Source organism: Dicentrarchus labrax, unplaced genomic scaffold (assembly GCF_905237075.1).
Source record: "Dicentrarchus labrax unplaced genomic scaffold, dlabrax2021, whole genome shotgun sequence".
Lineage (NCBI taxonomy): Eukaryota > Metazoa > Chordata > Actinopteri > Moronidae > Dicentrarchus > Dicentrarchus labrax.
In genome coordinates, this window is record NW_026136720.1 from 21,865,517 (window position 1) to 21,986,394 (window position 120,878).

Here is a 120,878-nt window from a genome sequence, read left to right on the forward strand (position 1 = left end):
ATGATGAGGAAAACAGGAGGCAATCTAGCCAATTTAACTGTCAAAAGGGGTTTTGGTCTCTTAAGTGCAGCGCAGCTAATGAGAGACTTAGCTCCAACCAAATCCAGCTGGATTGTACATGAGACTAACACATGAGTTCAGCAATGTGGCTGAGATATCAGGAGTTCTCCTGCTGACCTGACACCAGACGTCGTTATTTCAGGGAATAGAATGAAGGCTATATAACTCTTAGAAAAGCTGTTTGAGCCAGGCTTAGGTTCGTATAAAAGTGGTGTCATCGAGAGTCATGGTCAAAGGATTGTAAAGGTAGAAAGCCTCTTTCAATCTCTGGTATATTTAAAACATACTTTAAATAAATGAAATGAATTGTGTACTGATTCACAGACACTAGAAGTCACATGATGAATAACCTCGCTCCAAAGAATTTGATTAAGGAGCACTTCAGACAATCTAAAAACATTTATCTCTCTCTCTCTGAAGGGTTTATAAAGAGTGTTTGAAGTGGTTCAAAGTGTGTTAATGTTATAAACGTCCTGCCCTATTTCATGGCAGATACTGTAGGTACAAGCATAGTGGGTGCTTCACTGTGGTGTTTCCTTGACTTGCAGTTATGTACTTAAAGCAATAGTTTGACATTTTGGGAAATTTGCTTATTAACTATCTTCCCAAAAGTAAAAGACCTTTTCTAGACATGTATTAAGACATATACAAATAGTCTCCTTGAACAATAATGTGTGTCTGGTATGTTTTCTTTCTGCAAAAAAATAATTAATTTCCACATACAAATCCTTAAAAAGTCATCTACTCCCTCTACAGCCAGAATCTCTGAATATTCAAATTTTGTTCATTAGAAGTTTTCCTGCTGGACACAAGACGTCTCCTATTTCACGGTGAAGTCCATTCTCAGTGTATGTGCACTGGTGGCTTCAGGTTTCTACATCACACAAGTTGCATACTGGACCAGGATTGACTTCCAAACCATTTGTGATGTCCCAAATCATGCTCGTAGGCCCCTGCTGCTTAAAATCTAATTTTCAACAGAGAAACTTTCCACTTTCAGCAGATGCATGTGAAATCATCCTTCTAGTGTCAAACTCTGCACAGACATCATTCAAACATCACACTGTAGGAACAAGAAAAAAAAGGATTTTCGAATGGCGGGGGGACTTCAAAGAAAAGTAATACCACTAAATATGTAGTTGGAGTTAGCTTAGCTTAGCTTAGCTTAGCTTAGTACAAAAGACTGGAAACGGGGGAAACGGCTTGCTTGGCTGTCTCCAAAGCTAACAAAATCCACCTGCCAGCACCTGTAAAGCTCACTAATTAACATGTTATATCTCTTGTTTTATTAATCCTAAATGTAAAAACAACAATTCACCTTTTGATTAGGCTACTTGCCTGGTAGCAGTTGCCAGGCAAAGAGCAGAGACTAGGAAGTGATCTCAGCCAAGACATAGTCCAGTATATTACCTCCTTTAAACGGCAACTTGCCAACAGACAGGCTAGCTGTTTACCTCTGGTTTCAGTCGTAATGCTAAGCTAAGCTAACCAGCTGCTGGCCCCAAAGGCTCATCTAACTCTCAGCAAAGAAAATGTCCAACTATTCCTCAACATCCTCAAGAGAATGGTTTTGTTGCATGTTGATGCATTATCACATCTTCTTGTCTGGTTCTCTCTGCCAACGTCACCCTTCTTTCTCTTTTTACTGTTTAATGGCTGACAAATAAGTCAAATTGGCACACACCCAACCCTACAAATACAATACAGGGCAGAAAGGTGTGTGTCCACTAAAGACTTTAACGCACTATGCAATATGATGAGTCAAAACCGACTGGAGAAGCACATCCAAATGTGTACAACATGCTTGGATTTGAATATGATTTATTCACAGAGGTTTCAGAGTAAGAAACAATTTGTGAAATGTGGCTGCAAGCTAACTGAAAGCTGTCTTGTAGTTTTCTGTTATAATGGTACATGCATTATTGTATTTGTACATTTTTCAGGTAAAATCTTGGTGCCGCTGGGAGGCTCTCAGATTCAAGTTAAAATCTTTGTTCCCACAGTTTCTCTGAAAACCCTTAATTAACAGCCTGTTCCCTTTTGCTAAGATCCTGTCAGCTACCTCTTTGCCTACTTTAACATTATTAATATACTTGACAACAGCATTGATTTCTGGGAAATTATTTGTTCTGAAGCTGCATGATGCACCCGGCCTTTTTCTTTTCCATCTTTCAGTCCAGATACACCTGTAGAGGGATTATGCTTACCTCAGGTAGTCCCTGCGGCAGAGGATGAGGTTGGCGCGGGTGTAGAGGGTGGAGCCCACCCGGCCCAGGCGGCAGTCACAGCAGGCACACTTCAGGCAGTCCTCGTGCCAGTACCTGTCCAACGCCTGCAGCATGAAGCGGTCACGGATCTTCCCGTTGCAGCCAGCGCAGCCCCTCGGCTTCTCTCTGGACTGGAGGGACACGAGAGACACACCTGGCAGGAAAAGACAGATAGACAGAGAGACACAGAGAAGCACAGAGACAGACGGGGTTAATACTGGAACAACTGAATTTCTAAGAATGACAAATCATATCCTTAAGTAATACTTTAACTAAAGCCTGACTCATGATGATTTAATGCATGACTTTCATGAATTCCTGTTGCTCACCACGATCAAATGATCCAGTCACTGTGACTTTTTGTGATTAGTTCACTCTTTATAGATCATCAGTTAAGGGATGTTAATTCATACATTTATTGATCTGCAACCAAATTAGCAGGATTCCAGTTACCATAAAAGTTTATTTCAGGACCATGCACTTGCTCAGCTTCAAATAGCTCCATATTTCTAACCTAATTGTGTTTTTGACACATTAACAACATAATGGACACATTTGAGAAGAATGATCAATCCTGTGTAAGCTCCGCTGCTTTCAACGACACAAACATAATTATGTTTCACCCACTATGTTGTAAATGTGTCAAAAATATTTTCTCAGAGAAAAATAAAGCTATTTTTTTCAATCATAGAGTTTGAGGGGATAAAAGGTCCTAAAAAATAACTTTGTAATGTATAAAGTAACAGTGTATTAACATTCCTTGACTGATAATCTATGAACTAATGACAAACATCACCGTGACTTTATCATTTGTTAGTGGTGAGCAACAGGAATTCATGAAACATCCTGCATTAATTCATGCTCTAAATCATCATGAGTCATGCATTAGTAAGTATTACTTAAGTATGTTATTTGTACCCATATTACAAAGTGTTAACACTATCTAATAAAGAATAACCAGTTAGTGTCACATTACAACAAATGCCCTGTAGGAATATTAGGACTGGGGAAAATATCTACTATAAAGTTATTATTAGGTACATAATGTCTAAACTTCAAGTTCCTGTGAGAAAACAAACGTTTTCTGTTAGGAAGGAGTAAGTCAATCTCATCATTAATCTTAAAAGTATTTCACAGACTGATGTTTGACGTGAAAATGGGGGGGAATATCCGTTTATCGGTTTTGTGTGAATGTTTATTTTAATTTGCACACAATCCTCCTCAGTCCTCAAAACCCCTCCCGTTGTCCTATTTTCCAGGCAACATTCGTGTCAGTCCAAACGGCAAACAAGAAATGCATCTGAGTCCTCTGTACTCACTCTCCTCCTTGTCCAGCACCATCCTCCTGGAAACAAACAACAATCCAACAACAGGAGAAACGCCACCGCTTCTTCTCCTCCTGCGTGCCAGACAACAGCCCGGAGAGCAACAACACACACACACAGGGCTCTGACACTCTATTACACTAAATTACAGTATCAAAGCCGGAGTCGCTCAAACTTCAGTTCCGCTCCTCATAACCGCGAAGGAAGCCAAGGCAAACAGCCATAGAGTCGCTTTCTGTGCCTCATGCGTAAATAAATAGCCCGTGGATGGATGAAAACAGCGTCCTCGGGTATCACCTTGCCGGCAGGAGAGAGAGAGAGAGAGAGAGAGAGAGAGAGAGAGAGAGAGAGAGCTGTCCTCAAATCAAGAGTGTCTGCGCCTTATCTTAGCTGATGTCAGTGCATAAGCATTTCTGTGTCTGCACAGGCTGCAGCTCTCCCCTCGCTCCTCTGCAAAGACCGAACCTCCACTCACTCACTCCCTCCCTCCCTCCCTCTGTCTCCCTTTCTGCAAAAAAAAAAAAAAAAAACTCCCACAGTCAAATGGTTTTTTCAACGCTGCGTGCTAATTATATAAAGTCATTATGCTCAGATCTGATAGTTACCGCCTCCCTCTCCCTCTCTGAATCAATTATTCAATAGACAGTCACACACCAGGACAGCCCGGGCCTGAGGTGTTTTAGAATGAGCTTATTCAACTCCAAGGACACCAATTATCTCCAGGGCGCCCTGTAGTCAAAGCAGTGGCTTTTCAGCACGGCAGATGCAGCGCTCGCTCCGCGCACGCTCACACGCGCGTCGCTATGTGCGTGTGCGTGTGCATGCGTGTGACATATATTCAGTGCGTTCATCCCTTATTTGTGAACTTATTTCTTTGTAAAAGTAATAAAAGCTTAGATGAGGGTAAGAGTACACACTATTACAGGATAAAGGTGCCTAAACTCTATCACAGGTCCTTGGAGGACTGTTATTGGAATATAAGATAAACACACATACAAACATATATGGGTTTATTACATCATCCTTGAATATTATAGGAATGTTACAGCAATACATTCATATTAATAATGACGCTTAAATGTTGCAGCTGTTAAAGGTGGGGCAGATTTTAATTAGGCTACTTTATATACTGCTGGGTAACTGGTGAAATTTCCCCCAGGGATCAGTAAAATCTTATCTTAATCTATGATAATACATTTATTTGTTGATTATATTTTGTATTAGTATTCTGAATCTGAAACGTTGCTCATAACTAAACTTGTCAAATAAATGCAGTGGTCAGGTGAAAAGTATTATTTCCCTCTAAAATAGTGTAGTAGAACTATAAAAATTTGTACTGAAGTACAGTGTCCACCACTGATGAGGTTACTGTATACTAGATGTCCTTGTGGGAGATCAGCTATAGGTCTGCTATAGACCCATGTAGAAGAAAACATAAATAAAGTAAATATAATAATATAAATAATATAATGTAAACTGTATGAATGATATAATTGCCACAGACTGCAGGTCCATGTAGCAATTATATATGGGTGATATTAAAAAACAAGTTCTACAAGTTGAAATATTCATTCAAGTATTATAGTAACACTATTGAGGCTGGGGTGATATAATCCTCAATTCAATACCATATGTTTTGCAATTCGATATTACGATTTATTGCGATTTATATTTGCTTTTTTTAACACTAGACCATAGGGAAAAGTTGAATCATACACTTATATGACTCATGAGTCATATTTCCCAAAAACAATGCACATCACAGTCTTTCTGAGTTTTATCATTGTTATACTGCATATAGTGCTACATTTAGCTGTTCCTGCTCATAAAATTAGTGCCATAAGAAATAATAAGTAAAAGATTTTAAGCCAAAATTAACATAGCCCCGGAAAACTGCACACAGCACAAACGTGAGCCTTCATTACCATTAACATCCTTCCCATATGAAACTGAACCTGAAAACTGTCCTTTCAAAACCCTGGACTTGACTGCATATAGCTAAAATCTAGTGAATGGGTAAAATCATATACTTTTTGAAGTAAAATGCAACATTTAGCATTTCTGTAGCTGGTCAGTAGATGAGCAATACGTCTGCAGCTATTATTTAGTTTTTCACAGAGCACAGGTAATATATATCTGTAAATATGAGCACACATGTTGATTCATGTTAAAGATCCAGAGTGCAACACTTGGGAGGATGTTTCTACGGTAGCCCAGAACGTACAAACCAAACACTGGCTCTAGTTATGGCCTTTCTTTGTTTCTTGTTTCCGAGTTTCGTAGCCACCTTAGTTTCTCCTACACGCTTAGAATGAGAGGGTGAGGCGAGTGGGTGTAATAAGAAACTACTCCACTTGATGTCGCTAAATCTAACACACTGGTCCTTTAAGCAACATAGATTGCTTGATAATATAATGTTACAGTAACCGGGATGCTAATTTTCCCTTAGCGTGTTAATGGTAATTCCCATTATGTTGTAACAAGGAGCTAATGGATAAAGCGCTTGTTATTTATAAATAATCAATTCAGGAATCAATAAATCAATAAAACTATAATTAAAACAAAATCATAATACTTTTGTGAATAGATCTTTTACCCCAGAGGTGGGGAATTAGAGGATATACTTTAAATACACTATATAGCTGTATTGTTCTAAACTCACTAGATCTATTATACTAAAGGTCTTTGTAGGAATATTTTAAGATAAAACTTGTATTGGTATCTAACAAGACCACATCCTATCTAAGTCCTGAATAATACTGAAGATGAAACCAGCTAAAAACAGCTCTACTAACTAACAGACCTACCACAGACCAAGTCTTTGTAGTATTCTAACAATATAGATATAATTGATAGATAAAATCGAAATAGCCTTAGAACTCAATGTGGAGTCCCAGAGCTACTGCAAATTACCACAGTAGCCTATATTGAGGATTTAAGAATCAAAATACCACAAAGTATGGTAAGGTCATTATTTACAGTTAATATTGAGCACCACAGACGGTCTCTGCAGATATAGATTATTGGAACATTATAGTGGGGGCTTTGGAGGCTAGTACTCTAGTCCATAAACAACACTGCAGCCTGTTTCCAAATAGATCATTCGGCCCTAAATCCTTCTCATTAGAAGCTGTGGCATAAACAACTGTTCTAACATGGCCCCTGGATCAGGTCACACTAATTAACCAGCACCATCGACCGACAATTCCCTCATTATCCGCCCTCTCATCTGATCGCATATAGGCCGTCAAGACAGCTAACGATCAACAGACTAATTAATCAGCTGATGAGGTGCAAGTGAAGCTCCGGGTTCCCTCTTCATTTAGGAGACACATGGGAGCTAATTAGTTCAATTATTAATGCATCTAATTAAATAGTTTCTCTGGGTAATCATGGTTACTGTCTCGTCCTCCATCGGCTGCAGTGATAAATGGATCCACGGTGCAATAAACCCCTCTTGTTCTTTATTTTGACATGCATAAACTCCAGTGCAACGGCTGGCCCCGACTAATCATTACAGGCTATTCACAGGCCTGGACCCCATTAGGCTAATTGTGCTAAAAGCAGTCTGCAGCTGACATTAAAGGTGAGCTGTGGTAAGGGCTCTAATTAGCAGTCTGTGAAAATAGGAAGCCTTTTTGGCCATCTGCTGCTGCTTGCCGTGCTGTCATGTCCTCAGTGTGAAAAGGGCAGTAAGACAAATTTAGGCGATGTTTAGTCGGGTCACTGGGAGCGCATTTCATACAGTAACAGCTGAATTTAGAGGAGGGAATACAAGAAACCTGCTGCAATTTGTGGCGGCAAGGCTAAATCGTTTTGCATATGAAACCACAGCCTGCTGTTCTTGTCACTTGAGGCGAAAACTAGTTTTTACCATCTTGAGTTTACATTTCCATAATTTTCCGAAACATGCCTTAATTAGATTATTTCTTTTCGAAAGGCAATGTTTGCTGTGTCCAACATATCTTAATCCTAATATAAATAAAAAGACTAAATGTGGACGGCAATGTCAGTCGGCCTGCCATCTGTTGGTTGGACCAATATCTCAACAACTAATGTGTATACACCACATCCATCCATGATGGCGCCCACAGTACCATCATACCATTATAAAGACCTCCATCAGCCTCAGCCTGTAGTTTGTGTTTAGTGCTAATTTCTGTTAGCATGCTAATATTCTAAGGTTGTAAACTTAAGCATTTTACCTGCATACCTCATTGTTAGCCACCTTTAGTACAGCATCAGCGCTGTTAGCATGGCTCTCTCTCAGTTAATTGACAGGAAACGAGCATCAAATAATGCGGCACTGATATAAAACGTGTCATCTTTTGCAAAATAAGATCAAAAAATTAATCAAAACACATTTTAACCTGAGTGTGTTCATCGATTTATTAAAGATGTGGCAAAATGGCACGAAATGGATCCCTCTGAAAGGAGATAAACAAGGCCTCATAACTCCATCAGGAAGAATGGAAAGAAGAGAAAAACACAGAGGTACAAAACACTTGAACATTTTCATATTAGCATCGCAATTAAAGTGCTGAACCAGGGAAACTGGGCTGATTGTGATAGAGCTGCACCTGAACTCCCACGAGGTGTGACCATTGGGGAGATGATTATTTGTTCTGATCCCTAGACTGGCTGTGACAAGCAGGGAAGAAAACCAAGTGTTTACATGTGCTATGGTGCCTGTGAGCAAATATGGGATGGTGTTCATGTCACTGGATAACTCAATGTGGTTGTATGACTGCAGAGAGGTTCATGTTAGGGTTAAAAATGCTCAACTCTCACTCATACTACACTATAACTATATTCCCTGTTTGTGAGTCTAATTATGTTGAACGAAAGACTTTGGCCTACATGAGGTTTGTGGTGTCCATGTTTGTTTGTTCTTAAAGACGTTTCCATATTATCAAGTTCCACAGTTCTAATTATGACTTGGACGTTGAGGTGAACACGATTTACAAGCTGGAAGATGGTAATTATGTTAACTCCAATATCACATGAAGGTGGCAAAAATCATTACCACCACTCAGTTGTCCTTGAGCAAGGCCCATATTCAGATCCAATCAGTCGAAAACACCAGTGCTCACATTCATTTGAGTGGGGGTAATCCTTTAAGGGTGCAGCAATGGCTGCCACAATGCAGTGGAGCAGATCAATTTTTGAAGAAACAAAACCCAGCGTCAGGCTGCTGTGGCCAATCTGGCCATCAGACCAGTTGCTCCATACTGAGCCTGAAATATTGCTGAATATTGCTGAGGTGGAATCCAGGCAGAGTTCATGGACAAAACTATGACACTCTCCCAGTTTTTTAAATAATTTAGTTCAGTTTGTGTACCCAGCTTTAACGTCTGTGTGTGGCTGGCAGTCAATACTGCAAAACAGCCATACCAAGACGTTTTCTATAGTTTGTGTCTGTTTGTTTGAGAGCGAAACAGAGACAGAGAGAGAAAGAGAGAGTTAGAGAGTGAATGAAGAGAGGGAATGCCAGTAGCAAGAAAGCTGGTGAATCATAAATATTCTGATTGTTTCACAGTGGTTACATTTATCACAAATAAATACGGTGACACTCCTACACACCGCTGCACAGGCCGGATTTGGTCCAAATACGGATGGTAGAAGAGCATCTCATTTCAAGCATACTGATACCTTTAACCTCCAACTGTTCCAATGGAGCTGCTCAGTGGACATCAGATCAGATTTTGGTTGTATTGGGCAGCTACCAGGTGTGAATTCGTGTAACTGAGGTGAACAGGGCCTTCCTGAAAAGAAAGCGTTGCTCTCAGCAAAGTCTCCCTCAATAAATACAATTTTAAAAAACTGTGTGAGGCAGAGGGATGCTACTGCTGCTGGTGTGTTTTATAAACATAACCAGCTGGGTTATGGCTTTCAATTTTGGGAAGTCGAGTTTTATTTATGTACTACAGAATCAAAAACATGCCTTATAGGACTTGTTCAATCAATGGCAACACTGCAAGACAAAAGAGCAGGACATCTATTGTCAACACTGTAAACATTATGGTTGATTGTCAGCTTTACTGCTGTTTTACTCATTATCTACCTCATCAACACCTGTTGTAGCTTTAATCTCCCTTTCTGGCAAGATGGTGTTTCATAATAGGCAGCTCAACAACAGGAACGACACATGCAAATGTAAAGTTTACCAAAGTGTGTTAACTGAAAGAGACTGAAGATTTTCTAGGTTTTTACATTAAGCATCATTATGAAAAAGAAGTACCACATTATTACCGCTTTTCAAATATCTTCTAAATCTTGTTCCGAATGGACTCGTCTGCCTCTGTTAATTGGGTCATGGAGGACTTAGGAAGCTAATGGACACAATGTACAAAGCCTTACAATTCATATTTTCCACAAGTTCACAAATCTGCCATATATACTGTACTGTATGGTCCTTTTCATGGATCATATTTTGGAAAGCATCTTTGGCACTTTCTGACATTTCTGGGCAATGTTCCTCTGCTGCAGATGCAGGCTGCTGCACTTAAAGGGGATGTCTTTGATCTGTCAGCCTCAAACTTGGCAAGCAATCTTCAAATACAGTTGAGCAAGCACAAACCTTTCAGGGACTGGAACACAATGTAATGTAATACGGCTCTTCACACCTTCTGTATCTGAATGAGGCTTGTAGCTGCCAATATTGTAATAACTACCGTTAATGTAGTGCCAAAAGCGTAATCATTTTTCCATTCTTAATAACTCAATAACTTAATAACTGGCCAATAATTTAATAAAATTTCTGAATGATCGATACCTCGATACCTCACTGCACATTTAACATAGATGTATGAAAATAATTAATGTATAAGTACATAAATAAAAAAGTCTCTTGGAGACCTACCGTAAACCCAAAAGGGAGTCAGCCATTTTGGATTTACTGTGCAGTTTTTGTCATTTCCAGGCATTGTACTTTAACAAACTCCTCCTTTAGATTTAATCCAGATCCAGATCGAATTTAGATTGGGTCAATGCAATCTAAAGACACAATGGAAAGTTTTCTTGTAATTTTGGTATTACTATAAAACAGGAAGTTGTTGTAACTTCACTGTACATAGCCTCCAAATCCACGTTGGTAAGTCCAGCCCTGAAGATATCTACATGCTATCTACATTTTAATGGTGTGGTCTACACATGACATGCTGGAAACATAACATATAATAAGTGGGTGTTCCCTAGCAGTGGACACAGGAAGTGACATTTAACTCTGTTGTGCAGTATTTACAATGCATGAAAACTGAGCATGAACTGTGTCAACCAGGCTCCGGCAACTACTGCTGCACACCCTGTCACATGTTGGGTGTAGGGCCTGTTATTCACTGCTTGCAGCTTTAATTTGTTTGTGTATCTTGATTGTTGGACTACCTTCTCCTTAACCATTTGAGTACCAAATGAAGTGCAAGCAAACATTCGCAAACACATGTAATTACTCTTATGTTGTATAACCTGCAATCTATACCTCTGTGAAGACACTCTCATATATAAAAAGGGCAACACTGACTTGCACTGAGTTGTTACCGCTATAGGCCTTTTTGAGACACAAACTTCCCTTTATTTTTCACAGTCATGGGAGAACTCTGATTCAGCAACTGACAACAAGAGCTAGAGAGCCACTTCATCAAATATTCTCTACATTTGCACCATTTTGGCAGCATTACTGCAAGAAGACAGTATTCAGTGCAGACAGCAGGACAGCACATTTAGTGTAACAGGAGACTGCAGGACACTGTGTAGACCATGAACAATTCATATAACATATGAAAAGGATTACATTGATTACTTACACAATACATATCTCAAAAAAGATGTTTAATAAAACCAGATGAGCCAGAAAAATGTGTGCTCATGACACTCTCATGACTCTTTTCACAGAAGATGCATCTCATCTTTCAGAGAGTGGATGGCTTCATTTTAGAAACCAATTCTTCAGAGACAGCATATACAGTATACATCCAGCAAGCAATCACTGTGTGCACTCATGCAGCGGGACACATAGTGGTTGCCAAAAAATGTCCCCTGAGCCATTCATTCAAGCTACTGTACTGTTCAGATCTACGAAAAATTATGTTTTTCTTCTGATTAGGAGGAAAACGTGTGTGTCAATTAGGAAAATTCCACTATTTTTGCATTATTTGAATTGGAAATAAACTATTATTTTACCACACTGACATGCCCTTGATTCACTCACATAAACAGTCTTGTAAAACCTGATTCTTTCAACTCCAGAACATTGCAAAAAAATCAAATCATTGAAGAGTTACTAATCCTTATAGTCATTTTATCACATCTCGAACATTTCTCCTGTCTCAGCCAAGCAGCCCTGTCCTGCTTGCAGTTCGTACAAAATGCTGTAGCAAGGCTGTTTACCAAAACCAACCACAGATCCTATATCACCCCAATCCCCTCATCCCTTCACTGACTCATTGTTAAGTACAGAATAGATTTTAAGACATTGCTTATCACATACAAGGCCCTCCATGGTCTATCCCCCTCATACATTCCCAAACTCTTACATCCTTAATCCACCTCTAGGCCACATCACACCTCGTTCACCTGCTTCTTGCCTGCAATCGTGCTGTATTTAATTATTTTTGTATATTGTACAATGCTATTTGTTTTAAAAAAGTGTTAGGCTATTTAAATAAAAATGTATGTACTCAATTACATTTTGTTTCAACATTTTTACAGAAAGCAAGATTTTCAGCACTAGACTAAACAACTTTAACTACTATTTATTTTTGCAGTCAAGAACTGAGTGAAGTGCCATCTGATGTTGTAGACAAACTCTTCCTGCTCTAACGTGGATCCATTTCAGTGGAGGTTCAAGTCTTTGGAAGCTGTCCAATCCCCTGTCAGTCTGACTAAGCTGCAGAGTTTTAGATTGGAGTGGGGATGTGCTCACCAGCTGTGAGATTAAGGGGAACTGATCGATGGCCTTTCTGATTGGCTCTTGTGGTGTCCCAGCAGCATCCAATCCCCTTGGTTTGGATGATTGTCCTCAACCGAGCCAAAACCAATTCTTCCTCCACACAGGGGCCAAATAAGATCACTGACCTGAAGCTACAAGGCCACGCTTGGAGGTTCTGTCTCCGTCCATCTGCACTCCTCATCTCTCTGAAAAAAATGAGACAGACAGAGAAGAAGAGGAGAGAGGAAGATGAGGAGACAGAATCAAATTAGAGTTTAAATGAAGAGCGAATTGCACCATCACGGGTTTAGACTTCCCTCGTTTTACTTATGTGTATTTTCCTGACATCTTTGTCATTAAGTGCTAATGGCAGGGTGTGTTTCTGCACTGCTCTCTCCAGAAATTACCTGTCAGTCAAACTCAGTGGGTGGCACTGTGATGTCTTTTTCCTTGGATTTCCTGTTCAGTCTCTGTAGGTGGAGCTCTTTTCTTTTTCTGTTCAGCTACTGTGGTTACGAATTCTCCTGCCAACTACACAGTTCCACTATCTATTCAAAGCAAACTGCTGCTGCTGCTGGAAATGTAAAATGCATGACTTCCTGTGCAGCAAAGGATTTTTTCTTTTTTAGATGAGAAAATGTGAATGAACTTTGTAGAAATGCAGCTCTCATAAAATGTCAGGGACCATTTGTTTAAAAACGAAAACCATAAAAAGCTCAAATGCATGCAAGATAATATAACCTGTATGTAAAAAGCTGCCTCCATATGTTTAAATGTGTAAATGTGTGACTGTGTGTGTCTGTGAGTGGGAGGATGGCGGACTGACAGTAAGAAGACTGTTTAAGGACTAACCTCATGATGGAGCTGAATAAAGTGTTTGCTTCATTCACTGATTCCAAACAACTGCCAAGAAGGCTCCTGCAGAGATTCAGCTTTCATTTGCCACCTGTGCTGCGATGATGATGAACACGAGGAGGCTGCAGTGCTTCCTCTCTGCTCTTCACCAAATATTCCCCACTTGGGTGTGTGGAAGAGGCACTGAGCATCAGAAGAGACTAAACCTGCATGAGCTTCTAGATTTCATTCCGTTTTCAATCTGCATGGACGATCTGCACTTTACTTTGTACAAGGTTAACATGATGCTGATTTGGCACATGCCGTCTATCCAACTCACTCCTGGAGAGGTTTCTGTTGGAGGAACATAATGCATTACATTTATATAAAGAGGTCAAAATGAATGCTGTAGGCAATTTGCCAATGTCAACCCATTCATTATGCCTGAAAATATCAAGAAAAATAATTAGCAAAAAAAAATCTAAATGAATTATTTTTAGAGTTCTGAAGCTTTCAGCCACATCTTGTGGCCTTGATCAGCAATCGGCGGTTGTCAGACGACTACATCGACATCATCAACTGAGAAAATTGCACCCATTGGTGAGGGAAATGAGATGTGGTAAACCTTGAGTTAGGATTTTTTGTAAACAACGACAAAAGTATTTTATAATCTAATAATCTTAACCTGAATTTCGGTGTTCAGTAGTGAAAACCTCAATCTTTTCAATCATTTTGAGCTTTTGAGCCTAAACAGTGATTGTCCCCCTTCCTTGCTGAGGACGCCTTGACTCAATTTGGTGTGCTCACGCAAGTAAAAAGCAGTTTATAAAGCTAATCTTTTGATTTGAAATACTGTTCAACCAATTATTACAGCTGTACACCTGCTGTGTTGTTTGCCACGTGTCTTTGTTCAGTTTGACTTTGAAGATACAGTAGTGTCAAAATGTTACTCAGTTTGCGCAATTAAAAGCTGTGAATTAATCAGTGTGCTGTCCTTGAATGGAGAAGCACCTGATTCTGCAGCATTTTGTTGAAAGGTGTGAAGAGCAACCTTCCTCTAATAGGTAATTGTTCGCTCTACTATTCACACAGGCTAAATGTAGTACTCTAAAGTGATTGCACCAAAAGGAATTTGTTGAAAAAATTACATAAAAGATATTTTTAATGAATCAGTGTGTAGGATTCGAGCAGCAAACTCCCTGGCTTGAAAATGAAGCCACAATGGAAGTAACAAAAACTGCAGTTCCTCAAATGGCCATTTGACTCACTTGACTAATCTCCATGAGGCCCCATATTAAATTGCCCTAATCCTCTATACTTCCCCTTTCATGACAACTGTACAGTGGTTGAATTTTTATACAACTCACCCATTTAAGTTATATTAAGGCTTAAAGTTATGGATAATTAAGGGCATGGGCGCTTTGAGTGATAGGTGGGTGCCGTCACAGGTGGCTGTTTTCAGTAACCTGGCTTCATTCGGCCCACCTCAGCTCCACCCACGCTCAATGTATTTATATATTTTTGGATTAGGCAGAATCAGGATTTCCAAGATGGCGACAGCCAGAACCGACCACTCTTTGAGCTTTTCCTTTCCGTTCCCCTATAGAAACCTATGGGTGACGTCGCAGAGGCTACGTCCATTTTAAATTTTACAGTCTATGGTAGGATTCAGTAGCATCTAGCGGTTAAGAGTTATTGTTTTATTGATTGGTCTGCACGTCAATGTCATAAATAAAAGTTAAATAAAATAAGACAGCACATACAGTGCCTACAGTAGTTAAAAGATAAACCTATAAATGGAGAAACATAATGAACACAAATGCTTCCACACAGAGCGGCCACTGAATAGGTTTTCCTTTGATTTGTCAGGAATGTATCTAAGATTCACTTTCAAGTAAAAAAAATCATGCATTTTCACTGCCATTCATCTCTCTAATTTGAAATGATTCAGTAATAGATCAGGTCCCATGAGCAACATAGAGGGGGGAAAAAAAGAGCACGTCATTATGATGATTTGGTAATTGTGTGCTGCCATCTAGTGGGCACTTTGGGAACATTTCTTTGTTTTCGGGGCCAAAATTCAATATAATACTGGTGCATTTCTCCTGCGACCAAACCAGTTATTTTTAGCAGTTACACACAGGAAATTCCTCTTTTCTGAAGGCTTTAGAGAAATGCCTCCTCTCATGGTCATCTAATTAAAGTTAAGCTCAAAGCCGAACAGAAGCCCCTCTGAGGAACTAACACAGGCATCTTATTAAGCAATGTTTAACTTTAATTTCCTCTGGAACAGCCAATGTTTTTACAGTGTTTACAAAAGGAACATTCATCTACAAAACGCTGCATATGTGAACTAATTTTGCACGCTGTGTGGCACATTCTTTGTTTACATCATGGTGACATAACTGGATTTAATAAGAGCAACAGCACAGCATTGAATGAGTTCATGCCCTAATTGGTCTTGAGTTCACGTTCAAGATATTTTTCACTTGCTTGGATACTGAAAAGACCAAATAAATACAATAATTATTAAATCTATCAATTAGTATACACAATATCTAAGATGGAATAGTTACATATATTATTGTACTGGTGAACTGATGCCTTAAGACATGGTTACCATAGAGAGTATGATATTACAGTGAACAGTATAGTAATTAATTATAAACCAAAGAGTAGCAAAACTATGAAAAAATTATAATATAGTTCATTGAAGTGTCAGTAAAATGCATTAAAACTGGCTTTTTCCTTCACTGAAAACCTTCTAAAACTTGCAGAGCAGGCTGCACAACAATGAACTGAAGACACATTTCCCCTCACAGCACAATGCAGAAGGGCAGTGAAGTAATATCCAACAGCATGGACAGTTCATAACCCCGAGTTCACAATGTACGAACATTGATTAAGGAGTTTCAGGGTAGGCTGGAAAGTTGGCCTGAGTTAAACATTACACTGTCACAAGCTAATCAACAGCTAATCACACTTGCATTCCTCCATGTTGTGATTTGGTTTAATGATAAACAGTCACGTCTGACGAGTGAAAAGATGGAGGAGAAGCTGATTGCAGACAATCAGTGCTTCCCCATCCTATACAGGTTTCCAATGAAAAACTACAGCAAACCAGACAAAAATTAAGCTTGGAAAGTATCTGTTGATGCCAAGAGCAAGAATTGCTATTTGCTATTTGCTGTGAAAAACTGTGTCTGACTGACTACAACAATATACACTGTATCGTTTCATCAAAGTCCCTACCAAGCTCGATTGACACGTTGCACCAGGACGAAACAATAGACCTTTTTCACAGCAGCCACTTGAAATGAAATAGTAGGGTAAACACAGGTGTTACCAATGATATTGATTAAGGTCCTCGTTACCTCTGTTCTCTTTCTCTCTCTCTCTCTCTCACTCTCTCTCTCTCTCTCTCTCTCTCTCTCTCTCTCTGTCTGTCTGTCTGTCTGTCTGTCTGTCTGTCTGTCTGTCTCTCTCTCTCTCTCTCTCTCTCTCTCACCCCAACTAGTCAAGGCAGACAGCCACCCACCTAGAGGTTTCTGCCTCTTGAAAGGAAGTTTTTCCTTGCCGCCGTCGCCAAGTGCTTGCTCATGGTGGGAACTGTTGTGTCTCTGTAAATAATTTTATGGTGTATGGTCTAGGCCTGCTCTATTTTGAAAAGTGTCCTGAGATAACTTCTGTTATGATTTGGTACTATACAAATAAAATTGAAAATTGATCCACTGAGATCCATTTTTCATTTGATTTTAAGAAAATTGTGAAATTAAAATCTATAAATTGGAAAGTTTGAGTTGGAAATGAGGAAGAGTATGAAAACAAAGAGGATTTAAACGCAGACAAGTGAGTGTGCTGATAATGCTTTAATGTCACCGACAACCTCTGTAGTCTCATTTAGTGACTTGTTAGCAACCGCTATTTTAAGACACATAAAAGCTTTACAGGTGAGGTAAAAACGTGAACATTTCTTAAGCTCGTGTTGACCACAGATCTTATTTCAGTCATATAAACAAAATCCATTTAATAAACCCACTAACTTTGAGGCTAGGGAACCCGAAGTGCTAACCTCAGTTAAAATGCTAACTTAGTTCTGGGTTTGAAGACTCATTCCTGTTGCACTCTATTGTAGTTTAATGAACTCACAGAATTACCACCATTACTCTGCCCAACTTGAACCTGAGCAGAGATCTACTTGGCCAAAATAAATGAAACATCCTGTGGGGGAAAGCAATTTGGAACCCCTCTTCATGGTTAAGTGTAGAAGTGGTGACCAGCCCAACTTTTTTTGTTTGTCTTACATTTGAATTCAAGAAAAAAGTCTGAATGAAAATGTAGTTTTGTGTTGCAAAAAATGTGGGTTTTTTATGCTGTCCTTTCCTGCTAATCATCTTGTGACCCCTTTTTGTCAACAATAACCTGCTTTATTTTAATATATATGTTGACATAATTAGTCCTTTCTAATTAATAGTCTATTAATCATCTAAACTCAAAGCAGAGTAACACATCCTAGGTAAACCCAACAACAAGTACAAAACCAAAGACTTCTACAAGACTAATATTTCCGTGTTATTGTTAATGTGACCCACATACACCATTCACACCTCTTCCATGTTGCCGCTGTGTACTAAACAGTTTACAGACCTAGCATGTAACCTCTTGACCAGTTCCCTTTAGCACAGGTCCACACACAACATCCCAGTGCCTCCTCCTGATTGGCTGCTGACCTCACTGGGACGGTCACACAGACTTCCTCCTCTTGCCAAACACATTGTTGATGAGCTTGGCCATGGACTTGGAGCCGCTGTAGCGTCTCCGGTCAGCCCTGTACTTGAGGTGCTCCATCACCTGTCGAATGAGCTGGGTGAAGAGGTTGGCGATGTCCTGGTAGCTCTCGGCTGCTGAGACCTCCTGGAAGTGAAAGCGGTTCTCCTGAGCCAGGCAGCGGCCTTCGTCCTCGCGCACCTGCCGGGCATGACACAGGTCCTGCTTGTTACCCACCAGACACACAGCAACCTCCGTCTCCCTAAAAAGAGACAAGAAAGTGTGGACTGGTGAGACGTAGAGGATGTGGAGCCAATAAAAGCAGCAGTAATTACTCTCTGAGGAGTGATTTATATTTTATTATAAACCACTCCAACCCTGCTGGACTCATTATTGCAACAATTTGTCTGGAGAAACTTTGTTCAAACATACAGAACTTTATTTTATATTGTGGTCCTCCATGTAAAATCATCCATCTATTGCTTCCAAGATAGGTCTCAGCTGCCAAATTGAATTCTTAAAAACGTCTGAAAAGCAGTTTTTATTTCTTTTTAGGCTATCATTGGATTTACATACACATAAAAGTGTTTTGATCCTTATCTCCATTAAGAATGACTGATTGCTGATCTACACTCACATACTTATCACTGACTAAATAAATCTCTTCCCTCCACATAATCAGGATTCGTTGACACATGAAAGGAAGTCTGATGGATGTGGTTGGCCCATATTTCCAGCAGACCAAATTTACTAGATGCCTGTAATTTTGCAGCGAACCCCTCACACGTCATCGTGAATCATTTATTAGTTTGAGATTGTCAGGGCCCAGCATTCCTTACATTCAACAGCATGAGGATCTCTGTTCAGCTTCAGAGAAATAGAGCAACAATACTCTGTTTTGTTCTGTTTTCCCATCGTGTTTACAGCACATTTGGGGAAATAATTCTCAGCATTTCAAGGCTTGTCAACGAGACGAGAAATCATATTAAAACTGTTTGGATAAACTCAAAATGGCATATATACCAAGGCAAAAAACAAGACTGTTTCTCTTGACTCAAGTAGGTCCAATGTGTAACATTTATTAGGATCTAAATATTGTACTTCATTAAAAATATGTGACAGCTATAATAATAATAATAATAACAATAATCATCATCATTATCATTATCTAATGTTATAATATATTCGATAATAGCCACAGGTTTTCTGTATATTCTGATTATTATATAAGTATGTCAGTATAATAAATGTTTTAAGTAACACTTCAATGCAGGACTGTAACAGAGTTTTACAGTGTGGTAGTAGTACTTTATTTTAGGTTAAAGTTTTATTTTATTGAAAGGATCCTCCTCCACTGCGGTTTTTATTGGCATTTTCCATTACATGAAGTTTTCACTCAACAACAAAGATTTGTTTTCACTGATAGTGTCTCAAAGCTTTCAGTCAAAAGTACATTTTAAATGCATTCTTGACATTGTTAATACTTTTTAACCAAAATCTTAACATAATAAGCCACATATGGCACAAGCAAATTTGAGAGAACATTTGTTAACACGTTTTGGATATGGATCATGTAACCTCATCAAAGGAAATAGTTAACAGGGCAACAGCTGCTCTGATCCACCATGTCTTAACTTTATAAAACCCAGCAGTGGCTTGTTGAATGAGGAGGTTCCCCATCAGCGTCCAGAATAAAATAACCTCATTGTGCTTCTGACCCTTTGCAGTTGTCTATGCGTGCCTCCCGAATCTGACGCAGGATGTTCTTGGCGTTGATGAAGGAAGTGCGGTCACTGATGTTGTACACCACCACAAAGCCATCTGCCCAGTCCACCGGCTCCTCCAGTATACACCTGGCCTCTGAGCTCTGCCAAGGACAACACAAGCTTTTATTTTGGTATCACACTGAGCAGATTACATAGTATTTATGCGTCCTATATAGACTGTTTTTATTGCGACAGATTGAACTAGAGAGAAAGGGGTGAAGGAAATGACTTTTAGTAGATATTAACTGATGAACATGAGCTTTAAGCAGCATTGTCTCAATGGCAGTTTGGTAGTTTTGGCCACTGTCAGCACTGGTTTAATGAAATTTATTTGTCTAATATGAATTTATTTAAGTCAATCAATTACACTATTCAACTGAGAAAAACAAGATATATAAAATATAATCAAATATGTAATATGATAAACTTTTGTGTTATTATATATATTACAGTATGAAGTATTCACAACCCTCAAGAGTTTTCATATTTTTTTGCTTTACAACATTTAATCAAATGGAGATTTATTGTGTTTTTTGTTACAATAATCAACAAAAAATATAACATTTCATATCTGAAATTAATTGAGATCTCTTTGTAGATTCACTGTGGCATTAAATTGCCGTTTTTTCTTATCAGCATAACACACAACATTAGAGCAACACTGATTCCATTTTGTAAAACATGAAAACTATCAAGGACATGAGATACTTTTTAAAGATCCAGTCTATAGGATTTAGTGGCATCTAACGGTATAATCATCCCGCTTCACCCTACACTTCCAAGTGCAAATGAGATACTACGGTGGGTAAAATATAAAATGTAAACGCCCCAACTAGAGCCAGTGTTTGGTTTGTGCCTTCTGGGCTACTGTAGAGTCAAGGAGGTTGGGACAGGAGGATAAGGCAAGGGGGCGTTACTACACTGTTAAATGCAAAAACATCTGACACTAGTTCAGTCAGGACCACTTTTGTCAAAATATCTTATATTCCAAGCAGAATTTTACATTTGGCGGTATGGCTCTGTTCTGGGACCTCCTTGTCCTTCCACCTGCCTTTTGGAAAAACATAAAGAAGGGGAGAAAACCCCCCCCCTCCATGTGCATACATGGAAAAGTTTAAGACAAGGAGAGCGGCAGCAGAGACCCCCCAGGGTACAGAACAGAGCAAGCATCAATGGCAGTAGAGGAGCAGCAGAGATAGGCAGGCAGGCTAAAGCAGCTTAATTAAGGCGCCATGTAGATGTTTGCCAATGGGTGCTTGAGGAAATCAGGTGAGCTGTCAGCTGACTGTGTATGGTATCCAATGGGAAGCTTAGAGGAATCAGCTGATGTATGTTTATGACTAGCTGTGATCGTATGATATAGCTGTAACTGAAAGCTAAGCCTGACTTCGTGCCCTGCCTGAACTAACGCTATGCTCAATTTGTGGCACCCCCTGGTGTCACTGAGTGTTTGGTGTGGTGTTGGCCATATTGATGCTTCAGTGCGTTCTTACGGGGAGGGCTCAAGAGGCATATTCTGCGTTATGTGATTCTGACAGTTTGGACTATGCTACAGTAAAAACGGCTGTGTTAAAAGCGTATGAGTTAGTTCCTGAGGCATATCGCCAAAAATTTCGAAGTTGGGTCAAGGGGATAAGCAAACTAACGTAGAGTTTGTCCGTGATTTGCTGTCCCATTTTAATCGTTGGTGTTTTTCTACAGGAGTGGATTCGTTTGACAGACTTTGTGAGTTGATTGTCTTGGAACAATTTAAAAACGCAATCCCTTAACGCATTGCAACGTATGTTAATGAGCAGAAGCCCCCCACGGCACTTAAAGCGGCTGAGTTGGCCGACGATTTTGTGTTGACACATAAAGGTAGTTTTGCAGATGCGCGCTCTGGAGTTGAATGGAAAAGTGAAGATAATGGTGGAAATTCTCGCACTGGTAACCAGTTTCCGAAGTCTGTTCCATCGCATGCTAGTACAGAAGTTGAGTTGGGAGAGCTGAGTTTGAATTGAGAGTTTGGAAACATTTGGAACAGTTTGGGAGTATTTGAGACCGTTTGGGAAAATTTGGAACAGTTTGAGACTTTTTGGAAAAAATGTGAAAAGTTTGAGACAGTGTGGAACAGTTTAAGATTTTTAGAACCGTCTGTTTTAAATAAAGTCACCAAGGCCGACTCCTATCCTTTACCTCGAATGGAGGATTGTATTGACCAGGTTGGTTCAGCCACATTTGTTAGTAAATTTGATTTGTTAAAAGGATACTGGCAAGTTCCTTTGACAGCGCATGCTCGTGAAATTTCTGCATTTGTAACACCTTACGGACTGTATGAATATACAGTCATGAGTTTTGGCCTGCGTAATGCAGTACCCCATGCCCGCTACCAAGAAGGAGTTGATGCGATTCCTGGGTCTTGTAGGTTACTATCGAGCGTTCTGTAAGAATTTCTCAACTGTTGTTGCACCTCTGACAAATTTGTTAAAGGGCAAGGCTAAATTTGTGGTCTTCTCAATGTCAGATTGCATTTGACAATGTGAAGACTCTCCTTGGTGCTGCTCCGGTGTTGGCTGTACCGCGCTTGGATGAACCATTCAAGCTGGAAGTCGATGCAAGTCTTGTTGGAGCAGGTGCCGTTTTGTTGCAGGAGAGGGAAGAGGTTGATGGACCTGTCTGTTACTTCTCTAAAAAGTTTAATTCATATCAGCTTAACTATTCTACAATAGAGAAGGAAGCGCTGGCTCTCATCTGGGCCCTTCAACATTTCGAAGTCTGTCGGTTCTTGAAATGGGTCATTGGTGGTGTATACGGACCATAACCTTTTGACCTTTCTTTGTTCGCTACAGTGTCGAAATCGTAGGTTAATGCGGTAGATGCTATTTCTTCAGTCTTGCACCTTAGATGTTAGACACATTAAGGGGAGAGATAACATAGTAACATGTGCTCTCTCTCGTGCTCCAGTGTTTTTTTTTTGTTGTTGTTGTTGTGCTCCATCTATTCCTGCCCTGTTCCTGTCCTCCCTCTTAAACTGATTTTCAGGTACCTGGTTGCAGAGGTGGGACCTAGGAACAGAGTGGGTATCGAAAAACGTGAGGTGGTTTGTTTTGGGGTTTTTTTGTCATTTGATATTCGGTGATCCCTTTTGGACCCCGTCTTAAGGGGGGGCGCCCCCTGGTATCACTGAGTGTTTGGTGTGTGTTTGTGCCAGGTCAGATTGTGGTGTTGACTGGGGGTTAATTGGTGCCAACTGGGAGAACCTGGGCCCGGTGCTCCCAGGCTATATAATCAAGGCCCTGTTGCCCATTCTAGCTCTCTGCTGCTACTGGTTGGTATTGTTTGAGTTGTCCTAACTAGTTGTTTGATTTGTATTAATTTGTTGCTCTCTTTTTGCAGGCATGCTGCCAGTGGTGTGAGGACTGCAGCGTGGCCTCATCTTATATTGTTTTGTACACTTTACAACATACACACACATTCTCCCTAATGCACACCTTACGCTACTGACTACCCTAGTATACACACTCTATATTTAAAGTATTTAGTTGTTCAGTTCATAATTTGACTTTTTGTTCAATAAATTACTTTTTTTTTTGTTCTTTAAAGTGGTGTATCTCTCATATTTGTCATGCCTTAAGAGCCAGGGTGTGACACTGGTCTTAAGTTTTATTTGGAAATATGTCAACTGCCTATTTCACTGTCTTTAACTGCAGGTAACCATGGCAACAGCGCATCTTGTTGCCAATGCTAGACCAGACTTAACCATGACTTAAAAATACTACAGACAAACATTTTAAAAATGATTTTAACACAAAGTTTTTCATCATAAGTATGCATTACTGTTCCACTTTAGAGCTATTTTTACTGCTGTTCTTGTTACCCTGAACAACACAGTGTGCAGACATGTGCAGAGCAAGAATAGGACAACAAGTTTGAGTGACCTTGAGGAGAAATAATCAGTGGAAGGACAAGGCCTGACATGTCTGAGCCCTCGAACAACAATGTCTCAGCACTGTAAAACCTCACTTATCCTTTTCTCTTTCATTGACTCCATAGTTTCTTTATGCAGGTCAGAAGGTGCAGGTCATCCACTCAGTGTTTCTTATAAAAAGGTGGTGTTACAGTGAGTTTATCCGACAAAGACAATGACCTGTTGTTGTGCTGAGCCAAGGGCTATTCCAATAAAATACTAACTCTGTAGTAAAAGGCCTCTCAGGTATTTGGTCTTGTTGAAAGAGAAGTAAGCAGGTTATATGGCTCTTTTCTTCTCTAGCACACATCGCCTTAGGGTACTCTCATAAACCCTTTAGATACCCAACTTTAAGTGCCGTATGGATTGTACACGTGCCGGCCCAAGGTAAATATCTGACCACGGTTCATTCAAGGTCATGGACATGTGCTGCAGCTTCTCCAGGAAACTTGAATATGTGAAATGCTTGTAGCACCAAAACAAAAAATGATTGTTTTCACTTCAGCTGAAGGATGACATTGTCTTTGATGGATTCTACCATACTTGGGCTTTAAAAACTCTTTTGAGCACCGTGGATTATTTCAATTTATTTAAGCTTTTTTTGGCACTTGACACTTTGGAGACAGTTTTCTCCCAACGCTTATGATTTATCTTTAAACATATGGATGGATTTTAAGGTTTACTCCTGAAAAGACAGAATTCTGAACGGTCTTACATTCTAATATTTAACTTATCCCATAACAGTCATGTATGCATTAAGTGTAAGACAAAAAAACAACATTTTGATTACATTTCCATTCCCAAACTCAAAAAGAGTCCAACTGCAGCTCTGCTCTTCTAATAAAAGTTCTGAACAAATATTACTATATCGGGTGTGTTAGTGATATGTCGTACCTGAGAGCAGGGGTCAAAAACTTCCAGATTCAGCTGCCTGCCATCGATTGACAGCCTTTTATGGTACAGGGAATCTGTAACAAGGAGTGAAAAATAAATAACACAGTTATATTAACTGAATAAAATACTGACTGATGGCAACTTTGTGAGGCAGTTTGACTTAATCTATGTGTTTGTGTTAGTGATAGTGATAGATGTTCATCCAATCACCTGCGGAGTTGCTGTTCAAAACTGCCGGCTCCTTTCCAAACAGTTTTCAACTTCTTCCCAGGAGGTTATGTGTAACAAACCATCTGACATCAATTTGGCATGCCAGATGTTTACATTTGTAATATTAATTGGTGTTTTGTAAAAGTCCTCTTTGAATATATGCCGTATGTCATGTAGAATTATTAATCATTTTTCTTAATCTCAGGTGGGCAGAGTGACAATTAAGGGAACTTGGGATCCTAGTGCCATTTTGAATCTTAACACTCACTTGGGCCAGTAGTATTTGCACTTTGTCATTTGACTTCAGGGAGTAACGGTCATTATGAAATTAACGTTAGCCACAGAAAAGGCACTGATTTCACAATCAATACTGGCCCACAGATGGGTGAGACAACTACATACAAGTGTGCATTTATAGTGAACTATTACACTCTCATTGCAAGTAGCTGTCTGCTGGTTAATAATGCTAACACGTTCACCACATCTTTATATGGTAATTATATGTAATTGTTTTATTTACAGCTTGTTCCACTGTCCCCAAGTGGCAACAAAAGGTTTAATATGGCTTTAATCTAGATTGTTAATCTTGTGAAAGGTCAGGTGCAATTTATGCACCACGAAGCGACTAAATAGCAACCTCCATGATGTCTGAAGATAAACTCTGTTCTCCGGAACCAAAATCAAACCACAATCATCATCAAATCTGGAAACACTTACTGGCATTTGAGGCATATTCACCGATGAAGCGCCTGGTCAGGAACCGCACAAGGACAGCTGGAGGAAACAGACCAAATGAAAAACAACATAATGAATCATTACACTCTCATCCCTCACAGGTGGCAGCAATGGGGCCAAAATGACCCTCATTTACTCCTCCGACTGCAGGCACATCACGGTGCCAACAGTCTACGGGATTGGAGCGGTGAAACAGTAGCCTCACATGAAAGAGGCTGCATGGCTTTTCTGGAAGGCCTGTGTGCATATTTGGCAAGCTGAATGGTTATATTTCCCCCTCTGCCTTGCCTCCAGACTGCGAGTATAAAACTGACCACAGACAATCAGTTTCAATTAAGGGCTGAAGTTTCAAGTGCTGAACTCTGGAAGCCTGTTGCTGATGGTGGTCACGGGCCTCTCAAGGGGTTATACAGGGGTTATACTTTGGCTATGGGGACACACAAACATGGGTTTGGCCCAACAAGTTAGTCATGCATGCCTTCTGGGAAATGCAATACAAATTCAACTTACAGGACTTTAAGACACAATAGCAATTCTTTCGGAGCTTTCTTCACACTAACATTGATATATTTAAAGTGTAAAACAACAACGTGCAATGAAAAAGCAACAAGCAGAACAGCTAGAGTAGAAAAACATTTTAAACAGACACACATGCTGCCTCCAGAGGCTACAGCATCTCCACAGTAACAGCTCAGCTTCACTGCCAGGCAGCGAGAATGGAGATATCCCATTGCTTTATGAAGCTTGAACACAGCACAGAGCCAGTCAGTCTTAATTGCCACCTCAGAGACTGAATACTTATATATGCAACAAGACCCCAAGCAGCAAGAAGGGTCCTATAACTCCCCCACTCTGCCTCACCTGCCTGGAATGTTTGACGTTGCAGATTTAAGATACGGTCACATAAACTGTTAAAAGCCTTGGAAAATAAGCTGTAAACAAAATAATATCATTGAGCATGCCACCTTGACACTTTTCTCTCTTTTGTGATGTTTTGTTGAATAATTGATTAATGGAGAAGATAGATGGGTGGATAATGAAAATAGCCTTATCATTAGTTGCAGCATTAAACTCACACGTGATACCCTCCAGATTTTCAGGTTCTATCCCACAGAGATCCTACAAACTGTGATTTATTACGCACTAAAAACCATTATGATTTAAAAAACACTACACTGACTGTTTCAACTGTCAGCACAAAAATAAATCAACAAATACGACTTTTAAAAGACATAATACACAGTACAGAGATATTGACTGAAGAAACACAGATATTCTTTACTCATAAAAATGACTTAAAATCCACACACCTGATTTCCCGGCCCCCTGGCTTCCAAGCAGGGCCAGCTTGATGTCGTTCATGCCTGTGCTCTGTCAGGTCCTCAGCTGGCTCTCTCTCTGTGTTGTGTCTGGTATCTGGGTTAGTGTCGGCACACTAAATGCTCCTTACAGTCCAGGCTGGATGTGAGTACAGGACTGCCCCCCTCTCTTCCTCTTCAAAGGGCCGTTTCACTTTTTAAAGCTGAAGAGAGAGAAGAGGGGGGAAAACAAGTGCCCCTTCTATGCCGTCTATCTGTCTGTGTGCCAAGCGGTCCTTTGCTCTCTCACACCCCTCTTTTCTCTCTCTCCCTCTCTTTCCTGTATCCAATATAGCTCTCTCCCCCCTCTTTATTCCCTCTCAATCCATCTGTTTTCCTTCTTTCTGTCCTCTCATGTGCCTATATATCTCTCTATTCTGTCTTTTTTCCTCCTACAGAGAGGTTACCCAAAGGTCATGGCTGACTAAACCTATTGTTCTGTTCCAACTCTGGCACTGTAACTGTAATCCAGCAGCCATCTATGGACATTTGTGTTTATATTGTAATGTTATGGAGGCCCGTTCCCACCAAGAAAAGAAAAACATGAACTGATGAAATAGGAATGACAAAAATGTAAAAGATGGTAAGCCAAGATTAAAAGAATATAAGTAAAATTACTTATTGTCTTTTAGAAATTAAATATTGCCTACAACTTACTTGCAAAAGCAAATATATTCTGAGAGAAAATTCCTCCTGATATTTTATATCAACCTAATCAGAAAAGATTTTTAATGAACATATCTATATGTATCTGGAAAACATTCAGTCACAACATATTTACTTTTTTCTATCATATCCTCTTATGCAATACAATGTCTGTGAGTATGATTATTGTTTTTGTTGTTATGTGCTTCTGTTTAGGGACTTAAACACTTTAAGATTAGGGAAATTTTGTGGTTAAATATGGAAAAAGTTAACATTGATTTGAAGCACAAGATTGTGTTCAATCTGACATTCAACCAAAACCTCTAAATCCAACCACACGTGGGACTCAGGATGCAAGCCCTAGTCCCTGGTGTCAAAGTCCTGCAATTTGCACAAAAAAATCTTAATTTTCCATAATTACAACTTAATACAACTATTTTTGTTTTCATGATTCCCAATTTTTTATGTTCTCTTTTTTTTTTTTTCATTTATCTGGCAGAATTGGGCTTCTATATAATGATGCTTCGTATTCAGTTAAAATCAAGAAACCAACATTTTTATTTCTTCAGGTGGTGGAGTTATTGTTAACCTCTCTATTATAAGATCTGCCAACATCCTGCTGCGTCGAGTGTTGATAATATTCTGGCCTCAAGGAAAGTCATTTTATTGAAATTGGTCGATGTATTTTCGTGAAGGGAAGGCAGTGATATGATGGGGAAAAAATTTTGATGACTTCGGATATATACTTGAGTCACGGCTCACCAGACTGAAGCAATGTAGTAAAGCTGAGTGGCTTTGAGTGCAGCGTAGAAGCAAAACCATGTGAAGGCCAGCAATAAAAACACTGATTAGTGTATCAGTCATACTCCTGACATCAAACTCAATCGATTTAGACGAGCAATCCATTCCCTTCAGCTTCAGCCGCAGCACCAAACGTGTTACATACAGCCAATAAATCATCCTCCAGTAGCTTCGATTTCACACACACTAATGTCAGCCAACAAAATGAATATTCTTAAGACTAAAACCACATTTTTGTCCCCCCTGACCCTCTTGCATGCTGGGCATTTTGGGCCTATTTCCAGACTGCCTTCGTTTGATCTTGTATCTGTGTGCAAAATCTGTGACGTTCTTCCAAAATAAAGTCCTAAATTTGACCCACTTTGGAAAAGGCTGTGAAGACTTGTTTGAACTTGTCTTTGTGTTAATGGCATTTGAAATCCTCATTTTGGGTTGTTTTAGTCTATTTACATAGTTTCTTTATGATTGGCTGGAATAAATACTCTATAGCCGGATCCCTTCAAACATTACACATGTAAACAAGGCTTTTACAGTGTGTTACAGCAGATTATTCCACACGGTAAGACTTTGCATCAAAAAAGCTGTCGATCAATGTAAAACGTTTCAAAACTTCCTTTTTTGGAGTTTCTCTTCTTGTTGACTTTAGGATCATAGACCACATTATGTAGGTCCAAATTCATTCATGATGCACAGCATGCAAACTGCAAGGGCTTTTGAAATGTTTACCAAACTATGCTCTTTCCATTCAGTGATGTTTAGATATCATATACCTGGCAAATCAGCTTGCATGAAGCTAAATAATTGGTACCATATAACTTTACATTTTGGGAGTTCAGATGAGGACTGAAAACATCAACACGCCACTTAAATTCTTTGACTCGCTCATCAGAACGAAGGGGAATGTTGAGAGATTAATACTGCATATTGGGGAAATGTGTTCACCCCATTCATGCCTAATCTCAAACCAGTAAAGTAAGAATTTGAATCAGTCTTGAATGTTGAAACACTTGAGCTTGATCACCTCAATCAGCTGCATGCATTTTGGATCAGAAAAAACAATATTCTCCCACAATTAAAAAAATTTAAATTAAAATCACTTTTCCTCTTGTGCTTCTCGTCATCAGCCCTTCTCAGTGGATATTTCAGTTGTAATCAAGAAGACCCAAATTCCTGTGTTTTACTTCCAAGGCGAGCACACAGTGGAAGGTCCAGCCATCCATGGCAGCTTTTAATCAGAGAGGGAAAGACCATTTCTCCTGAGCTGATCAACACGTGGCTGTAAAGAGGCTTTCACATGGGACGACGTCATGTGCCCACAAAACAACACACACCAAGAAACACATTACTCCCACCAGCTGCATACCCACACACGAAACCACTCGCCACAGCACATCAGCAGCATCATTACGTAACGTCTGCGCACCAGGAGTCTCTGGAAGATTTGTGTTTATTCTGTGAAATGAGATTATCTGATTTGTGTGACATGTAAAAGTTATGTTGGACTAAAGATTTCCTCATGCCAAATTATGCCATTTCAAAACAAAAGGGGTTACTGTTACTGCATGTCATTGGAATTAGGTGGGTAGCCTGATATTCTTTCCAGAGATCTTGGAAAAGAATAAACACCAGCAGTTGGATTTACATGTGTCTCTGATGCATCTTGGTTTAGTTTTGCTTTGATTTAGCTGATATCTTTGACTTAGCTGACTTGTGAGAAACAAAAGAATACACAGCCATTTAATAATACATAACTGCTCCTATAAAATACAAATATTTATTAACAAGGTATATTAGATGAAGTATATTTAGTTCATTTTACCTTACCTTAGAATTAGCTTTAGTTAACTTAGTTTAGTTGTTTAGTTTGTCGCAACTCCACCTCATTAGCTTAGTTTGGTTACTTTATTTTGTTGATTTTATCAAAACAAAATAGCCTAATGAACATGCAGCGTGAAATAGAAACAAATGCATTGATAAGTAAAGTAAATTGGATGAAGCAGTTTTGTGGCTTAGCTTAACCATCCCAGTTTATAGGTTGGTTGTTTAGTTTATCATAGCTTTACTTAGTTTATATTTAACTTGATAAGTGATTTGGTTAGTCTATGTAAGATGTAAAGAATCATAAATCAAAAATACTGATGCAAAAACCAAACATATAAACATGACAGGTATCTAACCATCCGCACACAATATGGTAGCACAAGACACACACAATCTGACATAGGCCTAACTCATAAGCTAATTCTAAATCAAAAATAATGATCACTTTTTTTGGACAGGCAATTACAGAGAGGATTGTCAGCCTTTACAAAATCTTCCCACTGTTTTACTACAGTTTTAAATTTGAAAGGAAACACGGATTGCTTTATGCCACAAAACCAGCCGAGAGTGCTGTTCTTGTGTAAAATGTATTAGAGCTTTCAGTTGTTTCCAGCTGCTGCAGTTGACGGAAGGAGTGAATACATGGAAAATCACAATTAGTCCTATTTATCTTTATCCAGAAAGCCAAACAGTAGAAACAGGAAATGGCAGGATTTATGGAAAATGTGACCTTAATCTTCAGCAACTCTCACAGAAACAGCAACAGTGACTTGAAAATGGCAGCTATCAATAACTCTGACAGAGGTCTCACTAATTGTTCCAATATGAGTTCATGTTAAAATTGAAAAATCCAAAGCCATGGTCATCCTTTACTGCCCTACGCTTGCTGGTTCAGTTGTTAGTCATTCATTCCCTTCACAAACTCACATCAACATCTTGAACATGTTACTGTATGAACCATCGTCCACAGTGTGACAGGCACAGGCTGGATTGATGAAGTGCAGAGGCAGCGACTGTTTAACCTGAAAACATCATATAAGACCCTTCATTCTCATTCTTGAGATTGAATGTTTCTTCTTCTTCTTCTTCTTCTCTCCCTTCAAGTTTGATTCCCAAATTTGGGCATCAGAAGAGATGTTTCGACATGTTTCCATAACTAACATGTTGAAATTATGAAGGGAAATGACTGATGACTGACTGATAGTGTGTCGGTGGTCTTTGAACTTATCCTATTTTGAAGTTTATGGCTTTAAAAACATCCAAATCTCTGTCTTTGGTACAAGAACATTCTCAAGTTAAAATGATACACAACATTATCTTCTTTCTGTGTTACAACCCAAAGCTTTTACACTGAGATACAGTCAATGATAAAAAATACATCTTTACAGGGCCAACTTGTTTGTTGTTCCTGGCTTTACAGATTATTTATATTCATGAACATACATGTTTTGTGCCTTAACCTAACCAAAACTTAATCACAGTGGTGTAATATCAGAAAACAGTTGCTGAATCTTAAATAAAATAAACTGTAATGTTACAAATACTCACGCATACTATCCAAATAAAGCTCTGCTCTCAACACTGTCCAAAGATAACATCATACACTTATCCCACTCCTGGATCATTCAAGAAAACCAAAACTGTAACTGAAATTAGTCTAAATGGCCCTAAATAACCCAAATAGTACCAAGAAATCCAGGCGGGCAGCTTGAAAGTAACTGTTCCAAAGTGATGATGAATGAAAACTATCAGGTGTCTAAGAGTTGCTAATGCATGCTCTTGGCTTTGGTCTAAACAGTAGATGTAGGTCTTATCTCAAAGAAGACCAGTGCAGCCTGTGTAGCGCCTGTCTTTTCCTCCTTCTTATGCGTATTAGTGATTCACCCAACTTCAGACAGTGAGAGGGGAGTATGCGGGCTTTTGATGTTGTTAAATGAAACATCTGCACATTGCGACACAGGAAAAAAAGAGAGGAAGAAAGACTGAAAACAGAGCAAAAGAGAAAGAAAGCAGACATGTGACTGAGGTTTACTAGACTGAATAAAGTGGGTTTAAAAGACACAAGAGGGGAATAAACCTCCCTTTGAAAACATTTCACGGTCAATTTCCCCCATTTTATCTTAACATTACCCATAGGGGTGCTGGACCTTGAGAGCTCCCTCTTATGTTTCTCTGTGTGTCTTCATTCAATGGTTGACAATTCTTAGATCCCAGTAGATGTAAACACAGATCAAAGACACTATATAGTGTGGGTGAGTGGGTTTTATCAGTGGTTGCCACAATGGTTTGTCCATTTAAAAAAATCTTTTATTAGGTTCATGGAGTAAAAAGTCATAGCGCAGCTTTCTTGACAGATTATATTTCATAGAAGTTCATTTGGGCAAATAAAGTAGAGCTTTCTGGCTCACATTGCAGTCACTTTATGCTCTCTCCTGTTGAAAAATTACACTGAGATGAATCTTGGAAGAACAAAATGTCCTGAAACAAAAAGAATACCATGTTTAGGAGCTAAAAATTGAAAACCACAATCAGAAACAGACAGCAACAATGCACATGGAGCAGACCACCAAGGACTGCAGCCGAGTCCAGGAGAAATAACGGCTTTGACGTCTGCTAGATTAGTGTTTTTCAGAGTGCGGGCCACCAAGGGTGCATCAGAAGTTTTGAGGGAAGATGCTAAAAAATAAAAAAACATTGAATTCTTACTATATAATTATGTGTATTATTATCAATTGTTATTTATAAAAAAATATAACATATTGAAATCTTGTTGTATACAGTGTTGTGAAAGACTGGCAAAAGGGGGGGGGGGGCTTGGCAGCAGATTCAGGATAAAAACTACAGGAAATATCAAACAAACTATGTGCATGTGTATGCACATAGTTTGTCTTCTTTCTTGATCTTGATTTGGTGTCTCGTGTGTGTGTAAGACTCTCAAATTCTCTTTTGTGTTTTTCCTGCAGAGACATTAATGACCAAACAGGATGACTGAGTTCATCAGCAGCCTCTCAGGTGAAGAAAGTGCTATTTTACTGCTATATCTGCTTTGATGGACGGTATCGAGTTATATCCCTTTTACTGCCCAAGTCATTTACATTTCACCTAATTATTTGCAATCCTGGCTGTATGCCTATAGAATTTAAACATTTAATTTTTAAAAGCCAGACCTTGTAGGGCATATCTTCAAAAGCACAGATATCAAAACAAAAAGCAGATGTGACGATGAAGGTTTATGGGGAGTGTTTCTGTGAGATTATTTCTTTAAATGAAATTATATGCATTTTCTTTCTGTTGCTGTCCAGTGATACATCATAAGCAGAGTGTCATTTCTGTTTTGACCCTGTGTCCAAAAGAGGTCTCGGCTTCATATTTAATGTCTTGTTTTGTGGTCATTGTGTCATTCTGAGTAAGACTGAAAAACTGAAAAAATCTGCTGTGTGCAGAACCAGCAGGGAGAATGTAAAGGGAAATATCATATAAATGGAAAAAAGAAAGCACAAAAAAACCTTATAACTGCAACTACTGTATTTTCAAACCTTTGACTGTATGTTTAAAAGATGTATCTCCAGTAAACATATATATACTTCAAACTACAAAAAACAAAGATGACCAACAAAACAATAAAAAAAAAACATTTTGAAACCACAAGAGGAAAAAACCTTGAGAAGGAGATAGTGGAGATAGATAGTTTATCAGTGTGCTGCAACTCTGACTTTTAACCTCCAGTTTTAGTTAAAGGACCAGTGTGTAAACTTCAGTGGCATCTAGCAGCAAAGTTGCAGATTACAACCAACTGAATACTGCTCACCTTCTAAGCGTGTAGGACAAAGCTTCACAGGGGGTCACAAGGCCTTCTTGAGTTTAAGGGCTGTAAGAAAACTTATATTTTTTACAGGTCTGTATCTCAGCATTTCATTCATTTCTGTGAAGAAAACAAAATCAAATTAAAGTTTAGAGTTACATATAAGTTATAAACTTTGAGGAACTGAACACAAGCTATACTCACAGAGGCTTTACTCACTGCTACACAGCCTTGTCCTGCATTAGAAAGGTAGAGTTAAAACAGCCAAAGAGATAACAGACCAATGGCAAATTACCAGGGAGATGAAAACACTGATTTTGTTATTTTTATACTTTGAATATAATATGAAATATCCATAAAATATGTTACTTAGTCAGGGGAGTTTAATGACAGAAAAGGAGGCCCTTAATGAAAAGGTTCGGAACCACTGGTGTAGGAGAAACTACGGTGGCTACGAAAGTTGTGAAACACATAAAGGCCTCACCTATAGTTATATATGTTCATATATTATATATATGTTCCGTTTGTCTGTTCTGGGCGTTGCAGGATATACATTGGACAGAGCTTCAGACTGAAGTGAAGGCAATGCAAAGTTGAGCTTCTAGCAGACAGATGAATTTGACTGATATATGTCTGATATGTGTGTGTAAATAATTTAAAAGGTTCATGTTCATTTTTAAAAATCTGATTTATTATGAAATTTAAAGTTACAATCAGAATTTTAAATGACAAAATACAAATTCAGGATTCAGTCAAATTCCCATTAATCAAAGCTGCATCATTCAAGCTCAGTCCACATAGTATTCAGTAACAACACCTATAAGTACATAACAATTCAGAACATAATTCCATATATATATATACATATAGTGGCAGAACTTTTACAAAAGGTGTCTCAAGGATCTCTGAAAAGGTCTGGGATCCAAGATACATTGACTGGGGAATTACGTGTTATATGTTATATAATACATCTTTCACACCGTGGGGGTGGGTTCTTTGTACTTAAGAACAATTGTTCTCACTGTTTCTCACTGATTAATTTCCCATTTTGAGTCATTTGTATTTGAATTTACAAGCATTTAGATACCTTAGTAACAGGGCTTATGCTTACATTACCACATATTATTATCTGTACCACAGTGAGCTTTGGGCCCTGATTTAACCGTAGTAGTATAATGGAAGTCCCATCACACAAATTAAAAAATATAGTCCATTAAATAACTTATCTGAACCAGCTAGAGCTACATTTTTTAAAAATGCTTCCTAATCTTTAATTTCAATTTTTTTTAATTAATTTTTAATTCACAATCAATTCATGAGATGTTGACCAAATTCTACTGTTCATCTTTCAGAAAATCAAATGTGATTAATTTGCATTCGACAGATTTCATTCTAGATCAGCAAACAGTATCAATCCCTCTCTACCTGAAGTTCTGTGAAAAAATACCTGAGATTTGAATATGACATAAGTCATTAGTTTCCTATTATAAGGTTTGATTCATGAAAAAGAAAAAGTACAAAATGAATGGTAAAGAAATTCACCTCGACATGCTTCCCATTAATTAAAAGGCTTTAACAACACTGCATGTATTGTTTAAACTATAGTTACAGGTAATATTTCTTCCCACTAAACACATTTCTCTTCTTCCTGTAGTTTTCCTTCTTCTTCCTGCTCAGCCACTGGAGACGAACTCTGTTCATCGTGTCCTGGCTGGCTGATGGGAACGTCCGCTCAGGAAAAATCTCCTTCAGTTTGCTCAAGAAAAACACCTCCATGTTTCGACCAGCCTGGGCCACCTCTGAGTCTGGCTGCACGGCAAAATAAATGTAAAAAAAACACAGTTTTTCTAGTTTAAACTTTATTTATCCAGGGGTAGCTGACTTACAATAAGCTAGTTCAACCAGTAAAGCCTCTTTACCTGCACGCTACAGTACACTGGTCAAGTAAACACTCTATCTCTAAACACTAGATTCTTCACCAGTGAGGAGCAAGACAGATTTAAGATCTAATTTGTTAGTAATGGCCTTACAGAGTTTTAAATGAAATATCTCAACAACTATTTGATGGATTGCCATTGGTACAGCCATTCATGGTCTCCAATGGATAAATCATACTGACTTAGATGATCCTCTGACTTTTTATCTGTGTTTAATACTAATTAGCAAATGTTAGCATGCTAACACACTAAGATGATGAACATATTAAACATCATGCCTATTGAACATCAGCATGTTAGCATGCTGGCATTAGCATTAAGCTCAAACTACCACTGAGTCTACAGACAGCCTCAAAGAGCTGCTAGCATGGCAGTCTCTACATAAAGAAATCAGAGTGGAAAATAATTAAATTAAAGTGGCCCATTTTTCTGCTACATGTGGAACTTATTCCCACAGGCTATAGGGCAGAAATAATTCAATTACAGTAGAAATTAGATTACAGCGGGAAGTCCGCTCAGATTCCAACGACCTTATGACAAACTTACGTAATTGAACGTAGCGCAGTTCTTGAACATCAGCAGGACATCATCAACAAACTGCTCGGCAGTGAAGTAGTGGAGAGTGTTGCTCTTGTCCAGTTTCCTGCGGATCACTGACAGGTTGATGGGCCTCTTGATGATCTGGTAGTAATTTCGGGCCTGGAGCACATTCACAGAGATTAGATCATTGTAGCAGAGATTGTTTTTATTTTAACATTGCAGCTTGTTATGAAAGTTAAGTGGAACGTTTTACATAGACAGTAGAACAGTGTTTTCTTGGGTAGATTGTTATAACCTTTATATATGCCATCTATTTGTGCTGTTTCTGCCCTGCAGAGATTTAAGTGAATCTAGCAGTGTAGGTCTTCCCTTTATTGTTGCTAAATGATTTTAAATTGGTTGCTTTGTTCCATTTGATTTATAGTACTTGGAAAAGGCCTGGAGGTTTAAGAAATAATGCAATTTTTCAGGATACATTGGGTGAATTTGATGTTTGCAACAGAAGTTCACATAAGATTTTTCACTTAAGGTTTAGGTTTTAATGTATTTTCTTATATATAACCAATAGCAGTGTAATATAATCCCTTATAGAATGGGCCCAATATTTGTTAAAACATGTAAGTCAAATTGAATGACACCACACTGTAAATTCCTGTAAAGGTTAAGTTTTGTGCTGATAAATGTTATTCAGTACTGTCGGTGTGATTTATTTGATGTGATTTGTAAGAGACAAACATGTACAGATATAAATGGAAATCTGTTGGACTGACCAGGGGGCTGACAGGTTCATGGAACGGAGCGCTGAGTGCGTGACAGTACAACAGCAGAGTCAGCTTCTCACACCTCTGCACAGGAAACAGACATACACAGTTACTAAAAAAAATCATCTGTTCGTTCACTAATAGGCTGATAAATAAATGAAAATTAATACTTTTACAGCTAGTACTTTACATCTGATGAGGGTCAAACATCAGCACAGAAATCAAACTGATTCTGTAGCTCACCCTCTGGTCCTGGTTGGACAGTGTGTATGGAGCTTTGACTCCCCCACAGGAGTGCAGGTCCTCACAGTCATAGCTCTCAATGGGCTCCTGGTAAGTTCTGCACAACGTACAGACCCAGTCACCTCTGGAGGACACACATGACCTTGGTTATTTCAAAATTTAGAGATGAAGAAATAACATTATTTCACCCTTTATCACTGTCAACAAATCTCATAAAAAGACCAAAACCAATGAATGCTTCCTATAACCAAGCATTGTCTGTGGAGCTAAAGTCGGATATTTCTTATGATCCATGTTGCAGAACCCCACTGTCATATGCAATATGTCGCATTTGGGTGACATATTTCTTGATTAGAATGAACTCAGCTAGCACATCAAACTAGTGAAGTAGTAGTAAAGTGTTAATAAGAAACCACTTCCCCATGCATGCTCGGTATTGTCTGCCCAAAATATAGTTGAAAACAATAAGTAAACCTAATACCACCTTTGTCTTTGTATGTGCAAGACATGAACCTCCATAGATTTCCTGTAAATGCCTAAAGGAGCCTCTGCTGTCTAGTGGGCTCAATTACAAACACAGAAATGGAATAATACCAACTTAACAAATATCTTGATTCAAGCTCAGGTGGTTGAGTGGGTCATCCAGTCATTACAACTCTCTGTGATTTACAGAGTTTCTTGATGGACAGTAAAGTAACTGCTGCGAAACATAGCTGCTGTTCGCTAGTTATCTTAGCCGTAGCCAATGTAACCAGGCTCAGCAGCTTCTATGGAGCTAATGGTAGAGGCGAAGAGACTGAAGAGGATGATGAAGGAGAAAGCTAAAAAGAGAAAAGGGGAGAGAAGCTGCCGTACAAGAGTAAATCTTGGACTCACTTCTAGTCGTTGGCGAGAGTTTCGTAAAATAAAAGGCTATCGACAGTCCTTACCACCTTTCAAGCCTCTAAAAACTATTCAGATCTTAGAAGGGAACCTTATCCTTCCTTTGAACTGCTCAAATGTGGTCACAAGTATAGATTACAAAGAGTCACAAGCAAAAAGAGTTTAGATCCATTGGCCTGAGTCACAGTGAGGGACATTTATGATGACAGTCGGTGCATATGATAAAGGTGTACATAGCCTGTTGGTGCCCAAGTACTTACAGTGGGAAGCTGATGAGAGCAGGTATATGACAGGCTAAGTGGTAAACCTTCGGGCAGCGGTCACAGCAGAGCAGATCTCCTCCGTTCAGACACACAGCACAGAAATCTTCACTTTCTGTCTGCTCAGTCCCTGGTCCCGGTTCAGGCTGTGGGATGAATGAGTCTCCCTCCTCCTGTGAGCAGCAGAGATCAGGATTTTGATCCTCACTGTTGTCCACTTGAACTATATCTGCTTCATATTTACTTTCAGATTCATCCTCTTGCTCCAGGGATCGATCCAGATCTGCTTCTGGTTCTGGATCCAGTTCGATCACAATGGTCTCCTCTGGATCTGGATCCAAATAAAACATCTCTGAATCGGTTTTCCCGTCTGGGTCCCATTCATCAGTTCCAGAATCAAACAGGATATACGGCTGATCTGGATTAGATTCACAGTCGAAGCCTGAGTCCTGCTCTGGTTCTCCAGAGGAGGCGCTGTCAGGACAGTATGGTTCAGTCCAGGAGGTTGGTGTTGAATCTGGTTGGTTGAGATCAGATGACTCTGCTGGTTTAGACTGAGGTGATGCCTCGCTTATCTCCAAAACGTTTGCCTCATTTTGATTGAAACCATTCTGCAGGCAGAGACAAGAAGAAAAAAGTGAACATAACAGGGAGTTCGTGTTAATCGTTGACTCACATCAAAGTGCTTCATCTCGGTACCTGTTGAGAATGATCCAAACAGGAAGCACTGTTGTGGCGCTTGGCGTGTGTTTGGCATGGCAGTCGTACCAGAGATACCACAGGCTGCAGAGATGCTGATAAAGACACAGACTGGAAGTTCAGACGCTCCAAGCTCACAACGGGTATGCAGGAATTTCCCAGAATCCTTTGGGCCTCTGGGTGAATGCTGGAAAAAAATAATAAGTCTTAGTTGACTCACTGTAAGTAGAACAATAATGTGTTACCCTCTGACAGAGGGATTATTTTCCCAGTGTGTTGTTAGGAGAATGTGTTCACCACGTTGTCCTTTATTTTACCTTATTCTCTTTAATAAAGCTGCTACATCTTTTCCGGGTGGTCTTTGTCGTTTTGATGAAGAAGAGGCTTTTCCGGTCTTTCCATTGCAAGAGTGGTTTGACTCCTCTTCCATCTCACAGAATCCAGTGCCGCAGATTCATAAAAATAAATAGAGGTTTAATGTAATTTTCATCATACCAGTAGTTTATTTAAATATCAGTAACCCTTCCTTAACACTATAAAACTCATCCAGCTGTTGTGATAAACATCTGCTCAGTAATTAAAGCAGGTTTTAACAGTCTTTGTCTATATTATATGTTCTGCTGGGAGGCCTGGCCCCTCTGACGTGGTTGCTGGATTTGAACCAGTCTCAGATGGCACGGCCTCTGGTGCCAGGTGTACTCTACACTTGGCTACCTGTGGCAACAGGGTGGCACGCCTTTGGGGGAAGTTGCCATGGCATCTGTAAGGCAGGTGTGCCATCTCCAGGAGATCGGGCCTCTTGGGGTGAAAAACAGAAGAGAAAACACAGAAGAAGCTTCTGGTTTGAAATCTCCTGTGTGCTCAGTGTTTGGTACAAGAATACATGAATCAAAACAAACAGAAAACCACCAAAGAAACAGCAGAATAAACATTTTCCGATTAATTGGACTGCTCATTTGTACAAAAAAATATACAAAAAGACAAATTATTGTAACTTACACAGAAAAGACATTGGGTACATAACTACTAGTAACAAAACATTAACAACTTAGAGGAATCAGGTTTTAGTTGCATTATAATTGGATCTTACCTGAGTATGAGTGTAACAAAAAAACAAGATGTCTTCTTCAGAAAGCCAGGTGAATGTGTCTCCAGGTGGATGTGAGCTGAGGATGAGAGAGATGGCACCGTTCCATGTGTCCAGTGTCAAGGGGGACACAGCTGATTTGATTGGTGGAGAGCGTGTGATGCTATCATTTGTATTACACTGTAGCCAGGATCCAGGTAAAAAGCATGTAGGACAAGAAAAGAAGTACATCAATTAGTGAATCATTTAAGAAGAAATCCCTTACAGGTTTGATGAAGTGGAGCCAGTCTTGGCTCGATTGCAAACGTTTTTACCTATCTTCAGTTGGAGGTACACAGTTCCCTCCCAGTAATTCTGACCAATGACAAGTTACAGGCTGTAAAGTTGACTCAAGCTTTGAATAACAGACCAACTGTATGTAAATCCATTCTAACTCTGTCTGATGCAGTATCACCTGATAGCCTAGAGTAAGCAAAAAAGCACCGCATTCAACTCATTCATGTGTTTTCTCTTCTCATAACCTTCTCGTTATTATATTAATTCAATCTCAGATTTACTATATTCGATAAAATAGTTCCCAAATGTGTTATCATGTAGCACACTATATGCACATTTGTTGGCATACCAACCTTTACATTCACTCTGGACTTATCATCTCTACAAAATATGTAACGGAAATCTTTCTCTCCTACTCCTAATATTTTCTGTCAAATGACAGCCGCTTTTTATCTCTGCAGCAGTTATTTGGCTGCAAAACCACATTAATTAATACAAGGTATAAATGCACCCATGACAGTTATCGGTCAGTGAATGGCTGTGCTCCATATAACATGATAAGGGCTGAGGTGGTAGTGGAATGTGTCAAGAGATATAAAAGTAATATAATTAACATGTACATCACTTTACTGTTGCAGCTGGTAAATGTGGACTTAATTTTAATTACTGCTTGGTAGATTTATCTATAATACACCTAACTATTTGTTGATTACATTTTGGATTCATAATTTGAACCTGCAAAGTAACTGTCAGATAAATGTTGTGGAGCAGTGTTGATGATGCACAACATGCAGCACTTCCAACTTGTTTCCATCACAGCTGACCTGGTTAATCCCTCACATGTTCAGTCCTGGTGAGGTTTCACTGTGCAGTGACATTTTTTATTAAATAATGCATATATGTGAAAACATTGTATCACAATTATATTTTCTATAGCCAGATTTTGTTAAGGTGTGCAAATGGCACAAATATCAGGATCTTCAAATAATCATGAAGTAGAGAGAGAGTAGCCTGTAACATATTTCCATGAAAACATCAACCAGAAAATCAAGAGAGCCTCTGATGCAACAGCTAGCATAATAGTTCAGGATTAATGAATAAGAAACCAGACTAATTTACTTCACTTTTGACTGTAGAAATTGTAGCTGAACTCAAATATTGTTGTTTTATTTATTTGAGGAATACTTTATAACTAAACCTCAAATTAAGTGTCAATAAGAGTTTAATTGAGTGTAATTAATAACAACTTAATTTAGTTAATTTTGTGCCAACACGTCCCTGTACGTTACTTAGGCTACAGAAATCAAATGAATTTAAACACCTAACTTTTAGTAAAAATGTGCTGAATGGGGACATGTCTTCTCTACGGAAGTGTATTGCATTCACTTGAAATTTTATTTTTTGGTTGTTTTTCTGAGTAATTTATTTTTCTGAGTTTAGAGAGCATTTGAAACAATAGACGCATTCATTCCTTTATTGAGAGCTCGATTTAACGGAAACAAACATAACCAGCTTGTTTAGTTCAATAAAGTTATACTTTGATCTGGGTTTAAGACACTGGGAGATAGTCCTGTCTTTAAGTCATATAGATGGTATTATCATTAGTTTGTCCACTCTACGCAGGCACCTTAGGACTCAGCGGTTGTTCAGAAGGAAAGCCCATTCAGATCAGCAATGTACGGTAGATAGTTGAAGATGGGGCATGTATCTGCGGGCAGGAGTCATCATCGGTCCATGGGAGTCAGTTGCAGGTTGGAGGTTCTCGCGGGAGTTCAAAGTATCTCGATAATTCAGAAAAAAAATGACCACGAAAAACAGAAAGAAATTACTCTGTAAAACAGGAAAATAATTACTCAGAAAATCAGGGGGAAAAAATGGTCAGAAAAACAGAAAAAAATGATACAAAAAAACAAACCAAAAATAAATTACTCAGAAAAACCGGAGTTTTCTTCTTCTTTTTTTTTTCAAGTGAATGCAATACGCTTCCGTACTTCTCTTCTCCTATTTGTAAACAAAACTTGTGCTGGATAACACTTGGACACACTCCGTACCTTCCTGCCATCCATCACTGGGCGTCGCTGTGGATTTCTCTGCACTTTGTTTCCAGTAGCCAAATCTCGCACAAAACCGCGAGGTTTACAAATCCCGTTCCTCTTTCAACTAGGCTCCAAGATGGTAGGTGCTATCATGTATCCCCGTGCATTGCAATTTGGTTAAATCTATGCCCATCCTTGTTCATTCCTACAGCAAAATATTATCCGATGGCGGTCTACAGTATATCCATCTCCTGTGGTCACTCACTGGACGCTATCATCGTGATTAATTAACATTATGGGTATTTTTGAGCGGTCCACTGTGAGAGAGCTCGGCTCTCCTGGGCCCAGGGCTGTAGCCGTCAGCCTATTCTGTCTGTCCTTACATGTTTTCACCTCTGTAGTCTTCATTAATGTGACAGAGGTAGTCACGGTTTAACACACAAATGTCCCCGGTGTTAATGTGTATTAATTGTGTTTGAAGTCTGCCGGTAAAAGCAGATGAGTTAGCATTAGCTTCCTATGATGCCAGGCGGCATGAAACCAGTCAAGGGTTGTTAAGCGGTGGTTTTAAGCTTGTACTACAACTTCGCCTTAAGATAAAACAACATGCGGACGTCTGTGTAATATGAATTATTTGCTGAAATCTGTTCTATGTTGACAGACTGCCAGTTAGCTAACTTAGCTAGCCAGCCAGCTAGCTCCACGGGGATTGAACGACTGCTGAAACTTATTTTCTAACCTGTATCAAACCTGTGTTTACAGCCAACCAAGAAAACCAAGACCAGGAAGCTCCGAGGACATGTCAGCCACGGACATGGTCGCATTGGTGAGTTTTTTTTAACTCTCCTGAAGATGGTCTTCGTGGATGTGGAGTAGTGTGTCCCTGTACATGTGATTGCATGGTTAACGTTGACTTGTCCACCCCACAGGCAAGCACAGAAAGCATCCTGGAGGTCGTGGTAATGCTGGTGGTATGCATCACCACAGAATCAACTTCGACAAATAGTAAGTGCTGCATGACATGGAGATATTCTGGTGGTGTGTTGGAGTGAAGTTGAGGGGGGTCCAGACAGCATGCTAATTGGCTTACATTGAATCATTGACAGTATATATAATGGCATTAAACCTGAAACATTTCTCTCAGGACTGTGCATATACATGTTTACAAATGCTCTGATCAGGGCAATGCCAAATTCCAGTGTATAATTTTAGGCAAATGCACCAAAGACAGATACCTGTGGGTCTGAAGTACAAATGGCAGGTTTTTAATTAGTCCATCAGCTTTAATATCTAATTGAAGAAATATAAGTTTAGCAATGTTCTGTTACAATAACAAGATATGTTGTACACACATTTATCAGTCTTTTATCCTGGTGGTGTATCTTATCACCGTGTTGGTGCTGTTCAGTCAGTTGAGGTTTTTGTTGTAGAGACTAGAGTCTCACCTTGACACAAATCATTGTCTTGGTGTGCTAGAGTCCTCTTAGAGTGAAGACTGGTCCTATTCACCGACTGGCTCTTTGTAGGCCAGTCAGCCACATGGGCAGTTACAAACTTATGACCTGATCTTCAGCCTGATTTATACTTCAACGTTTAATCAATGCCATGGGTACAGTGCAGCCTTGTACCCAATGCCACAGCCTGACATGCACATCCCCAGAAATGTAACACTGTCCTCACACACTTGTCTGAGAGAACTAATTTTTATTTGCATTTCAGCAATCTAGTTTAAGCATTTTCTTTTGAAATGTTGAAAGTATTATGTTTTTAAATAAACTTAGAGAATTTAGAATGAAGAATTTACTAATTAGTCTGCATTATGGGGCAGACTGTTTCTCTCTTACACACACAGGCTTGTTCTGTCCCACCTGTTTCTTTAATTTTCTGTGTGACTTTTTTCAGCAGTATGTTTTGTAATGTTTTTTTTTTTTCCCACTCATAATTCCGTTTTCACATCTGCGTTTGGGGGCAAAGCTGGTCATGAATTGAAACAATCAAAACCAACATGGTACCGAATGACATTGGCACCAAACTGCTGGTCACTGTTGCTTTACCTGGTCTACACTGGTCAAATAAACACTATCTGTCAGTGTGTTTCTCTCCAGATCAGTGTGATTGTCACTAGACTGTACAGGGCAGGAAGTGCGAGGGGAAATAGTCCACTAGTTAGTCGATTGCCTATAAGTATACTGTTAGTGCGAGATGCTTTGCTGAAGGAAGGGAGCTAAACACAATGTTTGAGAAACGTGTAAAAGCAATTGACCTTTGTCTTTCTTGTGTCTCCTCAGCCATCCTGGGTACTTTGGTAAGGTGGGTATGAGACATTACCACCTGAAGAGGAACACAACCCACTGCCCCACCATCAACCTGGACAAGCTGTGGACTCTGGTGAGCGAGCAGACCAGGCTCAACTATGGCAAGAAGCCCGAAGGACCCGCCCCCATCATCGATGCTGTGCGCGCTGTAAGTGTTGGCCACATATTGTCATTATTATAGATGTCTCCAGCCCTCATCACTTTTACTTGAATACCTGTACCTGAATGATCAATGCCTGTTTTGATTTGCTCACTGGAAACTGACCAAAGCAAGGTCATGAGTATATTTGTGACAAGCTTTGTAGATAAAATATAGTATGTTATCATGATGGCTTTGGAGTTATTGAAGTTGTTTGATTTTTCTCACAGATGACAAAGTTTCCTTGGTCTTAGTCTTTGACCTAACTAGGATTAACATACCTAGTACCTCCCTACTGGATGCACTGTAGTCGGTGTACTCATCTCTGACATGGGGCAAGTGTATTTCCCAAGTTTGCTTTGTTCAGTGTGAGTCTTTCCAATCTTGGTACACGCAGCCACGTCTGACAAGAAGTTGTGCTAAAATTTAAACATTCATAAATGCCAAATTTTTGCCTTGATACTTGTGACCAAACTGATTTCCACCCACTCTTGCTATTGGTGTTATATTTCAGTTAAAATGTGTTGCAGCAAACATTTAAAGGGACAAGAACATCCACACTGAGTACAGTCACTAACAACTGCAGACGGGAGATAATCTTAGCAGCATGTTCTGATATTTGGAAAGGAATTGCTAAACTTTGCATTGGATCGTTGGATGGAGATTTGTACCACGTACTTAGTGCTGTGTTCAACAACCAGTATTAAAGGTCCAGTGTGTAACATTTAGGAGGCAGAAATATAATCATAGGTATGTTTTCATTTGTGTGTAAAGTAATAATTCACCCAAATAAGGAAAATTAGCCTTTTATATCTTCGAACACCACAGTTGACCATGTTTCTACAGTAGCCCAGAAGGGACAAATCCAATAGTCTTTAGATGGAGCCGTTCATGTTGAGGGTTTTTTTTAAAGTTAGTTTTTCCTTCACACTTGAAAGAGTATGATTAAGGGAGGGAGTTGCAATAATACCACTGTTTCTGGATGTGTTTTGTTAAATTATAGTTGTTGAGTAGATTGGGTTTACTAACAAAATCAGCACGGCTGAATGTTGCACTATTCAGCATTATTTTGTCAGATCAAATGTCTTCATGCAGATGTGCTAAGTGGTCTGGTTCTATTTTACCATATTTTTGATCTTGCAGGGCTACTACAAAGTTCTGGGCAAAGGCAAGCTGCCCAAGCAGCCCGTGATCGTCAAGGCCAAGTTCTTCAGCCGACGGGCCGAGGAGAAGATCAAGGCAGTGGGAGGAGCCTGTGTGCTAATGGCATAATGGTCCTGTCAGTGTGTTTTTGCAAAAATAAACTGTATAAATGGGAATTGCATGTTTGTCATGTGTGATTTATATGCCTCCATATATGGCAGTTATGGTATGTGCTACATTTTGCTACTTGGAAATGCCAGCAGTATTTACTGCGTGCATGGTAAATGCAAATTTGATATTGGGTTGTTATTGGAAAGCTTTATGCTCAAATGAATTGTAATAAACCTGAACAGAAAGGTTTAAATCAGTATTACAATGTAAAATGTTTGCTTCAACTGAGAGCAGCTGGGTTGTTGAGGCCACTCAAAATATGCAGACTCTAGGCAACGTGGATCTTCATCAGCACATTCGGCATAAAGTAATGTCATAGGCCGTCTTCAGCTGTCTCAGGGTTGCTTTTATCAAGTAAAATGTGCCATTATTTAATTGTAAATACACCAACTTCTGTTTATTTTTTACTTGCTCTGTAAATGGTTAAGTCAAAAACGTTTCTCTGAAGCTCAGTTCTCTAAATAATGTGTGTGTGTGTATACATAGCAACTTAGGATCAGCCCATATCAAGGCCCATTCCCAAATACAGATCATTTACTTGTTTGAACAGATAATGGTGTACTCGCTCATACCTACTGAAAAGAGATGGCAATGCATTTTAGTAAATGCTGAACCGAAATGTGAAGAAAGTAAAACATCCTGTGCATTAAGTCTTGTCAGGAAGCTGATCACAGAACACTGGTCATCTGCCTTTCTGGCCTGTTAGAGCTGTCTTCCTGTGACCTCATGACAGGCTTTTAAATACACAACAATCACACAAGTTTAAAACCAGCCAGGGATATATGGGATCCCAATAAACGTGTGTATTTTACAATAGCCACACTACAAAGTGAGTACTAACGATTGCCATGTAGAGGAAAGTGAAACGTCTCGTGGGCTCTGTATGAGGGGGCGGGGTCTAACATGCAGGATTTCCTGTCCTGTCATTTGAAAACAGGCTGACTGAACCACAGCTGAACTTGTGAAGCTAAATGAGGGACATGTGAGGACTACACGCAGCCTGGATGAAGAAGCGTTGCTTTCTTATGTGTGTGTTTACTTGCTGAGCCGCCCAGCTCCTCTTGCGTTGAACAGGTAAACAAGTAAATAAGCTCATTACCCGAGATTTGTTGACTCAGCGCGCGGAACAGTGAAGTTATTGTGACGAAACGTAAACAGAACGTGACGTGCGTTGGATCGGTCTGACGTTCCGGTGTACTCGGTGCTCCGAGGTGAAGGCGATGGTTGACTGATCACAAGAGAAAGTGAGTTGCTACAGATAAAAGTACAAAACCATCGGCTTTCTGGTGCCAGTCAGTGGGGTGTTAATCTTCACGCATGCGCAGTTCCCCGGCATTTATGGTACTATTATACTGCATGTGTAGTTGTTGGCGTTTAAATGTTATAATTTTCATTTTAATTGGGAAGCCACCGTGATCAGAAACGCTCTCTGCATATGTAAGTTGCCGATATGTTTTTTGTGAAACCAGCAAACTTAAATGATCATATTCTAAGGACACTTACTTCCATCAGTAATGAACTCAGAAACATGAATAGCATGTCAAACAGTTTGTCTGGGGCCTTTTTATATTGTCCTTGCATTGTCTCCACCATGCTGTGCTGCATCAGGATGCTCCAGTCGCTCAGAGAAAGGAGTACTAATGTAGGGGGGCAAAAGGTTGGCTCAAGTCAACAGGGTCAATCTTAATGTTTAAACACTGTAGGATCAGGGAAAGCCTTGCAAAACCTAGAGAGACTCCAGGTGTAGGGTGAGGATGTCCTCATTGCAGGGAGTCTTCAGGTTCTTCGAATGCCCCAGTGGTTCTTGTGCAGTAGAGGAAAAAGACAGGAGAAAGGGTTAGACCTATATGGGTTTGGACAAAAATTGCATTGGAAGATGAGGTGTGGTCTTTGTTTTGATCAACAGCATTTGCTGCTGATGTTTAACAAAGTGGGAGTTTGTATATAGTTGTCTTTTTAGATATGTAATGAGTGTGTACAGTGCTGTGCATTCAACCGTTGTGGGATATGCACGTGGTCAGATGAAACTAAGTTGTGTGTGGGATATTAACCCAAGTTGTCACCCTGCAGCACTCATGGCATGGGTGGGAAATAACTTTTTTATATAATAAAAAAAGCAACAAGCTTAAGCCATGGGTCTCAAACTCCTCTCTCTTCATTTCTTGGGCCGCCTTTTGTTGTTTGGCTGCAAACAACAAAAGATAAAATGATGATATAGAAATTTATAAAAAGTGCTGTTTGCATTTTATGATGTTAGTAATATAAATGTTTTTAGAATATTGTGCTTCCTTCTGGTTAGGACTTGAATGCTGGAGTGAAGATGATAATACCACCAATGGCTCCAACCCAATTTGAGTTTGAGACCCCTGATTTAAATGTTGGCATGTTTGCTTATAAAATGGCAGATTATTGAAACTGATGCCAGTTCATTTTATCATTTCAGTTCTATATCAAATCCTTAGAAAAAAAACTGATATATTTGGAATTGGAAATTGTACTATACTGTGAGGTAAAGGAAAGGAAACTGGCTGAGTGCTCCCTGCTTCTTCCCCCACTCAGGTGAAGGGAACCTAAGTTTCACTCGACTTGTTCATGGCAAGCCAAGCCTGGCTGGAGTCTTCTCTGCGGCGCTCTGCCAGTCTGGGCCTAGAGGTGCTGGAGCGGGCCTCCAGGCGGAGTGTAGACTGGACTAGTACTGGAGTATGTCAGACCCCCACCACTACAGATGAAAACACACACATCCCTATCAAGGTTCTGCGATTTTCTTTCTGTATATTAACCCCATCATGAATGGATCGTGACTCCTTTGCAGTGTCAAACTTTTGCTCGTCTTCTTTAAATTCTCATGCTCTTGTCATTTTCCAGAGAAAACACACAGAGCTTGATAATGTCTTTGCAACCATCGCAGACTTCATGGCGCAGACGACTTATCAGTGCAAGGTCAGTGGTTATTTCCCTCCACCCCCCCTTTTCAGCTACAGACCATGAGACTAAAATGTGAATATTTTCTATGCTGCAGAAATTTTATGAGTCTGGCCGTTGCACTGAGCCCACTGACACTGAGAGGAGCCACGTGTCCAGGTTCCACACACGGCCAGCTGCTGGGATGACGTCTTCTGCACAGTCAACCAGGAAACGTGCGAGGGCTCCTTACAACAAAGTAACAATCTTATGCTTTTTCTTTGAGTCGTGTACAGCTTTCATCTTTATTGCTTCTTACTGGAATCATATTTCTCACCAAATTATTATGCAATTTAAATATTCACTGGCATTTTAGGCTTATTTTGGACCTCTGAATCCTGAGAAAAATATTTTGACCTTCAGTTTCTTTACCCACCACTTGACTGCAGCTTTGCCACTATTTTTCACCGGGGAGTTGAAAACACTCAGTTTGTATGCCTCAAATGACTGCATAGGGTCTGTTAGATCTGTCTGAACTTAATCATGCAGAACTGCAAACCAAAATCATGAGCTGGAAACTGTAAAAAGCCAGCCAGTGTTGATCTTCAGTGGGAATGGTAGTACTAGCACCATTTTTACATAAGGAACTTCCTGTAATATCATGAATATTATTTTGTACACCTCCTAAATATATATAGTTTGTATTAAGTTTAGACTAACATGGGGTTTTCAAGGAACTAAAACTGAAAATACCACAGTTGGCTTATCAATAGTGCAACCAAAAATGTATTTTTAACAATCTCCTTAAATGTAACAATGACCTTAACAAAAAGTTTTTTTAAATCTCTTTTTAAAATTCATATTCATTCTTCCCAGGGTCGCGTGTCATCAGCAGGTGAAGATTTCTATATTGAGGTTTCACCAGGGACATATTCTATCACTGCCAGCATGTCCGAGTCGGAGCAGCAGACTCAGCTGGTCAGCGTCAAAGCTGGAGAGAGTATTGACCTCACCTTCAATCTCTGACACCTCACCCAAACAAACCAGTCACCCTTAACCCTCGATAACTAAACTGACCTATGATATTTATGCTGTGTGTGTGCGTTTATTGCTTGTTTTTACATGGATTGCTGCATTAAGAGTTTACAATTTATTTTGCTTTCAAAATGTTTCATTTGCTGTATATTGAGAAGCCATATTTTTATTGCAGTAGTATTTTATTTGTGTGTGTGTGTGTGTGTGTGTGTGTGTGTGTGTGTGTGTGTGTGTGTGTGTGTGTGTGTGTGTGTTTTGTTTGTGTGTGTGTGTGTGTGTGTGTGTGTGTGTGTAATGCAGTACTTTTACTTGCACTAAAGATGCATCAGTTTCTTAAAATAAAGTATCAATCTTTTGTTTGTTTTTTGTTTTTTACCAACTTTATACAGGTACAGTATATGCTGAGGTCTTAGCTGTGCATTGTACATGTAGCATTGTTGGCAGAAAAAGCCTGCCGTCCCACTGGTGGTCGAGGTTTGAAGTTGGTCGTTCCAAAAACATCTCTGATGTTCGCTCTTCTTCCTTTAGCACCAGGAAGTGATTGAAACACAGAGCTGTGATTGGGCGAGGCACTGATCTGTGGGACAGGAAAGCTGAGCCTTACAGGTTGTGACGTCCTCCTTGCCACGGCACTCCCTGCAGATAAACATAAATATATCAACATGAACAGATGTCATGGGGGCTGAGGCTCTGTCACATAGCATCTTAGTGGCTTAGCTGCGGTTTAAGTCAGCTTGACTGAAACGTGAGGGTTCAAAATTGTTATTGAATCTGCATTGCTGTGCTGTTAATGCTTATTGTGATCTGCAATGTGTTTTGCAATATTGTAAACATATTAAATAAATATTTCCATATAGAAGTGACTGCCATTACACCACAAGTGATGTGTGCACAACTATTGAGATTTTCAACCATGATGCAACATTGATTCTGAATTTAGTTCTAGCAATAAATAGGGATGTTTATTGGTCAGAATCTGGCGAAATCATACGCTGCATGATACAGAGGTTACAAATCAATATAGGATGATCTATTGTGAGGCTGAGGGTTTAAACACAGAAATGAATACTGTTTTGAAAATTTATACAATATCACAAAACAAAGTTCTGCGTTTTGATATTTTAATTCATCCCTGGCAATGAATCACATTAAGTGAGAAGCTCCCTCCCTGCAAAACTTATTTTATATCTGAAAAACCTTATCTTGACAGAACATGTTTGATATTCAAAGTGTACTAACATGTGTGAGAGTTGACTCACTACATTGAGTAATAGTGATCTAAATATTCCAATAAAATGTACATCATTTCAGTCTATTACAATATGAATAATCTGCCTCTCACACACACTCACACACTGATGGTGGTGGTGTAACCCTCAACAGTGGTCTCTTTGTTTACATTAAATCTTATCTCTTCTATACATACATAGCACCTTCAGCTGTTTCTCATTTAAAAAAACATTCTTCAGATTTGATCAAATTAAGTTAAATTGAAATGTTTTGGTCACTTCTGTTTAAATCAAGACCAGAATACATCAGTTTAGACAGGGTCTGTGTTTCCCACCTGGCTGCCTGTGTTGTGGCTCTGATCCAGTTCTTCTCCAGTACCTCCAGGGAGGACGTTGTTCTTTATTCCTCAACTTCACTGCAGGAGGAAACGTCGCTCTGGTCTCATCCTCAGAAAGAGATGAAGAGGAGGAGGAGGAGGAGGGCACCTCAGGGTCACTTTTCCTCACATCTGTATCTTGCTCTGCCTTCTCAAATCCATCCCTCCTTCCAAAGCTGGACGTACAACTGGGTGGAAACATGTATGGCCAGTGGTTTGTGACTGAAGGGCAGCAAGATGAGGACGGACACCGGTCGCTGCTGAACAGCTGGGGAGTGCAGGAGGAGCTGCGAGCACCTAGCCAGCTGCAACAACGACTGGGCGTTGATGTTGGGATTTGGAGCTCCCTGACTATTCTGTCATGGTGAGAAGCTGAAAGGGGCAAAACCAGATTGCCAGGAACCAGAGAAACACAGCTGTTCCACATCAGCACGCGGAGGCTCGTAACACCATCAACTGCAATGCCAAGAAAGAGTGACTTACTGAGAGGGATATACGTTCAAGCAGTGCTAATTAGTGTTTTGTTGTTGTTGTTGTTGTGTTTTTGTTAATAAAAATATAAATTGTCTCCTGTTATGTAGAACTATTAAAATTAAGTTAATGCTTTAGATTACAGCCCTTGAGTTTATTTATTTTTTTAGTGCATATGGGATGGAAGTTTATTTAATGGCTAAAATGTTTTCTGATTACAGTAACAGTCTTGATATTGAAATTATTATTTATTTTAGAATTATGATATACCTGTATTTACAATTTGTAACATATTTAAAATGGAGAACTTATTACTATAAATATAGTTTAAAATATAGTTACATTTTCATATTATTGTTGTTAATAGGGAACACAATGTTAGGCTTAGCCTGGGGACATAAAGGACATAAAGGTATCTGCTGGTTTACTGTTTGTACCTTGTCTGCATGTAATTTAGTTCCCTCCAAATATTTCCAGTTCTTCAAATGTAAGGATACCCAGTAAGTATTTCCATGTACCCTATATGTACGAAATATTTACACAAAAAACACTTTCTGCCTGTAATCTAAAGCATTACCAAATTGTAAAATGAACAAATAAGGAAAAGATGAAACCAGCAACCATAAAATGCAAATAAAGTAAGGGGAGAAATATAAAAAATAACTAATAAATAGTAAGTTGTTAATCAAAAATAAACTGATTTAAACTTTAGTGAGTACATCAAAATGTATATATAAAGTGTATCATGTAATATTCTGTATCTATCAAACCTATTTCTGTATGTCTCTGTAAGTTGTAAAGGTCAAAATGTAAACACAAGCACTATTGACTCCATACCTCCAAAACCCTCTCTGTGTTCTGTGGCGGCCATCACCTTCCCCGGCCCGTATCTCCTCAGATCTGGTTCCCATGGTGACAGCACAGGATCACCAGGTACCAGACAATGTGTGTGAGCTCTTGTGCGGTTCACCATGTCGAGGGAGCAAACTAGCTGCCTCTGGGAGGAGACGCCCCCCAAACTGGCCCTTCCTGAATGGTCAAACTCGACAACCCAAACTCCTCTGCGGCTCTGATTTTTCACACAAGAGGATGTCAGCATCCACAGTGACTCCGTTACTAGTCAGAATTTGAAGCTTTCTGTCATGATTTAGACATATTTCTTGTTAAGTTCACTCTGTACTCCAGTACATTGGGATTTGAAATTGAACGATGACTTTGAGATTGATTGTTACAGCTTTCATTTTAGGCTCTTTACATCCACATTAGATGAACTCTGTACAGGTAAAGCCCTATTTATACACAGGCCCCAACTTCAGGAGGCAGAGAGTAATTGGAGAAGGTAAAAAAGACTTAAATAAAGTCATTATATTTAATATTTGGTGTCAAATCCTTTGTAGTAACTTCTAACGTCTCCAAGATCTCCACAAACATCAGTAGACAGTGCCAGTGCTTACAATAATGGTCATTGTTTCATTTCAAATCCACTGTGCTGGAGTAGAGCTACACTCTGATAATCTGTTGCTGTCCCAATACCTGCCTGTATATGATGACATTAGTGCAGTGTGTGATCATCTTTTCACCTGTACTTGCTGTATTACAGTGCCCAAGTAGTAGAAGCCATCCAACTCTCTCCTGGCCAGCACACGGCATCCTGGAAAAAACTCTGGACTCAGGGTTTGACCAGACAGCATGCAGGCAGTAATGGGGTGGAGAGGATTACCTAGACTGCACCTGGGTGACCACAGGAAGCCAAGAAACAGCTCATATGTCATTGGGATGATAAATCTAATCACAGCAACATACAGTATCTTAAATTTGCCAGCCTGCGTGAACACTTCTTTGGTTCAAAATATCACATGCCAAACATGTCAGATTTGGTAACATTTTCTGCTACGTAGCTATTACAATGTTTGTACTACATTGATAAATAACTAGGTAACCATGGAAACCCACCTGAGCAGAGGTGATGACGTGTTGTGCGGGTTGTGTGGCATTAAGACTGAAGTGGACGGACAGTAGCACTTGAGTGGGGAGAATGTTGGCACTGATGACTGAAGATGATGAACACACAGTGGAATCACCTGACAACATACACAAAGCACACAGACCCTTTGATGCATTGTGGGACCTGGCCAAGCTCATACACATTTCTTCAATGGTAGAATGAACTAAGTACAAAGTCAATGATAATAGTAAATAGTACTTTATTAAATGTACTTAGTTCATTCTAAGTGGATAAGTAGATATTTGTGATACTTGTATTTTACTTGAGTACTTCGATTTTATACAACTTCATAGTCCACTAAATCTCAGAGGCAAGTATTGTACTTTTTTAATCCACATTTGTCAGACAGCTTCGCTTACTTGTCACTTTTCAGATTACAGTTCTTATTCCTGTCCAGCGAAAAGCATGTATCTCCAAATTTGATCATTTTGATTTTTTTCTGATAAACTGAATGATAAAGTGTTGAAGTCTGCCCTGTGTAGTGCAGTAACTGTGTGCCCAAAACTTTCTGATTGGCTGGGAGGCAATGCAGATCAGTGAGGAAATTTGCTATGATTTAAAGAAAGTAAGAAGACACTCTTAGCTTTTCTGGAGATTCATCTTTAAACTATACAAACATATGCCAAACTGTAGATTCTCCCTCACTCAATTTGTTTTTACCAGTCCTGTCTGCTACCCCTTAAGTTCAGCCATACCTTCTCCAGTACTCCATTCAAACCAACTGGAATCACATAACAGCTCCCTCCTGTGGCTTGGGTCAGACACTGCAGGTAGTCTCGAGTGTTGCTATCCAGTTGACCACCTGAATCCTGCAGGTAGAAGACGTTCACAGGCCTCCCAGCCGCCATGGCGGGCAAGGATGTCAGCACAGCCTCCGGATGGTCGGGGAGGTCTGTGCAGAGCAGGTGGATGGCGTGACAGGCGGGGTCAGTGAAAGCAGTACACAGGGCAACCAGGAGATCCCTGCCGGGGCTGCAACTGATGCAGTGGATCCAGGACAGAGCCGTGTACACTGTGTCAGGAGCACAGGGGAGCATGTGGTGGGACCAGCAGGTCAACTGTAAAAGTAAAGAGAACATCAGTCACGTAACAGGTGACTCTTAAGCGAAAAATATTCCCCTAGGTAAAGGTGTTATGTAAATGAAATATTCTTTCAGTTACATTATAGGATTGGATTCATAAAGTAATGATATTAAAACACTTTGAATTGAAGTAGTATTTACTAGACTAAATCATTTATTTAGTATGTCAGTCAGTCCAGAACATCATGTCATCATCTGAACTTTGATATTAACAGTGATTCCTAATGATTTTGTGACCTTCTGACCTTACATCAGGTTGTGAAAGGTCAGCCAGATCAAAATGTTCCCTTCAAAGACACTTGACCATGACTTGACTTGACTTAACTTGACAAAATCAACACTTTTAACTGGACTTTTACTTAAACATCATTGACTTCAAAAAGACGTGATTGATAGCCTCTCAAAAAATTCAACTTTCAGCTCAGAAATGACAAATGATTGTAATTGTGTCACAGAAAAAAACGACACACCTGATAAATTTGCTTTTAGACCTTATAAAGTTTCTGCAAAAGTAATAAATACCACTTTTGAAGAATGGTTCAACTTGTTGAAGGGCAAATGATGACTTTGTTCAGGACTCGAAACATAAAGTTTAGAACTTGTACTTGACTTGGGATTTCATACTTGTGACTTGCAAAACGATGACTTTGTCCCAGATGTTTATGTTCTTATAGTGAATGAATCCTTTGCTTTTCTTGGTGTCCATGTCACCTTTTCTATGGCAACACCATCGGGACAAATGTTTTTATATTCATACAGAACTATAAAAATCTGATGAGCAACTTGCTGTGGAATATGTTTTTGACACTCCTTGACCTTTCCTTTTGTGCCAACTTAAGGCCAAAATGTTGATTTTACACAGACTTTGCATCCACCCAAAGTCCACCATTTAATGACCCCATAGCCTGTAGTGTGACAATCCCTTTATACTTGCTTTATGGATAGACACATGAACATTGCAACCTCAAGAGTGACTCTAGAGAGTGCTCCTTGTCTTCTGAGGTGTGATGCCCTTTCTGTGTTGCTGATGCTGGTGTTGTACTGCGCTGTCAGTCCCACCTCACCTGGCCTGAGAATGACATGATGTTGAACAGAGAGTCCCTGAATGAAGCCTTAGTCAGCAGGGTCTGGATCAGCAGGCGTTTCATTGACCCCAGAACAGCTCTCATGTTCTCTGAGCTGTCCACAACAAAAGTGATGTTGCACCTCTGTTTGCCCAGAAACAGTGGAATCAGTGCAGCCTCAGAGGCCACCGTCTGCCTGGATGTCATCCCTGTACCACAATAATGTCAGGAAATGACATAATTGTTGAGAAAAACAGGATGCAAAAGAGAGAGAGAGAGATAGGGATCATGTGTTTTAGACCATTGTCAAATTTAATGTTGTAATTCTGCAAACACCAAAAGTGGTAATATTTAAAATATTCTGCTTGTTTTGTGATCAAAACACAATTCACTTGCATGTGAGCTACTAGTCATTTAACAGAAAAGTTAAGTTCTAAGTTTTGTGTGCCTGAGAAATGTTTTTCATTGTGTGAAGTTAAGTTATACCATGTTTTTATTGAAAAGTAATGAATAAAAAAAGTAATAATTGTGCTGCTGTTATGTTAATGTATGCTAATGTGGTTATGTTAAAGCTACAGTCATCTTATTTTGAAATTTCCTTTATTCAAATTAATTGTCCATGAGTGTCTACAACACGGTGCTATCAAATGTTTATCCACAACTATGAAACTGTACACACATATAGAACTTACTCCTCATCTGACTAAAATAACAGGAAACACAATAACTGTGTTTATGTTCTGAACAGGAGGAAGTTCAATATATGTTTTCTTTGCTCTGACAGTTAATACACAGATAAAGTGAGCGGGTACATTACCTGAAGTTTTTATGCTGTCAGCTGCAGACGACAACCTCTCCTCACTGTTGATGTTGGTTTCCATGGAGAAATGTTCAAGACTGAGTCAGTCTTCTTCGTGGCCACTGGAAGGGGCTATTCACCTGCCAATCAGCTAACTGGGGGACCGTTACCAAACACTGCTGTCATGCTACAGTTGCTATGGTACAGTCACAGGTCAGCTGACCAATTAAAGCCGCTCTCCAGCCCTTCCTGAACAGACAGGGGCGAGAAATGATCCCTGTTGGCATTCTTATTAACAGCTTTAATTATGTCAGACTACCTTTGGCTGACCCAGTTTCATAAATGGCCCTCAGATAAAATGGCACATGGGCTAGTTACTATGTGTACTGTATGTATGATTTTCCAAAATGCTAAACCTCCTATGAAAAATCAGGCAAAAACACAGAAAAACTTTCACATCATTTGGGATTTTATTCGATATCCAGTGCTGCACTTTGCTACAGTCACAAGGTAAAACATATTAAGTGTCACTATAATTTTGTAAACATTAAAAGGCAGTGACCTCAATGCAAATACATGTTTTGGACTAGAAAATACATTTACAACATTATAAAATACCGTAAACAAACAGTTGTTCTGTACTAAGCTTATCAGCTACATTCCACATGAAATAAAAACCCATCTGACCTTTGTTCTAGCCCACTGTGAATTTATAGGATACAAGACTTATAAATCACAATTCTAACAGTCTACAGCACTAAAGGTTCTGTTAGTTAGTTAACTAGCCGCACAATACGTACTACTGTAGTGACAGCTAAGACATGATCATAGGCTATAAGAATGCTGCAGGAGGAAGTTCGTGGGAGCAGCTGCTATGCAAACCACTGCTTTATGTCAAAAATAAGTGAAGTCAAAGTGGATTATCTGACGAATGAACGCAGCAAACAAAGAGAAAGTGAGAATTTATGAGGTGAGAAATTTATTTTTTAAAGTTCCCCAGTGAGGCATCTAGTTGTAGAGTAAATAATTCTATTGCTTTTGGTCACTGTGCGTGTTGGGGACAAGCGAGGTCAGTATCACAGGTCGCTGAAGTCATAGGAACTGTTGTGCAAAAAGAAGAAAAGAAGAAGCAGAACTTGGTGACATTGATCAGCAGAATGGTGTCTGTTGTCTAATAATGGTCTTTGTGCCTGTGAATGTTACACATACTGATTCGACATATCCAAACATATTTTATGTATTAACTATTTTGTGATGAAAAAAGTCGCAAGCTCCTGCTTTAGTTTGTATTCTCCCTCAGTGCCTCTCAACACCCCCCACAGATATTTAGTGTATAACGTTGTGCACTGGTTTGCAGTATCTTTTGAGGGTTTGACAGTTCCAATAACATGCAGTGACAGCCTGATCTGTATTTTGTGCACAAAGCAAATAAATATTAAATAAAGGTGTGAGTGTGTGGCATTTAATTAAGGGCACATGCACTCTCTTTTAAAAGCAATACAATCTTACCTTTCATTAAATGGCTTTTTGGCAAACTGAACTTGCTCCCTTACATTTGTCCCAAACACCAACATCTGCTTTTCAGTGTCAATTATGCACTGCAAAAAAGATGATACACCAAAACATCACACATTTACATGAAGGTAACAATATGGCATTTACTCTTGCAGTATCCACACACCAAAATATGTACTTATTTTGCCCCATTAGTGGTAAGAATCTAATAGCAAGGTGGTTTTTGCCTGTTTTTATCCTTGTGTCTTCATTAACATCATTATGTTTCAGAAGATCTTTAAATGTTACTCGTGGGAAGCAGATGATTTACCTTCAGTGACTTTAATGTCTTGTTGCCCAGGGACATCAGTGGTTTGTTACTTTCTGCAAGTAAATGTAATTGTCAGACAATACTTAACTGTGACTTAAAGTCACTGGTTACAGTCACAAAACTCCCTTAATCTTGGCTTTAATGTTACTCTTCTTCCTTACCTACTATGGTAAAGGAGCACATTATTCTGAGCTGCCCGATGGTTAGGCTGAGTTCTTTGATATGGCCATCAATACAAAGCTTCCGCTGAAATGGAAAACCATTTGTCTCCATTTTGTTCTCCTCAACCAGTTCTTTCCAACTTTAAAAGAAAACAAAATAATTACCACCGGAATAAAAGCACAAAAATATGGTACCATCCAGGGTGGTGATACGTTGGGATTTGTCAAAGATATGGCCAGTATGCGATTACAGACTGGTGATGATATGATATGATATGATATGAAGGACAGATCTTCTCACCCATATCTCTCCACAGTAAGTGAGGACATCAGGTTCAGTTTACAGCCGGTGTCAATCAGCACATTCACCTCCTGTCCTAAACACTGTGAACACACAGAGAAGGTGGAGGTGAAAAGGAAATCAAAACACTGCACCAACAAAAAAGGAAAAAAAAAACATTTGTGCATTTGTCCAAGAGTTCACAACAGTTCTTGTGTTTTAAAGGGCTTGTTCTGAATGTATATAAGTACTTTATTCTAATTGGAGCTACCTGTACAGACTCACCTTGCAGGGCACATACATGAAATCATCCTCCTCTTCATTCTCCTCGTGTGAGTTTAAATGATTACAGCTCAGAAGGACCCCTCCGTTGTTTGGTGTCACTCCACACATGCGCATCCTTCCCCGGGACAACTTGGCTTCCAGCAGGCGCTTCTGGAGAATATGGTGCGGCTGCTGCAATGCAAATAAAAAACAATAGAGTTAGGAAATCTCTAATAATGCTGCCATTGTGATCTTCAGAAACCTTCTTCAGTGCCTAGGAAACTAAAAAAGATGTTGAATATACAACAGTATAACCAAATTACCTGACATGTAAAGGCTTAATGGGTGAGACTATACATGTAAATACTAGGGATCAATATTCAAGACACTATTTCTATACACATTCATAGTCAAGTAAACAAAAAGAAAGACAAACTTAAATTCATATTTTCACAGGTTTTTTAGGATTTTTTAGTTTAAGCTGCAAAAATACAAATTGATTTCATTTCCAAACATTTACTTCACTTAAAATAACTTCCTGCACAATGGCAGTATAGTTTATTTTTAATGTTTTTAACACAATAGGTGTGGAAACATTAGGCTGAACCATCCTTTATAGACAGTTTATCTTCTACTTACAGCTCTAATGTATAGGCTACCACTCCATTACTGTATGGGCTATAATTTAAAGTAATATAATTAATACAATTAAAGCTTGTGGTAAATTAAGCAACCGCAGTGATTCCCCCATAGACATAACTGTCATTATTTATTAGTACTGGGATAAAATGTGTAATTTGGTTGAGTCGTGAGTCCAAAAACGAGTCTATAACTGTGACACTATAAAGGCCTATCATAACAGGCACACCCCCTGTTTCGATGTCCCGAGTTTCTTCAGTCCATCCAAAGGCAGCAGATCAGCTGAGTCTTTGTGAAGGAACTGGATCGCCTGTTTCAGCCTCCTCTGCTGCCTCAGAGCCGCAGCATCCAGGACCCCCGAGTCCTCGCGGTTCTCAGTCCGCATCCCCGTGGACATGACGGCCGGTATCTGAGTCGGACCGAGGCGTATGGGTCTGTATGTGTCGGATCTGTAGCTGTACACAACCGAGTCTAATGCGGAATCCCCGATGATGAGCTAGTGAAGAGGAGATACCCCCATCATGATCAGTGCCGTGGAGGTAGTGAAGCAATACGACTTCTGGTCAGAAACCTTCAAAATAAAACTCTAATTCAAAATCCTGGCAAATTAAGATAATCTGAATTATTTGTGAGTTGGGAGACTGTGAGTTTCTTGAAACATTTAAGTCTCTTTCCACTGAATTTTTTTTTTCTTGTTCTTACAGTTGTATGTTTTATCTTCATTCTGCAGAGTTATGTATGTGCAGACTTTGACACCAGAAGGATGTTTTCACATTCATCTGCTGAAAGTTTTACACAACTATGATGTAGAAACTTGAAGCCACCAGTGCACATAAACTGAGAATGGACTTTACAGTGAAGTGTCCAACAGGAAAACTTTAGACATTAATAACATTTACATATTCTTCTTTTAAGAAGACTTTTCAGGATGTGGAAATTATACTTTTATAGGCTTCATATAGGTTACCACAAACAACACAAGGACATTTTTCCAAACTGAAAACTGAATTTATGTCTTTCTGTCAAATTTAACTTTCACAGAATATAAGCTTTATAGCCAAAAAAGTCAAAGAAGATCTGAAAGAGAAGCTGAACCAAGGTGGCTTGGAAAGTTTCATAGCCTATGTGTACCACTGTTTATTGGCACAATTGTTCTTCTGGTCCACATAAGTCCCCATAGACAACAGGCACTGCACTGGAACCATTTCTTAATTAGACAGTTGAAGTTAAAGTTTATTTGCTGTACCTTTTCATATAAATGGAGTTAAAAGGGGGAATAGAAAAATCCTACAGCCACAGACAAGAAAATATAAAGGAGCAATACTAGAACACACTAGAACAATAATAAAGATGCAAATAAATTACTTGAGAATCTTAGACGGAACAAAAGGATTAAGGATTATTTTAACATGATATAATATTATAGATTTAGATATATTATTATAGCACAGGAAACTGTTATAATGCCTTGTTTTGTGGGACTATGTAGCTGTTTTGTGGGACTATGTAGCTGTTAATACACTTGAATGACAGTTTTTACTTTGACGATATTATCCTGTTTTTGTGGCCCCTGGCAGCTTCAACGTGCCTGAAAACATTGAAACTGACTCCTTCAGAAAAATAAATAATGTTTGTTAGCGAGATGTCTCAAGTTCCTGTTATTTGAAATTTGCTTTAAAAAAAAATATTTTCAACAAAATTCTTTAAGATTTTCTTTATTAAGAATTACATTTAATAAACAAAACAAAGAATGATATAGGCATACGTGAATATCATGGAAGTATTCCACGAATGAGAAATCGCAGTGTGAACTACATCAAAATGTCTCAGATTTTTTGTTAGAAATCCACATTTGTAACTTTATTTATTAAAGTAGCCTAAATGTTCATCCTGGGTGTTAAGCAAGCTGTATATTTAGATAGCCCTATGCTGGATCACAGTCCTTCACTCTTAAACCATGAATTAAAACTTTGATTGAAGCTGTTTAAATACTGTGTGTTTTATTTGACTATACACTGTAGTGTAGATTCCAGCTGTAAATCAGAAGATGTCCTCAATATGGGTTCTGTGTCTCTGAAGCTAACTTGTACAATATTCAGTACAAAGACTTGAACTGATGGTTGAAACTGTTTAATCCTGTCTAATATTGTTAACTGTATGCTGGTCGTATTATATCTCACTTGTAACCGATGAAGTATTACCTCATATTAAACCTGAAGTTCCTGCACTGACTTTCAGTTAGTCAATATTTAATTTTATTCAAGGAGTTCCCCCCTGTTATTGGGTTAATATGTCTATGTTAATGGTCTGCTGCTCACTATACAAAGACTAAGATAAAGGGTTGAAGCTGACCCTGTAGTTCTGGATCCAAACTGTGAAATTCCTCAACATCTAAGTACAGCTGCAACAACTGAGGCTTTTAAGTTTGCCTGTTAAAACCTCATCACTTTGGATTTGTTATTACTCTATTTGAATTTTTTTTATCATGTACGCTCCTGGTACAATCATTTTACTTCTTATTATTTTGTTATTGGTGTCTTCACTCCTTTTTCTAGGAGAATTTGAACTTTTGTTCTCTATCATTTGTTTTCTGTAGAAGCAATTTAGGTTGCATAATATAATATAATCTATATATTCTACATACATATAAAGGAAGATTGTCATCATTATTATAAACTCACCTGTACATACCAGTATATTAGCCTATATAAGCACCTAGCAATAGAGCACTAACAGGCCTACAACAAGTTCATGTAGCCTACAGCATACCGCAGGGCTCAGTCATTGTACAACCTATCGATGTTGTGTATCTGTTCTTTAGTTGAAGTCCTCTTTCGATCGACTTGGTAAATATCATAGGTTTGTTTGTTTTCAGACGTGATGCTCTGTGTAGTTTGCACTACTGTCAGCTGGACATGACATCCCTCTGAGCCTCTCTTCACTGCATTGCCCAGATTCCCCCTTTTTTTCCCACACGACCTTGTTTTCAACATGGATGCCGAAAAATCTCCGCACACATCGCTGTTTATGTTGCCGGAGAACAAATCTAACCACATCCTGTGGCACAACGTGGCTGGGAATCCACCGTTTCGGTTGATTGGCGTCTTATGTTGAAGCTTAAATATTTATTTTCTACGACGACGCAGCGCATTTGGAGTCAAAAGCCCGAGACAATACGAAAACCGACGCGGAATGGCGTCTGTCAGGGGCCCGGGAATCTGAATAACAGCAACACGTACTCGAATGGGACCTGGCTGACCAATGGGAGTGGAAGCTGTGATCTCTCCAGCCAATCACCGCGTCTGGATTGCGAATAGGGCGGTGCATCGCTGGGAGGATTGTGTTGTCATACATGTTCCCGGTGTGTGGGCATCGCGAAGCGTTTCCTGCACTGGTGCATGGTGGTCGAACAGGAGGAATTGTTGGAAATTTTTCGGAGGTTAGTATATAAATTGGTTTTTACCCAGTATGCATTATTCCCACAGCCATCTCGGTGAGAGGGGAGTGACAGGCTGCGGCGTGGATTCAAAGGAAGAATGGGGGAATACTGTTTAACCATCCAATAAAATGAACACCCACCGAGTCAGAATGCTTATGTTATCATTAATTAGCTCATGGATTCCCGGTCTTGTTCCCTAACTGCGTCGCTACTTAGATAAGCGCGATTGAAGCTCCGTGGAGACAGCTAGCTAGCCCTGCAGCTGTCACAGAGCCTGCTTAAGGGTTCACTTCAAATACCAGCTTCAAAATACGGTAGCTGGACCCTCGTTGGGAAACTAATCTTAAAGAACAGTTTTGCTGATAAGCGCTAGAAAAAGTCGTGATAGCGCTGGTTGGCGTAGTTAGCAGTGCTGTTAGCGTGCGGGCTAACCAGCGTACTCCGTTGTGACAGCTATCGTTTCTGCGGCTGTAACCACTTGAGCTGAGGGCTGTTTGACCGTCCAAACATACTGTCAGTGTGCTCACCAACCAGCGGTAGCCTGACAGCAGAGCCGGTTCACTACACTGGTTAGATAATGTCTCATTACAGAGGGCAAATGTGGCAAGTCATAGTGCTACGTCTTAGCTAACAGCTAGCTAGTTAGCCCCAAATTACATATTCAAATCAACAAGCGCCAAAACAGTAACATCAAATATGAGCCTGTTCAGGTAGTGAGCACTTAGTAGCTTAAAAACTTACACGTAGCTCACAACTACTTGAATAACTCCACAAAGGCTCGAGTTTATAGTGGGAATATATTGTTGCTAATAACAACAGTGATACAGTTTACATGTAGTTTATGTGTCAAAAGAGGTAAACAAGGCTGGATTATTAATGATCTTGGTGTCCCCAGAGCTCCAGGGGTCCCTAAACTCTGGAATTAACTGGTTTCTTATCATTTTAATTGAAAATGTATCTGGGAATGTTATGCACAACAGCAGCACAGTTACTGACATGATAAAGGCCTTAAACTGGGTTATGCTTTATTACCTAGGCGCCTGTGTTAAAATAGTGTAGTTGCAAGAACTTTAATTTCATTGTATTCACTTTCCGTGCCTATATATTGCCAAATCCTAGATTCCTGTGCATAAACTTACTAGGTGTGTGTGTGTTTTAACATAGAAAAACTGTATACATTGTACATGTAGGAGTATCTGGGGTTAGCATGACCCCAGCATCTTATTTTTGCCCTGGACCCCCCACCCCCACCCCCCGTTATGTTAACTTGACCTTGGAAGTAATTTATGTATGTTGGCTGCACTCCTTTATCAAACATGTCATCTGTGCATCAGTAGTTGTCACATCTTGCAACTGTGGACACCAGTTTGAGTTTAAATGTGTGTGTGTGTGTGTGTGTGTGTGTGTGTGTGTGTGTGTGTGTGTGTGTGTGTGTGTCACTCCAGCAGCTAAAGCATGCTCTTGGCCCAGATAAACCGGGACTCCCAGGGAATGGCAGAGTTTCATGATGCAGATGGGCAGCCAGTCACTCTCTGCCTGACAGAGGCAGTGACTGTAGCAGGTGAGCAAACTAAACCAAACTTGAACTTATCATTGTTATAATTCCATTTAGAGTCAACTAAAAGTAGAAAGTAAAAGCTCTTTCATATAGGTAAACATGAGCATACAGTGTTTTAGGGACATGTTCTCAGTTTGAATTTACCAACAGCTAAAGTATTGTCATTGTCAAATCATCTCCCAGATGGTGATCAGATGGAGAGCATGGACACAGTTAGCCTGCAGGCTGTTACTCTAGCAGATGGATCCACAGCATACATCCAACACGACTCCAAAGCGTCCTTTTCAGACGGACAGATCATGGATGGCCAGGTGATCCAGCTGGAGGACGGCTCTGCTGCCTACGTTCAGCATGTTTCAATGCCTAAAGCAGGTAAAACAAAAATCCCTGCATTACTTCAGGACAGCGAGGACAGTACTTGTGTTATACTATGTTGTATGATGAATTACCAACTGCCACATTATGTGGCATGATGGGAAGCAATGATTTATTTGGATTTCATCTGCATGCCATTATGCTGTGTTTATACAGGATTGAGGGCATACATAGCGATATCTGGAAAAGCAGAGGTTACTGTTGTTGAGGTAGTTGTGCTTAATGTTTGTTTTATTTCTGTTGTAGGGGGAGACAGTTTACAGCTTGAAGATGGGCAGGCGGTTCAGCTAGAAGATGGAACAACAGCCTACATTCACACACCCAAAGGTAAAAAAAATAAGTTTAACACCTAAGACCTTCATTTTCTCAGAGAATGTCTTTCTTTAAGTATCTTATCAAATTTCAAAGTGTGCTTTTGCTTGTTTTTACAACCTCTAGATAAGTAGTGTAGCTATTTGTCTAGCCAGTTAATTTGTGTACATTGCAATGTGTTTATTAACATGTTACACAGCTTTCTTTAAAAGCAAAATACAGTGTCTTGTGGCTGCATTCAGGTCTGATTTGTTTGAGTGTAGAAACTGGTTAGTTGCATTACTGATGAACTGACACCTCCTTTATCTTCTTGTAATATGCTCCATTTGTTTCTATTTATTCATGGTTTAAAATGTTTAAATTAATTTAACAAACATACCTAGTAGTATTGTATGAGAAAATAATAATTATAGTTCAAAGATTTGCAAACCTTATATTTTTTAATAACCGTTGTCTTATAGCCAAGTGATTTTGTACAAAGAAACCATCCTCCCTGAGCAAACAACCATCTCAGTTTTCACACTGGACCTGAGCCCAGTGTCCTAATTCGGTTTCTCTACATGGACATCCTTCTCATTGTTTCTGTGCAGATACGTATGACCAGAGTGGCCTGCAGGAGGTGCAGCTGGAGGATGGCAGCACCGCCTACATCCAGCACACAGTGCACATGCCCCAATCCAACACCATCCTGGCCATCCAGGCTGACGGCACCATCGCAGACCTGCAGGCTGAGGCCACGGCCATTGATCCTGAGACCATCAGCGTGCTGGAACAGTACACCACCAAGGTAAATATATTACATCATTGTACTGAGTGACACTAGTCTGGCAAACTTACCATTCTAACTGAATATGCTTATATCTCGTCATAATGCTTTGATTTACGCAAGTTCTATTTTTAATACTGGTTGTTTTGGAATAATAAACTGATGCCATTAACAATTTTAGCATCCCACTGTGTTTATTTTTATTGTTGTTTATTGGTGCATGTGTTAGTATAGACTGTACTGACATTTGCCCATTGTCCTTTTTCCCTTCTGTCAGGTGGAGAATATAGAAAACCCTTTGGGGTCCTTTGGCAGAGTGGAAGCAGACAATGGTGTCCATATGCGGGTACGGTATTCTAGAGTATTTTTTTTTTTTCATTACTTTTTATCCTTCATCCTGGTTTAACAGTGGAGTCTAATTCATGTTTCTTTCAGATTGTTTTACAGGGTCAAGACAACAGGCAAGCAAGGGGCTCAAATGTAGGCGAGAAGTCTTTCCGCTGTGAATACGAGGGCTGTGGAAAGCTTTACACCACTGCCCACCATCTCAAGGTAAGAGTGGGTGTTTTGGGATTGTGTCCGCAATGTTTTCATGGAAAAAGAAAAAAGGGTTTTGCCGTGTTGCTTTGCTTGTGGCCTAAAGTGTGGGATTGTTTAGAGATAATATTTCCCTTACTCCCTTGTTTCCTGCGTGTTTGCTGAGTTTTGTTTGTGTGTCCTGTAGGTACACGAGCGCTCCCACACTGGAGACAAACCATACGTCTGCGACTATCCTGGATGTGGAAAGAAGTTTGCAACAGGTAACTGGAGACTGTCTCATTAAGCCATTTGAAAAAAAGTAATTTACATATTGGAATGTGACAATTTTATTTTACTTCTTGCCAGATTGCATAACTCAGAGTAGAAAGAGATCCATCCTACATCAACAGATTTCGGCTTTCAGATTACTTTGAAATTCTTTATTGATGTATTATCATTATATTATTGTTTGATGTTGATGCTGTAATGCTTTGATTGAGCACCTTGATGAAAATGCTCGGTGTATTCACCAGGAATAAGAATAATGAGTTAACGGAACTGTTTTTTTACGACAATTTCAGGGTATGGACTGAAGAGTCACTCACGCACACACACGGGGGAGAAGCCATATAGATGTCAAGAGTTGAACTGCTGCAAGTCCTTCAAAACCTCCGGAGACCTTCAAAAGCACACAAGGACTCATACAGGTACAGAACCACACCCAGTAACTATCATAATTTTTTGCGTCATCTGCCTGAAATGGTGTGTAAATATCTTATAAATGTGTCATGGGTCTGGTACAGGGTTTAACTGTTGTTTGCTACTGCTGGGAGCTGAAATGATAAGTGATACTTGGCCTCAAGGCTGTTTTTAATACAGAAGTAACGGCACGTTCACAGCTTGAAAATATGTTATTTTGGTCAAAACCACCAGGCCACAGTCATGCTCCACTGGTTTTTGAAAGAACACAGATTAGGGGGCAGTACCTATTTCCAGAATTGGCCGAATAAATTGCAAGGTTTTGTTAGTTGGATAAGTAGAGCTGAACTTTCAAATGGAGCTGAAGTACTGGAGGAGTTTTAAGGCACATGATCATCATGAGAAGCATGACACTGAGGGGCTACTGTTTATTTTTGAAAAACATAAGTTTGCCGTTTTAATCTCATTGGTCTTTTAAAGAGTGACATGTCCTTATCTTATCCTTGTCTAAAATTGATCAATTTTCCTTATTTTTTATACATAAAAAATTACAGCACAGCATTATTGAGTTGATAATCAGTTTTAAATCAAAATTAAAAAGAAATATCAACAGACCCGTACAATACGTTTTGAAAAAATTTAGAGAAACCCTGACGTCCCATTTCTTGTCTGTAGGGGAGAAGCCTTTTAAATGCCCGATTGAAGGTTGCGGCAGGTCATTTACCACCTCGAACATCCGCAAAGTTCACATCCGAACACATACTGGGGAGCGACCGTACTACTGCTCTGAGCCAACCTGTGGAAGGTCGTTCGCCAGTGCCACAAACTACAAGAACCATATGAGGATACATACTGGTGAGTCCCGTTACATTACAGTGTGGCAATTCATTTTGTCTCGAGCACAACTGAGGCCTGTATTGAGCCTTAAGTTAACACTTAGTAATACTAAGCAGTTATTGTAGAAACTGTGTGAATAGTTTGCAGAAAAGTATATGAGTTCTAGAGTCAAGCAGTAATAAGTAATTCACTTGTGTACAATTTGTTAACAAGAAAGCACATTAGCATTGCTTTATGGACTGAAATGTTCCACATCTAAAAATTTTTTCCTAATGTCTGACTACTTTCTTCTCTTCTCCAGGAGAGAAACCATATGTGTGTACAGTGCCTGGCTGTGAAAAGCGCTTCACAGAATACTCCAGCCTTTACAAACACCATGTTGTTCATACACCCTGCAAACCTTACAACTGCAACCATTGTGGGAAAACCTACAAGCAGATCTCAACACTTGCCATGCACAAACGCACAGCCCACAACGACACAGAGCCAATCGAGGAGGAGCAGGAGGCCTACTTTGAACCCCCAACAGGTCAGTGTAAAGATGACAATAAAGAGAAAAGAGTAGTTTTTGATAAAGGTCTATGAGCTGTGGAGTAGATCAAGCTTAAATATGAACAAATCAGCAACCGTTTTAATAATTGATTTTCAAACAAAAATGTCAAACATTCTCTGGTTGCAGCTTCTTCAGTGGGAAAATTTGATGTGGGAAAATATAACAGACATGTTTCACTGTTGTCTGACATTTGATAGAACTACCAACATCATTATTGGATAATCTATAATGAAAATATTTAATAATCGCTACAAGATTAATCTACAACATTAGACCTTAGTTAGTGTCATTGGTAACACCTGTGTTTACCCTACCCTGGCTGTGAAAAAGGTCTATTGAAAACTTTTCATGGTTCCAAATTCTTAAATGTCACTATTTTGCTTTAGTTTGTCAGCATGAACATATATAGAAGTAGGCGTATGTGAAAGAAAAAACTAAACTACCTATAGCATGATTTTTTTTTAAATGTGAAAACGTATACACAGAATGGAAAAAAAATATATCAAATTACATATGAATAATCCAATCCAATCCAACTTTATTGTTAAGCACTTTAAAACAACCAAAGTTGACCAAAGTAATGTAATATCATTATCACAAATACTGACAAAAACAAAATCTTTCAATCTCAATTCAGATGCCATTGATGACCCCAATGTCAGCTACACGTCAGCGGTGGTTGAGGCAGATGACTCCGGCTCTGAGCAGGTTCCTGTGGAGAGCTCAGACATGGTTGGTCAGCAACACGTTGCCTTGGTAACACAGGAGGATGGAACACAACAGCAGGTAATGGAAAGCAAATGCATAACAATTCCCAAGCTCTTTACTAATGTGTGCTCTGTTGCTCTTCACAAACTGGAGGCATCTAAACTACCCTTTGTCCACAGACTGCATGGTTATAGAATAAAACTGAAAGAAAAACACAGATGGTAGAAAAAAAATCTGTTATAAAAGTGTGTGGGCAATAGGGCTTTTGTGATAACTGCAAAAATGAAATATTGTGCTATCGATAAGCCAACTGCAGCAGATGGCAAGCCAACATCATTGTGTCGTGTTCAGTATTTGATTTTTAAGATGGGAAAAGGGTCCCAGAGTGGTGAAACTGAGGAGACTCGACACAGCAGAAGCACTGTCTGACGTAGCCTCTGCATTACTCGCTCTGGAAAACCTCAGATGGGAGACACCTGCAGTCTTTTTTTCAATTATTTGGTGTGACAATTTGCCACAGCTATGCCTCTGTGTGCCTCCTGCGGCTCGCCAGTGTTTCGGTTTTAATGAGAGACCCTATTAACGGGTGACTTTCAGCCAAAGAAAATTACAGACCCAAGAGGCAGGAGGAGGGAAAGTGCAGGTGATTAGAACAAGCAGGTACTGAGATGAGCCAGGGAGAATTGAGAAGGGAAATTACTTCACCTTGACAGCCGTAGTGGACAAACAACTCATCTGCCTAGCAAAAATGATAAGAGCCCAAGCTGATGTGGGGCTACCTAAAAGAAAAGTTCATCATAAAATAGTTTATTTTTCTGGGCTTAAAGGCTGCATTGGTATGATTCAAAGTTCCAAAGTTCCAGTGAAGTAATACTTCTACTAATAATAATTACTGTTCTTAACAAACTTACCTAGTACTTTACAGTGAAAAAAAATTGGAAAATAATTTGAACTTTCCATCTGCCTCTCCTCTTTTCTGCTGAGCTCTGTGTGAGAGCAGGAGGCTGAGCCTTTGCTCAGAGGAGAGACAGACAGTGGTGAAGAGCCGACACACTGCAACAAGGCAAAAATGTAATCCGTGCAAAATTTGTACAGATAATAAAAATAAACACTCAACAGAATGCAGTTAATTCAGGTAACTTCAGGCAAAGACTGCACGGAAGCAGGAATCACTGGAGGACACTTTGAAAGGGAGAGGGAAACTCCCCTGAGACAGCGAGGGAACAGCTTTGATGCAGGCAGTTTTTTTACTTAATGCATTGCAGAGCTATTCAATTGTCAAGCATATGATTTTAATAACTTTAATGTACTTAAAGTGTGCATTGTGCAACTGTATTATTTAGGAAAATCTAAGAATTGGATTGGGACTGGGTATTGGCAAACACTCAGTATTATATGACTTGGCCAAAATGTAATATATTTGTCAGTGTATACTTTGTCAGTATCTCTCTGCCCTATAGTGACATTTCATCCCACTAGCCCTACTCTAGGCTGCAACCCTTCTGTCATTTCTTATGCCTTGTGTCTCTGTATTTTGGTGTTCATATAACTAAGTAATGAAGGCAGGATAGGAGCTGAGATATTTGAAGAGAAAATTACCATGTTGTTCCGCATTGGATTTAAGTCCTATTGTGCCAGAATGATTGACTGTGAAACTGAAGGTATTGTGTGTCACATCAGGTCAGTATCTCTGAAGCAGACTTACAAGCTATGGGTGGCACAATCACCATGGTAACTCAAGAAGGCACAACCATAACCATCCCAGCGCACGAACTGGCAACGCAAGGTGCTCACTCGGTTACCATGGTAACAACAGACGGCTCAGATGAACAGGTAAACAATTACTTCAGATGTTGTTAGAATAAGGTGCTGTTTTTTGTACAGAGGTTTTTCACAGATTGTCATTCTAATTTACTGACGCTGACTGAAACCCAGGACGCAAGAATTTACCGTGTAACAGTAAATTACCTAGAAAACTTACAAACTAGGCAAACAGCCAACCCACAGCAGTCTTTTCCAGGTGTCTGCCCATTTTTAACCTGATGATTGGACATGCAACCAAAACTCTTCTGGATCCGTGATGGCACCAGATGTGGCCACTAATTGATTTGTGAACCGACGCCAAAGCAGCTGGTTGATTTCTGTAGAATGTCTTTGTCTCCCTCAGGTGGCCATCATGACACCTGACATGGCCTCGTTCCAAACGGTGGAGGAGGCAGCCTACAGCCAAGAGCAAGATGACATTCATCCTGTCACATTACTGGCCACCTCCAACGGCACTCACATTGCTGTGCAGGTTGGTAGACCGACACCATAGGAGTGAATAGACTGGTCGGGTGAGTTCCAGCCTGTGACTTTGATTCGTTCACTTTATAAAGAAGAAGACTGGATACATCTGCCACCCCGTTTTGTGTAAATGAAGAAACTGTTACATCTCTGAAATGGATCATTTGAGAATTAACGTTCAGCAAGAAGTGCATTAAAGTTATCAGTTTACCGACTTAGTATTGACCCTACAGAATCAGCATTTCTGCATTGATCGCTTTTGTTTTTGCTGAGATCTACACTCAGTCACTCAATGTTGTGTTTCTTATATGATACAGACAGGGGTTTCTAACCTGACTGCATCATATGGTTTGTTGCACAGAACCATCTGGGAAAGTCGTTTATTGGAAACTGTTTGGAAAAGGGTTGGCACTTTCTAAAAATACTCTGCAGATGATTGGATGAACCCTCTGTCTATCACCATCTCTTACTGAAGCCAGAACGGAGAAGAACAAAAACATCAAGTCCAGCCGACTACTTTATTATAAACATTTTTGATTCTAATAAAATATTGTGAGATCAAGTAGTTAATTCAAGAGGGTATTTAAGTTAGTTTCCCCCCGAATAATCCCTCCCCAGATCCCACCCTGTTGACCTATTTGCTTAAATGCTTGACTAAAAATCATGTGTAGGTAGGGTTTAGCTCAGGGGGGTGTAGGTGTGTTGCTACCCTCCTGCTGGGGCATTTGATGAGGGATCAAACTAAACCAAAAACCTCCACAGGATGTGTGATTTTATATGTAATCCAAATTCATGATGACATTTGACAGTTGTATTATTTGTATTTATTTTTTCCTTGACACCACAACAAAAGCTTATCACCAAAAGTAGAAGGAAATTAGTGGGAGTTTCTAGACATTATACCCTTATACATTAAAATTATAATGCAGTTTGTTTTTTTTTTTTTTTAAACTAAATAAATAATATAGAACTTCAACAGAGCCATATCAAATTGGCGTGTTTACCCGGGTGTCATGTTTACATGCCTAACGTTCAGAGCCGGAGCCGACAAGTACCCATGACCACTGCAGTGTCATTTGCCGATTGTACCCTTTCCCACTAAAGACAAAAAACAGATGTTGGAGGGGTGACCATGTAATTATGTGATGACAAACACTTAAACCCTACATTATCGCATCAAAGGTTTGAGGTCTGATTACCAACATTTATTAATCCTGAAAGACACTGTTTTCATTTACCCCCCCATTGCTCTTGTTGTCATGGTAATTACAAAGCAAACACTGCTTTTCCACCTTTTACCACCATGTGACAGTCATCAATGAAATTCAGGAGCTTTAACATAGTCAGTCACAGTCAGAGGTGGTATTGTCTTTTAAAGGGGTGGCAGGGTAAATAGATTACATCAGAGGTAGTGATCGATTAACAGTGGTTATCAGTGTGTCAATCAATGTTTGAATTATGCACATTCTTTTCCTTTTCTCTGTAGCTCAGTGATCAGCCTTCCCTGGAGGAAGCCATCAGAATAGCATCAAGAATACAGCAAGGCGAGTCGCCGGGACTGGATGATTGATGGACTCATTATGGACTATGATTTAGCGTCAAAACCATCTCAATTGGACTATATCAACGAGAGAAATCACAAGTCTTCCTCCAAAAAAGTTTTTTTTCCACAAAAGACCTTAGCTTTTATGTGTACATAGGATTTTGATAACTGGAGTTCTGCTATGCTGTTTTGTCCCTCAACCAAAAAGATGGGAGAGGAGAAAAATGCTTTCTAATGTTTATGGTGCACAGTGCACAGTGCAGTGTACAGCTAATGCTATTTCTAATAAAAAGAAGGAAAAAAACATTGTGATCAATTGATATTACTTGGTTTTTGAACACTTGATAGTCCCTTTTAAAGCTGCCTATGGTAAGTTTTATAAAAAAATAAATTTTGTCATATATAGTTATAATTGTTGAGTTAGAAATCAACTATCTTTCCCAGTTCTGATTGGTTGTTTTCATTCTGACACTGTGGATTCTTTCTGTTTATATAGATTATCTGTCTCATGTTCATCTGTCAGGATACAGGGAGAGTTTCAGCAAACATGACAAAAAGTTATTTTCATTAAAGTTACTTCCTGTAACGTAAAAAATACCCATAGCACATACAGAAAAAAGTGATATAGATTAATTCAAAGGTTACATAACACAAACTGTAATTTATGTTAAGGTCTGTCTCCTGATAAGAGACCATGTACTAGGCACACATGTTGTGTGTGCAATTTTTAAAACAAACTTTTATTTCAAATTATGAATTTTCCATCATGAATTGGAAAGTGAATGTATAAAGCTCCCCCTTACACTTGAAACTTATTAAGTACATTTACTAAACTGCTGTACTTCAGTAAAATGTTTGGGTACTTGCACTTATACTTGAGTGTTTTCATATTATGCTTCATAGCTCCTTGTTCACTAAGGCACATATTGGACTTGTTACTCCATCTGACAGCTATAGTTACTAGTTTGTAGAGTTAGATTAAATTACATATAAGATATTATCTTTTACAATATGATGTAGTGTTGTAGGTTTAAGTAACACTGTAAAGTAGGTAAAACTGTAACTAGCTATAAAATTACAATTATGCTTAGAGCTGATAGATGAGTAATTAAAGTCTTATATAATACAGTAAGTAATGATCTGAGGGGGGGCTTCCAACATAAGGAGTCAATTTAGTACTTAGTACAAATTACTAAAAAATGGTTTCTTTGTTTTACTTGTGATTGTTTATGTTGATATTACTTGTAACTGAGTATGTTTATGTGGTGGTATTACTAGTCTTACATTACAGATCAGTATAAGAGAAGTGCAGTTTTTATTATGAGTAGTTAAACTTTTTAACTGCCCAAACCCACTTTCACTATAAAATAATTGACTTAGATTGATATTTGTCGTGAAGAAAGGGAACTTTGACATTGATCTTTTTATGTATCGCGGCACCTTTCATCGTGCCGTCTATATAATTGGTGCATTGTCTCGAAGTTGATGTTATTGTGTGACTCCGGCTACATGAAAGACGCCCGTTCGCGCCAGATTGCTGCTCGGCCATCGATGACGTAACGGCTCCCGAAACCTCTCTGGAACGCCCATCTTTCAAAAATTCAAGACGCGCTCTGATTGGCTGTCCGGGGACACGAGACCAACGGTCGCGGGAAGTCCTTTGCCACGCGCGTGATAGGAAGAGGACAGCTCTTGACTCATTCAAACTGTTGTAAACATTGGTATGGGGGTTTTTCTGCGGAAAGACGTGTTTCTGTGTCGGTGAGCAATCAACAAAGTAGTGAGGGATATCGATACTTGACTGGACCCGGTAGTTTGAGTGTTTATTTTTGGTTTAAAACCAACTTTGGACCTTGTACCTACGACGACTACTAGCTAACTAGTCCGTAGCCATTTCAGCGTCGGATGGGCGTGTAGGAGTTCGCAAACTTTTTTTTTTCTGGTAGGTTAAAGTAACGTTACCCGTCTCGCTGTATAGTGTTTGGACACTTTTTAGCCAATACCTTTATTTTAAGGTAGATATAAGTCGGCTAGCTTGGTGTTTTTTGTGCGAGAAAAGCCACAGCAGCAGTAGCGGGGGTCCAACCGCGTGATTTTCCCGTCGACGAAGCCGGGGTTTAAATCCTGAAAATGTCGAGCTACAGCCGCCATCGGCACGGATCCCCCTCCCCGAAATCTCGACCAATTTGTCAGAAATTACAGTTTACATCCAGCGACGGGGAGGACGACCCGATTGAGGACGTCAACAACAGCACCGGAGGAGAATCTGGCTTCACGGAGATGGATTCCCCGACGCCAGTGCGACGGGACACCGTCGATAAGCGGCTGGAGGGGAGCAGCAGCCCCCTGAACCAGTCCGGCAGGGACGACGACGTGGAGCTGTGGGACGAAGATAGTTTTGGTTCACCGTCCCACCTGCGGTCACCAAGCAGTGTTATCTTTGCCAACTGCTCGCCGTCACCGAGGAAGACTTCTCGGCTGTACGGAGGGTCACCGGATCGGTCCTACGTCCAGGACGACGGGGAAGGATCCAGCTCCCCGATCCCAGACTGCCCCGACACACCTCCACATAAAACCTTCAGAAAACTGCGACTTTTCGACACACCGCACACGCCAAAGGTTAGTATTTGTTGATTGTATAGCTGATGTATTTCAAAAAATGGTTTATTTGTGAGCAGTGGCAGAATTTACTTTAATAATGTTTGCAAGGTACCCGGATTTAAACTCATGCTCTCGGCTCATGTGATCTTGCAAAAGCACGTACACGGAGCATTTTGGAGTAAATGTCCTCCCTAAATGTCTTAAAAGTATCTTTTATCGGTTTTGACTCCCGAAACTCAGATTTTGCTCATTGTGAAACTTGTTGAACTAGAAAGAAAATCAGAATAAAATGCGAAAACACGAAACTTGAACAATGAGGTCAGGTCATGTTTTTGAATTCACGGGATATTGGGATACTTTTGCTCTGTCGGTTAACACAGTGACCCACTTAATGTACAAACTGTGCTGTTGCATAATGCTCCCACTGTAGTCAGCCAGATGTACATGGAGTTTTATGTCAGGGCATGTCTTTAGCGGTGATTACTGCATTTACACAGCACTGCCCTTTAAGCATCCACATAGTCCTTAATTCTCTACAGTGTAAGTTTTGTGTCCCTGCTGCTGCTTTAATTAACCACTAAATCTTTCTTTTTCAGAGTTTGTTGTCCAGAGCCAGGGGCTCCGCTCCGGGATCCTCTAGCAGGAGAGTTGCCCTGTTCAAGAATGTGGAGCCTTCAGGAAAGTCAATCACAGACAGCAGCAGAAGACAGCAGACCCCTCTGGTCAACTTTAACCCCTTCACCCCAGACTCCCTGCTCATCCAGTCCGCCACACAACAGAGAAACAACAGAAAACGAGCACATTGGAATGAGTACGTTTCTCAGATGTTTTCTGTCTGACAGGTTTCTTACAAATACCTTTTTAATCACAGAAATCTATTGTAACTAAAAGGCCTGCAGATTATAGTACTTTTCCAAACTGCCTGGGGCAGTTAAGATCAATATTTTGGTTACACATTTCTAACCCTGGTCAGTTTGTCTATAGTAACTTTTTAATCTCATCACACTTTTGCAAAAGCTGTTAATCCTGTGTAGCAGAGCCATGCTGAACAACTGTACCTGTTGTCCTGATCAGATCAAACCCATTGTTAAAATAACCAGATACGTTAAAGCCGTTGACTAAGGCCAGTGGGTTTGGCTGGGAACCAAGACCTCATGGTTACTGGTGAACCATGTGCTTGTGAAGCCCCTGATGCTGCCCCCTGCTGTACAGAATGCTAACCAACAACCATCTTGTCTTTGGTCTTCAGCTCTTGTGGAGAAGACATGGAGGCAAGTGACGGTGAGGGAGAGGAGGAAGTCTTACCACCATCCAAGGTAATTAAATGTTCATTTGATTTGCATAAATTACATAAAGTGATACACATTTACGGTTAGGAATATAGTTAATTTGTCTTCATTAGACATTATAATTTGCAGGAAGTTTCATCTCAAATTTAGTTTTAGGGTGGTTACTAATGACATATTCATTTTTGTTTAATCTGTTGATTGTTTTTTTGGCTAGTGGGAAATAATGGATTAACAAATGCTTATAATAAACTTCTTCTGCCCTCAGAGGATCACCATGATGGAAAGTAACATGATGTCCAGGTACACCTCAGAGTTCCTAGAGCTTGAGAAGATTGGCTGTGGGGAGTTTGGTGCTGTGTTCAAGTGTGTGAAAAGACTTGATGGCTGCATCTACGCAATCAAGAGATCAAAGAAACCTCTGGCAGGATCAGTAGATGAGTAAGTTGGATTTATAATTCTTTCAAAAGATTACACCTTAATTGTTTCATCTTATTTTTGCGACACTGTTGTCTTAAAGTCCAGTGTCCAATGTGTCTAAACCCTAAAGTGGCCTGCTTAAACTACCAGCATTTAAACTCTGGTACCAGTAGTTTTGAAAGAAAAAAAAAGTTGCACTTTTCAAAGTGGACATGCAGATTTTATATGAAGCTTTCCCCCACTGCTCAAAAGTCATCCAATTGCCCCCTTTGCATAATAGGACAGATGAGTAGATAAAGGTTGCCCCCCCCTTTCATTAAAAAGGAAAAACTTGCCTTGGGCATGTCTTAATTAAAACGGTCTGTTCCCCTCTTTACAGGCAGAATGCCTTACGGGAAGTGTATGCCCATGCTGTGCTGGGCCAACATCCCCACGTGGTGCGTTACTACTCAGCCTGGGCTGAGGACGACCACATGCTCATCCAGAATGAGTACTGCAACGGCGGCACGCTATCCGATGTCATTGCAGAGAACTACAGACGGCTCAGTTACCTGACGGAGCTGGAGCTGAAAGATCTGCTGCTGCAAGTCACACGAGGGCTCAAGTACATCCACTCTACTTCTCTGGTGCACATGGACATCAAGCCCAGTAAGTACTTAAGGGTGTTTTTAAAATGATACTAACTCTAGTAGTAATTGCCAGTAGATTATTATAAAAGAATATTAATGATGAATAATTATACAACAGGAGCATGAGGCGTAACATTAATGTGTTCTGCAACTAATGGAAATATCAATGGATTTTGTCCTAGGCAACATCTTTATTTCACGGAAGTCTGTAGCCAGCTGTGATGAATGTGATGAAGATGATGGACTTGCCACCAGCGCTGTTTACAAAATAGGTAAGCCACAGTACTTGTGTAATAACTTCTGGTATTTGAAGGTTTTGTTGTGTTCTTCCCCGTACCTACATTTTTAAATTGTACTTGCTGGAAGACGGCCAGCTTCATGGTTTTAATCTAAACTATGTGTCAAACCCCCAGGAAGACTGCTGGGCTTTAAAGCCAATTTGGCATATTGGGCAAACCATGTAATTACTGAAATGGCATCACATGATGCGCATGGGCCCTAAAAGACGGTTTCCCATAAACTTAAATTGTGGAAGAAGTTTCTGAGCGCTACAAGTGTTAAATTTGATCTGTTTGATCCTGTAACATTTAGAAAGTCTGCACAGTCAAATAATTTTAAGTCCCTTTTGAGTTAGTGGAGGCTGGAAGTTAACAGATCAGCCGACCCTAGCATGCATACTGTGTGGGCCCCACAATGTTGGAGCAACTGTAAAGAAGATCTGGGTTATTTTATACCAGGAGATCTAACTTTTTTGGCTTTGTGCAGCTTCCATATGAATAACTGAAGCACAGCCACCAACACTGTATCCATTTCTCCCCTAATATGTTTATTGTATGTGTTCCTTCTGCAGGTGATCTTGGTCATGTGACAAGGGTGAACAATCCACAAGTCGAGGAGGGTGACAGCAGATACCTGGCCAATGAAGTTTTACAAGAGGTTTGTCATCTCAACTTTTAAAACTGCCTCTGCTTTTACAGACGTGGAGCTTCACAGAGGTGTTAATATTTGTGTTGGTCTGATTTTCTTTGTAGGACTACAGTAACTTGACGAAGGCGGACATCTTTGCTCTGGCTCTGACTGTTGTCAGCGCCTCAGGGGCAGAGCCTCTTCCTACTAATGGAGACAAATGGCACGAGATCCGACAGGGCAAACTCCCCGCTATCCCCCAAGTACTTTCTCCAGAGTTTCTCAGTCTCCTCAAGGTAACAGTCAACACTATTTCTATCTCCTATCTCTTTGTTTCTGATGAATAATAGAAGCTGTGTACTTTTGAGAGCCTTGTTTTGTGCCCTGTGAGATGTTTTCTGCACATTCATTTTGTACAGTTTTTAGATTGTCTTAGAATAAGGCCCAAAAGAAAATGTTTCACTCTTTATCCTGAGGCAAATGGCTAATGTTTTGGTAGAGGGATCTATAACAAATCTATCACAGGGTTTTCTGTGAAATTGGTTACTCGGGTTCATTCATTGGAAAATAATTTAGTTAGAGACAATTGTTTCTTAGCTGAACAGCAGAAAATAATTTTCTTAAACTATTCCCTGTTTTTGCTGCTCGATGACTTTGTGCTTTGTTGAGCGTTCCTTTTTTGACTTAATCTTATCTCTCTTGTTTTGTCTTTCAGTTGATGATCCACCCTGATCACAGTAGACGGCCATCAACATCAGAACTCATAAAACACCCGGTACTTCTCACTGCTGCCAGAATGAGTGCTGACCAGCTGAGAGTCGAACTCAACGCAGAGAAGTTCAAGAACGCACTGCTTCAAAAGTGAGTTTACAATGGACTCAACTATTGAACCTGCTGGTGCTCATTAGTTGGAAGACAATCTAGACAAACTGTTTTTTAGACAGACTTTGATTACATGGGAAATTCCCAAAAAACTGTGATTCTAGATTCTCCAATGTAAATATTTATGGATTTATCTGGTTACGTCATCTGTTGCAGCTTTAATTCAGTCAAATAAACTGACCTTTGCCTTTTGTAAATGTTAACTGTACTTCTTTATCTTCCTCAGGGAGCTAAAGAAGGCGCAGATGGCTAGAGCTGTAGCAGAGGAGAAGGTTTTGTCCACCGACAGGATCCTGACCCGCTCCACAGTCCAGTCAAACCCCAGAACCTCCAGACTCATCGGCAAGAAGATGAATCGATCGGTCAGCCTCACCATCTACTGAGACTTTAATCCACCCTGACAGGACGTGAAACACGAAGGCTCATGGACCTTTTAATCAGAACCGTTCAGACGAGACTGTCTCTTTTTGTTTTTCTTTTCGAAGAGAACCCTGTCAGGCATGGTGTTGGGCTCTTCCGCCCAATCAAAGCTGTAGACTGTTACTACACCAAACTGGAACTAATTTCTATAGACTCTTAAAGGGTAACTGCGGTATTTTTCAACGTGGAGCTTTTTTTCCTGCGCTTTTGCGTCAAAGTGACTTGAGGGAAAACAAGTTTTGAATCTTGTCCAGGATTAAGCTGCAGCCATAAGGGTTACAGCGTAATCCTTCAGGGCAATTGTCTGGTCTCGCTCAAGGAGAAGGCTCATATGAAATACGTTCACATACAAATGAGAGAAAATAAGGTCCTGGTTGAAAAATACAGAAGTTACCCTGTAATGCCAACATGGTTCAGCCCTTTTTCCAGTGGACTGGACTTGGAATAAACTATCATTCCTCAAAGGTAGTTACTGTACCTTTTACATTCTGTCATTCCTTAAGTTTGCATAGACGTCAGGCTCTCTCTCCATTCCTGTCCCTGCACTTCCCTTGACAAAGCCGAAGCCAATTGTTGGCGTATCAAAAGCCGCAGTGAAGTTCTCTTCAGTGTGAATGTACTTGCCGTAGCCGTGCGCACCTTACTGCCTGTCAAATGCCTGATGCTGGGTACCAGGGGGTCTGAGAACTGATGATTTCTGTGTTTGTAATGGAGCACTTTGGAGGCAACACGTGGAACTTGCCACATTTTTTTTTTTTTTAAAGAAAAAAAGAAACCCTTGCTGCTATTGATGTTTTGTGTGTATCAGGGTTTGGCCAGTTTCAGCTTGGATCGTTCTAGAGGTCATTGGCTCTTATTTTCAAGTAGCAGGAGTCCATTTCCCCCCATTTAATGTCTGTTTCATTTTTCTGGTTTGATGGAAAATGGCTGATTCCATTTGAGGAAAATCATCAAATTGGTTTGAAGTACCAAAGCCAGTGCGTTGACTCATTATGTGGGAGGGTAGAATTGATCCGTAGTACTTTGATTTCCCCTGTTGATTGGTGCTGCCAACCCTGCCTTGTAGCATTAGAACAATCATTGTCCTGTTCTTTGGATCATCATATGTTCTGTTATTTTCTTTTCCCACAAGGCTCATTTTCAATTAATGTTTAGAAGTATTCCTCATCTTTTTGTTCTTGTAACCTCTGACACAAAATCCCTCCCTGTTGTTGTAACTTGTATGTTCTTTTAATAAATTCTCACCATCTACACTTTCTGTTCGGTTCAGTGTGGTATTATTTGCCGGGCTAGCTCCCAGTCATTAGCACCTGGCTGCACATACACTTACCTACACTATTAATGCTCTCACATACAATATCTATCAATGTAGTGTATTCATATACTGTCTATACTATACATATTCAATTCAATTGTATTTGTATAGCGCCAATTCATAACAGAAGTTATCTCAGGACACTTTTGAAATAGAGCAGGTCTAGGCCGAACTCCTTCATAACCTTTACAGAGACCCAACAGTACCACCATGAGCAAGCACTTGGCAACGGGGGCAAGGAAAAACTGCTCTAGGTGGGTGGTCGTCTGCCTCGACCAGGAGAGAGAGACTAAGAATTGCAAGTGACTTAGTGTTGCTTTCACCTACTAAAGAAGGTTTGTAGCAGCACCTTAATCTCCTGCAGAGATTTTGTCAGACCTGGGCCCTGACAGTAAACACAACAAAGACGAAGATAATGATCTTTCAGAAACAATACAGATCAGGTTACACACAATTTCTATTTAGACACCACTAAATTACAACATACAAAAAACTACATTACCTTGGCCTCAACATTACATACACAGGAAACCTCAATATGGCTGCGAAAGATCTGAGGGACAAAGCAAGGAGAGCTTTCTATGCAATAAAGAGAAACATTAAAATCTATATTCCAATCAAAATCTGGCTTAAAATTTTCCAATTTGTACTAGAACCAATAATTCTATATGGCAGTGAAATTTCGGGACCAAAACTAAATAATGAATTTGACAAAAGGGACAAAACAATCATAGAATCTTTCCACACTGAGTTCTGTAAGAGCATCCTGCAGGTGCAGAGAAAAACACCAAATAATCTGTGCAGAGCAGAGCTCGGCCAATACCCCCTCCTACTAAAAATACAGGAAAGATCAATTAAATTTTACAATCACTTAAAATCAGTTAGCCCCCAGACATACCATCACAAAGCCCTAACATACCAGGAGCTGAAACCAGAGAGGAGTCCCCTCAGCCAGCTGGTCCTGAGGCTCTCTGCAGTAACATGTCCCCAACAGCCTCAGGACAGCAACACCAACTCAATCAGACCGAACCAAATTATCAACAAACAAAAAGAAAAACATATTGAATACTGGAAAGAAACGACCAAAACACAAAGTAAATTACAATGTTATCTGACCCTAAAAAGAGAATTCAAACTGGCAAATTACCTGAACACAATAAAATGTCCTAAATTAAGAAAAATGTTCACAATGTACAGATGGAGTGAACACAGCCTGGCCATAGAAACGGGTCGCCACAGACAGAACTGGCTACCAGAAGAGGAGAGACTCTGCTCCCAGTGTGACAGAGGACAGGTAGAGACAGAGCTGCACTTTTTAACCTCGTGCCCTAAATTCAAAACTTTAAGAGAAAAACAATTCGCAAACATTTCCCAAATATACCCAGAATTCAAATTATTATTAGACACACAGAAACTACCCTGTTTACTGGGAGAAATGCCAAAAAGTCAAATTATTGCAGCAAAATATGTCTCCTCATGCCACAAACTGAGGACAACCAGTTTAAACTCAGATAAATGTATAAAATAATTGATTGTTTTAGTTGTTGTTTTTTTTGTTGTTTTTTAATAGACACACACACACACACACACACACACACACACACACACACACACACACACACACACTTACAGTTTTATCTATTTTATTTTAATTTTAATATTATATATATTATATTTAATAATTTGTTATTACTGTTATATTGACAACAGACTACTTTACCACTATTTTAATGACATTTTTAGTTGACACAAAGTGATTGATTGATTGATTCATTATAATTAATTGATTGATTGTGACTGTGATTGCGATTGAGTCAATCATAGTTACAGTATTACCAACAGTATAGATTATAATTAATTTATTGTAAATATTGTTTTCCTTTATTGTTACTATTATTATTTTTAATTCCAAATGCTTGCTTTGGCAATATGTACAGTGTTTGGTCATGCCAATAAAGCCATTTGAATTGAATTGAGAGAGAGAGACAGACAGACAGACAGACAGACAGACAGACAGACAGACAGACAGACAGGTGCACAGCAACAGCAGTAACAACAAGCACACTAATAGTAGTGACTGATGATGATGATGAACATGAAGAAGATGATGACGACGATGACAACAATGATGGGGGACAATGAGCAGTGACAATAGTAATAATAGTAACTGTAGTAATAACAATAATAACAATAATGTCAGTGATATTAGCAATGGCAGTCAGGCAGGACCATGGCAGGAGGCTCCACCAGGATCCATGAGAACCTGCGAGACGAGAAAGCACAAGAACTCCGGGGAAGAAGTGAAGTTAGTAACATGCATTAATGGGACATGAATGAGTGCAGAAAGAGAGAGGAAGGGAGGAGCTCAGTGCATCATGGGAAATCCCCCGATAGTCTAGGCCTATAGCAGCATAACTAAGGGATGGTTCAGGACTCACCTGATCCAGCCCTAACTATAAGCTTTATCAAAGAGGAACGTCTTAAGCCTACTCTTAAATGTGGAGAGGCTGTCTGCCTCCCGAACCACAACAGGAAGCTGGTTCCACAGGAGAGGAGCTTGGTAACTGAAGGCTCTGGCTCCTGTTCTACTTTTAGAGACTATAGGAACCACAAGTACCCCTGCATTCAGAGAACGTAGTGTTCTAGAGGGGTAATAGGGTACTATGAGCTCTTTAAGATATGAAGGGGCCTGACCATGAAGAGCTTTGTAGGTGCATTATAATACTGCATACATGTAGACACATTTAAGAGTGGAAATAAGTATTTATGCAGAATTTATATAATTATAGATGTAATTTCAAAAAAGTCCCAACCTCAAATGTTAGAATCTCTGTTATATATCTTCACACTTTTATATCTTTGGGTTTTGTTGAACAAATCTATAATCTTTTATTTCCATTTTCTGATACTATATTTCTACTCCACTACTCTTTAGTGGAAAAATGTGTGGGCTACTTTTTACTATATTTATTTACAGCTTTAGTTAGTTTGCAGATTCATATTGTTAATACAAAATATAATCAACTAATAGTAATACTAATTAGCTCCACCTTTACCAGCTGCAACACGTGTTGGATACATTAATGCAACAATAATAACTCATTACTATATAATGTCTTATTATAACTTTTGGTAGTAGATTCAGTATATTTTAATGGTAATACTTTAATAAGATCCCCTCCAGACATGTATTACAACCGATAGTCTGCTGTTTCTGAAGATTTTTCCACATTAAAAGTATAATTTCCACAATAAAATCCTTAAAAACATCTACTCCTTATACCACATTTTATGAATACACAAATTGTGCTCATTTCTGAAGTTTACCTGCTGGACACAAGATGTCTCCTATTTCTCTGTAGTCCATTCTCGGTGTGTGTGCACTGGTGGCTTCAGGTTTCTGTATTACACCTGTTCAGTGAGCACAGAGAAACTTTCAGCAGATTTAGTGAAAACTTCCTTCTACAGTCAAACATCCAACTGTAGGAACAACAAGAAAAACAGATTTTGGACTGGAGGGGGTCTAACATTTTGAATTCAGGACTTTTAGCTTGTCGCAGAGTATTTTTTTTACACTGTGGTATTAAACTTTAAACCCCCGAGTCCTTCTCCCGCCGCTGACCCTGGATCGGCTTATAACGGTGACGTACAGTCCAGCTTTATGGTGTGTTTTTCTCTCGCTGAGCGGTGCTGCAGCTCTTCAATCATAATCATGCCAAACACGCAATGTGACAGCGGGTCATGTGACTTTTCCCTCACTGGGTCCAACAGACAGACTCACAGAGAGGAAGAGTCGCGCTCAGACAGACGAGAGACAAGTTCAGCATTATGGCGCTGCGGGACGAGCTTTTAAAGTCTATCTGGCACGCGTTCACAGCTCTGGATGTGGACAAAAGCGGGAAGGTCTCCAAATCTCAGCTCAAGGTAAACTTCCTACACCTTTTTTTTTTTTTTTAAGTCTGGGTTGGTGTTTGGCGAAGCAGGAAACTCCCACTAAAGTCTTATCTTTTGGTATGTTTTGGGCAAATTTAAAAAACATCTTGGCTTTTTTTTTTTTTATATAGGACACTATATGTTCTTTATGGACAAACACAGATCTACTGTGCGTGAACCGACTCCCGCAGCAGAGATGCACCTGTTTGTAGTTTGTACACTGATTGATTCAGGCTCATTTTGCCTGTTTGGACAAAAAAACTAAACTCAACAGAAGTACGACCCACTGGAGGAACATTGTAGTAAAACCACTGAAAATTAAATAAAGAGTTTGTAGGATTTTTAAAAATCTTTGGAATATGATTTCCCCTCTGTTTGATATTAAAACTACCTGCATCAAAACAAAATATCTATAGGGGAAAAAAGCTTGAGTTTTAAAGTGATGCTAACAGAGACTGTAAAGGCCATAGTGTAGGTTAAAGTCCATATAAAGACAGAATCAGGTTTCTAGTGACATGAGAAGATGAACAATGGAGGAAGTACTCAGATCCTTTACTTCTACTACTCCTTTTAGTTCTAATAACAGTGTAAAAAATACTCCATCAATAACAAGTCCTGCATTACTTAAATCTAAGTATAATCAGGAAGAAGTTTAGTCAGTGTTAAAAGTAAAAGTACTAAATTCAGACAAATGTTAGTGTTATATATTATTGGATTATGTGTAGCCAACCAATAGTTATATAGGGCAAGAGCAGGCACCCGATTACAACTCAGAGGATTAAAATGTTAGTGAAAGTGTTATTTTAAGGTAGAAAAGTTACATAATTTGCTGTTGATCGGGTGTGAATTTGGTCGGTACTGTGTCAGTATCACTGGACCAATCACAGCCAAGTAAAAGAAAAGAGAATTGTTTTTTTTTATTTCCTGTGGATAACTCGCAACATGTATACAACTTTATGACACACCCACATGTTTCCAGCTCTGCGCCAGCCAAACATTGTTCAGCAGGTTCAAAGGAATCAACAGCCAGCAGCCTCTGAATCTGAAGAGAAAATGTTTTAGTTGTATTATTTTGCACCAAACAGTTTCCACTATAGATCAGAACACAAAGCAGCTCCAAGACATATTTTATGTGTTGAAAGAGGTGAAACTCCATCTTCTCTGGGAATTGTTCTGTTGCACTATGCTGTCCACATCATCCCCTCTATGTCTGCCGACGCTAACCCCATCTGAATGCAACATGTTGTCAAAAGGTAGTCTGGGAAATACAGGAAATCACAAAATGTGTCAATTAAATGTGTGTTCACAGGAACCATTTCATCAACAGTTATCTCAGACATAAATCTACCAAAATAGCCAAGAGTCAGATAGTGTTTTAAATAAGTTTATATCTACTGAAGTACCACTAAGAGTTAACAGCAACATATCACGCTTATTGCATGTATTGAACTAATTATTTTGCATGAGCACATGAATAGTTAATGTAGTTTTTATGTAATACTTCCACTGTGTAACATTTAGTAGGCTCGTTCAACAGAAATGGAATAATATTCATGGGTATGTTTTCATTAGGGTATGATAAGAATCATTTGTTAGCTTAGAATGAGCTGTTTGCATCTACAGATGGAGTGGATCCTCTTCCACAGAGACCGCTATGTTGAACCGCTATGTTGAACCACCATGTTTCTAATCTGTACCAGATGGTTTGTTACAAAGAACAACCTTGGAAGTCGCCATTGGAAACTGTTTGTAAAAGGGCAGGCATGTGATAGGTTGAACCTTCTTTCTATCACAAGCAAACTTCAATCAGTCAGATCAATGAACCATAGAACGTAGTCTAATTCTTACCAAAGCCAGATGGGAGAAGAATGAAAGCATCACTGGTGATATAACTGATGGTAGCAGCATCTACGCTAACTCCACCATTGTTGTTTATCGTGCTGCGTCACATATAGCGCTTACCCCAGTAGCCTTCCTGAAAGGACGCTGATTGGTCCGGTACCACTGTAGTCTCTCCACAAATGCCTGGCAAGATGGATTCTCACATGATTTTGTGATCCTGTGAGTCCAGCTGTCTCACAAGGTCATCATGTTTCTACAGTAGCCCAGAACAGACAAACCAAACACAGGTAGTAGTTTCTCCTACATGCTTGGAGGGTCGAGCTGTATTCAGATGCTTGCCATCTACAACTTCAACACTAGATGCGGCTGAATCCTACACAGTGGTCCTTTTTGAAGTTATGATCCTTTTGCTTTCTTGTATCGTAATGGCTGCTGACATTTTATAGACTAAACCATTTATCAATCCATAGAGAAAATGATCAGATTAATCAATAATGAAAATGATTGTTAGCTGCAACCCTAGGTTTAATACTTTGTCAAGTCTAGCCAAGGGATATCGACCAGATCTGTCACCTGGATACATTTTTAACCTGTGTTACAAGCTTATGCTGGGGAGTTGATGTGACACTTACCAAACACAGAGGGTCTAATGTAGGTTGCTATTGAGTTGCATTACGGGACTTGTAGGATCCAGTACTCAAACCCTTAAAGGGACTAAAATTCCTTATGTAAAAAAAACTAAATCAAAGAAGTTCTTCATCTTCAGTTTCTTCTAGACTCCAGTTGTCTGTGTAAGTATGTAACTTGATATTAAATATTCACCTCCTCTTACAAAAGGATGAGTATGTTAGATATGACCCTGGTATTATTTTCCTCAAGTATCTTTGTGCTATTTCAGTAGATACCAAGTTATTTAAGTCTCTGGGAGATGAGATAAATTTGTTTCATATACTAATTAGTACTGAAACTGTCATTTATGAAACAAAATGGAAAACATTGTCTGGTTCCAGCTTCTCAAATGTGATGATTGGCTGATGTTCTGTTATACATCACTGTCAGTATTCTTTGGTTGGACCGATCAAAGTATTTGAAGGCGTCAACTTGGGTTCTGGGAACTTGTGATGTTTTCTGATGTTTTAATTGATGGACGCTTTTAATCCATTAATTGAACTAATTAACAGGTTGAAAATAAAAACAACTGTGAGAAAATAATCCCATAATCAGTAACAAACAGAAGATTTTTCCCATTGTTCCAGGTGCTTTCCCACAACTTGTGTACGGTGATGAAGATCCCACATGACCCTGTGGCGCTGGAGGAGCACTTTAAAGACGACGACGAGGGTCCCGTCTCCAACCAGGGATACATGCCGTACCTGAACAAGTTCATCCTGGATAAGGTATTGAAACATTTCAGATGATCCTCCTGACTGCATGCAGGGTCCTTTCTGTGAGTTTGCATGTTTGTGTTGGTCTTCTTCTTCTGTGGTTCTATTCAACCCTAAAACACATGCACAGGTAACACTCCTGCCAAGGCCCATGACCAAGGCACTAGCTTCAGGATGGCTGAAGTGTAGTGGGTAAATTCACCCAGCGGGATTAATAAAGTATGAAGTAACGCCACCAAAATTGGAGATACGAGATTTGCCTCTTCAGTGACAGTAAATCAAATCACAACTGATTTCTCCGTATTTATAGAGGAAACAATAATGGTTTTGACACCTGAGGTTTCCTTTAGATAAAGTAAAGTCTCTTTAATAGGAGAATGAAACATTACCAGATGTACAAAAACACAAATTTGACAGCAGGACCAATGAGGCTTTAGTTCAGCTGCAGCGAGTTAACGCCCTTTTCTTATGCCCTGGGTGTTGCCTCTCGGGCCGGCTGCTCTATGCTCTGGTCGTTCGAGCTTGTTGTGGGCATACACAGGCTGAGGGGATTTTCTGCAAACGCAATTCAGGGCTGAAGAAGCAGCTACTGCTTCCTCTGCAAGTTTATTACTCATACCTAAGCTTAAATATCACCAAAGAGTCAAACTGTTTTGTGATGTCTAAAGGGATTGTGCCACTTGTGACATCATGGTGAGCTGATATAATGTGGTGTCTTAAACAATAAGAATTTCCCAGAATTTGTGTGAATTTTAACTGTGGGGTTTTGTCAGCGTCGGTTGCTAAGAGGATGTTCTCAAGGTCAGCTGTGAAACTTTTGTTTTAGCCAAAAGAAATTTTGGGTTGTTTGTTGGTTGTTTTTTAATTAAGACTGCAAGACTCAGCAACGTCTGAGCAACTTTGGTGTTTCTTTTTTTATTGTCAGTGTTACCTCATTAGTTCCTTGTTCCAGTTCTTAAGACATTCAAAAAAAGTTGTATGACGGGTTTAACAGCCAACATCAGTCCTGTCTGTGTGTGTGTGTGTGTGTGTGTGTGTGTGTGTGATGCAGAAACACACACTGTAACACACAGTGTCCTCTTTTTCCTTAAAAGTTGCTTTAAGGTTGTTAAAACGTGCTTACTGTCTGAGTAGATCATATATTTAGTATTAAAGCTACGTGGTGGTCTGGATGAAATATTCAAAGATTCAGTATTTTAAAGGGATGCATCACTCTATCGAATTGAAATATTCTCAATTATTTTATACACATTTTCCCAAAATGTACTTCTCCACTAGAATTTAAAATAAAGTTCTGTGGGTTTGTGCTTTATTTGTCTGCACAGCATGAGTTTGTAATGGCTTACCCACTGGCAGTTCATTAAGGTTTAAGAGGTTAAACTCTGTGGCATCGACAACTCTCTCTCTCTTTAACAGGGACACCTTTCCTTAAGGACATTTAAATTCTAGATTAAGGTTCAGGAGCAGAGACATGACGTCATGGTCAGACATTATTAGTGCCCCAACACACTCACTTTTACGTACTTTTCCACACTCAACCGTCCCACCCTCCCATTGAAGTGGAGGTGACGGGGGCTGTGGAGAGCGAGGGCGTCGGTGGGTACATTCAACCTCTCTTACTCCTGAGGAAACTCCACCCTCTCACACAAGGAAACTGTGTATGTACTATTGTGTGTGTGTCTTGTGTAACAAGAAACTGAAAAAAGCAGGACAACAGGAATCCTATTTTACACATGAATGGAGCCGCTAGACTAGAAAAACTGAAATCCAAAAATAAAAACAGAACAAAACCTAGATTACGTGTGTGTGTGCGTGTGTGTGTGTGTGTGTGCGTGTGTGTACAGATATGAAGCAATGCTAGATGATGCGTTTGTGTCATCCTAATCCTCACTGACTTACTTTACTTGTTAGCGCCAATGCAGGAGAAAATAAAGTGCACACCACTGATATCTCTGCTGAGGACAGAGACTCTCACAGATGAGATGGTAGAGTTTAGTAATCTGACACTGAAACACTGAAGATTGTTGATTCGGCAGCAGAGACAGAAGTGACGTTGAAGCTCAGGACTTCGTGGTTTGATGGAGCGTCACACTAAGACAAGTGATCCTCTGTTACCCTGAAATACCCTGTGTGTGTGTGTGTGTGTGTTTGGAGGGCACAATAACCAGCTGCAGCTCTGCTTACTGAAATATCACCTTTATGTGTTTTTGGTACGTTTGTTTGGCAATAGTTCTGATATCTTTGTCATATTGGTTTCAACGCCAAATGTCTATCCTTATTTTTATGTTAAAGTTTTCTTCAGGGTCACCCAAATCACGAAAACAACATACACTCCGGTGCAACTTTATTAGCTACTGCTGTCTAAAACGAATTCAGTCTTGAGGTCAGGTCACGTCTCTAAATTGTGACCCTGCAGAATAACTGACACTGCACATTTTACTTTCAAAGCTGTGTTAACAAGGTTTCTACACAGCTGACACTAAGTCCATTTTTACATTTCAAATAATGACACATCCAAGCAGTGTGGAGATGCACAGCTGCCTTTCTTTGTTTATTTCAGGGCCTAATAGGTCAAAACAATAGTAAATCCTACTTTTTTGTGACTTAAGTCTGACTCGAGTCGCTGTCTGAAGAATGTGTTTATTCACTTCACTCAGTTGCCAGTTTATATCTAGCTCAAACTGATGCAGTCTTATACAGTCCCAAAATAAATCATACATTTGTCGAGATTATAATGTTTAGTTTTTGTCGAGACTGTTTTAGAGGGGTGTGAATTCAACTGTATGATCATGCTAACTGCTAGATACCACTGAGAGTTAAGTTGGTGATTGAGGTCAAGCGATCGTTGAAGTTGAAAGACTTCCAACCCCAACCAACACCTGCGGAGTGTCATGGTGGTTTTATGTTTTGGAGAAGAGACTCATTTCTCCTTTTTATATGACTTTCATTTCACATCATGTCTTCTCGACCGTCCCCGTCATCGCTGGCGATTATTTCCTTTGCAGCAAACCCTTTGATTAAATAGCTGATAATCCTGTTCAGCTGGTAAAAACCCTTTTCACTGCCTCGCTGTCTAACCCGACACTACTTGCCTCTTTTTTCGCACTGTGGAGTTTCTGTGTGAGTTGTAAATGCGTCTGCAGGTTTGGGATGCAGGAGATAAGGCTGGAGTCTGGATCCGGAATCCTAATGAACATGTGGCAGTGGAGAAGGAGGGGAGGCAGCGCTGACAAGGCTCTCATTGTTTCAGTGTAGAGAGAGAGAGTGATAGAAAGAGTAAGAGAGGAATAGAAAAAGACAGAGAGAGAGAGAGAGAGAGAGAGAGAACCAGCGAGCCACAAGGACAAAGAAAAACGATACAAGCATGACACAACAATGGTAGAAGAAGAGCTGCTCTTTCATAACAAACCCGATTTTCACAACTTCACTACTGTTCCCTCCCTGCCTGTCATCCTGCCAGCGTTTCTCTCTGCAGTCAGTCCGTGCTGACTCATCCAAGATCACAATGATACAGACGAGTCCACAACCGTCCTCATCCTCACATGAGGGACACAGTCATGCTGCTGACTAATGACAGGGGGTCAGAGCAGAGAAGAGTCTTATTTGAGTCAGTATCTGGTTTCAGAAGCACCCACAGTTTGAACTGATGACGGGAGGAGTGCCAATGTTTTAAAGTGAAGCTCCACCCAGAATCTATCTTTAGAGTGTAAACACCACCTGTAGGTTGAGCGGCGTGTGACCAGCTTCATCCTTAAACACCCCCCCCAGAAAACAGCAGCTGTGTTCAGGTTGAATATCAAGTTTAGTTTCAAGTTTATTCCAACAAAAAAAAAAAACACTTAAATTAACAGAATATTAGACAAAACATGAAAAGCATTAAGACAAAAAACGTGTTAACAGTTGATTCCAATCCTGGCAATTTTCATGTTGAAATAAAAATGTTAAAACTTCTCCTGCAGTGATGACCTTCTCTGCTTCGGTCTTTCCACCAAGCTAAGAGCAAAGCACTGTATTAACTACATTTTGGGGAAACAATGATTGTTTTGAACATACTGAGAATGTACATTATCCTGCAGCAGTGATTTGAGAAGTTTCTATTCCTGCTGTGAAAAGGTTTGAAATACATCCTGTTATACATTCAAGTGTTTTTAAAAAAAATCTAAATGATGAATGATTTAAATGACTGAACAAACGTTTTACAGCTAACTTTCGAGCCTACAGGGGATGAGATGTTTTTTAAAGACTTTAGGAGGGAAATCCCTTTAACATCCAGCACAGGTTTCCACACAGGCACTCACTCTCAGTTAGCACAATAGAAAGTTACATCAGATCCTGTGTAGCTATAGAAACGACAACTGCAGTCATTCACTTGGGCTGAATGTCTCTCTCTCTCTCTCTCTCTCTCAAACGCAGCACAGAAAATGAAAATAATTAAATGACTGTGAGAGAATTAAGTTTGTTTTAAATCACGGGTCAGAGCTTCAGCTCCTCAGAAACTAGTTTTAATGGAAAGTGGGGAAACGCTTGTCATGACTATAGTGATACATTACAAACGGATAATAACCATAACACACTATAATCACCCTATAAATACCATATCAATCTGTCATCTTTTATTCTGCCTTGTGATTCTTTTCTTTTGGAGAATTAACTTTAGGGTTTTTGGAAATTGCTTGATTTTCTTGAGTGTATTTGTACTAAAAAAGTGTGTATATTTATCAACATGCAACATGCATCCGTCTCATTTTCTGATGAGAACCCTGTGACGGAGGCTTGTATGTAAATCTAAATTGTAATGACTGGTAGTCATAAAATGAGATCTGTTTAATTTTTATATCTTTTCATCCTGTCTAAACATTTGTGTTTTTCTAATTTAAATTTGACTTCATATTTAGAAATAAAAGCCTCCTTATGTGGTGTTCAATGTAGCGTGGGAACCCCGGACGTTATAAGAAAGAACTTAGTTTACTTAATATACTGCTCACATACTTATCTGTTGCTGTTGTTTCAGCTGTTGTTGTTGTTGTTGTTGTTGTTGTTATTATTATTATTATTATTATTATTATTATTATTATTATTATTATTATTATTATTAATGAGCAAGTATGGATGAGAACTTCATAGGTTATGAAACCAAGTTCTGCATCACTGGCTGCTCAAACCACAATAACAACCGAACTATATTTCCCACATTGCTTATGCTAATAGTTTTAATAGTCAAACGCAGTTTCAGGCTTCACTTTGTGTTCAGATCGGTTTTTTAAGTCGAGCAAGCGCTTGGGTTGTTTTTGGGGTTTACTGGTGGTTTGTTTGACGGGACGACTGCCAGCAGGACGAGATGTGCTTCTAATCCACACGATTGCACCGTCGTTCTGCCAGGAGTCTCCATGGAGACGTTCCTGTTCACCGGCTCAAGGAGAACATTTCCCCTCCCCAGCACCGATTGTACCTTTTCAAGAGCTTTCCTCATTTAGCTCTGGTATTTGACTCCTAGAGATTTTTCTTTACTTACTTTCCTTCCTTGTTTGTTTTTGTTTTTACAGTTTTGCACATCTCTCTGGGGAAACATACTGTCAACATGTATAAATGAAAATGTGTATATGAGGCCGTCACTTTCAGAATTTCAAGTTATATTTTGTATTCAGCATATTGTGGGTTAGACATTTGGACATTTTCATCACCACTTTTTCTCATGTTTCTTCTTCTCTCTCATAATGGTATCGAATACCTGTTTAATAAAGTAATATCCTAATTTAGTATCAACACCTTTTTATACAGGTTTTATAGTCAGTAAGCTATTAAAAACAACTGTTGGGTTGTGAGGTGGTGAAAAATCCCCTTGGCTGGTGCTTATCCTTCTTTAATAAGTTATTGCACATTAATTATATATCACATCTATAAATACTAAAACTTGTAACCATGACTCACCAGACCTGTTGTTCTGCTCTGCTGCAGGTGACGGATAACTTTGACCGTCAGGATTTCAACAAAATGTGCTGGACGTTGTGCTTCAGGAAAAACCTGAATCAAAGCCAATTATTTATCACCAACGATGACGCCTTCAAGATCTGGTGCATCTTCAACTTCCTGTCTGAGGACAGATACCCGCTGATCATGGTCACTGAGGAGGTGAGTGTTGAAGAAAGGGTATATTCCAATTTTTGTACCAAATTGATACGACTGCTTTGTGTCCAATAAACCCAGCGGTGATACTTTTCTAACCAAAGATCATAGTTCACCAAGCTCCACATCCATCTCAAGTAAAACAGAACTGGAAACACTGCTGGTTGTTCCCTCGACATATTAAAGACCACCTAGCAGTTTACAAACTTCAGGCCCTGATATATCAGCTTCAAATTATAAAAATTATATCTCAGGTGCAGATTCCTAACTTCAAGCTTGTCCTATATATCACTGCTGACACAATACTGGACATTGGCCTTACATTATTCCAATACAATACTTCTATACCTTTTGTGGAATATAAATAATTACCCTTTTTATTTACGCCAAACAAAAAACTAAAATACAGTCTGTAGTGAAGAAGAATTGCTGACTGAGATGAGGCAATGTCCGATCAAATGGAAGGCGGATAAGTCTGAGAACCTGATCAAGCATTTGATTTCAGCTTCCAGTAATTGGAGCTCCAGTCCAACCTCAGACTAGAAGCCTTGTTTTTAATGCTGCTGTCAGTAAAAATTAAAATACTTACTCTTCCACACTTCAGAATTGTATATTTAAAAAAGGCTGATCTTGAATCAGATTTTCCTGATTTGGACTTCTGGTCTTTACACATAGGACTTCCTCCAAAATGGCTGGGTACTAGCTGAGGGGGAAGTTATTGACTTAAATCTAATAGAATCAAATTAGCCAGTATTTGTCAGCAGTGTTAACTTCCCACTGCCATCACAACTAATTGACATGGGCTTTTGTTCATTTCAAGGTCATATCCGACATTTAATTGTACTACTGTATATGTGGTGCTTCACTGCTGCAGTAACTGGCCAGTTGAAAATGTCTGTTGCTCAAGAGCAGAAAAGGAAGTTTCCAGCTTCCTGTTCTTTAACAAATGCTGGAAGATTTATTGTTGGGTATAACAAACATAAGAGCTGAATCACAGGAAGATTGTTTGCTAAAGAAATGTAAATGTATACGCTCCAATCAGCCACGTAGAGACGAGAAGGAGAAAAAATACAGGACAATTCTCTTCAATATAAATGTTATAAATAAAAACAGTTGTATGTTTTAATAAATAAAAAATCCCATTGTCTTTGCACTACCATATGCTCTCTGTACGTTGTCTCCACACACAGATCGAGTACTTCCTGCGTAAGCTGACGGAGGCGATGGGGGGCAGCTGGGTTGAGGAGCGTTTTGAGGACTACAAACTGCAGCTGAACTCGAAGCAGCAGAGTCTGAACGTCTGGGAGCTCATCGGCGTGGTGGGGTCGGGCCACTTCAGCAAGGGCATGGACCGCCAAACGCTCTCCATGGGCATCAACGAGGTCTACCAGGAGCTCATCCTGGACGTGCTCAAACAGGTGGCCAGATTATGACGATACAGTCTTAATGAAGCTGATTATTACTGCCCCTAGTCTTTGCAATATATATAGAATAAGGAATTTAGAGTTTGTGCTCATGTGGGGCAGGGCTGTATATCTTCTTGTGAAAGCATGAGTCAGTGTATTACTGGGGTCAAATAGACACAAAAATGTCTTTTATTCAGAAAACATTCATGTCTCTGTCAGGGCTACATGATGAAGAAGGGTCACAAGAGGAAGAACTGGACGGAGCGCTGGTTCATGCTGAAGCCGAACTCCATCTCCTACTATGTCGGCGAGGACCTGGCCGAACAGAAAGGAGATATCTTATTGGACGGAAACTGCAGCGTTGAGGCAAGAACCTGCTTGTCCACATGTCTCTCAGTCCCCCTGGACTTTATATTGATCAATGTGATATCTGAAAACAGGTTTTACAGAGTATCAGGAATATTACTTGCATCTAATACACAGATCTGAGCTTCACAGCTGGTGTTGCATCATGGGTCAATCATATGTGTTTACTACAGTACAGTGATGTTAGCTATAGTTAGATATTATGATTATGATGTTGTGTATAAGTGAATTATGGGGTTGATTCCAATGTTATCTTATATCAGACATGGTGAGAAGTTCAGTAGATAAAAGAGGAAAGTCCCAAGGATAAAAAACAAATAGAAGTTATACTTAACCTTGGATCAGTACTTCATTTTATAGTTGATGAAGCAATGAGTCAACACAAGTTAAAAAGTGGATCCAGAATTGATTTTGTTTTGTCACACAAGATATTGATTGTGCATCTGAATACTGTTGGGTGCTCTTTATGCTCACATTGATGTATTTATCAGCTGGTATAATCTTCATCCGTGGTTCTGTCTGCAGGCTCTACAAGATAAAGAAGGAAAGAAGTGTCTCTTCCTCATCAAGTCGTCACAAAAAAGCTTTGAAATCAGTGCGTCAGACAAGAAGAAGAAGCAGGAGTGGATCCAGGGTGAGTAGTAGCATGATGACACCAATTTAAAAAAAAAAAAAATAACAATCAAAAATCACAGGTATTATTAATCTTATTTGTGTGTTACATTACGAAACCGGGCCACAAAGTTACATAGTGCAGCAACAGGAGGACAGGTCGCAGTGGGAATGACCCTATTACTACTCAGTGAAACATAAAAATTATTTTGAAGCTGTATTCTCAATGGGAAACTGAAACTGGAATACAAAAAACTTTTTTTGCCTGTTTTAAAAACTTCCGCAATACTGTGAAATTTTGACCAACAAGCAAATGAGGTCAATTAAAGATCGATAACTCATTACTGCTTAATCTGCATATTATTTCCTCAATTAGTTGTGTCTATAGAATGTCAGAAAATAGTGAAATATGCACTTTCGCAGAGCCAAAGCAAATAAAAAAAAAAATCTTTTGTCCAAAACCCAAAGACAATCATACAAGACTTAATTAATTACAAATTTAATTGACAAATAAAGTACAATCAGAAATGACAAATATTTATATAGTTTTTTATATATATGTGTGTGTGTGTGTGTGTGTGTGTGTGTGTGTGTGTGTGTGTGTGTGTGTGTGTGTGTGTGTGTGTGTGTTTTTTTCCTACAATTTTGTCACACAATGGTTTTGAGACATTAATGCTTCACAGCTCTTCATTGATTATCTGGACCTCGTGTTAGTTTTACGCTCGTTTACAGAAAGCTTTGAATGAAATCACAACTGATATTTTTTTTTTTTTTGTGTCCACGCAGCCATTCAGACCTGTGTGACCCTGCTGCGTCAGGGCCGGCCGGCGCCGCACCGGGAGGCTCGACAGAAGCGGCGGGAGCTGCGGCTGAAGCAGCAGGCTGAACAGGAGGAGCTGGAGCTGAGGATGAGGGAGCTGCAGACGGCCAATGAGGTTAAACAACTCGAACTGGAGAACATGAGGAAGGTGAGGAGAAAACAGAGACAGACAAGACAGACAAACCCACACATAAAATGTTCCCCTGTGAATCCAGTCTGGTCAGGAAACGTCTGGCACATTAGTTCCTTTTTGTAGTGTGCTGAATTTAAAATAGCTCAGCGTGGGAGTGATAAAGGCAGGAGTGATCCATGATGACACAGTAAAGATTGGACTGTCAAGATGATGGAATGCAAACAAGCCCAGTGTGCATATTGGACAGATTATTCTCAGTATAGTAAAAAGAAAATGTGCATCAGTTGTTTTACATTCTTAAAATGTAAAATAACTTTATAGAAAAGGAAAAACTACAGTGAAGTATTCAAATATCTGCCAAAACAAACCGCAAACACCCGATTCCAAGACAAACAACACAAAACAGACAGCTAGATTGGCAATGAAGATACATCTGGATTCAAGGACAATGGGAAGAGCAGGTGGGTTGATGAGGTGACTAGGGTCGTGCAGAGAGAGACAAAAAGTAAAGAACACTGGACATTATAAACACAAATGTTATCTGTAGATACGGCTGTAGGCGGAACCACTGCACACCTGACATACGAGTATGCTTTTTTTTCCTGTTTAAATAAGCGACTAACAAAAGAATAAAAGGAAAGTGCTATCGAGGAAGTAATTCACTGGAATTTGTCAGGGAATGGAACCTGAGGGATTTCCAGAGGGGAAAATAGAGATAAGGAGGTTTAAAAAAAAAAAAAAAAACCACACAAAGCAAACAACTCGGAGAATTAAATAAATAGAATAAAAACGGGGGAGTGGAGGCATTCCCCTCCCAGGATCAAGAATAAAGTGACCTGGAGGAAGAAGACAAGTTGTTCCCAAGTAGTTTTTGAAGCAGCACAGACGGAGCAGTATCTTTTCAGTTTGAAAAGGCCTTTGTGTTTCAAGCTGTGTGGGAATTTAAGACTCACGTGTGGTCATTTTCAAAGCTGACTCAGCTGTTTTTGCAGATTTAAAGTGTCTGTTCTGTTCTTCATCTGGATGGTTCCTCAGCTGGAAAGTAAATTCATGGGGTCTCTATTCATCCACTGTACCCAGGCTTCTTTTGTACTTGAATTATACTGCATCATCAATCACATCTTGCCTCAAGCAGACAGATGAGGGGTTTCGGTCTGCTCCAAGTCCACTCAAGAAGATCAATCTTCACACAGACAGAATTTTAAAAGCTGGTTTTATTATCACGGACTGAATCCTTAAAGGCCGCGTTCAGACCGTCTTTTAGGCTTGTGTGAAGAAAGAAACGCAGCCCCCTTTATTCATTTGCATGAGGCTCAATTCACTGCAACACAGTATCTGCAAGGGCACATTTCTGGTAGATTACTTTGTAAAATGGACACTATAGTTTACCTTGCTATAAGATAAAATCATTGCCGTCATAATAACTTTACTTTTATGATAACATTTTAACGTGCCGTGCAATGCAGATGATCATGTCATGCATCCTTTGCTTCAGCTGAGATTGTTAGTTCTGGGCACCAGAAGGAAATAGTGTACATTTCTGAGAATGACAAGCTATAAATAGATCATCAGTTTAATCATCAATGCAGTTACGGTCACTTTGATGTCATCACAACTGCAGCTCAACAAGGTCTCAAAGCTGATTCAACAACATTCCTCAGAGATAACGTCACACCTTAAAATAACAAAGACTGAGAGTAACATGCATTACCTGTGGAGCTCTGTAATGTGTCTGTGTAATGGTATGAGATTTTGACAGTAGAATAAAAAAATATCTATTATTATTATTATTATTATTATTAGTTTCTTTGGTTGAACAAACACTTTTATTATAATTTCACATTATGTCTATTTTTTTTTAAAAACGCAGTACACTGCCACAACCCTATTTCTGTCACACTGCTGGTTACAGACACACATGCACATAATTGCGTTTCACACAACAATTAAAGTAGGTCACCTAAAAACACTGCTGGTGTCCTCTGAAACTCACTGCCAACCAGTGTTGGGGAAGCTATTGTGAAAGCAAAGCTTTGCAAGTGACCAATTTAGACTGAAATAAGTTGAACTACAGCAAAGCTACCCTAGGGGCAAATCTAGTCTGGTTCACTGAAGCTAATTAGAAAGTAGCAGTAGTTAAAACTACTTTGTAAAGAAAATATCAAATTACATGAATATGTGATACAAAATATAATACAAAAAGTCACATTTCAGCAAAAAAATGACACAGAGTTTATTTATTTAAAAAAGTGCCAACTTTTAATACATAAACAAAAAAAAATAATACCCCAATATTCATGGGAAAGTGCAGGAAAACAGCTTTGGTTCAGTGCCCATCAGTCAGACACTTGCCCTCCAGAAACTAGTGTCCAGGTGGGGGTATTGCACCAAACAGGATTACTCAGTTAGCAGGTAACCTCTAAAATAACATTTCTTATTAGCAATAATCAATACTTAAGACTAATGTATACCTAATTTATTTAGATTTAGTTTTACTAATTCAGATTTGAAATTAGAAACTGTAGACAAATCTTTTTCACAAGTGAGCTGACAATCCAACTTAGAGAAGCAACAGTAAAATAAAAAACTAAAAAAACATTCTTTCCTTTTATAGCCCAGAATTGTTTGTAGTTCCTGTTGTCAACTACACAAAAAAGTGAAAAATGGTAATTGAAACCACTATAATCATAAATATGAATGCAGTTGAACTACCAGCAGGCTGCTGAAAAAATGCAGTTAAACTACTAGTTTAATTACTCCTCCCCAACACTGCTGCCAGCTCATGAATACCAATAATAGATCAGCTCCGCCCTGCAGCCTCTGACTAACAATAGTCTGTCACTCGCTATAGTCAGAGGAATGTGTATTGAATAGAACAGGGGTAGAGGGGCGACATTAAACCTGTTTTTTCCAGTAAATCTCCCTAAATCTGACTCACACTCCTGTCTGTTGTGTCTGTTGATACTGCTGACTGACGAACGGTCGTGTTAAAATTCAGTGATTATGTGGATTCCTCCAATTGCTGCTGACGAATGGCTGCTTCCTGTTAATATGGTAAATGTGAGGTTAACAGGAAGGGTCGGCTTCACAGTCAGTAGAGAGCTGATGTCATACATTAGATTGAAACATACTGTTTATCGCTATTAATAAACTGTTACAGGTTATGACATTAGGTGCTGGAATGCATTATATTGAAATGTGCTTCTAATATACGCCAACCTTTTCAGAAACACCTCTGAATATAATGCAGTTCAGTTCAACACCACTGCAAACTACAACCGTAACTGTAATCAAAGTCAGTTTTATTTATGTAGTGCAATATCACAGTTCGCCTCAAGGGACTTTACAATGTGTACAGCATACAATACCCTCTATCTCAGACCCTAACAGGGAAGAAACCTTGGAAAGAGCAACAGAAGAATGATCCCTTTCTCAAGACATGCAAGATTTTGTGTGTGTGTACACAATACATCAATACAAAATCACAGTATATACAAATTCTGATGAGAAAAATACAGATATGTAGCCATTAATATCACTCTGACAGTGTCAATAAAAACTGAACATTATCTTGGTAAGGGTAGAATTTATGGCTCAGCTGCTGTATTGCACTAGATTGTGCCAGCGTCCCTAATAAAGTGGCCACTGAGTGTATTTACAGTGTATCAGTTTGTCAGTTATACAACGATGAAGTCCTGGGGCCAGATGCATAAAACAATGTAGACTTAAGCCAGAACTATGTATGCACATTCTTTTTTGTCAAAGTTATAAAGATGGACATAGACATGGTTTTGTTTTTATAATTCTCAGTCATTGTGAAACTGGGCCCCATTTCATCTCCCATAGTTAGCCATAAATGGCTTTAGATGCCCTTAAAGACTAATTTCCATATCAGTAATTCTGCCTGCTTGCTGTAGCCTTTACGCCAGTCCTTAAGAAACTTAATTTTTCCAAACTGGTAAGACTCTCCAACAGCACCAGAGCAGCTTTCATAGCACACAGCTTCTATTATTAATTCATCACCTAATAGCTGTACCTGTATGCAATCTTTGGCAGTGATAGCTCAATCATCCTAAATGCCAGAAAGATAATCAATGATTTAGTTTACAGCCGAGTTATCAAAACAAATTCTACAGTGCTTTGCAAAAAACAATGTTTTATTATTTAGATTGTGTCTCTTATTTTCCATCTCCACCTTATAATACTATTATAATATCACTCACATCTACCGTGTGTAGACCTGGTCTGAGATATACCTCGTGTGCTCATTCTGACCACATGTTCTGCTTTTTTAAATAACTGTTCATGCGGGGGGAAATGGTGTATCGTTTTGTGTGTGGGCATCATTTATACATCTGGGACCAGGACTTTCAGTATTTCCACCATTGTTACTGCTGTTACAGTCCACCAAACTTTACCAAGATGCATTTAGACATTACATGTCTAATCTGAGAAATAATGGAGAGCCCAGATAAATCTTTTCAGAGGATATTATCCATTAACTGATCTGAAACACAGCTACTAAGTTGCAGTTACAGCACTGGGGATGTTGCAGCCATCAGCAGGGTGGTGACAAACTGTGAAATGCAGCAACAGTCAGTCAAACTAGTTCATGTTGTAATTGTGTAACATGCAGCTCAGCAGAGAGAACAACAGTTTGTCTTTGTCTGGGGCGACACTGCTCTCCCATGAATGCACAACAATCTGCCATTGAGGTGAAAGTCCTGTCTCACATAGACGTTTGCATGAATGCACAAAGAACACACATACTGTATAAAGCCACATACAGAGAGAGAGAGAGAGAGAGAGAGAGAGAGACTCAGGGTCATCTGCAGCGATCACACTATGCTGCTACAAGTATAATTGTCGCAGTCTTGAGACCGTTCACAGCTGGGTGACACAAGTCAGCATGAGGTTACTGCACGATCACGAGTTAATTAACTTAAAGATGAATTTCTCCTGTTATGTTAATCTGCTTTAATGTACAAAACATTGTTACACATATAAAACTAAATGTTCTAACTGATTGTTAAACACCCTTCCTCTCTCTCACCTGTTAAGAGCTTTCCAACTGATAAAAGCAATCTACAACACAGCGAGACCGAAGAAAGAAACAAACCAAAAAAAGTTACCAACAACAAAAAAAATCACCACCATCACGTGGTAGACAGGAAGACAAACGGAGTCCACGCTTTACCGTTTCAAATATAGATTGTACAAGTGAGGTAGTGTTGGTGACACATTGTGTGATACAAAGATTTACAGTGTGGAGTGTGTTAAACGGCCGACAGTGAACCCCAAAGAATGAGAAGGATGAGTAGATACCAAGAGTTTATGTACGGTACACTTTCAGTTTGTCTTGTGTAACAGTTGTTCATAAATTGAATCTTAGTAGATGATGCCAGTAAAAAATTATATTTTATCCGAGCCCAACCAGTTCTAGGGGATGTCTTTGCAGCTGAAAGCAGCAAGTAAAAATGTCTGGGCTGTATATGAATGTAACGGTTAGATAGATCTCCTTGGAGGTGCACAGGTTGGCAATATCTGCTCATCAACCACTGACTCCGCAAAAGCCGTGGACCACCACAGTTCATTGCAATCGGTTGGCAGCCATTCTAGGCAAAGAAAATCAGTGTGTGATGTAAAATAAGTTATTTGCATTACAGTTTATAGTATAAACACTATGCTTGGAATTGCAGGGCTAAAACATTTGAGTCAACTTTGAGTTTGTTTATTTTGCATTTCTTGGCAAGAAATAATTTGTTTTTAGTGGGCATTTTTATTTTGTATTTTTTTATTGGTGAAATTATGTGACAGACAAGGTGACATGAGGGACAAATACATCACACCACGTGGACTACAAGTACAGACAGTGGACATACAGTACAGATAACAGAAAACAACGTAAAGTTAAAATGATATGTATATAGGTAGTATAAGTGTGTGCGTGTGTGTGCATGTGGATGAGAGGCAGATGGTATGGTATTATATACACATAATATGGCATAGATAGATGATACAATAAAAATAAATACATAAATTAAAAAGTATAAATATGAGAAGAGAAGGAGGAGGAAAGAAAAAGAGAAAAATAAATAATAATAATCTGCAATACGATATGGCATGCATTAACATAGTATAGTGCAATATAATTTAACTTAATATAATGTGACAAGATGGTATAGTGGGCAGTATTTATGTTCTCTCTCAATTCCACTTTAGAGCTTGTATATCTCTTTGTCAATAAAGGTGTTACCTTTAAATAGTAACACATTTACTTCTGCTTGTATACTGTAGGACAGTTTGCCTCTTAGCCTTCAATACTAAAATAAATCTAATAAAGCCACGGTTTCCATTATAACCCCTTTAACATTGGTTAGATGTTATTACCTTATTCATTTCTGTAAAACATATTTCACTTGAATTTAAGGGTGAAAACCTGTTGCAAGAAAATATAGAAGGTGCTTTTATCTGTTGGCCTTTTTTGTTTGACTGCCCGCTGTTTCTCTTTTGGCCAGGCCTTGGAGGAGGCAGCCGCTAACGCAGCAGAAGAAGAGCAAAGGCGTCTTCAGACCCAAACTGAACTCCAGGACCGCTACAGGATGGACCTGGAGAGAGAGAAAACGGTATGTCACTCCTCATCAACTGAGTCGTTACATCAGAACAAGTGGTGGAGCAACTTAAATACGACTTCCTCTTTTTGGTATAGTGTATTGTGTTATTTTAGGGGGTGTGAGTTGAGTCGGTGTCATGTTAAATGAGACGTAAAAAAGATTCTCAGCCGAACAACTTCAAATAGACTTAAAGCCAAGACACGCTACTGCTCAGAGTGAACATCATTTAAAGCTGGAACTGAAACTTGACAGCAGACGAGTATTTGATGTGCTCACTACACATTTTATAAATACAGCTGATGATGTGGTGATTCTATGTGCTTTGCCGTTTGGTTGCAGCTGTAGACACATACTTGTTACTGTAATATTCATTTGGTAAACATAACCATCCAAAAAGCATGAACACTGTGCTTCAGTGCCTCTGCTGATAACATCTGGACATGCTCAGTGCACAGCATGGATGTGGTGTAGTAGTAGATGATGTTTATCATCCATTAGTTGTTTTCATGTAGAGGCACTTTGGTCACTGTTGGTTGGCCAAACAAGCAAAAATATTCAATTTATAGTGAAATCAAATTTTAAAAATGTTTAGTATTTTTGCTTGATAAATAACTGAAACAATGAATTTTTAGAATTCATCATTCATTATATGTTCATTACCTAGTCGTCTCTGTGCTGATTCTTTAATACCTAAATCACAATGCTGATTAATCACAGGCATGTGTACTTTTGTCTACAATGTGTGTACTTTACACCTGCTATCACAGTGCTGAAGAATTAGCATGGAGCACTAGAACACAAACTACCTAGTATATAGGCTGGACTGAAATAGTCACTTTAAGGGTCAGCTGATGAACGAGGCAGCGTTTGAAAACCTGGTGTATTCCTTCAGGACCACTTCATAAAATAAAACCATTCAACAGGAGTGTTGATATTAATTTCCAGATAAAGTAGTTCTCTGTATTTGCTGCTTCATCAGGTACGGCAGCAGGTGGAAGAGCAGGTGGCCCAGAAGTCCACTGAGCTGGAGCAGTACCTGCAGCGGGTTCGGGACCTGGAGGACATGTATGGTAAACTGGAGGATGCTCTGGAGGACGAGAGACGTGCCAGACAGGATGAGGAGGCCGTCCGCAGGCTGCAGGCACGGTCAGTCAACACAAAGTGGAGGAGGGAAAAACACAACACAAAAACACGCATCAAAAATGCATCATCAGTCTTTGGGAAGGAACAAAGGAAAAAAATAGGGTTATGTTGGCGTCTTTAAATGTACTTATGTACTCAACATAACAAAGAGCTGCTGTAATGTGAGGAGTGGTTAAAGTACACACATTCTTTACTCAAGCACAAGTACAGATACTTGTGTAAAAGAAGACTGATTAAAGTATTTTGCTCGAGTGTAAAAGTAAAAAATACTCTCTTGGTTTCTCTAAATTACATTTTTACTGGTTGTTTCTGCACAAAGCTGAAACGTCAGATAGTTTTGAGTCTCCCTCTCCAGTCTGTTTCTTCTTGGTATGTCGTCGTGCCTTTTTGTGTCATGTTATCTCTGTCATGCACGATATCTGCATATCTGCATGATATGCACCAGATTTGATGTTGGGAAGGCGTGCATGATGCAAAACATAATAATAATAATATTAATAATAATAATAATAATAATAATAATAATAATAATAATAATAATAATATTATTATTATTATTATTATTATTATTTGTAAATCCCCTCAAATGCATTAAAACTATAAGAACAAGTGTGTTTTGAAAATATAAGGAGTAAAATGTACAGATATTTGTATAAAATGGGCACAGATACAAAAGTAAAGCACAGACACCTGGACAAAAATGTTATCTGTGCAAATCCGAGCCCAACAGAATCCAAACTAAAAGGACTACTCTACTATTTCTACTCCACTACAGTTCAGAGGCAATTATGTTACTTTTTACTCCACTATGTTTCTTTGATAACTTTAGAGATTTTATTGATCCCATTGGGAAATTCACCCTGCAGTCAGCTGTACACATTAATGCATCAATCATAACCCAATAATGTAATATAATATATGTTCTTCTGAATGGGGATATTCTGCAAAATCAGTACTTTCACTTTTGGTAATTTACGGAAATTATGATAATAATACCTTTTGTACATTTACTAGTAAACTTTTAACTGCATGACTTTAGTTGTATATCTGCACTGTAACGCTTTAGATTACAGCCCGCAACCAATTTACTTCAGAGTTACGACGTAATCTTCTCTGTACTAATGGTGTAACAATACAGTACGTACCAGTACATATATGTAGGTACTGGGGAACAGCATTCTGGATTATTCTGAGAACTTATACTGTTGTTGTTTTTTAATTACTGGGTACGTATTCTGTTATTACAGGATATGTATGATCTACTGAGGACCTGTCAGTGAAGATGGAGTGATGAGCCTAAATAAAGTTGATGTCGTTATATATTTAAAAATAACCTTAGTACCAATATAATTAACTTATCACTTGTGCTTTGTGTAACCAAATGTTGTGCTGAGCACAGCCTCCAAGGAAATAAATACAAATATATCAAGATAAAACACAAGCTATCCCAATGCATATACTGTTTATGTTTAATATAGCTACTGTGTGTATGCATTGTCCATCCATGTTTTAAGGAAAGTAAAATCAACACAAATAGTACCCAGTAGATAAAAAGAAACCTACAGTAGAAATACTCCTGAACCGTTACCCTCTTATTCCATGACTTCACACCTTGTTCCCCAGTACCTACATATCACTGGTACATACTGTACTTTTAGACCGTTAGTACAAAAGATAACACCATAACTCTGAAGTAATAATGCTGTATGTTGTGGGCTCTAATCTAATCTAAAGTGTTAACTGTAATTTACAAAGATCTTTCAAAGATTTCTTTCAGCACTGCATATCATCTAACAGCCCGTCTAAAGGTTTGCAACTTCACAATTCTTGTGAAAACCACACAAACGTGACCCTACGGGTGCAACTGGGTTCAGATTAATGTCACATTTTGATGATGTACCAAGCTGCTAATAGCTTTCTGTTATCAGCCAATGTGTAAACACCTCAGGTATGAGACTGTGAGGAGTTTACTTTATATTCACAGTGTAGTTAACCATCTATGGGAATCCTTTAGCATGAAACCTTCTGCTCCTGTTTTTTTTCTTTACATGCAGCCAGACATTCAACTACTGCTTCCTTCTCTCCACCACATTTCCCCCGTTGTCCTTCCTTCCTCTCTGCTGACATTTACTTTCCACTTCAGGTTTGACTAACCAGCAGTGAACATGTCAGCGCTATTGTACTGACCTCTAAGCTTAAATTAAACCACTGTGCAATAGCTGCAGTAGGTAAAAAAAAACATATTAAAAAGGACACTGCGTTGCTGACTTGGTAAACCGAGCAATTACTCTCACACTGTAACACACTTGTTAACACTCCATTTGGGTTGTTGAGTATGGCCGCAATAACCATCAGAGTAGGAAAATAATGTTTCTAAACTATTTGCTACATCTTTAACTCTAATCTGCCCTTGAGCTCAAGCCTAAAAATCTGTGATTGGCTTTTGACATTGTTGTACTATTCACATGAAACTTAATTTAGTGAGGTAGAAGACTGGAAACTCCTTGCATGGTGGACTGCTTGGATGGAAGCATTTAGTAAATACATTGCTGTCTATTAAAGCTGCAATAAGTCATTTATGTAAACATATTTTTTTTGTCATATTTGCTAAAACATTCACTATTTCCTCGCAGTAGTACATGTGAGGGATAATCTGTGGAAAAAACGGGTTCCTCTGGTGATGAGTCAGTATTTTGAGAAAGTTTCTCATAACAACTTACAGAATCTTTTTTTCTGTCACATTGGTGGAAATGGACGTCCACAGTAGTTCAATTTATTTGAACGTATCTTAACTGATCTGAAAAACACACAATAATAATGGCACTATAGCACCACCTGCTGGTGCACCACCTGCTGGTGCACCACCTGCTGACACACTGACATGCTACAGCCATCTCCATTTACCATTCATTTATACATTAGTTGCTTTATTTAACTAAGACTGAAGAAACATTTCTTGCATCATCTTTCATACAGTTAGATATTATTGGTTTATATTATTTAATACATTACATTACTTTAAATGTCTCTAGGCTGTTTTAAAGTTTAAGACCTCAAATGTTTTTAGCAGCTAAAAACGTCCCCAATGAGAAATCAAAAGTGTTTGTGAAAAAATGAGGAAAACGTATGTATGCACACATGGTGCTCAATATAGGTTACTATATACCTCACCCATGGTAATGTCTGTGTGGAGCAGGTTACTGGAGGAAGAGGCCACAAAGAGGGCAGAGTTGGAGCAGATCCACCTACGGCAGCAGCGCGCCATCTCAGAGACAGAGGCTGAGAAGCAGGAGCTGGAGAAGGAGCGCCTGGCCAAGGAGAGCGCCCTGCAGGCAGCCATGAAACAGCTGGACCAGCTGGAGCAAGAGAGACAGGGGGCGCTGGAGCAGTATCAGGTCAGCAGAGAGAGAGAGAGAGAGAGAGAGAGAGAGCTGGTGGCTGGCAGTCAATTTACAGTAAACTATATGACAGCATGGCTCAGTAGGAATCTGCAGACTCCTCAGTGCAACAGGGCTGATGAGCAAACCTGGGAGTGAAGCTGCACATAACCATTTTCAATATCCATTCATCTATCAATTATTTGAACAGTAGTCATCTAGTCTATAAAAGGCCAAAATGACAAGAAATGTCCATTGCTGGTTAAAGGAAAACGCCTAGATTATCACCAACAAATCTCAAAATGTCCTTCCAGCTCACTGTTGATGTTTTGAAACTCAGAGTTCAGTTGAGTTAGCGAACATCAACAGTGAGCTGGGAGGAATTTGTGCTGTAGCAAAATGAGGGAGTGTAACTTTAACAGAGTACATGGTAAGAAAAGCTATGCAAAATATTTAACAGATTTTTCTGAACACACTATTTTTGTTCAACGCCAAACCCAAGATACATCACACTCACGCGGACCCATCCCAAAATTGCAAGGCATATGACTAACTATAAATGGGGACAACAAGTATGGAATTTAGTGCTGCAGCTGCCAAAAACAGGCTACAACATAATCCTTGCAGGCAGTTGTGCACCGTCAAAGTACGTCCATTAACAGAGCTCGCTACTGACCGACTCAGAACAAGGAGGTTAATACTGATTAACTGATTATTGTTCATACAGTATATCAAAAAGTGCTGTTCTTAAATATGATAATAATTGGATTGTAAAAGAAAAAAAAACACCTTGCCTTGTATAACTGTGTTGTGTGTTTTTTTTTTTTGTGTGTGTGTGTGTGTGTGTGTGTGTGTGTGTGTGTGTGTGTGTGTGTGTGTCCTTGTGTGAGCCAGACAGTGATGAAGAAGCTGGAACATGCAACCAATAACACCAAGACCTGGAAGCACAAGGTGGCTGAACATGAGGGCTTGTTACGACTCATTCAACCAGGTAACTGCAGCACACTAACCACTGTCTGTCTGAGTCACCCATCTAACCATCTTTGTGAGGATCAATATCAATGTTAGACTGGCCGGGGGACTATTTGAGGGATGTTTGTAGGATTAAGGTTAGATTTTCATTGGATCAAACTAAATTTTTGATTGGGTATTTTGTCAGCATTCTGTATTTGCCACTCAATAGCAAATGGTAATATAATGTACTTTGATGAACTCATATCACTTTTAAATAATAGTCACAATGGTAGACATTTCCGTATCACCTTCAACATAAGTCTGGATTGAACGCTGTAATGTGAAGACCACAGCAGCACATGGTTAAATATGTACAGAGAGAGATTAAATGTGTCTTGTTCCATCTTTTAAAATAACTGTGAACAATTCATGATCTTCAATCCCTTCTGCAAGAATAAAAAAAATTCAATTAACTAGGAAATACTGTAAAGAGTCACAAAGAGCTTCCAAACAGGAACCAAGTCCCAACTTATCTAACTAACTCAGTACTTGTCCTCTGTCTTTATTAAACAGACAACAGAAGTCGCTCTCTAATAAGGTTAGGTGATGAAATTGATGCAAAAATGTATCAGTGGATTCAGTGTCAGGGCTGCAAAGTCAAAACAAAGTAAATGTCTTACCATGACTGAATGATAAAAAAGCTTTATCATACAGATGAAGACAGCCATATTATGTATTCAATGTCTAAAAAGCATTAGCATTAGTAGTTTTCATTGTTACTTGTGGACTCAAATTGCATGGCCACATGGCTTGCGGCTAAAGCTAGAGCTGTGATTTTGACTTGCTTGCTAACATACTCCCCAAAAGGACCTGAGATAGTAACATTGACCAGAAAGCGTTGTTAAAGCCAGGCACTCCCACATGGATTTGAACCTGATACTTCTTATTGGATAGAACAGATGTGTTGCACACACCATAGGAGTTAAGAAGTAGCTTTCTCACCACGCTCAGCCAGTTCAATCCCTTCACACTCATTAAACACTGTCGCAGCCACAGTGTTTATCACGGTTAACATTACTGTTTGTCAGTCTTAAATATCTTGTTAAGGTTCCACTATAGCACAGTTATTTGTGGGCCCACGTGTTGTTTACTGTCACTGAAGAGGAATACATTATCGTTCATGTACAACGACATCTCTCTAACTGTGCAAAAAGGAGACATGAATGGCTCGATCTCTCACAATAATATGTGTGACCTCTCATCATTGCTCAGCTTTAAAAGCACCAAGGGAAAATATCAGTGAACACTTGTTTATTTTTTTATTATATTATTGTATTATAAAAACAGCATTGTTCCTTTTTAGATGTTTTACTGACTGCACAGGAACTAATGAACTGGCACCACTGCACTGTTATTGAGGTTTGAGGTGACAGACTTGCTGAGTGACTCAAAGTGTTATACTGGTTCACACTGAAAATAACAGACATGGAGGACCACTGACCACAAAATAAAGTGCGCGTCAGTGAGGTAGACAGTTTGAAGAGAAATGGAGTATCTCTTTGACACATTATAATATTATCTGACATTATTTAAAGGAATGAAATACTACATAAAATGATACACATTTTCTTTTAACAGATTTTTAGGGAGTGATTTGATTTGTCCAGCTTTGAATGCATTTAGTACAGTACACCAGTATATGGTTTGCTACATGCACAGTGCTAAGCGTGTTACCAATAATAATACCATTGGTTTTTTTTTTGTAACACATTTAATCTGAGAGTTTCAGATTAAATCCTCTTGAATGCTTTTCTCCCCTCTAAAGCAACAAACTGACTCCTGCCATGAATAAATTTAATGGCGCCTTCGTCCTACTGATTTCCCAATGGAGTTCATTAGTGAAATTAGTCAACGAGAAATATCTTGACTCTTTTTAAACCTGAGACTCTCTCTTGTCATACTCTCTCAGCCAACTATGTACAGGCTGGTCCCTCAAAGCAGGTCACAGCCCAACAAACAGCAAAAAAAGTTGGAGGAAGAAAACATAACAATGAGATATCTGAATTCCACAGATAGTTTTGCCTGGAGGCAAAATATTAAGAATGTTGTTTACTACAAAGTTAAATTACAACTTTAATGGAATTAATATCAGTCCGTCCAAACTCTTTAGGGAAAAGAAGGTTGAAGAATTTAAAATGACTCCACACACTACTTCATCTGTTCTGAGTAAAACTGTGCTCAGTTGAAACCTCTAGAGGCTAAAGTGCAGTTATGTGAAGTAATTGAAGCATTAATGAATGCCTTGTCAACATAAGTAATAGCACTCACCTTTGTTCCTCAGCCACATAACATATAGGAGGGTCTATTGGAAGAAATGGTACATAAAATTCATGTGTGTTTTCATTAGTTTATAGTCACCTGAATATAGGAATTGTTATAGTTTGTTACCTTAGAATGAGCCTTTTATATTTACAGTCACAGGTCGCCTTCCATGGAGTCCGCCATGTTGAACCATCGTGTTTCTACAGTAGCCCAGAACGTACAAACCAAACTGGCCGTAGATAAGGTTTTTCCCGGCCACCGTAGTTTCTCCTTCATAATTAACAGCCTGTTCTCATTCCTAGGTCGTCAAATACAGATGTGAGTGGTGTTCAGTTGCAATCTGAAACACTGCCTGATGCCACTAAATCCGACTGGTCTTTTAATGGGATGGGAGCCACTGGAGTATTTTGGATTCATTAAAATATTAAGGAAACTTATGATGAAACTTAAAATATGAGTTATATGTATCCAAAACAAGTGCAAACTCCCTAAAAACAATAAGCAGCCACAACAACCATTTTGACATGAAATAGCAGGGTAAACAGAGTCACTGTGCTGCTATGGGTGCATGTTGGCTCACTGGAAAGGCACTGCTACACTAAATGGAACAGAGCCTACTTTCATTGGTAACACCTGTGTTTACCTAACTATTTCATATCAAAATGGCTGCTGTGAAAAAGGTCTATAGACTTGCTATACTTGCATGCAGACATTCAAACCAAAATCAACTGCAACACACAACAAAATAAGACATGTTACATTTTCCAGAAGTAAATAGTAACTCAAGAATCAAATATTCCTACCTCCATGTTGAATAGTCTCCTGTCCCCCCCCCCAACAGGTTCCAAGGGACAGCAGCTGATCACCAACTGGGGTCCAGCAGCCTTTTCTGATGCAGAGCTCAATCTGAGGGAGAAGCAATGGCAGGAGATGAAGAACCAGCCGACCCAGGCTCAGTAGAGAACCCTGAACCTTGAACATGTCAGAAGAGAAGAAGAGAGAGGGCTGCTGGGATATACTGGCTAGTAACTGGATTTTCAGTGGAAGCAAAAAGTGAGATTTAACTATCAGTAATTTTATGTTAAAGGGACATTAAGTAATGAATTATCGATATCCCTTTTATAAATTCTGCTGTCCAGTAGGAACCAACACCGATGGTATATTTTTGAACAATTCACTGTCATTGTAGGGCACCATATATAAGGGAGCAGTACAGAGACTCGTGCATTATGAGGATTAAGTTCACTAATTCTAGCAGGGATCCAACACAAATACTAAGTGGAGAAGCGATAATGCAAAGACAAATGCTGGAATAATAATAATAATAATAATAATAATAGCTCTGCTGTTAAGATTTGTCTCCCTTTTGTTGCTAAATGTTTTGATTGCTGTGTCAGTCATTCGGTCTTATAACTGAGCAGCTAAAAATGTAGATTAAAGTTGTTTAAAGTCCAATGAGTAGGGAGATTTCTTTCCAAAACTGTCAAATTAGTTGTAGAGGCAAGAGTTCACGTGGCAGTTGGGTCATTAATATTGATCTCTAACCCTAACAAGCCCCACAGTACATTATACAGTATGTTACAGTCAAAATAACTTTAAATAGTGCCATAGCCATCTTAGTAGTTTAGCTCTGATCCAACATTCACCCAGCACTAGCTGACCGAATGAGGCACCAGTCCTAGTATACCAGACATAAAGCATACGGCAACTGGATCGATTCACTTCATTAACTTTAGACCATGTGGGCTCCTGTAGGACCAACAGCCAGCTCGCAGTTTAAACTACCAGTCTGTTGTATACAACACTTCACTGTCTATGAACAGTGGACCATTGTTAAAATCAAAAAGTCAACATTATACATAATTTAAATCTATTTTATGATGTGCAGCTTATTAAAACTCATGAATAGAAAAGAGTGAGCACCACTACCTTTAATTATTTTCTTCCACTTTGTCCTGATTGTGGATTTGTATCTATGAAATGCACTACTTTTGACCAGAGTCTGATCTGTCCACCCCAAACTGTTTGAGCATGTTTTAGGTTCAGGCTGTTGTAAAGTTAAGAGCTGGTGAAGTTGTAAGATCTACTACTACTTTTTCCTGTGACTGTTTTCCTTTCATCTCTTTAGGACAATTTTTTTACATAAAAATATAAGGGATTTTTGTACATATTTTAACAATGGTTTGTGTTTTGTCAAAGTTTGTTTTTTTTGTACTAAAGGTAAAGACCCAGTGTGTAGGATTTAGTGGCATCTAGTGGTGTAATTGCAGATAAGAGCGCCCTTTCCAGGCAGGAAGGAGAAACTACAGATGCCATGTAACTTGCAAAAATTTTGATCTACAGCCAGTGTTTGGTTTGTCCTTTCTGGGCTACTGTAGAAACATGGCGGTTCAACATGGCGGATTCTGTAGGAGAGGACCCACTCCCTATGTAGATAAAACGTCTCATTCTTAGGTAACTTTTCAGGTGATTATACACTAATGAAAACATACCTATGAAGATTATATCCTACTCAATGTTACACACTGGACCTTTAAGCTGCATGAAGGCAGCATCAGTAGCAACTAAGGATGACATGTCTAATGTTAAGTCAATGATGTTTAACCAAGTTGTCTTCTAAAAAAACCAACCTGAATTGAAAAACCACGTACGATTCACTATCTTTTATCATCAAAGTGCTTTTTACTCCAGTTTGTCTGACCTAACTTTATATTCGTCTAATGAACTGGCTCTTAAACATTTCCTGCTTGTAAACACTGTTTCAGAAATAGGGCATTTTGCCAAAGTCTCACTCCAACCAAGAATGCTAACATTTGTGCTGTAGCCATCAGTGCCTTTCATATCGTCATGAGTGAACATTGTAATTTCCTCTTTGTTTTTATATATATATATATATATATGTAAAAAGCTGAAAACTGAACTATGTAATAAAACATTTGAATAACTCTATTGACTGTATTTTCTATCGGAATGTAATAAATACAAATGAGTCCAGTACACTATACTACTACACACAACCATTCATAGCTAGTGCACAAAACCACAGTTCACCAGAGGGTGCTAGAGTGCCACAAACACCACATCACTACAGATAGCTGTTACAGAGGTACAGTGCTTCTGATGGCAGCTCTTACTGTCCAACTGTAGTAAAAGTGTTAAGTGGAGATCCTCTGGGGACAGAGAAACTGACTTAATTTCCAAGACTTCACTGTCTAGACTAGAGCTTCCATTTTTCTAAATAAAGCTGATCATTGTTTTCTGTCTAGTTATGTATGATACAGACAATATCATTAGGATAATGTGCTCTGTAATTGTACAAATGTGTAATTCAATTGTCGTCCTCTTTTTGTAATGTCTTGTTGATAAAGACTTGAAGTAATGAAACATTCCTGACATTGCAAGTAATTAGACAAACCTGGGCTGAACTCTAATTATTATGAAACTAAGAATTTTGGAGGGTATTTGAAATGTATGAAATGTATTAGTTTCAGTGTGTTTGATTTTTTAATCATCTACAATTTAATTGTCCTACTATGGACTAGGGTGGATGATAATTATCATGTACTTACATTCAGTTTAATCATGGTACCAATACCACTGATCTTCTTTCCATATCAAAAATATATATTTTTTTAAACAAGATGTTTTATCATTGATTAAATCAGCTAACTGATGAATGATAATGTTAATAAGAATACTACTGAAACAATTAGTGAAATCAATTAGATGACTGATGAAGTTTATTGCCAAATTATCAAGAAAAACACCAAACATTCTGTAGTTTGGGATTCTTAAACGTGACTATTTTAACATCTTTGGGTTCTGACGTCTCTGAGAAAACTGTGATGGGCATTTTTCACGGTTGTAGACTTAATTATTATTACAAAGAAATATTAAGATTATTCAATAATGAAAATAATTGTTAGCTACAGGCATTCACAAAGTCCCACCACACATTCGATGAAGGCTTTTGATAACTGGTTCTACAGATACTTTACGGACAGTTTCACAAAATTGAGGCTTTATACATAGTGACAACGCGTTATAATGTCTTCCAGAATAATACTGTTATATAACATCATTGGGAAAATCATGATGATGATTTCATTTATGCTGTAAAAACCTACCTGACCATGATCTGTATTAAAAAAAAACAGATTGAGCAATGAGCAATAAGCAAACCAGAGTACTAACAGTTGAATCAGGTAAAGTGAGACTGTAGATAACATGAAACAAATAAAGCTGCCATTCAAAAACGTTCCTGTGATGAACTAAGCAAGTACGTTATTAGACTACCTTACGAAGGCTAATTCAAACTGAGAATTAACTGCAGGTTCTACTTGACCATGACCTGACTGTCACATAGTGCTTAACACACAATGAGACTGTAATCCTGACAAGATTCAGTATGTGTCGACACTTCTAGAATCACACAAAAAACCCCAACAGTATCTAAACGTTATGCAAAACAGACCACCTTGTAAAATCTCCACTTTTAGATCACCCCCCCCTCAAAAGATCCCCAACTAAGTTAATTCACTCCATCCTCCCTCTGTATCGTGCAACAGTCGTTAATTTGAGTGAGACGGGACAGACCAAACAAACACATACAAAATACGTTCCCAAAAATGTGCGGTCCAGATGCGCTCGGCACATACCACAGCTGCACTAACATTGCTTTATGCAAGAAGATGGCCTGTCATTAACGCCAAGTGCCGTGCCGGATGTGATCCGTCAACCCCCCCCCGCCTACCATCCCTCCCAGCTCCCCCCTATAACCCCCAGCAGCGTCTGTATCCCATCATCCCTCTCTCTTTTAAACATCCTCGCACTCATCAGCCTGAGGTTATGAGGCTTGTGGCACGCGTGCCGCATTCCTGGGAGGTGATGCGAAACAGAAATGCATTAAATTCCCGATCTGGAATCCATCGCAGGGGGTGTGTGTGTGGATGGGGGTGTGGAGTGGGGGTTAGTTTGGAAAATAAAGACAAGGCAGGGTTAAGGGGTCTCACTGCCCCCTCGAGTACGACAGCATCTGAATTTACAAAGTGTCTGAAGGCGTCTGAGGAATTCAAAATATATAGGGTTTGAAAGTTTTAGGAATTCTGGGTGTTTACAGCGAACTGGGTTCTCGGGAGCCCAGGGGCCTGTGGAGGTTTACGGAGCAGAGGGGTACTCTTGAGACAGTAAAATAAAATGCCTGCAGAACATTTAACTTCCTTCGCAGTATCGCATATGACAATTCATTCACCCCAGGGGTGTGATACGGCCATATTAAGAGTTAAGGGAAAGCATCTGGCAAGAGAGTAGACAAAAATAGCATATCACTGCATCTTCACATTATAGATCTCTATGGAAGATTAAAAGGTCCCTGGAGAATTCCTCTAAGGGTCAACGACGCAAACAGATGTCCTCCTCTGTCTCATAAAAATGAAAAACACAGAAAGTGAGTCCAGAGAGTGAGGAATCAACAGCAGCATTCCACTTCACACCAACTACAGTGACTAGTACTGTAAAGAGCCTCACTCTCAGTGGAATTTCAGCTTCAACCTTACTTCACCTGTATGTCATCCCTCTTGTCCAGCAGCACATGTTTCTCCGCATCGCCCCCCTGACATTTCACAACATCACATTAGAGCTGGATTTGTGTAATGTGGGACTTAAACCAATGACTGAAGGTTTTAGTTTAGAGATTTCGTGAGGTTCAAGGGTGCAAGGAGACGGAATTTGGGACAAAGGATCTGGCTCCAATCAGCGCATCTGACTCTGCACCCACAGGAAGGCCGAGCCCGAGGCCACAGTGGGGAAATCAAACCCATCTTTTTCAATTGTTCATTCCAGATATAAATATCTTCTGACAATGCAAAGAGCCAAGCTAAAGGTGAGCCGTGTGCCACTCTGACCTCCTATTTGTATTTTTACCCTCATGGGTCAGAGGCTACTGTGGATACATGTAAAAGTACATCCACATACACACTTTCCTACTTTAAATCATATGCAAATGCACACACATACATACACACACACACACACACACACACACACACACACACACACACACACACACACACACACACACACACACACACACGAAAACACACCTACATGCATGCACAGTGGCTGCACCTGGATGCACACACACATTCAGATGCATATGTATGAATGCCGCATGCACACATCCACACACCCAAAAACTCATAAATGCAGTAACCCACCCATACCTAAATGTGCTACAATGCACGACACACACGGATACACAGAAACACACACGTGTGCACAGACATTCCTTTTTAATACAGCCTGATATGAACTGTAATGAGGCAGCAGCGGGGTGACTGGTTGCCTATTTGGTGCTAGTCTGTGAGGAATGTTTTACGTGACAAGACAGAAAGACTTCAAAAGTCAGCATCTCATCCTCTTCTTACCCCATGAACACAAAAGAATGTGTGGCAAGGCGCAAATATAAAACACAAGTGTTTCTGTGAAAAAAAAACCCCCTGCAACCCCCATGGACTGTGCTGCACTCCCGCCAGCGCATGAAGTTACTCCTTTTTCAGTTGAAACGGTCTGACTCATGACTGAGCCAAGTTTGGAGCTGGCCCCCTACCAGTGCATTGTTTACCGACATCCTACTTAATTGCACAGAGTATATGAAATCATGCTAAAAATACCTGAGCGCAGCAGGCTTAAAGGATGCAAGTCAACGAGTCAGCAGAGCTCTTTTTTTCCAAGTGAAAGGTGCCTGAAGAGGCGATGCCGAGGGTAGCGTTACCTGCCCACTGCTGTCATTATCCCTTTTCTGAATACACATCCTGTCTCTTGCTTCGGAATAAGTGTGTCATCAATTTAAAACTGATGTTGCCATTCATGACCACAGAGCAACATGACCTTCCTTTGTTCTCCTGTCAAAAAAAGTAATATGACTCAAACAAGGGAATGGCACCTGATTTCATCATCATCATCATCATCATCATCATGATCTTCTTGTAGCGAAGACACTTCACCACTCCACCTCC

The 120,878-nt window shown here is 39.4% G+C and overlaps 9 protein-coding genes, 1 long non-coding RNA gene and 1 other non-coding gene across 19 annotated transcripts in view; 5 read left to right on the plus strand and 6 right to left on the minus strand.

The window, feature by feature from the left end:
- Nucleotides 1-4,134, minus strand: part of LOC127353044 (rhombotin-1-like) — an 11,859-nt gene extending 7,725 nt beyond the window's left edge. Inside the window, exons 1-2 of the mRNA XM_051381993.1 lie at nucleotides 3,647-4,134; nucleotides 2,268-2,481 (exon numbers count right to left, since the gene is read on the minus strand). Of these exons, the coding sequence (XP_051237953.1) occupies nucleotides 2,268-2,481; nucleotides 3,647-3,668 (236 nt within the window). The 5' untranslated portion in view covers nucleotides 3,669-4,134. The remainder of the gene's footprint in view (nucleotides 1-2,267; nucleotides 2,482-3,646) is intronic.
- A 13,132-nt stretch (nucleotides 4,135-17,266) lies between these two features.
- Nucleotides 17,267-27,363, minus strand: rerglb (RERG/RAS-like b). Its single transcript, XM_051382858.1, has 5 exons — nucleotides 27,041-27,363; nucleotides 25,713-25,769; nucleotides 24,786-24,859; nucleotides 19,898-20,046; nucleotides 17,267-18,441 (listed from the first exon to the last, which is right to left on the minus strand). Exons 1-5 carry the CDS (start codon nucleotides 27,090-27,092, stop codon nucleotides 18,156-18,158), a joined length of 618 nt encoding a protein of 205 aa, XP_051238818.1. The 5' UTR covers nucleotides 27,093-27,363; the 3' UTR covers nucleotides 17,267-18,155.
- Nucleotides 27,364-34,826: 7,463 nt separating this feature from the next.
- On the minus strand, nucleotides 34,827-42,923 carry LOC127352934 (E3 ubiquitin-protein ligase TRIM33-like). 5 transcript variants are annotated; one of them, XM_051381834.1, is made up of 10 exons: nucleotides 42,894-42,923; nucleotides 40,570-40,746; nucleotides 40,194-40,277; nucleotides 39,797-39,909; nucleotides 39,480-39,666; nucleotides 38,781-39,391; nucleotides 37,639-37,780; nucleotides 37,405-37,479; nucleotides 36,641-36,793; nucleotides 34,827-35,966 (listed from the first exon to the last, which is right to left on the minus strand). In XM_051381834.1, the coding sequence occupies exons 1-10, from the start codon at nucleotides 42,906-42,908 to the stop codon at nucleotides 35,763-35,765; spliced, it is 1,761 nt and encodes a 586-aa protein (XP_051237794.1). In that variant the 5' UTR covers nucleotides 42,909-42,923; the 3' UTR covers nucleotides 34,827-35,762. The 5 variants fall into 5 exon arrangements, with proteins under 5 accessions (XP_051237794.1, XP_051237792.1, XP_051237791.1 ...); XM_051381832.1 differs by lacking the exon at nucleotides 42,894-42,923 and adding an exon at nucleotides 42,470-42,520; XM_051381831.1 differs by lacking the exon at nucleotides 42,894-42,923 and having other exon boundaries at nucleotides 40,570-40,827.
- Nucleotides 42,924-44,304: 1,381 nt separating this feature from the next.
- Nucleotides 44,305-44,433, plus strand: LOC127354022 (small nucleolar RNA SNORA3/SNORA45 family). The gene has a single exon (XR_007881451.1). It is a non-coding gene; the product is annotated as a small nucleolar RNA SNORA3/SNORA45 family (small nucleolar RNA).
- Nucleotides 44,434-47,553: 3,120 nt separating this feature from the next.
- Nucleotides 47,554-51,441, plus strand: akip1 (A kinase (PRKA) interacting protein 1). Of its 2 annotated transcripts, none has more exons than XM_051381836.1 (5): nucleotides 47,554-47,720; nucleotides 49,206-49,397; nucleotides 49,512-49,586; nucleotides 49,666-49,806; nucleotides 50,424-51,441. In XM_051381836.1, the coding sequence occupies exons 2-5, from the start codon at nucleotides 49,239-49,241 to the stop codon at nucleotides 50,571-50,573; spliced, it is 525 nt and encodes a 174-aa protein (XP_051237796.1). In that variant the 5' UTR covers nucleotides 47,554-47,720; nucleotides 49,206-49,238; the 3' UTR covers nucleotides 50,574-51,441. The 2 variants fall into 2 exon arrangements, with proteins under 2 accessions (XP_051237796.1, XP_051237797.1); XM_051381837.1 differs by having other exon boundaries at nucleotides 47,558-47,890.
- On the minus strand, nucleotides 50,845-57,749 carry cunh11orf16 (chromosome unknown C11orf16 homolog). The gene is made up of 8 exons (XM_051381830.1): nucleotides 57,628-57,749; nucleotides 56,811-57,019; nucleotides 55,360-55,722; nucleotides 54,613-54,740; nucleotides 54,240-54,390; nucleotides 53,497-53,728; nucleotides 52,147-52,644; nucleotides 50,845-51,218 (listed from the first exon to the last, which is right to left on the minus strand). The coding sequence occupies exons 1-8, from the start codon at nucleotides 57,689-57,691 to the stop codon at nucleotides 50,992-50,994; spliced, it is 1,872 nt and encodes a 623-aa protein (XP_051237790.1). The 5' UTR covers nucleotides 57,692-57,749; the 3' UTR covers nucleotides 50,845-50,991.
- Nucleotides 57,750-58,057: 308 nt separating this feature from the next.
- On the minus strand, nucleotides 58,058-63,767 carry LOC127352900 (nuclear receptor-interacting protein 3-like). 2 transcript variants are annotated; one of them, XM_051381728.1, is made up of 8 exons: nucleotides 63,460-63,767; nucleotides 61,008-61,274; nucleotides 60,161-60,331; nucleotides 59,897-59,979; nucleotides 59,596-59,735; nucleotides 59,435-59,487; nucleotides 59,119-59,207; nucleotides 58,058-58,710 (listed from the first exon to the last, which is right to left on the minus strand). In XM_051381728.1, exons 2-8 carry the CDS (start codon nucleotides 61,173-61,175, stop codon nucleotides 58,686-58,688), a joined length of 729 nt encoding a protein of 242 aa, XP_051237688.1. In that variant the 5' UTR covers nucleotides 61,176-61,274; nucleotides 63,460-63,767; the 3' UTR covers nucleotides 58,058-58,685. The 2 variants fall into 2 exon arrangements, with proteins under 2 accessions (XP_051237688.1, XP_051237687.1); XM_051381727.1 differs by lacking the exon at nucleotides 63,460-63,767 and having other exon boundaries at nucleotides 61,008-61,349.
- A 311-nt stretch (nucleotides 63,768-64,078) lies between these two features.
- znf143b (zinc finger protein 143b) lies at nucleotides 64,079-74,685 on the plus strand. Of its 3 annotated transcripts, none has more exons than XM_051381725.1 (15): nucleotides 64,079-64,217; nucleotides 65,663-65,778; nucleotides 65,959-66,147; nucleotides 66,397-66,477; nucleotides 67,053-67,249; nucleotides 67,506-67,574; nucleotides 67,664-67,780; nucleotides 67,953-68,028; nucleotides 68,329-68,454; nucleotides 69,122-69,301; nucleotides 69,585-69,812; nucleotides 70,474-70,622; nucleotides 72,225-72,377; nucleotides 72,712-72,880; nucleotides 74,317-74,685. In XM_051381725.1, exons 2-14 carry the CDS (start codon nucleotides 65,673-65,675, stop codon nucleotides 72,859-72,861), a joined length of 1,821 nt encoding a protein of 606 aa, XP_051237685.1. In that variant the 5' UTR covers nucleotides 64,079-64,217; nucleotides 65,663-65,672; the 3' UTR covers nucleotides 72,862-72,880; nucleotides 74,317-74,685. The 3 variants fall into 3 exon arrangements, with proteins under 3 accessions (XP_051237685.1, XP_051237683.1, XP_051237684.1); XM_051381723.1 differs by having other exon boundaries at nucleotides 72,712-72,840; XM_051381724.1 differs by having other exon boundaries at nucleotides 65,666-65,778; nucleotides 72,712-72,840.
- Nucleotides 74,686-76,020: 1,335 nt separating this feature from the next.
- Nucleotides 76,021-82,775, plus strand: wee1 (WEE1 G2 checkpoint kinase). The gene is made up of 10 exons (XM_051381726.1): nucleotides 76,021-76,992; nucleotides 77,571-77,785; nucleotides 78,224-78,290; nucleotides 78,529-78,701; nucleotides 79,060-79,328; nucleotides 79,492-79,581; nucleotides 80,160-80,245; nucleotides 80,341-80,511; nucleotides 80,931-81,076; nucleotides 81,324-82,775. The coding sequence occupies exons 1-10, from the start codon at nucleotides 76,504-76,506 to the stop codon at nucleotides 81,478-81,480; spliced, it is 1,863 nt and encodes a 620-aa protein (XP_051237686.1). The 5' UTR covers nucleotides 76,021-76,503; the 3' UTR covers nucleotides 81,481-82,775.
- Nucleotides 82,776-86,563: 3,788 nt separating this feature from the next.
- swap70b (switching B cell complex subunit SWAP70b) lies at nucleotides 86,564-116,811 on the plus strand. The gene is made up of 12 exons (XM_051381860.1): nucleotides 86,564-86,756; nucleotides 89,864-90,004; nucleotides 95,948-96,121; nucleotides 97,306-97,533; nucleotides 97,741-97,887; nucleotides 98,413-98,521; nucleotides 99,286-99,467; nucleotides 105,971-106,078; nucleotides 107,046-107,212; nucleotides 110,406-110,604; nucleotides 111,481-111,577; nucleotides 114,704-116,811. The coding sequence occupies exons 1-12, from the start codon at nucleotides 86,661-86,663 to the stop codon at nucleotides 114,820-114,822; spliced, it is 1,767 nt and encodes a 588-aa protein (XP_051237820.1). The 5' UTR covers nucleotides 86,564-86,660; the 3' UTR covers nucleotides 114,823-116,811.
- On the minus strand, nucleotides 113,834-114,698 carry LOC127352948 (uncharacterized). Its single transcript, XR_007881212.1, has 3 exons — nucleotides 114,666-114,698; nucleotides 113,989-114,160; nucleotides 113,834-113,902 (listed from the first exon to the last, which is right to left on the minus strand). It is a non-coding gene; the product is annotated as an uncharacterized LOC127352948 (long non-coding RNA).
- Nucleotides 116,812-120,878: the final 4,067 nt, after the last annotated feature.

What these genes read in the sequence shown, in the direction of transcription:
- rerglb (XM_051382858.1), bottom strand. Translation starts at nt 27,092, where the DNA reads ATGAACGACATCAAGCTGGCCCTGCTTGGAAGCCAGGGGGCCGGGAAA. An exon ending in CCAGGGGGCCGGGAAATCAG is followed by an intron (nt 25,770 to 27,040) that starts GTGTGTGGATTT and finishes TGTTTCCTCCAG; the next exon opens with CTGTCCTTGTGCGGTTCCTG. An exon ending in TGAATATGCCTCAAATGCCA is followed by an intron (nt 24,860 to 25,712) that starts GTAAGTGTTTCC and finishes TCCTTGTTACAG; the next exon opens with ATTCCCTGTACCATAAAAGG.
- LOC127352934 (XM_051381831.1), bottom strand. Translation starts at nt 40,797, where the DNA reads ATGTACTTCTTTTCTTGTCCTACATGCTTTTTACCTGGATCCTGGCTA. An exon ending in GTGCCACCCTGTTGCCACAG is followed by an intron (nt 39,910 to 40,193) that starts GTAGCCAAGTGT and finishes GGATTCTGTGAG; the next exon opens with ATGGAAGAGGAGTCAAACCA. An exon ending in GCTTTATTAAAGAGAATAAG is followed by an intron (nt 39,667 to 39,796) that starts GTAAAATAAAGG and finishes ATTTTTTTCCAG; the next exon opens with CATTCACCCAGAGGCCCAAA.
- akip1 (XM_051381836.1), top strand. Translation starts at nt 49,239, where the DNA reads ATGGCAAGCCAAGCCTGGCTGGAGTCTTCTCTGCGGCGCTCTGCCAGT. An exon ending in ACACACACATCCCTATCAAG is followed by an intron (nt 49,398 to 49,511) that starts GTTCTGCGATTT and finishes GTCATTTTCCAG; the next exon opens with AGAAAACACACAGAGCTTGA. An exon ending in CGAGGGCTCCTTACAACAAA is followed by an intron (nt 49,807 to 50,423) that starts GTAACAATCTTA and finishes CATTCTTCCCAG; the next exon opens with GGTCGCGTGTCATCAGCAGG.
- cunh11orf16 (XM_051381830.1), bottom strand. Translation starts at nt 57,691, where the DNA reads ATGGAAACCAACATCAACAGTGAGGAGAGGTTGTCGTCTGCAGCTGAC. An exon ending in TGACAGCATAAAAACTTCAG is followed by an intron (nt 57,020 to 57,627) that starts GTAATGTACCCG and finishes ATTGTGGTACAG; the next exon opens with GGATGACATCCAGGCAGACG. An exon ending in ACACAGAGAGGGTTTTGGAG is followed by an intron (nt 52,645 to 53,496) that starts GTATGGAGTCAA and finishes TTGGCATTGCAG; the next exon opens with TTGATGGTGTTACGAGCCTC.
- LOC127352900 (XM_051381728.1), bottom strand. Translation starts at nt 61,175, where the DNA reads ATGTCCACGGGGATGCGGACTGAGAACCGCGAGGACTCGGGGGTCCTG. An exon ending in CTTACTGTGGAGAGATATGG is followed by an intron (nt 59,736 to 59,896) that starts GTGAGAAGATCT and finishes TTTCTTTTAAAG; the next exon opens with TTGGAAAGAACTGGTTGAGG. An exon ending in GTGCTCCTTTACCATAGTAG is followed by an intron (nt 59,488 to 59,595) that starts GTAAGGAAGAAG and finishes ATTTACTTGCAG; the next exon opens with AAAGTAACAAACCACTGATG.
- znf143b (XM_051381723.1), top strand. Translation starts at nt 65,673, where the DNA reads ATGCTCTTGGCCCAGATAAACCGGGACTCCCAGGGAATGGCAGAGTTT. An exon ending in GCACACAAGGACTCATACAG is followed by an intron (nt 68,455 to 69,121) that starts GTACAGAACCAC and finishes TCTTGTCTGTAG; the next exon opens with GGGAGAAGCCTTTTAAATGC. An exon ending in CCATATGAGGATACATACTG is followed by an intron (nt 69,302 to 69,584) that starts GTGAGTCCCGTT and finishes TCTCTTCTCCAG; the next exon opens with GAGAGAAACCATATGTGTGT.
- wee1 (XM_051381726.1), top strand. Translation starts at nt 76,504, where the DNA reads ATGTCGAGCTACAGCCGCCATCGGCACGGATCCCCCTCCCCGAAATCT. An exon ending in GCACATGGACATCAAGCCCA is followed by an intron (nt 79,329 to 79,491) that starts GTAAGTACTTAA and finishes ATTTTGTCCTAG; the next exon opens with GCAACATCTTTATTTCACGG. An exon ending in CAGCGCTGTTTACAAAATAG is followed by an intron (nt 79,582 to 80,159) that starts GTAAGCCACAGT and finishes TTCCTTCTGCAG; the next exon opens with GTGATCTTGGTCATGTGACA.
- swap70b (XM_051381860.1), top strand. Translation starts at nt 86,661, where the DNA reads ATGGCGCTGCGGGACGAGCTTTTAAAGTCTATCTGGCACGCGTTCACA. An exon ending in ACGGAAACTGCAGCGTTGAG is followed by an intron (nt 97,888 to 98,412) that starts GCAAGAACCTGC and finishes TTCTGTCTGCAG; the next exon opens with GCTCTACAAGATAAAGAAGG. An exon ending in GAAGCAGGAGTGGATCCAGG is followed by an intron (nt 98,522 to 99,285) that starts GTGAGTAGTAGC and finishes GTGTCCACGCAG; the next exon opens with CCATTCAGACCTGTGTGACC.